The 113,389-nt window shown below is 33.8% G+C and overlaps 12 protein-coding genes and 3 pseudogenes across 16 annotated transcripts; 10 read left to right on the top strand and 5 right to left on the bottom strand.

Annotated features, from left to right (window-relative positions):
* Positions 1-353: 353 nt before the first annotated feature.
* Positions 354-7,436, top strand: LOC129872258 (extra-large guanine nucleotide-binding protein 1). The gene is made up of 8 exons (XM_055947176.1): positions 354-2,278; positions 2,386-2,523; positions 2,608-2,712; positions 2,998-3,183; positions 4,355-4,535; positions 4,738-4,979; positions 5,398-5,561; positions 6,485-7,436. Exons 1-8 carry the CDS (start codon positions 965-967, stop codon positions 7,074-7,076), a joined length of 2,922 nt encoding a protein of 973 aa, XP_055803151.1. The 5' UTR covers positions 354-964; the 3' UTR covers positions 7,077-7,436.
* Positions 7,437-8,137: 701 nt separating this feature from the next.
* On the top strand, positions 8,138-10,076 carry LOC129874301 (B3 domain-containing protein REM16-like). The gene is made up of 4 exons (XM_055949561.1): positions 8,138-8,319; positions 8,395-8,959; positions 9,055-9,200; positions 9,633-10,076. The coding sequence occupies exons 1-4, from the start codon at positions 8,206-8,208 to the stop codon at positions 9,909-9,911; spliced, it is 1,104 nt and encodes a 367-aa protein (XP_055805536.1). The 5' UTR covers positions 8,138-8,205; the 3' UTR covers positions 9,912-10,076.
* Positions 10,077-11,223: 1,147 nt separating this feature from the next.
* On the top strand, positions 11,224-17,358 carry LOC129874691 (uncharacterized). The gene is made up of 11 exons (XM_055950015.1): positions 11,224-11,724; positions 11,949-12,127; positions 12,317-12,539; positions 12,620-12,761; positions 12,839-13,039; positions 13,202-13,333; positions 14,090-14,218; positions 15,178-15,587; positions 15,761-15,977; positions 16,184-16,374; positions 16,992-17,358. The coding sequence occupies exons 1-11, from the start codon at positions 11,345-11,347 to the stop codon at positions 17,167-17,169; spliced, it is 2,382 nt and encodes a 793-aa protein (XP_055805990.1). The 5' UTR covers positions 11,224-11,344; the 3' UTR covers positions 17,170-17,358.
* A 2,198-nt stretch (positions 17,359-19,556) lies between these two features.
* On the bottom strand, positions 19,557-23,883 carry LOC129872230 (uncharacterized). The gene is made up of 2 exons (XM_055947138.1): positions 23,777-23,883; positions 19,557-22,847 (listed from the first exon to the last, which is right to left on the bottom strand). The coding sequence occupies exon 2, from the start codon at positions 22,768-22,770 to the stop codon at positions 19,978-19,980; it is 2,793 nt and encodes a 930-aa protein (XP_055803113.1). The 5' UTR covers positions 22,771-22,847; positions 23,777-23,883; the 3' UTR covers positions 19,557-19,977.
* Positions 23,884-33,289: 9,406 nt separating this feature from the next.
* Positions 33,290-38,966, bottom strand: LOC129874198 (uncharacterized). The gene is made up of 5 exons (XM_055949449.1): positions 38,633-38,966; positions 37,714-37,953; positions 36,566-36,649; positions 34,982-35,111; positions 33,290-34,853 (listed from the first exon to the last, which is right to left on the bottom strand). The coding sequence occupies exons 1-5, from the start codon at positions 38,869-38,871 to the stop codon at positions 33,519-33,521; spliced, it is 2,028 nt and encodes a 675-aa protein (XP_055805424.1). The 5' UTR covers positions 38,872-38,966; the 3' UTR covers positions 33,290-33,518.
* Positions 38,967-47,233: 8,267 nt separating this feature from the next.
* Positions 47,234-49,311, top strand: LOC129873335 (GDSL esterase/lipase At2g23540). The gene is made up of 5 exons (XM_055948412.1): positions 47,234-47,656; positions 47,793-47,923; positions 48,184-48,432; positions 48,531-48,786; positions 48,858-49,311. Exons 1-5 carry the CDS (start codon positions 47,395-47,397, stop codon positions 49,079-49,081), a joined length of 1,122 nt encoding a protein of 373 aa, XP_055804387.1. The 5' UTR covers positions 47,234-47,394; the 3' UTR covers positions 49,082-49,311.
* Positions 49,312-56,499: 7,188 nt separating this feature from the next.
* Positions 56,500-57,822, top strand: LOC129873534 (dof zinc finger protein DOF3.4). Its single transcript, XM_055948648.1, has one exon. It carries the CDS (start codon positions 56,819-56,821, stop codon positions 57,542-57,544), a length of 726 nt encoding a protein of 241 aa, XP_055804623.1. The 5' UTR covers positions 56,500-56,818; the 3' UTR covers positions 57,545-57,822.
* A 2,327-nt stretch (positions 57,823-60,149) lies between these two features.
* On the top strand, positions 60,150-67,824 carry LOC129872008 (nuclear pore complex protein NUP58). Of its 2 annotated transcripts, none has more exons than XM_055946836.1 (6): positions 60,150-60,849; positions 60,962-61,076; positions 61,698-62,171; positions 63,025-63,526; positions 66,626-66,666; positions 67,401-67,824. In XM_055946836.1, the coding sequence occupies exons 1-6, from the start codon at positions 60,395-60,397 to the stop codon at positions 67,431-67,433; spliced, it is 1,620 nt and encodes a 539-aa protein (XP_055802811.1). In that variant the 5' UTR covers positions 60,150-60,394; the 3' UTR covers positions 67,434-67,824. The 2 variants fall into 2 exon arrangements, with proteins under 2 accessions (XP_055802811.1, XP_055802810.1); XM_055946835.1 differs by having other exon boundaries at positions 60,152-60,849; positions 67,398-67,824.
* Positions 67,825-68,213: 389 nt separating this feature from the next.
* On the bottom strand, positions 68,214-70,652 carry LOC129872007 (pentatricopeptide repeat-containing protein At3g50420). The gene has a single exon (XM_055946834.1). It carries the CDS (start codon positions 70,541-70,543, stop codon positions 68,384-68,386), a length of 2,160 nt encoding a protein of 719 aa, XP_055802809.1. The 5' UTR covers positions 70,544-70,652; the 3' UTR covers positions 68,214-68,383.
* A 1,465-nt stretch (positions 70,653-72,117) lies between these two features.
* LOC129873662 (uncharacterized) lies at positions 72,118-79,791 on the top strand. 4 transcript variants are annotated; one of them, XM_055948794.1, is made up of 13 exons: positions 72,118-72,259; positions 72,350-72,412; positions 72,530-72,583; positions 72,675-72,767; positions 73,056-73,115; positions 73,257-73,358; positions 73,433-74,011; positions 75,284-75,760; positions 76,605-76,663; positions 76,748-76,850; positions 76,967-77,046; positions 77,900-78,169; positions 79,237-79,791. In XM_055948794.1, exons 1-13 carry the CDS (start codon positions 72,200-72,202, stop codon positions 79,277-79,279), a joined length of 2,043 nt encoding a protein of 680 aa, XP_055804769.1. In that variant the 5' UTR covers positions 72,118-72,199; the 3' UTR covers positions 79,280-79,791. The 4 variants fall into 4 exon arrangements, with proteins under 4 accessions (XP_055804769.1, XP_055804768.1, XP_055804770.1 ...); XM_055948793.1 differs by having other exon boundaries at positions 77,843-78,169; XM_055948795.1 differs by lacking the exon at positions 73,056-73,115 and having other exon boundaries at positions 77,843-78,169.
* Positions 79,792-80,454: 663 nt separating this feature from the next.
* On the top strand, positions 80,455-83,700 carry LOC129873664 (geraniol 8-hydroxylase-like; annotated as a pseudogene).
* A 3,462-nt stretch (positions 83,701-87,162) lies between these two features.
* On the top strand, positions 87,163-87,699 carry LOC129872753 (geraniol 8-hydroxylase-like). The gene has a single exon (XM_055947663.1). It carries the CDS (start codon positions 87,163-87,165, stop codon positions 87,697-87,699), a length of 537 nt encoding a protein of 178 aa, XP_055803638.1.
* A 5,795-nt stretch (positions 87,700-93,494) lies between these two features.
* LOC129873661 (geraniol 8-hydroxylase-like) lies at positions 93,495-96,568 on the top strand. The gene is made up of 3 exons (XM_055948792.1): positions 93,495-94,828; positions 94,995-95,439; positions 95,816-96,568. The coding sequence occupies exons 1-3, from the start codon at positions 94,380-94,382 to the stop codon at positions 96,416-96,418; spliced, it is 1,497 nt and encodes a 498-aa protein (XP_055804767.1). The 5' UTR covers positions 93,495-94,379; the 3' UTR covers positions 96,419-96,568.
* Positions 96,569-97,827: 1,259 nt separating this feature from the next.
* On the bottom strand, positions 97,828-104,429 carry LOC129872881 (nuclear pore complex protein NUP98B-like; annotated as a pseudogene).
* Positions 104,430-104,444: 15 nt separating this feature from the next.
* Positions 104,445-111,187, bottom strand: LOC129872752 (uncharacterized; annotated as a pseudogene).
* Positions 111,188-113,389: the final 2,202 nt, after the last annotated feature.

Raw genomic sequence — 113,389 nt, 5'->3', positions numbered from 1 at the left:
GAAATAAAAAATTGTGGGAGGAGGAGTGCATTATCGTTAAAAGCAAACATCTTTGATATGCCAATCACGAGATAGAAGACAAGTGGTCCAATTCCATCCAAAAATCCAAAACAATGTACTCTACTTCTCTCTCCCACGCACTATTTTACATCGACCAAACGCAGCCAAAGACGCAAACAAACAAAGTTTCAACAAAGGCAACATCAAACAAAGAGATAAAATAAAAAGGAGTAAAGTAAAAGAAAAAAAAGATGCCACTACACAACAGTGTCCACCACTATTGGATTCCCCTCCTTTGTTGTCTTTTTCCCCACTTACCTTACCCCGTTCCCCTTCCCCTTCCCCTTCCCCTACTTTTTCTACTTTCCCAACACATTTTTTTCCTCCATCCCAAGCTTTGGAATTTCCCTAATACCATTCCCATTGTCTTCTCCTTCTGTTTCTTTCTTCTTCTTCAAAATTCCTTCTTTCTATTCCACTTGTCTTTGCCAGCTTCAGTTTCTTGCACAGTTGCTCTGCCCTGGATTTGGTTGCTTTTGAAATCTTGAAGGGGCTTGTAGAGTATACAGAAAGATTGCATTTTTTTAAAAATCTTTATCTCCTTGCCCATCTCTGTTTCTGTCCTTTTTCTACTGTTGTATTTTGGGTCTGTAAATAACGAGTAGTGATAGTTGTTGAGGGATTTCACTTTTCCTTGCCCAGCTTCAATTTCTTATAGTATTCCTGGGCATCTGGCTGATTCAGCAAGATGGGGATTTAGTTCTTACCCATCTCAGTTCTCTCTGTTTCACTACTCTATGATAGTTGTTGAGGGATTTGACTTTTCGTCGCCACTTCAGGTTTCTGCATCTGATTTCTAGGTTTTGTGTACTTTTGGAATCTTTAAAAGGGGCGTGTAGCTGATTCATCACGATTGGATATTACCTATCTAATTGCTGAGGGTGCTCTGATTTTTCCTCTCAAAATGTCGCCGGAACTGGCGACAGTAGTTGATGATGGAGTAGAATACTGCTTTGCTATGGAGTACGATGGTCCACCTATAACCCACCATCTTCCACGGGCAGTACCCATCAATGTTGACAGGATCCCAGTGGCCACTGTAGTTTCACAGGTGCCGTTATCCCATAAGTTAACTTTACCAGTTGTTCAACCTATATCAGCTACAGATATAACCAAGAGATTTTCTAAAGATTTGAAGCGTAGTTCGGAATCAACTGTCTCTCCCACATCTGTTATAGCTTTTCAGAGGGTGGATGAAGACGATTCTGCCAGCAAAGAACTAGCTTTAGGCTCAGAGACTACATTGTCCCCCAGCTCTGTTATTGCACTTGACGAGAGAGTCCATAGTAATAGGGCTTCTGGTCTTTCAGGTCAGTCCAGTAGTTCTAGCCCATTGGAGTGTAATGGTGATGAGAGTGTAGGTGGATTTTCTGGTTTAATCAATGAATCCACTGACTTGGCATCTTCCTCCATTAGTCGCGATCATTCGCATGAATTGCTGGGAAGGGTGGGGAGTTCTGGTACTTTCAGATTTTCGAGTAGTTTTGAGAAATCTAGGGACTTGTCAAGGAGTACACACAATATGAGGGCTTCAACTGGTCGTAAAGACAGAGGCTTGGAGTTCAATGATTTAAGCCAACCAGATTGGGCCTCGAATGAGTCAATTTTGAGTCTTGATTATCCGTCTTCTCGTGTTTCTTCACATAAATATGGGGATAGCTTCAATGAAACTAGTTGTGATGTTAAACGAGCACCTGTTGTGACTTTCTGTGATATTGAGTCAGAGGATGAGGGTATTAATGAAGATGTTGGTGGTGCCGAGCCCGAGGTCATCCGACCAAAGAAAGAACCTGCAGTTAAGGTGAAGAAAGGGGTGTGTTATCGTTGTTGTAAAGGAAATAGGTTTACTGAAAAGGAGGTATGTATTGTTTGTGATGCCAAATATTGCTGTAATTGTGTGCTTAGAGCAATGGGGTCTATGCCAGAGGGAAGAAAGTGTGTTAGCTGCATCAGTTATCCAATTGATGAATCCAAGCGAGGCAACTTGGGAAAATGCTCTAGGATGCTCAAGCGACTGCTAAATGATTTGGAGATTAGGCAGATCATGAAGGCAGAGAAAATGTGTGAAGTAAATCAGTTGCCATCTGAATATGTATGTGTGAATGGGAGACCTCTTTCTCCTGAAGAGCTTGTTATATTGCAGAACTGCATAAATCCACCAAAGAAGCTAAAACCTGGGAATTATTGGTATGACAAAGTTTCTGGTCTCTGGGGAAAGGTGAGTAGAATTTCATTCTGGACATCATTTATTCTTTTTCCTCATGTTATGTTTTGTACATTGAGCATTAATCTGGAAGTTTAACCCAATAGTTGATTATATAACAGGAAGGACAAAAGCCTTCACAAATTATCACTCCTCATTTAAATGCTGGAGGTCCCATCAAGCTAAATGCTAGCAATGGAAACACTCAGGTCTATATAAATGGTCGTGAGATCACCAAATCCGAGCTACGCATGTTACAGGTTAATTTTTGGTACCTGCAAAACAAGGTCCAGTACTAATTCACTTTTTCTGTTTTAGACTGACTCTGTTGATTGCTTGTACAGTTAGCAGGAGTACAATGTGCTGGCAACCCACATTTTTGGGTGAATGAGGATGGCTCATATCAAGAAGAGGGGCAAAAAAATACCAAAGGATATATATGGGGCAAGGTTAGATTTGTATGCTCGATTTGAGTTTGTTATCCTTCTTTCAAATTTTTCCTTTGCTTCTAGTTAGTGTAGTCTCCATAGAAATGGACCTTGGTTTAGTGAATCATTGCTAAGAATAAGGATTAAATTTCTCCTGGTTTGCTCCTGTTTAACTTCAATTAGCATATGGAAATGGAGATTGTCCTTATTTATGTTCCATGATTGAGTTCCTTCTTGACTTATCAACTTCACATACTCAAACATGCAGCCATTTCTGGTGCTCAGTGAAAATATTTATCTTTTCAGGCTGGAATGAAGATTGTGTGTGCTGTACTCTCTCTTCCAGTTCCTTCAAAATCATCTAATACTTGTGGAGAGCAAGTCAATAGTGTGCTTAGTCAAGTGGTACCTGATTATCTAGAACAGAGGGCACTTAACAAGCTACTTTTGATTGGATATAGTGGATCTGGTACTAGCACCATATATAAGCAGGTGACTTTCTACTTTTTTTCTGGATAAAGTAATAAAATTATATTAATGTTTGGGCAAAACACATACCTGTATACATGAGGTATAACCAAAATGATACTCCTTGAGCCCTTGCTCTTTGCTGTTTTAGCTAAATATAATTTATATGCTCTCTCTCCACACGTATAACGCTTTGATGACCACCTTGTTTGCTTTCAATTATCCTGTTTCACAACAGCCTATATTCACCTGATTTATGTTAGATTAGGGACTGTCTGATCTTTCAAAAAGCATTAGTTATTCCTCCATCATACTCTGAGGAAGTGATATAGAGATTCATCCTTCTTTAGTTCAGTAGTAAAGCGGAAGAGTTCCTTAACTTCTGTTTTCTTGGTATTCTTGTTCCATGTATAGTGGACATGCAGTAATTTCCTCATCATATAGTTGCTTATCTATGCCTACTTCTTTGAGAAAACTGTTTTTAACTTATTATTATAATCCTGTCTGAGAGCAATTAGATGCTATTGGTCTTTTTTTAAGTATAACTTAGATATTTGTGTGGCCTATTGTGATGTTGTCTTACATAGTTTTCTCTTTGTAAAGACTTATGATGCTTTATTAATACTGTTGACCTGACTGATAAGAAGAATCACTTCAGCAGCACCTGACTTGCCTTTATTATGATCTTAAAAAATATTTACTGGATATATTGGAAGGAATGAGATAGTAGGATGTTAAAAGATATTGAAAAATTATATATTACAAAGATGTTGATCCGCAGAGGTGAAGAACTGGTTAAATTTTGTGTTTCTGGGCCAGTGAGTGTTTGTTATGGCACCTCAATTTTCTAAAGTGATGCCTAATTGTTTTGTGGGTTGTTTGCTCCATCTATATTATTAATTCAGCCTTTGATTTTTTGATTGAGGCTCCTATCTACTTCACACATGTTTCTGATTTTAGTCTTAATGGCAGTATCATTACTTGTTTTTGTTCCTTAGAAGGTAGGTTTTGTATTAGGAAATACTTCTATTTGTGCTTCTCTACGAATTGATTCCCCTTGTTTTCTTGCTCGCTTGTTTTTCTTAGCTTTTTGAGTTGCTAGTTCCCATTTAGCCTTATTATGCACCTTGAGTTTTTGCCCTGTCAGATTATCTTTGTTTAATGTTGCTTCTACTATCATTGATTGGTAAATTAGGCAAAAATTCTTTACAAGGATGTTCCTTTCTCGGAGGATGAGAGAGAACACATCAAACTTTTGATCCAAAGTAATGTGTATGGATACATTGGTGTGCTGCTTGAGGGACGCGAGCGCTTTGAGGAAGAGAGTTTGCATGAATTGCGAGAGGGTTCTTCGTCCTGTGACTCTGGAATGACAGGTATTACAAACTCCGGGCTCCTCATTTTAATTGGTTCCATAAACAGTCGTGTGGTATTACAAACTTTGGGCTCCTCATTTTAATTCGTTCCATGAAAATAACCATCTGCATGCCATCATGTTTATTTCCCCTCAGCCTACTTGGTGAACCTGGATTTCTTTCAATATACCTCTTAAGTAACAATTGTAGCTCATGACATCAGGTGAGAAGACTGGGATTGAAAAGAAAACATTATATTCCATACCTCCTAGACTGAAAGCATTCTCAGATTGGCTTCTCAAAATAATGGCCACGGGTAATCTAGAAGCCGTTTTCCCAGCTGCAACACGGGAATATGCTCCATTAATTGAGGAGTTGTGGAATGATGCAGCCATCCAGGCAACTTATAAGCGAAGAAGTGAACTGGAAATGCTTCATGACATGTCTTGTTATTTCCTAGAGAGGGTAAGAAAATCTCGTGTGGTAAATTTGCACAGTTTGATGGTGTCACATTTATGCATAATTGCTTGCAATCGTTATTTGAAGGTTGAAGAATGTGTGGGTTGCGTCTTGGATTCTTCGTTTTATGTGTCAAAGTCTACAGCTATTTCAGCTCCATTTCACGTTTGCACTCCACATATGTTTTTGAAGTTTTCTGGCAGTTTAGCTTCTTACTATCTTTTATGGTACTTTAGTGAACTAAATTGGTTTGACACTGAATTAAATGTTTGTTTATTCCAAGTTTTGAATAGACCTTGTGATGACATAGTAGCATTTGGTGGGTTATGTAACTGTGAGTTCCTTGTTGATTCCTAACAGATGATGGGAAAGATCTTTCATTTTGTTGCTAAATATCTCTGCATCTATTGTTTTCCTATTTCAGGCAGTTGATATTTTAAAAACAGACTATGAACCTTCAGATGTGGATATCTTGTATGCTGAGGGTGTTACTTCTTCCAATGGACTTTCATGTGTGGACTTCTCATTCCCAGATTCAGAAGATTATGATAATCTTGACAGCAGTGATCACCCTAATTCTGCGCTCAGGTTTGTAAACACTAATTACCCATACTTTTCTTTTTGACAGAGAAGTGGAATAATTTTGAAAAGTATAACTTAACATTTGGTTTATCACCCTTGCACTGCCTTTGATGGGGAAGCACTTTTCATTGACTTACTACTCCCTCACTAGTGTGGAATGACCTAGAATCTATTTTGCTCGGATCTTCCAAAAAAACATAACCTTTGGAGTATCTGACATGCACCTGGCCAGTCATTTTTGAAGGTTCCAAGCAACATAGCCAAGAATGGAGTGCAACATAGTAAACACATTTCATTTATGATGTTAGTACACTGGAAAAGAGACCTATCTCATGTTACTTTTACCTTGTCAAAAAAAAAAAGGGGGGGGGGGATCCATCACACGGCTGGTGCAACAATCTTGGGTCCATTACAAGTATTTAATATGAGAATTGAAAGTGAACCATTGGGCTGGGATTCTCACGTAGCTAATCCTCCTGATTTTTCTATTTCTAAATACTGGTGTGTTTGAGAACCCTTCTATGCAGATAGTTGATTTTAGGGATCCATTATAAGTATTTAATATGAGAATTGAAAGTGAACCATTGGGCTGGGATTCTCACGTAGCTAATCCTCCTTATTTTTCTATTTCTAAATACTGGTGTGTTTGAGAACCCTTCTATGCAGATAGTTGATTTTAGGGGTCCATTATAAGTATTTAATATGAGAATTGAAAGTGAACCATTGGGCTGGGATTCTCACCGTAGCTAATCCTCCTGATTTTTCTATTTCTAAATACTGGTGTGTTTGAGAACCCTTCTATGCATATAGTTGATTTTAGGATCCTCATAAATGAAAATAGGGTGAATTGAAGTTATTTTAACCCCCTGTCATTTACAGACTATGTAGAGGCATTGTGTTAAAACAATTTTATTTTTTCTGATACTCAGATTTCAGCTGATTAGAGTACAGGCAAGGGGGTTCATTGAAAATTGCAAGTGGATTGAGATGTTTGAAGACGTTCGTGTCGTTATTTTCTGTGTTGCCTTAAGTGATTACGATGAATATGTTGTTGATGAAACTGGGGAGAAAGTGAACAAGATGTTATTAACCAAGAAACTTTTCGAGAGCATCGCGACTCATCCAACCTTTGATCAGATGGACTTTCTTGTCTTGCTAAATAAGGTTGATTCGTTTGAGGAGAAGTTAGAACGTGTTCCTTTGACCAAATGTGAATGGTTTGACGATTTTCATCCAATCGTAAGTCGTCATCGCTCCAACAGCAACTCCAGCAGCATCAACCATAGTCCCTCCGTGGGCCAGTTGGCATTTCATCATGTTGCAGTAAAATTCAAGAGGCTCTTTTCTTCTCTCACTAACAGGAAGCTGTATGTTTCACTAGTAAAAGGTTTAGAGCCAAAAACGGTGGATGAATCGCTCAAGTATGCAAGAGAGATAATCAAGTGGGACGAAGAGCGGTTGAACTTCAGTTTGAGTGAGTACTCATTTTATAGCACTGATGCAAGTTCCTTCTCACCTTGAACACACGACAGCTTCAAAGAATTCTTTTTGAAAGAAAAGTTATGTCCATAAGATGTGTTACTGTAGATATTGATATGGTAAAAGAAGAAAACAAAGCAGAGTCGATGACCAGATGACTGAAAGACGTTTGCCAATGAATGAGTAAAATCACTTATTTTTACAGAATAGATTTGTAAATGGCTAATCTGGTAGGATCTTTTGTACAATTAAAGAACACGAAAGATATAGCTTTTGCTTTGGCAATTTTTTGTAATATTGTATGCATCCCTCGGTGATGGTGATCAAGTTGTAGAATATAGGTTTTAATCAAATTAGAGTCGAAGATGCTTGCTAATTAAATGCTCTGTATATATGCATGTACACTTAGCAAGTTGGCTTACTTCATGCCGTTTAGTATAAGAGTTGAGAAACATTTGATAGTTTTCATAAATTTTTAGGTTTTTAATTTTATGAGCAATAAAATATACCAACTTAAGAAATTAAAATTGTATTCCCAAATAAAATTTCAATTTCAAATCAATCTAATTTTAAATTCGGTCCAAAATGGCCCCAAGATAATTTGTTTTGATCCAATTATAGTGTTTTTCTTGTTAAAAGCGACTGAATCATATATCATCACTTCTCACCTATTATAGTAAGCTCACTGCAACACTGTTCACCTATTATAGCCAAGAAAAGACTGTTTTTAACCAGTGTTATTGCTTAACACGTCAAAATCTTCTTTATGAAGATCAGTACTATTGGCATTAAAATTAAATTATAATGTGAAAACTTAACCCCTCGTTATGATCAAAGCCATTTAATAATTCCTCATAAGGCAAAAGACTAATCAGAGATGAAAACTCTGAATTTCCATTAGTATCATATGCCACATTCTGAAATGGTGCTCACCTTGTGAAATAAGGAACAAAATAAGTTCTTTCCATACAAATTGCCAATTTCTAATTCGAGCCATCTTCGACTCTTTGTACTATTAAGGCAGTACTCTGAGCTCTGCAAAGCTGTAAAGTTATTTCAACATAAACTAGAAATGGTAGCTTATTATTTGTAGGAGACGTCAAAATATTCTACCAACAAAGAATACAATTATAAATTCTTCCTCAAAAATATCAAACTTTTGTTAAAGAAAATGGCTACAATATGTGAGAGATCCAGAGTGCTTGAAAAACAAAAGTACTGGGAAGAGTTCGACAAACAACACAAGTTCTTCAAAATAATGATAAATGATTTCAGGCGTAGATTGGTAAGTTAGAGTTCTCTCTCAGATTTATGATTTACTTAGAATTTGTTGCTGACACATTTGGATTCTTTAACGCAGCGCATTCCACACAAGTTTGTGGCTTGTTTTAAGAACAGTTACAAACTATTGGGCCAGAAGATTTTAACAGGCCCCAGTGGCAATACATGGTTAGTTGAGGTTAAGAGAACAGAGGATGATGATTATGTTTTCTGTAATGGCTGGGAGATGTTTGTCAAAGATCATTGCTTGGAAGAAGCAGATCTGCTGGTGTTTAAAATGGATGGTTTTTCAGCTTTTGATGTCATGATTTTTGATTTAAGTGCTTGTGAAAAAGAGACTACCTTCTTTGTCAAGAAAAATAGGAACCCTTGTAAACATCCAGATGAAGTAACAGATGAACATACAAGTGAGCAACAGAGTAGTGAAGATGAACCTTCAAATGAGGATGATGATGATGATGCTGATACGTATGAGGAGGATAACATACAAAGAGGGCGAAAATCATCACGTGGAAAACAGTATCAGTTCCATTCAGTTCAGGCTAGTAGAGGGAAGAAAATAAAGAAAATCTTGGTAGCCAAGCAGGACAATAGGAAAAGGAAGTATACACCTATGTCATCACGCAAGATAAATGTTGAACCTGGTTAAGTTTTACTTACCTCTTCTTTCAATTGCACTTTTATTCTTTGAAATTTATCTACATTGTTGGATTCTGATTTGGGGAAATTGGTAGTTCAGAGGAAAAAAGGCCTATGTTTTCAAACAGGCGCCTGGTTCCGGAGAAAGAGAGGATGAAAGCTCATGAACTGGCCTCAAGACACACATCTTCTGTGCCTTCTGTTCTGATGACAATGCAGCCTATCCATGTCTACATGGGCCAACTGGTATTTTCTAAAGTTTAAACCATTAGCCTTAACTTGGCACCTCTATATATGTTGAAATATCCGTTACATATGTGCTTATAATAAATTGTGAATCCAGTAACATTGGTGGCAAATGAGGGTTGCAAGAAACCAAGAACCCAGAAAATTCAAATCCTAAATCCGCAGCTGACAACAATAGATTAGAATACAATACAGGATAGTGTAAATATTCTTTGCATCGCCAGTGTATACAAGTTAAGTCCTTTTCTGTTTATAATAACATTAGCTAAAATAATAGTATATAATGTTCATGTCGCAACTGTTGATTTATCTCTACATATTCACATTAATACCATATACTAGCAACCCGTCATAAGTCCAATAACCAAAGCCTTAGTAGACAGTACTGTGTTTTTGAGCTAATTTTGGTAAATCTTGTTTGTTGAATACCAGAAGCTCCCAAAGGAATGGGCACAGAAGAACATGAGGAAGAAATCTGAGACAATTAGTCTGAGAATCCCTTCAAGAAGAACGTGGGCGGCCTCAATTCGTTGCAGAAAGGAAGGACTGGTGATTCAGTCAGGTTGGGAAGATTTTGTTATGGATAATAATCTGGAGGAGTTTGATATTTGTGTATTCGAGCTTGCTCAAGGAGGAAAACACAACTCAAAGCTAGTTATATTAGATGTTTACATATATCGTGTAAAGAATGAGATCATGAGACCACTATAATTCTAACAGCACATCTAGCTTTGCTAGTACTTTGTTTATTTACTTTGACAAGTTTGATTTGTTTTTGAGATTTAAGTTTGTTATGTGCTTCAGATTTCAGCTGTAGACAAACTGAACTGTTATGTTTTCTTGTTTCGTGAATGTTAATCTCTGAGATTTCAAGAAGTTTATTCAGTATTATTCTATGATGTACTGTATTCTAGACATAAAATGTTCATGCAAATCAAACAACCGAAGAAATGTTAAAGACAAGTCTTTCCCCTTTCAACGTTGTCCTCCTTTTTGATAAACTAAATTTCATCAAAAGTCAACTATTTAAATTGTCAACACCTTAATTATTTCATGATTACATACCCATATAGATATCAAATCACTCTATCCTTCAAAAATTAGATAAATAGATATAAAAAAATCAATCTTTGTTTTTCTGTCTATTGAAATTTGAATATGATTTTCTTGTGAAATTTTTTCCTGTTGTATATTTGTTCTGTCTTTCTATGAAGAAGAAGGATTAAAAATAAAGTGTAAGGTGGAGTTCATCTTGCAAAAAAATTAATAATAAGTGTTTTGATGGGTGTTTGATCATGTTTTATTGTGAAATTTGAAAAAATAGTCTTGTTTTCAAAGTGAACAAATTACATTTTAAAATTGAAGTTGTGTTTGATGATGAATACAAATTTGTTAGAATATATGAAAATATATTCTGATAGATTATAACAGATTGTATATATTTAGTTCCTAATATAGAGATATTTAGTTTTTTTAATTATAGCTTAATTATACTCTTATATTTGTGTATATAAACTATTGAGGTTAATGAAATAAATCAAGAGATTAATTTCTTTCAAAATTGAAGTTATTTTTAAATTTTTATGAGTAATTTGGAACGATATCAACTAAAAATCTTTTTGTTATTTTTCAATTTTTTGAAAATTTCAAAATTTAACTTGAAGTTGAATTTCAAAATTTTATTGTCAAATACTCCATACGCCAAACAATAATTGTCCACTATTAACTTGACAGATATCTTAAGAAACAACAAATAATAAGAATGATATTACCATAGTACCTTTTGAATATATTAAATTTAATGTTATCAAGTAAAAATTAATTTATTGATTTTTCAAATTGAATAAATATTATTGAACATCTAATTTTAATATAGTAAAAAAGTAAAAATAAACGAAAAAAGTACTTCGTGAGCATATTTTACGGAATAGATTTTCAGAATTTACATTTAAAAGAGTGTAATAATTTCATCATGAAATGAGCATTTTTTGACCAAAACTAAATGAAGGGCATTCTGGATTTTCTGTATTCAATTTAACAAAATCTGCTTGTGCAAAAAGAATTTTAGAAAGTAAATAGAAAATAGAAATGGTGATATAGTGCTTAAACCCTGAACCCCAATTTCTCCGTCACCTGCCACCACCATGCGCCACCTCCTGAGCTCTATCCGTCACAACCAGCTAAATCACCGCCGTATAACGCCGCGTATTCATTTCATCTTCTGTGCAAATTACAAGCCGCAGAAGCCTCAACCACCACCAGCACCACCATCTCCTCCAAAACCTCCTAAAAAGCCGGTAACTTTCACCCATCACGGCGAGTCATGGGAGGATCCTTACAGCTGGATGTCACAGCTCAATGACAAAGTAGCCATGCGACATATGGATGTGTACATGGAACAAGAGGAGAAATATACTGAAGCCGTTATGTCCGATACCGAACGCCTCCAGTCCAAACTTCAGTCAGAAATGGGCTCTCGCTTGTCAAATGAACTCTCCACACCTCCCGTTCGGTGGGGTCCGTGGTATTCTTCCGCCTCATTTCCTTGTTAGAATCGAGCAGAATTCATTTAGCACCTGAACTAGTTTAGGATTGAGACATAGTAGTTGTTATTCTTATGTTATTGAAATATTTATTTGGTTATAGATCCCCACAATTTTTGTTGTTGTATTGTACTATTGTTGTTGTTTGAATTCTGAAATGTGATAATTGTGTTTACTCTATGGAGGTGGATATTGGTCGCCGCAGGTTGTACTATAGGCGAGTGGAAGAAGGGAAGCAGTATCCAGTGCTGTGTAGAAGGTTAGCACGGGTGAATGAAGATTTCATTTCTAATAAATCTCCTTCAGCAGGTTTCGATTTTACTTCGGGGAAGAGAATTGAGCAGAAGCTTCTTGACTACAATGAAGAAGCTGAAAGATTTGGAGGTTTTACTTTTTTTTCTTTTACTACTTTATTTTTATGTTGATTTTCCAAACGGAGTGGCATGTTTATTGGACTTATATAGCCGACCTTATCTAGTTTGGAGTTGAGGTTTGGTGCAGTAGTAGTGGTTGGTGATTTTATGGTTCTTTTTACTCATGGTGTATAACCCTTTTTCCTTTGTTAAATTAAAGGTTATGCATATGAAGAATTATCAGAAGTGTCCCCTGATCACCGGTATCTAGCATACACAATGTATGATAAGGATGACGATTGCTTTAAATTGTCTGTGCGAGACTTAAATTTTGGTTCACTATGTAGTAAGCCCCAAGCAGATTGGGTTTCAAACATAGCTTGGGGGAAAGATGGACAAGCATTGGTTTATGTTGTCACTGATCACTGTAAGAGACCTTATAGGTTGGTAGTTTACTTAATTGGTTAAAAGACTCTTTCTGACGTACGGACGATATCTCAGTTGTTTCCAATTCTTCTTTCAGGATCTTCTGTAGTATGATTGGGTCTGAACAAAACGATGTGTTGCTTTTAGAAGAGCCTAGCGAGAATGGCTATGTCAACATAAGGCATACTAAGGATTTCCAGTTTCTAACAGTACATATATGCTCAACTACATCATCAAAGGTGATACTTAATCAAGCCTTCTAATTTTTTATATCACTTGCTGTTAGTCTAATTTTTTGTCAGTGACTAGTTTTTAGATCTTTCTGATAGATGCTGCTGATCCTTTGTCTGGCATGATTCCTTTGTGGGAATGTGAGTCTCAAGCCCACTGTGTTGTTGAGCATCACCAGGGGTATCTTTACCTCTTTACTGATGCTGCTAAAAATGGACAATTAGTTGATCACCATTATCTTCTACGCAGTCCAGTTAACTGCTCACTGAACAAAAGAAAGTGGGAGGTGAGTTTGTACTAGACTTTTATCATGTTTACTTCTAAATGTCTCTCCCCCCACGCCAACTGCCAGCTACCCTTCTGCTTGTTGAATAACCTTTCATCTGAAAAGCATAATATTCATTCATGATGGGACCTTTGGCTCATAGCTTTCTCATCAAGAATGCAGAATATATTCAGTGATGACTCGGAGTTCATAATTGAAGACGTCGATTTCAGTGACAAGCACTTGGTGCTCATTCTGCGGGATGGCCGAAATTTTAGACTTTGTCCCATTTCTCTGCCTCTGCCAAGTGTCAAGGTAATAACTTATTTTGGTCCTGGTTTTTACTTCTGATAACTCCTCCTGTTTTTCCAACCTGAAGCTATTTACTTTGCTTGTGTAAGATTTCCACTGCTCTAAAAATTTTAGTTTAAATTAATTAATCCTTTTGTAGCTTATAGGTGCTGCAGAAACCTTAAACAAGTAAAACCTTGATGATCAACCCATCCTCCCCCTATCCTCACAAAGTAGTAAACAGCCCATAGAGACAATTACCATCCTTTTTCTTTTGTACATGTTACTCGTTTTAATGATGTCAATTTACGCTATATTTCTTTCAAGGTTCGGCTCTTTTGTCCTTGCAAGTGCAATTTCTTTCTTTCTTTCTTTCATTTTTCTTGTTACCTGGACTCCCAAGTGTTGCTCCATAGGCTCTCACTAACATTGTAGACCAGGTTCTAGAAAGTCCTCCTTTGAGAAAATTTGCTATTTATAAGTGCAACATTTTTTAGATATTTGTGTTCCCTGTAGTTACTCTGAGCCCAAATTAATGAACCAGCATTTAGGCAATCTACTGAGTCATGAAATAAGTTCGAGACATTTTACATTATAGCTTCTTACTCATAAGTTTTTGCGATGTGATTTGCATTTATTGCTGGAAATGGATATTTTTCCTGTTTTTCTCTTTCTTTCCTCTTAATAATTGTCTTTGAGCAGCAGTGTGTGTTTCTCTTGAATTGCTTACAACTGTTATGCTCCTCCTTTCCTTTCTCTTCTCCAATTTTCCCTGGACAGGAAGAGATTAAGCTCAAAGAGCTCAGTCCGCAGTTTTTGCCTCTTCCAAAGAATGTCTCTCAAATTACGCCTGGAACTAATTATGACTACTACTCCTCAACAATGCGATTCACAATATCATCCCCTTTGGTAGGTACTTGTCACCTTTTATAATAATTTATTTCATATATTTTACTGTAGAAATAGTCTTGTGTAAACCTAAGAAATTAACTTCAGTGTACTCTTGTATGATGTATCTCACTCCTCTCTTTTTACAGAATGAGATCTTGTATTTGAGCTGAAAAATCATGTACTTTATAAGACTTGTCTCAAAAGTTAGTGCAGTGGTTCAAAATATATGATTTTGCCTCCCCCACCTTACCAATGACAAGTGTGCCCATCACAAGTAAATTGAAAGCTTGCACAGATAATCATCACTTCCGTTCTCTAATTTCTACTGTTTTGATCTCGACAGAGGAGGACTAATCCATGGTTCTCTGAATATGCATGTTGTTGTGCATGCTAGCACAGTGATTAAATCTGCAATTAGCTGTGCATCAACAAGCTGTGACTTTTAATATGTTTTTACAGGTTTATTAAGTTCTTAGTTTTTAACATGATCTGTGAGAGGGATAAAGGAGGATTTGTGGGTTCAAGTGACTATTACTAAGTGACTTTAATTATATTGTCTCCTGGGTGGTAATCTGTTTTTTCTAAGAAAAGATGTTTATAAAATTAATTAAACAAAAGATTATACTTGGTAAAAGAAATAGTCGAATTGTAATTTTTTTACATTAATGATAAATGGGTTATAAGAATTGTTACAAGAAATCAAAACAGGGGAAGTAAGTATAATATCGTAAAACTCAAAGGAGCTTAGTGTTACGACTTACGAAGTAAAACTTGAAGGGATGTAATATTCGTCAAACACCTATATATGTTTGACCAGTCATGGTTTACGTTGAGTCTGTTTATAGCTTAAACTCAACTAGTTTCCTAGACTTGAGTACTCAAATAACTTCCATCGATCAGATTTTTTTGTTATTAGAAGTATCAAGATCACTTTGCACCCCAAATCACTCTTTGACTAAAATTCACACTGGTTATAGATGCCTGATGCATTTGTCGATTATGACTTATCAAGTGGAAAATGGAACATAGTCCAGCAGCAAAATTTGCTTCATGAAAGAACAAAAGTGTTGTATGGATCATCATCTTCAGCTAGTTTTATTCAGAGTCCAAGGAATTTAGGCTCTAATAAAGAAGTCAATCCTGAAAGTCATTCTTCGTGGAATGAACTTTCTGAGTTCTATGCCTGTGAAGTTCACGATGTCATGTCTTATGATGGGATTATTGTTCCTTTGACTGTTGTCTATTCGCCAAAGAGGAAAAAGCAAGCTGAGAATCCTGGATTACTTCATGGACATGGAGCTTATGGAGAGATATTAGACAAAAGATGGCGCAGTGAGTTAAAAAGCCTTCTCGATCGTGGTTGGGTCATTGCATATGCTGATGCCAGGTGCTTTCTTTCTTTGTCCAATTTAGTAATGTAGCTCTAAAATTACTTTTTTTCTCTATAATGGTGCTAGTCCATATCTTATAGATATCCTATTCGTATGAAGTTAAGACAAGTTATGTTATTATGTCAGTGACTAGTGCTTGACATGACCTTTTTACTGTCTTTATTCTCAGAGGTGGAGGAGGCGGGGGGAAAAAGTGGCACCATGATGGCAGGCGGACAAAGAAGATCAATTCCATTTATGATTACATATCCTGTGCTAAATTCCTGATTGAGAGGGAAATTGTGCAAGACAACAAGCTCGCTGGGTGGGGTTACAGTGCCGGGGGGCTACTGGTGGCTTCAGCTATAAATTCTTGTCCAAGTCTATTGCGGGCAGCAGTTTTGGAGGTCTGCCAACAACTCTGAATGTGCTATTGCATTTATGCATCCTTAAATCATTCTTTTCCTTGATCTTTCTAATGTCCCCCAAACCCCACCCCAACAAGGAGAGGCAAAGGATGGGAAAACAAAGAAAAAACTATTGCTAAATCCTCTGCTTTTATTTTATCCTCTCTTTTGATGTTATTGAAAAAGTTGACTACCTTTTTTTATAGGTACCATTTTTGGATCCAACAAACACTCTCCTCAATCCAATCTTACCTCTTACACCTGCTGACTATGATGAGTTTGGGTACCCCGGGGACATTACTGACTTTCAGGCAATCCGCAAATATTCACCTTACGATAACATTCAAAAAGATATCTTATATCCAGCTATTCTGGTGACATCTTCATTCAACACACGGTAAGGTCCAAATTTTTTGCTGACTGATTGACTTCCTCTGGCTTGTTAAACCTTCTTGTCAAGATGATTAGGTGACTAATATATGGTCATTGTCCAAAGCCATGTCGTTTACATTATCAATTCAAGTTTGATTTACAACAAACAATAGGAATTACTCAAATCTTATAAATGGGACTTTGCTTTTAGTTAACTTTTTACTTTTAGATCACTCTGCTGTCATCCCTGGAAAATCATTTGCTTGTTTGTGTCCTTGATATTTGTTTTTCTAGCTTTCCATGTGATTACTCTGCATCTGTATGATAATTCTTAGGTGGAACGGGTGCTAAACAAGCTCCAATAGTTTCCACCCATATTAGGTGTTTTTCCTTATCTAGCACCCCTCATGTGCTACAGTGCTATGATCGACAACTAGGATGGACCATGTATTATAATGAACCTGATCCACCAAGAATAATTCCAATGTGTTAATTAAGTGAAACCATCATCATCCATTTACATGGGTTACCAAGAATTGCTCCAAAGTCATCCCTTAAGTAAATAATTGCATAGGTTTGTGTTGAATAATTGCAGCTCATTGTGTTGTAAGTCCCTCCCCATAATCTTGCATGATTTTTCAGGTTTGGAGTGTGGGAAGCTGCAAAATATGTTGCTCGGGTGCGTGAATGTTCCGTTTATGATCCTAAACATCCAGTATTACTTAATTTGACAGCTGATATAGTTGAAGAAAATCGATATTTGCACTGCAAGGAGACAGCGCTGGAGGCAGCTTTCCTTATTAAGATGATGGAATCATAGCAACTTTTACTTTGTTTATTAATTTCATGTATTATAGTAAAGCTTATACTGTAGGAATCTCAACTTATTTTTTCACTTCCCTTATGAAGCCAGACTGTAGTAACACACTTTTATTCGGGAGATCGGACATTCCTAACTAATCTTTGTCCTTTACAGCAAAGATGCTCTCCAGGAGGAGGATCTCCTTTAGTCTGATTGCATTCAAGAGCGTTGCTTAGCTTTTAATAAAGTTGATTAATATTATGAAAGATCGAGATTTAAATCCCTTTGGAAACACAAAGAAAAAGAAGTTAGGTTGTTTCTTTTCAGCTCAAATTTGGTGGACAGAGAGTTATCTAGTGCCGATGTCAACGAAATGTTGGTGGAATCAGAATTTTTATCAATTATGCATACATACAACAACAACAATCCAGTGAAATTCTATAACGTGGGGTTTGGGTAGGGTAAAGTGTACGCAGACCTTACTTCTATCAAGGTAGAACGGATGTTTTTGGAAGACCCTCGGCTTAAAAGAAACATAAAAAGAGGTCAGATAAGGCTAAGAAGTTCAAAGCGATATGGGAAAGCAAATAACGAAAGCGACACAGATAATATAGAGTAATCAAAGTACAGAAAGTAATAGAAAGTAACATAGAGATAATAACAGAAGTCAGAGCACAAGAAATTATAGTGCATTAATGTGCCTACTAATACTGGAGAATAACGAGACTATGTACTAGCCTTCTACCCTAATATGGGTCCTCCACACCCTCCTATCTAAGGTCATGAACGGAAGTTAGTAGTAGGTATTGGGTGATGTTGAGGTAGCACGTATCTTCTCGTAGAGTTATAGTGCACACAAGCTTTGTTAGAAAAAGTTAGTGATTTTGTTGTTGAAGAGATTATGATGAAAATTGTGTGTATTAATCTAATGTCTAACAGCTTAGGTCCTAAATACACATTGCTGGCACCACTTGGATTTTGTTAGTGTGTCTAAATTTGTCAACGCTTCAACTAACCTTCCAAATATGAAAATGCCCCTTCAACGACGTTAGCTACCAAATTCTCTCAACCTCTTTGTCTGACGTGTCTACATCTTCACTATTATTGCTGTCTTTTTTTGCTTTGAGACGATAAACACAAATCAGGATTAATAATAATAATTAAGAAAAACAGATAAATGAATACAACGTATTAGGAAGGATTTATCGGTATTGATTAGATTATTTTTATTTAATACTAGTTTCTGACAAATGTCCGGAGGATTCCCAAATTATGACTTTTTATATTTCACGAACAAATGGAAATCATCCAAAGCAATTATTTGACTTGTTTTGGTAAGTAACTATGACGTATGAAGAACTACACTAGTTTATAGAATCATTTAATTTGTCTTAAATAATACGTAATTTGTTTATTAGTACTTGAAATAAAGAGCAAATTGACTATTACTAATTCATATAACTTACTATAACTAGTTTAATTTTATCTTAAAATATAGATTATTTAGTATTGAGAGACAGAGACATGATGACTGATTGACATGTATTGAATTATGATGGGAAAAATGGTTTGCATGTAACGATGAAGAGAAGAGACATTTCACTCAATCAAACACAATTATTCCATCAAAGAAAGGTACTTTTTTTTAGTAAGGTCCCATTCAATTTTGGGACCTCCTAAGGGGAAAGCAGAATCTACAAAACACAGAATTGGAAAAAAAAAAAAAGATTAGTACAATGATATAAGACCTCACTCACTATTATCTCTGTGGCAAACAAAACTCAATGGTGGTGGCCCAGCTACAATAATTAGCATTACTGATAATTGAAGGTCCCATTTACTTCAAATCATCCACTACTTTTCTCTTTAGTGGGAGAACAAGGGGCATTGAGAATGGACAAAAGAAGCTGAAGCATACTTAAGCTAGATGCTTATCATATCTTGGATATAAAACACTAGAGGGCATTCGAGTCAAACAATGTTAAAAGAATGATCTTGTCAAAAATGGCAATCATTTTCAATCTCTCATGTAAAACTTGAAATTTCCATCATTCAATTTCAATAGCGATAAAAAAATGACGTATGACCAAAATCAAAGCAGCCTAATAGCATCAGTTGTGTATAATCCAGAACATGGTTTTGCGCCGATTATTGAGATACGCCAAATGAAACTGCATAGGATTTATTCAGAGGAACATATGACAGCTGAATAAATCAAAATGAGTAGCACAACTATCTCTAATATTAGTTGCCTACACAAGGCATTTACTTCATTAAACAACTTGAAACTTGGTCAAGTGAGCGTGAACTTCAAAATCCTAAGGGTGTCAAAATCATTCAATGGATACTGGGCAGTATGAACAATTCTTTTTCCACAAAATTATGCTGATAACAAGAACTTGATGCAGGAACAAAGGACAAGGCACTCTATAATAGCCTGAGCAAAAGCATGAATGTTCATTATACACAGCTGAGAAGCAAGAGGGGCAAATGGTGGAAGGGGATCATAAAAACCCTGGCTTATAACTGCTTTGGTTCATCATGATTCATGACTACCTGAGAAAATACAAATTTCTAACTCCCAACTCTACAGGAAACTCCAAAAAGGTAAAGAAGAAACATTCAAGCAATTAAAGACAAGAATAAAAAAATTTCTCCCGCATGCATCGAAGAAACAGGGGCCAAAAGAATACAACTCAGACCTTTTCATTGTTTCTCTTGCAACTTTCATCACATTTTCGTAGTGAACCCACTGTTGGCGATAATTCCTGCATCTTAGATTAAGAGCAAACATCTACTAAATCAGTCATTTAGTAGCTCCATGAATCATGACTCGGCGTCTTCTGCAACAGGCGGGAGTCCAGCTTCTTTAATAAAAGCAGGGTCAAGAAATTTTGCCACAAAAGCCCACAACTTATAGACATCATCAAAATTAGAGAGGAAGCCAAGTGAAGCAGTAACAACTTCGACTCTCACAAACCCACCTCTACCATCATACTTGCCATTCTCCATTGGTTTGCAAAGGGTAGTGTCATCAAGACTCAGGGGCCGTTGCTGCTGTTTGGGGTTATCTAAGATCCGTATGTGACTTAGGATACCAATGCCCAGAGAGATACTATGTGACTCAGCCAGTCTCTGAACTATTTCAGGACTAATAAGACCCCTGTTTCTATCTCGCACATTGAATGCAACAGCTGCACCCCTCTCATATTTGATTTTCGGACCATAAATGCGAACAAGTCGTGAACTGTCTTCCCCATTTGAACCAGGAAATCTTATCTGAAGCAATGAGGTAACCAGCCAATTGATGAGATATCTCAGCCGGAGAGTAGTTTTATTGAGGCCCAACATGTTAATGTGATCAAGATGCCTACAAGCTATCTCTGGCTCTCTCCTGTCTGAGTCCTGTCCATCATCATAGTCGCCATCACTAATGAACTCGTCATCATCCAAACTTGTTGCTAACAATTCCCCAGGCTCAAGTGTATGGCTCAGACGAGCTTTGCGGTTGTCTTCCATGCTGAAAGATACACGTCTTCCCCTGCTTCCAGGCTGATCAGCATCTTCTATACTGAAAAATCTACCACCTGCAAATCTGTTTCCTTCTCTCCTTTCCAATAACCTGAACTCACCTTCAGTTTCTCTTCTTATAGCACTCTCTTTAATCTCCGGGCATATCTCAGAGGCTGATCCATTATCAAGGGTTTGTTGCCGAGAAATTGAAATTGAGTTGCCCAGACCAGAATCAAATATGTGACCAGGTTTGCTGGTCTCTGGTTCTTCCTCGATCTCTCTGAATTCTCTTGAAGCAGGGCTTCTCTTATCAAACTGGTCTTCTTCAGGAATCTCCTTGAAGTGATCCAATTCTTGAGACACCGACCGAACAGCTGCATCAAATGATAGCACATGGTTGTGTTCATGGCGCCCTGGATTCAATTCTCTGTCATATAATGGGCTGCTTGACATCTTTGAAGGCTTGGGAGAGAGTCTCTTATTATTCTTCCTGCCAGCAAACCAAAATGGGGGTGCTGGAGAGGCAATTTTTTGTTTGTTAGACTGCCCAGCACCATCTGACCCCAAAGGACTCTGGCCCAAGTCAATCCACAGGGAGTTATCAGATGATTCATCTTCGCTAAAGACTGGACTTCTCATGACCTCCCCAACCGAAATGCTTTCAGTCTCTTCAAATATCGTGCTTGCTCCATCCCTATCAGAGCTGTTGTCATGCTCCATCTCTGTCTCAAATACATCCCTTACCTGAGCAGAAGTGTATGCACCAGAAAAGGCTGGCAACTGAGATCCTGGCCGAGTTTCAGCATTGACTTCACTGTTCTCTCCGGCTTCATCATCCTCCGCCAATCCAGGGAAACCATCAATTGAATCACTCAAATACAAGGGGAAAACAGGAGTAATTTTCACTATACCAGACCCAGCATGCCCAGACTGATTTTGAAGGCTACTCATCACAGATTTTTTGATAAGAAGACATCCAAATCCAGTTGGGTCATAACCAAATACTCTGTAGAATGAAGTAATTATAAAGTCCGGTCGAAACAAAGACAACCCTAGAGAATCCATGTCTTTTGGACCCAGAGCACCAGCATCAAGCAACACATGCCAATTATTCTGCTGTGCCAGTGCCATCCACTGGTAGGAGTACTTTGCACCAGTAACTCTAGATTGGACTGGAAAAACAAAGAGACCAGTAGCTGCATCTTTCTTTCTCCTCTTTTTGTTTGAAATTTGCTTTCTCAAATCAGTAGAACATAGTTTGAGGGTAGGCCATTTGAACCATGCACTATAAACCTTGGCACCTTTCTCCCTGGCACACTGACCCATCCAGTTAACTGATTGACTCTCATGATCAAACATAGTCAGCAACTTTTTGTTTGTCTGGAAAGGATATGATTCAGCTAACAACTTAAAAGCTGAGCCCCTACTAACAGTAAAAACAAGACCATACTCATTCTCAGGGATGTTCAAGTAATCCATTATCCGAGCCTTAATATCGTGTTCCACAGTGCCTTTTTCAGCACACCCATACAAAGCATGATTGCTCAAATTGGCAGTAATCTCAGACAGGCTAAATGTAGATGACTCCCAGTAATGAACACTCTGAAGAAATGAAAACAACCCAAACCCACAGTAGTCAAGACATACCTTGGGTATGGATCCAGAAAGGTGAGAGTACTCATCTGACCTCAGCTCATCAATCTTCCCTGAGGAGTTGTACTTTGGATACATGTTCAGGAACTTGGAATAGGCTTCCTCCAGCTCGGGAATGGATTCCTCAGATTCAAAAGTGCGCTCTGCAGCAAGAGAAGTGGCTTTAAGGAATTCTTTTTGGGCATGTAGCCTAGCGAGTGACCGGGATCGGCCCAAGCCCTCATCTTGGTTCTGTGCTGACAGGGAGTCCACATCTTGGGATTTAACAAGAGACCCATTTTCAGATGCTTCCTCAAGAGCCTCCCTGAGTTTATGCTCTTGCAATTTCTTCAGAACAGATGGGTTTTTCTTGATCTCTTCATTGGTATGGTTAGACCCATCTCTCTTTCTGCTCTTTTTGTCCAAGATTAGAGAAGCACAGTGAGATATTGGCTTCCATAGTGAAAGATGCATTAGAGCTTTTTCTTTGTTTTCCCCCCTTGTACAATCAATCACAGAGAGGACCCAAAAAAGAGAGTGACTGAACAAAGCTTCACCAAAGACAGAGAGAGTTTTTAGCCCATCTATCACTAAACCCCAGAAAAAGAAGACTTAGTCACAAACCCTAACTTCTGGAAAAGCAAAGGAATCAAGCTAAAAGCATCCCCCAGAATCAAACCTTTGCTTTCAAAAATCAAATGCCCCTAACTTATGGAGGGAAAGTCCCAAAGCATTTACTTTAACAAAACCGTTCAAACACAAAGACCAGATACTGGTATCAAAAAGAATTGATTAAAAAAATACAGAATGGACCAGATGAAAAAAACCCTAATTTTTACCTTTTTTCAAGATTCCCACTCCAAAATTGAGACAACCACCTTGTAAAAAGACGACAACCCAATAATCTTTGACCGAAACCTCAATCAATTTCAGGTTCTTGAGGTGAAAAATTCAAAGAACAAGAATCTAGAAATTCATGTTGACATTTTAGAGATGGAAGAGAAAAAAAGCAGAACACAAGAAAGAAAACCCAGAATGAAGTTAAGATCCACAACACTCAAAGACCCGACTTTTGTAAAACCCCACAACGTCCAAATCGAAAGTCAACCAGTTGAATGAAATTGGAAGAAACCCCAAGACCCAAAAGCAAGTAAGAAAACAGATCCCCAAGAAATGGACACAAAATAAAGACACGCAAAGAGTAGATATGTTAGATGTGGGGGGAGAAGAAATTATGCCAAAGAAAGATTGAACAAGAAGAATCTTACACCTCCAAAAAAAAAAAATCTCCAGCTACTCCTTAATCAAAGACACCGGAAAGTAGACTTGAGAAAAAGAAAAAAAAAACACTCCCATATTATTATTATCTCACTAGGCTTCTTTTTTTTTCCTTTTTTTCTCTTTGGGTTAAAGCCAAATTAAAAGCAACAGTCTCAAAATGAAAGGCGCATTAATTGCAGTTCTGAGCCCAAAAGCATACCTCTATTGATTACACCAATGCTCTGTTTCTCTCACCTCTTTCTCTCTCTCTCTTGATTGACTCTATATAATATGGCTGTATCATTTTGTAATTTACAGCTTTCCCCTCTAAACAAACAGTGAGAAACGGACATTGACTTTCATATACACAAAACCCCACCACATAGAGATAAGTTGCGCTGTTGTTTACACGTAAAAAATCTATCTTATATTTTTTAATTAATAGAAATACTTTTTATTTCCTAAAAATAAGTAGTTTGTTAAGAGATGTGTGTGATTTTTATTGAATTAATTAATTAAGTTAAATTAATAATAATAAAATATTCAGTTAAATCACACTAAATCTAGAGACGATTAGAGGTTGTTGCCAAATGAAAATTAATTAAGTTAAATCAAATGGGGATAATATAAAATCATGGTTTTGATGTGGTAACGTAGGGTCCATCCAATAGACATTTTTTGCCTTGATGGCTGAAGTCAAACGATCAGCTTAGCTTGTAAAAGCTATTTTCTGTCTACTCCATAATTTCAGCCCTCTTCACTTTTACCCTTGTTTCGTTAATATTCCTTTTTTTGAATATTAGTTAGGCATAAGAATAATGGGGTCTAATTTTTTCGTTAATATTTCTTTTGAACATTAGTTAGGCATAAAGATAATGAGGTTGTGTATGTCGAACAACCATAGATAGTTTTGACATAAAAAAGATAATATTATTTTATTTTTTATTTGATTATTAAATCTAAAATAAGTTATATTAGAAGTAGTAATTAGTACCTATATATGTTATTTTTATTAGAGAGTGGAATAAGAAGTTGTTTGGTACTTGGACATTAATAATAATTTTGAGATAAAATTTAAGATTAACTTTATTTCATATTGATTTGAGGTATTAATTAATCTTGAGACTATTTTATTTTATCATTTGTACTAAAGTGGTATTGAATATGAAACAAAATAATCTCATGGAATATCTTTGTTTATCATATCTTGTGTCTTAGTTATCTCGGAATTAAAGAAAGAAAATAATAAAAACACTCATAAGATTCCTTAAATTAAACACTTTTTTCTACTGAATAGAATGAATTATATTTTTGTAAACAAACAATTTCTTCTTAGAAATTATACAATATATGTTATTTTTAGTACAATAAATCAACAAACAATAAAAAATAATATTAACATAACTAATCTTGATCACTTGCCTTCAAACTAGTCGACCCCATAGAGTGTGTGATATATATATATAAAACTTGGGTCCTCCAGGCCACGAATCCAAATTTTTGAATAATTATAAAAAAATAAAAATTTTAAATGACTTTCAATAGTTTTGATATATTTATAAAGTTTAAATTTTAATTTTATAAATATAAATAGAAAATAATATAAAAAGAGAAACCGCATTGAAAGGGAATTCATGAGTCGTTTCATTTTAGAATTATTGTTTATTCTTTTCATTGGTTTAAACAAATAATGAAAAAGAAAAGCTTGGAATTTTCTTTTTGTTCTTTTGGTTTCCATTGAGTAATTTTTACTCTCTTTTAGGCTGACCAATAAAGTTGCTTCTTATGGTTAAAAAGTGGAACTTTGACCATAGATAGTTGAAGCACAACGTGAAACAGGAAAATGAAAATAAAGCACTTGGTCATTCGGTGTAAAACATTAGCCCGTGATTAAATTTGAATTTGCGTCAGAAAGTTTCATATCGGGAGATAAAACATTTTTTAAGAAAAGCGACTCTGTATTCAAGAGAGTCAAACATAAATCTCTAGTTAAAAATAAAAAAATTATTTATCACTCAACTACAATTCTTATTCCGAGACTTTATTCATCCTTGTTTATTCTACATTAATCACACTGTAAAATAATTTAGAACAGTTTTACATTAACGACAGCTTGTAAGTTTTAATCATGTGTGTCAATGTTTTGCAGGATCTATAGTTTAAAAAATATACATACTTGAAAAAGAAATAAAAAGATGCACAACTGTAAGAAGACGTGACAGCTTCAAAGCACAATGATAAGAACAAATAAAGTATAGGAGACTGAAACTATGTACATTTGTTTAACAACAAGAAAACAAAATGAAATCGTACAAAATCATTATAAATATTTAGGCAACACAAGTGGAGTGCTGGATTGTTCCACCTTTTTGTTAATTTATATCATATAATATATCTTATCTAATTATTTTAAAAAAAAATAATCGAAATCAGCATTTTGGTCAACCCTTCAAGCATCCTAGTTTTGGTTTTTCCAACTCAAAAAACTGCTGTTTCTGATGCAAATACGACAGTTTAGATGCCAATATATGTTTCATTGTTGTGTTTTGTGCATCTTTCGATGCTTGTCTTTGAAAAATCAGTTTATATGTATCTGAATGAAAAATTATAAATATCTGATAATTATATAAATTGATTAATATATCATTGTTACTAGAAAAAAGAATCTAATATATATTATGAAACGTTAAGAGTGAAAAAGTAAAAGATAAGGGTGTTTAGTTGTTTTTACCATTATGAGATAAAATCATACTTAGGCTCTTTCGGTTCAAATGTCGTTTTAAACGCCTTTCACTTTACCAAAAAGACTTTGACAAGTATGGTATCTCTCAAGGGACAATCTTTAATTAGTTTACTGAAAGTAATTTATTAATTAAATAATTTCAATATTATATCACCACTTACAAGTAGTTGTTGCAGGCTTTCCAAGTGTTGATTAGCATGTCGAACTTAATAAAGCTAAATTGAGCTGTACTGAAAATTAAAGGGTTTTACTGGATTTTTAGATAGTACTACTAATTTCTTTTTTTGAAACAAAAAAAAGGAAGGTGAATAGATTCACGTGGAGCTTTTAAAAATTATACTTAATAAATTTATCATTTAATATTCATAGGCTTCTTTTATTCAGAAACTGTTTGGATTTACCAATGTTGCTGGATTCTCTCTTTGTCCCAATTTAGTGACAACATTTCTTTTTTTTTAAACGTGTTTCAGAAAAATTCATTCCGTATATTTTAATTTATGTGATATAATTTAAGAATCAAAACCTTTTATTTTAACTGAGTATTTGGACATGAAATCTTTAAAATTTAAACAAAGTATGATTTTAAACAAAACTGGACCTGCACATGATTGACATTTGATAAGAAGGAAAAAGGTAAACATTATTTAGGAATTAACTGCAAAATAGTTAAGACAAAATGGTGAAGGCAATATAAATAGATTGTCGTACTTTTATCATATGAAAGGATTCTCAATAAACGGAAGAGAAAAAAAATATTGACTAGTATTTCAATCATGGAACCATCCTCACACTGTCAAATAATGTAAAGATAATGATTACTGTGCTTTCAGTCAAAACACGTGGTCATCATCTAGATTAATTAATACTTTAGTGTCTTTTTGTACGAGAAATAAAAGAATCATAATATTGAGATAAAATATAAAATTATTTTACTTTACATTGCATTGGATATTAATTGTTTTTGACATTATTTATTTCATCACTTATATAATAATAATAATAATAATAATAATAATAATAATAATAAAAGAAGTTATTTCATATATATTAAACTTAGTTTCGTGAAATATTTTAATTCTTAATTTATGAAATAATTTTGTCTATCTCATTTTCGTACCAAAAAACGTCAATCTGTCCAAATGTGTCCAGTCCAGTAAGGAAATATACTCCATCTTCATTTTTATTTATCCTCGCTGAAAAAACCAACTTTCTACTTTATCATAGAAAGAATACCATTAACTATTTATCCTGAATCATTCTCCAAATTCATTGAGATAATTATACTTTCTTCGTTCTGATGATAAAGTTTAGCACATTTTTAAGAAAAAATTAGTTGGAAGTGTTGTTTAGCTAATATATCTCTTATTACTTTCTCTATCTCATATTAGAGGGGTACTTTATATTTTATACGGTAATTAAAAAATTATTAATAGATTGATTATTTATACTATTTTGTCTTTTGTTCATATCAATCCAATATACATAAAGTATAAAAATAGCTAGTATTGAGAATTATTCACATTCAAAAGATCATATTAATTGTAGGGGTAAAATAGAAAAAATTTAATTAATTCTATCTTGATTTAGTAAGTAATCAAGTAATATGGAATAAATATTTTTAGTAAGATCTCCATCTAATATGGGACGAAGGGAGTAATTATTTAACTTTTATCTATATATGTGTCTCTTAATTCTATAGTAATAATTAATGTTAAAGACAAAGTTGAAAAAAAATTAATTCTCTCTTGATTGTTTAAATTGATTGAAACAAATATTTTTAGCATAAATGACAACTAAAAAAGAACGAATGGAGTACATAATATGTATATTATGGTAAATGTGCATTTTATTTATTACTCATTCACTTTTCGTGATGTATTACACTAAAAATAGATCCTCATTTTTACTTGTCCTGAAAATCAAGATATAATTTATGTTATTATTATTATTAAATATTATTCATTTCTCAATATGGATGGAACGAATATTTCGTAAGAAAAGCACCCGTTTATTATTGGCAAGTAAAAGCGAATAAGGGGAAACTCATTTTTACGTGAGTACAATTTTTTTTACACTGGACAGAACATAATTAACTCATATTATCTTCTTATTGCAGTCAATTGCACGGCCTTTGGATTCCCTTGTCCTGAATAGTCGAAGTTGGGTGCACGATACCCAAAAATTTGGCAGCAACAAGATTAAAAGGACTAAATTGACTACATTTTAAACTTTTTTTAATGGACCACAATTGCCATTACTTTCTTTTGACTTTATCAACACAGTCAATTACTAGGTACAATTTCAAACAAAATGCTGCACATGTTGTTTGGTATTTGCCTTTAAACTTCCTATATATGTCTTTACATGCCTTTGAGTTTGACTTGCCTATTCCAAATTTTACCTATTTCATATTTTTGGGCCAAATGCCAATACTTACCCATTAATTGATCTTTTTAGCTAAACATTTGATATTTTGATTAAATGATTCTATTAGCTCGTACAAAATGAAAGTAGTAGTGGGATGGGAAGAATGTGTTCTCCAACTAACAAATGGGCAATGGCAATAAGTAGGGGCCTAGGGGGTAGGCTACAATTTTTTTGGACTCATTACACTATGACAGACACATTTAATGCAAACTCAATCTTTTTTCCCAACCTGTCCTTCTTAGTTGTTGGAGTTGTTGGAATGACTAATAAATTAAATTTGTTTTCCTCTTTATTTCACTCTCCACTAGTTTCTAAAGTTCTGAATAACAGGTCAATTAGTTCAAAAAAAGCCATCAAGCTTTTGTTAAAAGTGAATCCCATTTTCTTGAAATGCATGAACTTTTTTTTATGTGGTACTCTACAATTGTCTTGCCTTCTTTTTTCTTATGGGTCATTCACAAATATCCTAGTGCTCTTCTCTCTTATTTTATTCTTCATTCATATACTTTTTTTGTCTTTGATTACGGAGTTTGTATATTTAATTAAACAAAGAGATTGTGAAGTTACCTTGTTATTGTAAAGTTTTCGTAGAGGGCAAACATTTAATGCAAATGTTTGATCTTCGAAAACACAAGATGAAACCATGTTGACATATATTGAAAGTCACGAACCTCTTTTTATCATAGTTAGTGTTGTGTGTATCAAAACGATGAGGAATGGAAAGAAAGAAATTTTTTTATGCACTAATATTTTCACCAAATTGATGAATATATTATACTTCCTTCCAAAATAATTAATGTTTTTAGCATCTAGAAGTTAATTCAAAATAATTGTTGTTTCACAAAATTAAAAAGATATTTATTTTAAAAAAAAAAGAAAATCTTCAAATTTGCCTTCGACGCATTCCTAATCTCCATGATAATTATGTCAACCTAAGAAAAGAATAAAAAATCATAACTAACGGTATAATAGTCAAAATCCCCCTTAATTTTTAAAATTAAGTGAATTTCTTGATCTATATGTCCAAACCTAAAATGTCAATTAGTTTGAATTGGAGGGAGTATATTTTCAGGTTTTGTAAAATTAAGTTCTTTATAAATTTGGTATCAATATCGAGTGCAAGTAATGAAGTACTAGTTTTTTTATTGAATACCATTAAGAGGAATATCAAATACAAGACCTAAATCTGATTCACATAGTCAAGCAACAAAAACCTCTTTTCTCTTTAAAACTTTTATAATAATTGAGTAGAAAGAAATGAATCTTAGTAATTGAAGTTACATACAATGAGAGCTCGAAAATATTTTCCCAAGAAAGAGGACCACACCACCGTGAAATTAGAACTATGTTTTGTCTAAATAATGGGAGAGAGACATGTAAACTGATTTGAGGCAAATAATGTATCGTTGTCTCTTGACGATGCTCTCTCTTTCTGTATTACTTAAATAATTATACGCTTTGATACTGAAGGGCAACAAGAATCCACTAATTAACATCTAATAAATTAATTAAACGTAGTGCAGTTGACTATATTATGCGCATCCTATTTTTAACTTAAACTCTTAATAATAATGAAGTGGATTTTTCATTTTGTTACTGTCAGGGCCCGCGGGTCATAGTAGTTTCTATTTATATTCTAAAAATTCAATTATAAATTATTTTAGCAAAACTCCAATAAGCTACCTTTTAAAAGTTTCAAACTCATAATTCAAAATCCGAGCTCTTATCACTGCAACCTCAATCAATGTTTAATCTACTTTTTCATTAAATTTCTTAGTGAAAGATGTTTAATGAATATTTCAGAGATATTTTGATAGAATTGATGAAAAAAGAAAAAAATAGTATCCCACTACTCCCTCTATTCCATTTTAATTTAATTTATGAGGAAATCCACACAGATTAAGAAAAACATTCAAGGACATAATTTAAACTATATTTTTCACTATTGTTCTTTGAAAAATCATAAATATATTTTTTCAAATAGTGTGATTTATCTCATAAAAAATATAAAACTTCAACAAAATGAAAGGGCAAATATGAAAAATTTCAAATATTTATCTTGAACTTTGAACAATTCAATTATTTTGAACAATGAAAAATCTCTCAAAAATTCAATTAATATAGAATAGAGAGAGTAATGTTTTCATACGAAAAAAATAGAAAGTTTTTCAGTATTTTAGTGGAAATTTGTTTTCCACATTTTTCCACTGAAAAAATGAATAAAAAAATAATAATATTCTAGCATAAAATTTTCACTAATTCGGTGTGATAAACCTTTGAATCTGATAGTGACTATTGAGAGAAGCAATTGTAAAATACTTTTTGACTTTTTTATATATCCAAAAATCAAATCATCCAATTCTTGAGACTATTTCTTATTAATTTCCAGCTCAATCAATCTTATGAGACCAAATCAAATATCTATAAATGAATCAACTTTTACAAATATGTGTTCATTTTACATTTAAAAGAAAACATAGACAAATCGATTAATAAATAAAGGGTGTTAGGTACATATATATAAAACTATTTTATCATTCTCTTTATCTCCACTAATAAAATCATAGAATAATTAAATATCGATTTAAAAAATAAAACTATTTGAAAACCCTATGATCGAAGTCATCTTAAAGGAAATCTTTACATTATTTTCAATCGAGAAAACAATAATTTTCATATTTCATAATTAAATTTGAAAAGCTATGTTTGAAAGGGGGGGAAATTATAATGATTCCTTTTCACGTTCTTGGGAGAGGGACGTAGTAGTAGCTGCTTATGTCTCTTTCTATTCCTAATTTTCCCCTTTTAAAAGTGATAGTGCGTTCTTTAAAGTGATTATTATTATTAATATTATTATTATCAAGAGCTTCTTCTTTTTTTCCCGCAACTTACTCACTTTGCTTTACCAATTTAATTTCCACTACCAACAAAATGTAGCCTTTTATTTTCTTTTCCACATCAAACTTTTCCTTTTTCCCTTTTTTCTTTAACTTTATTTCTTGGGGAAATACAAGCTAATGTGAGTCTTACATTCTAAAATCTTCACATCTATAGATTTTGAAATATGAGTTGTGAGCTACTCCTACATTTGAAAATCACCCACGCATCATAAGTCCAACAACTTCAGCCGCCTGAGGTGGAGTCTTGAAGAATTTCACGTTGAATGAAAAGGAATGGATGATAAGGGCAAAATCAAAAATTTCATCAATGGTGTTCAAAATTTAATATATATATATGAAAAATAATTTTTGACCTATATAATATAATTTTTTTACGAAGGATGTTTTACTGGTCACCCTTTGCTACATGTGGCCATCCCACTAATTGGTGGTGACTTTCTTATATAAATTTGGACAATCCTTCTACTTTGAGTTAGACCCAAAATTCATTTCTTTACCGTGGACTAATTTTAACCCCTACACTCACAAGAGGTTTAAGCTTCATGACAAGGATTTAGCTTATTTATGCCAAAAATAAAGGTAAATATATATTGCGCAGGTTGTTTGTCTTATTGTCATTCTAATATTATGGACAACTACTGCAGTAATCTTTTAGGTAACATAATGTAAAAATTCTTTTACACGGTTAATGAGCATAAGTTACACTGATAGAAAAATTACTTAATAAGAAGTTTTCCTTGCCTGAATTACTCCTAATGTAGTTGGTAGGGGTTGCTTTTACGTAAGTAATCAATCATATCATCAATTGAAACAACACTCAAAACTTTTTATTAAGATGAATTAGGAACAAATACATGAGCAGATAGGATGGTACTTTATGAAAGCAAATCCTTTATGGCAAAAATTAATTCTACTGAGTTTTGTTTTGTAAACTAACATAATTTATTGAGAAAGTGTGGAGTAAATTTGCACAGGCGTTTCAGAAGGGGAAATTTTGACACTTCACATATTTGTGGATTTTAGAAAATATATCAAAAAGGAAATTGTCTCTAATCACATGAACCAAGTAAATTGTGTGTGTGAAATTCATAAAAGGTCTATGCAACTCACATGTTTTCAATGAATTGAATAAATCATGTCATAGATTCAAAATCAAACAAGAACCGCTGCTGGAATAGAGATGTGATTGCTAGTACATAACCTATTATAAATTATTTAACTTGTATACTCTGGGAGTGTAAAATTCTTTTATATTATCAGTGTATTTTAACATGTGATAGCGAATAACTTGTCTCTTTTTTATGAACAGTAACCTAGTTTATCAATTAGTTGGTCTGATAGTGTAAACACATTTTTACATGTCAGTGCATATAAGTTAACCAATTTGGCAATTTGCTGGAGACTCGAGAGGAAAGTGATAAATGAGTTGATATGCCTCGTATTGTTTGTCAAGTGGACCTGTTCCTGGAGCTGCCCACATTCTGGGCCTAACTAAAAACTTAAGTCGTGCTACTGGGAGTTATCTCAGATGATAAGATATTCAGTCATCACATAAAAGCACTGCAAATAGCTGACTACATATTGTCTTGGTTTAGTACTTCTACAAGCTCCTTTTAAATTTTATATCAACTGCAAAACTTCTGTTTGAAGGTATGAATTTGACTCACCTCAAAAGCAGATTTCATATTGGTTCCATCACTTCAGTTAAGTTAGTTTAAAAAGTTCTGCAAAAAGACACCCTTACACAGGTTGTATTACATTTAGCAAAAACCAGCCACCAAGACCATTGTTCACTGTCACAATGAGTTCACAGCAAATATGCTTTACCATTAAATGTCACAAACTGTTTCAGGTGCAAAAGACCATCCCACTATTTGTTACCCGAGATATTGTTATGCTTCCACATTGCTTCTTCCACGTCTTTGCCTTAGTCTTCCAGCAATAGTATCAACGACCGGTGCAGCAGCCCAACAAGGCTTCTTCTTCGACTTTGAACTTGCTTCTGGTGCAACCACATCACAGTTTTTGTTAACCAAGACACAACTGCCGTCTTCTTTCTGTTCTTTTGATTGGATTTGTCCAATGTCAAATTCATAACCAAGTTGTGACTCACCTTTGTAAACATCATTCAATTCAGTAAGCACGGGTGGTGCACTTGAAGTCAATGCACTGCCTACCAGTACGGCATTTTCTTTTCCTGATTTGTTGTCTGCTGAGAAATTTCCTGCATTGTCGCATGACAGCACAAGATTTTTACCACTGTTTTCGGAGTCATGTTTCAGTAGTAACAAGGGTTCAACAATGGACTTCAGCAATGGCTCTGTGCTACTTTCTGGTGCTAATTTGGGTTCATTGCCATCATATTCCACTGGTTTCACCTCTGTTTGAGAAGTCAATAAGTTGCCTACCAGCACGGCATTTTCATTTCCTGATTTGTTGTCTGCTGAGAAGTTCCCTACATTGTCGCTTGAGAGCACAAGATTTGTACCACTGTTGTCAGAGTCATGTTTCAGTAGTAACAAGGGTTCAACGATGGACTTCAGCAAGGTCTCAGTGCTATTTTCTGGTGCTAAGTCGGGCTCATTGCCATCATATTCCACTGGCTTCACCTCTGTTTGAGAAGTCAATGAGTTGCCTACAAGCACGGCATTTTCATTTCCTGATTTGTTGTCTGCTGAGAAGTTTCCTGCATTGTCACATGAGAGCAAAAGATTTTTACCACTGTTGTCAGAGTCATGTTTCAGTAGTAACAAGGGTTCAACGATGGACTTCAGCAAGGGCTCTGAGCTACTTTCTAGTGCTAAGTTGGGGTCATTGCCATCATATTCCACCGGTTTCACCTCTGTTTGAGAAGTCAATGAGCTGCCTACCAGCACGGCATTTTCATTTCCTGATTTGTTGTCTGCTGAGAAGTACCCTACATTGTCACTTGAGAGCACAAGAATTGTAACACTGTTTTCACGATCATGTTTCGGTAGTAATAAGGGTTCAGCAATGGACTTCAGCAAGGACTCTGTGCTCCTTTCGGGAGCTAAGTTGGGCTCATTGGCATCATATGCCACTGGTTTCATCTCACAAAGTCCCTCATCTTTCGTTGTACCTTCCATATCTGAGAAAGGTAGTGATCTTTTTGCAGAGAATGGTGTCAAGTTGTTCTCGGTACTGACAGTAGCTCGATGGGTTTGAATTAGATAATGTGCAACTGACTTATAGCCCAGTCCAGCAATCTGGATAGTTTGAACAATCAAGAGTTTGAGAATGGAAAAGAAAGGAAAAAAGGAAACTATATGATAAAGAGATTGAAAGAACAGACACATGTATGGTAGCATGACATTCTTATAAAGATTATTATTACCTTCCTATAGAGAGCACCAGTAGGAGCCCAACCTTTTGCTTGCCGGCACAAGCTGCAGTTGCAAATTCCTCGACAAACAGGGCAAATCCAGTTGGGATTCTTGTTCGCTTCAAGTACATGTTCTCCGTATCTACATAGAATAAAATTAAATAACACAATGATTGCAGATTTGCAAATTGAAAGAGGAAATGTGACTTGAAGCCATTTGTTGCACCCCTGCTACACAGGTGGACTGGGTAAAGGGGGATATCCAGACCAACATGTTAAAATAACTAACAAGTTATGAAGATCCCCGATCCCCTTCTAATAAAAATATATATGCATTATCCTGCAGATCTTGTAATTGGAGACATCCAGAACAATATGATAGAACAACTAAAAGTTCTGAGGGGAACACAGGTGGACTGGGTAAAGGGGGATATCCAGACCAACATGTTAAAATAACTAACAAGTTATGAAGATCCCCGATCCCCTTCTAATAAAAATATATATGCATTATCCTGCAGATCTTGTAATTGGAGACATCCAGAACAATATGATAGAACAACTAAAAGTTCTGAAGTTCCCCCTAATCAGAATGCATAAGCATCATGCTGCAGGTCTTGTATAAAGGGAAATTCTCCAATCAGTATCTGAGAATATATCTTGCGTTTTTTCTAATTATACGACTAAAATTTTGCACCGATGCAACAACATGAGCTGCAGTATAAGGGAATTCAAGAATACGAAGAGCAAAAGTTGATCTTGTATTCCATCTTAGAAAACTTCAGGCTGCGTGTTTATGGAATAACTTGACTAATAAACATATAATCACTATGTGAAGATGTTTCACTGAACACAGAGTTTAAGAGAAAAAGAGACTTGAAACTTGTGGTCTAAAACAAGCCTGATAAATTTCTGTGGCTATAAATCATTTCATTAAGGATAAAATGGGAAGTTTAAAATCAAAATTATTATAATAAATATAGAATGATGTCATTTTTTTGGAATTGACTAAAAAGGAAAGAGTGTCACATAATTGGAACTGAGGGAGTAATTCATATAGTCTTGAACAAATACAACTTCATGACATAGATATATGTGCAACGGGGACAGGATATCAGTACAACTGGTTAAATGAGGGGAATAAATGCATATCGTCAAACAACAACAACAATAATATACCCAGTGAAATCCCACTTAGTGGGGTTTGGGGAGGGTAGAGTTTACGCATACCTTACCACTACCTCGAAGAGGTAGAGAGGTTGTTTCCGAAAGATCCTTGGCTCAAATGCCTCAAACCCAAGTAAAAGAAGAATAAGAAACAACGAAGACAACATAGCAATTAATAAGAAAGGAAATGCATATCGTCAATGCTGATTGATAAAGCTCAGCAGGACCAAATATACAGACAATTGAAAGATATAGTGGTTTCATCATTTAGTGGCACAGAAAGACAAACATGAACATAAAGATAAAATACATCACTAGATGAAATTGTATCGGTTATGACACTTTTGTTTATTTGAGAAGTTTGGTATATTGAGAGCATTAAAAGGCTTAACATTAGACGACATCTAAATTTTGATATACATGATGTCATACCTCATATACAAGCAATCTCCACAAAATTGTCCTTGAACCATTTGGCAATTGCTGCAATGAGTACGATGACCAAGAGTTTTCTGTCTGCATAAGGAAGGTGAAGAACCAGATGGTTAAATTAATATATTCATACCGGGAAACTACATTGAATGAGGACATACATGAGAAATGAAGCAATAAGACTGCCTGGCAAATCTCTCTCTCTCTGTGTGTGTGTGTGTGTGTGTGAGAGAGAGAGAGAGAGAGCAAAAATCAACGACATTTAAGTAGCATTACATAATGACCCCAAAAAAGAAGGAAAATATGTCATGATTTTGTTCCTCCTTCAAAGAAAGTATTTGTTGCAAACGTTATCTCTTAAAAAAATGGGGGTAGGGGAAGGAGAAATGAGGGAGGAAATTACTTGATTCATCACAATAGCAAAAGCATTATTGACTCCTTACATATTTGGAAATATCTAGGCTCGGATAGAATAATTCGTACTGGCACCATTTTGAGATAGGCTAATAAAACCAACATTTTTTTTTGAAAAGAATAATAAAACCAACAATATAACCCTCAAAATAAAAATTTACAAGAGATTCCGATATTAAAGACAATGAGAAATTTGATTGAGCTAATCTCATAGATCATTCCAAGTCCATTCATATTATCTCCTAATTTTTCATTATTTTGCCAATGTCACCTAAGGTTTGATGCAAGTAGGCAATTTGACAACAACTGAGGAAAGACAACTAACAACACAATTCATTTTCCTCGGTTTGCTTTCCCCAACTGTTCATTATTTTTTTAGTGTGAAATTTCAACTTACACTGGGTATGTTGTTGTTGTTGTGAAACTCCAACTTATTTACGTAATTAAATCCAATATCATGCAGAATAGACAGCATCTAAGAATTAACCGAAACAACTAAAAAGTTAGACATTTGTGTTTTCAAGGGTAAAACTCAATATAGTCTATCATGCAGAATAGACAGCAACTAGGGCGAGGTAGGCTGATGTAACTAACAAACAGCTTATAAGTACAACATGAAGCAAGATTTACTGAAGTTACTAGGTGCCCAGTAATGTCCGCAGCCAGGCTAATGAAAATCAGTTTATATAGAGCACAAAAAATGCACATTAATAAGAACAAACATATCTCCTTACCGGCATTGATGACATGTTTTCCCCTTGAATGGATCATAGATTCTCTTCCCATCATTTCCGTATCCATCCACAAAAAAAGTCCAGCTCAAATCAGTGGTACCCAACAATTTCTCATGTTCTTCCGTGTAAATCTCTGGCTTTGACCCTTCCTCCCTCAACAAATGATGCTCACCATCCAGAGAGTTGTCATTCTTCGACACATGCACCTCTGAATAGCTAATTGGTGTTGCATTCTGCAGCCTAAAATTCCCAAGAAAACAAGAATAAGGCATTATAAATCACCAACATGCCCATGTTCTTCTTCATTTATATGCAAGTATATAAAATGGTCATATTATCTTGCAGAACAGTCAGCAGACATGGAAAACCTAGGAGCAAATAGTTGAACATGCTCCCCTTACATCCAGTAAACCTTAGAGAAAAAATACGGATCTAAAGTTAGTATATGCTGAGTACACTTACATCCATTGTTCCTCTATAACATTACACCTCTGAGACAATATATCCAAGTTAGTGAAAGCGAAAATGTTAATCTATTAAAGATCATTTTTACCACAGAGAAATTCTTGGTTTAAGCTTCAAAAAACTTGATGGATAATAGGGCACCCTGATAAAGAAATGGGATCTTGGACCTAATTCAATCCCAAAAGCTTCATCCCCAACAGATGTGGGAACTCAACACCCCGCACGCCGTGATAATAAATGGATCTTGAACCTAACTCGACTACTAAAGCTAGGAAGTGTCCAAAAACACAAGGAGACCAAAGACATCATCCCCAACCATTATGGGAAGTCAACCCACTTAAATACCAAACAGTAATTTATAGTAAAACAGTTCATAGTGAGTATGCCTGCATGAGTGTCAAAAAAATAAATGAAGACACTGTTTGGGTAAATACAGTAAAATAGTGGAGTATACCTGGAGGAACGGCGAGTGGGTCCAGGAGGCTGCAAAGGAGAGAGACGCTGAGGGGTTTTGCGAGCGATGGGTGTCCTAACAGGCTTGAGTTTGAGTGATATTTCAAAAATCCCCAACTTTTGCATCCTCTCAAGATTTTCCTTGATTCTTTTTTCCCTCAACTGTTCATACTCAGAATTTTTCTGGGTATTGTCATCGATGTTCACCGGAGCAGCTCTTTTCCTCCCACGAACACCCATTTTCTTCTTCTTCTCTCTGAAAACCCCCAACGGTCGGAAAAAGGTATTTGTGGGAGAGACAGAAAGGCCGCACACTACACAGGCTTTGTGGGGAATTGGTGTTTATAGGGAGGAGGGAAATTTAAGCTCTGTTGATGCGAAATGACCGTTTTATCCCTATATAGTGGACACACTAATTTGGTTAGCACGAGCGCACTAACTATAACTACAACTACAACACCGTTGCTAACTTAATTTTCGGTTGTAATTAAATTTTAATTATTTTAATTTTATAAATAAAATTGCTTTTTAGAACTACATAAAAATGTACCATTAGAAATTACAAGTTTTAACAGTTACTCCCTCCGTCTTATTTTAATTTTCATGATAAGGTTTTACATAATTCTTAAAAAACATTAATTAAAAACATGATTTGACTAATATACCTCTTATTAATTTTATAATCTTTATCTAATTATGTGCTTCTTAATTCTAAAATAATTAATGTTAAGGGTAAAGCTAAAAAATGTAATCAAATTTCTCTTGATTGTTTAAATTGACAACTATTTTTAATATACATGATAACTAATAATATGGGAAGGAGGGAATAAAAAAAAATATGATAAAATTATTTGGAACTTACACCGTTGAAATTTTTGAAAATCTTTTTTTTTTTTAATAATGATCTAACTTCCCTTTGTATTATAGTCATTGGATTGACATGTGATTAAAGCTAGCTGAGCTTTAATTTATAACTTAAATGATTAAGAGCCCGTTTGAATTGACTTTAAGTTGGTTTTGACCAACTTAAAGCTCCTTTTTAGCTTTTGGACGTGTTTGCCTAATGCTGACTTTAAGCCATAAAGTTCTTAAAGTCAGTCAAAAATGAAAAGTTAGGATTCCTAACTTTTTTTTCCAAAGTGCTTAAAGTCATTTTCTTTGACCATGGAAATTACTTTTATATCCCTTATATTTTAACTAAATTCCTAAACTACCTTTTTTTATTCTTTTAACCCTAAAATTCACATAATAAGCTCTTTTATCCAAACACTCAACTGCTTATTTATAAAAATAACTTTCAGCACTTCAAAATTCTAAAAGCACTTCATACATAAAAGTTACTTTTTTTAAGCTCATCCAAACGGGCTCTAAGAGAAAAATTATTTAACTCTTCTAATAAACCCAAAAGCAGAATATAAATTTTCCCAACTTATTTAGCTAGACGCACTTGATTATAGAAAAGAATTGATAAATAGTCATTTTTAACATTTGCTATCAAATACTAGACACTATTTTAAAAGTTATTAACATTTAACTACGCTTTTGAAATGGAGGATGCTTCGGACAAAAATATCCTCAACTAAAATACAGAACAATTCCAACAAACGATGTTAGAATTCAAAGAATTGACAAGTAGAACCCAATGAACAATTCATGAGATCAAAAGTTTGCTAGAGTTTCGAATCTATAGTGTTTGAACCTGTGTAAATTTAAACAATTCATGTAATTCAAAAATTTACTGCATTTTTCAATCTAAAGAACGATTCATTGGATTCGAACTCAAGAAATAATTTATGGTTTCAATCCTTATAAATTCTTTTATGTATTAAGTAAGAATAGTTTTATCCAAAATTTATTTTTGCATTAAATATTTCCCAATTGGTTTTCAAACAATGGTTAAAATTAGGGCTGTCAAATGGGCGGGTTGAGTTGAAATTGAGAATATTAAAAGTAAACTTTACCTAAATCACATACTGAAAAGGCTCAATTACAATGTATCCCTTATTTTTATGAAATTACGCGATTTCTCTTTTTTTTCAAATTTCTGATACATTACTTGCTGAGCTGATACATCAGTTTTTGGGTGTAAAAACAATTAATGTTGTTGGGTTAATTATGGGAAGTAACGTAATTCAAGTTATGATTGATTGTTTCAATCAATTACCATGCTAATTAAGGCAAAGAATTCTTTAAAAAAAGAAACAGATCTTGACTATGAAAGAAAACTCAAAAACAGAGCATATCAATGGATGTCTTGTTGAAGCACGAGAGTTGCCTATAATTGACTTTTTGGAGCAAACGAGAATGTTATTTGGTGCTTGGAACTGCAAAAATAGGGAAATAACAGCTTATACAAAACATACTTTGGGTAGAAAATTCGAAGATATCCTAGTATCAAACACAATGAAGTGTTCGAGAATGAAGGTACACACCAATTATTTATTTTAAGTAATTTTGTCTGCACAACAGAGGATCGCAACAGTTATCTCACCACACACCCAAAAAAGGCTAGTTAACTAAATAAAAGAGATCACAGTTAAATTGGAAAAGTTATCTACTTGATACATAGTTGCTTAATACATAGCTATAGGATACATCATTTTTATATTTTCTGTTATCAGTATTACCTGATACATCAGTTCTGATATATCATTTCTGTATTTGATACATCATTGCTGATACATATCTGTGATAATTATTTAATGCAGATTGTTGCTTCATCAGAATATCTTTATTCTGTTTATGAGTCAGGTATAAGATACATTGTATGTCTTGAAAGAAAAACATGTAATTGTGGCAGATTTCAATTAGACGAGATACCATGTCCACACGCAATTGCAGTGTTGAAGAGCAAGAACATTACAGACATGCACCCATACTGTTCTGATTACTACAAGCCAGAGGCGTTGGCAATTACTTATGAATTTCCAATGGTTCCAATGCCAGATAAGAAAGATTGTTCTATTCTGAAAGAAATTTTGGAAGAATTCGTCTTGGCACCAAGATACAAAAGGATGCCAGGAAGACCAAAGAAAGGAAGAAAAAAGTACTCTAGTGAGAAGATAAGAACGAGCACAAATTCTTGTAGTCGTTGTGGCCATGAAGGCCATAACAGAGAGACTTGTAATTTCATTCTCAAAGAGAAATAATGTTTTGTTATGCCAGGATACATTTTATTTGGATCATGTACTTACATTTACATAGTTTTTTTTACATTGTGGGTTGTATTTGATACATATATCAATTAACCAGAATAGTAATTGAATATCAATAATTGATATATGGATGGTTGGTAATTATGTTAATTGTAAGTTACTTGGTATTGATAGTAATTTCGAATCTGATACATACGAATAACAGATACATAAACATTCGACGTATTAAGGTTGATACTTTAAAGGTTGTTGTATTAGTTTGTCAACTGGATTATGGTTGATACATAACATGTTGTATTGATATAGGTTGTAGATGTATCAGAAGTTGTAAAGATTGATGCATGAGATTTTGATACATAAATGTAGATGTATTAGAATCATTAAATCTTGATACATTACAATCTGATACATAAACAATATGTATCAGAAGCTGTAAAGATTGATGCATGAATTATGATACATAAATGTAGATGTATCAGAATCATTAAATCTTGATACATTACAATCTGATACATTAACAATATGTATTAGAAGCTGTAAAGATTGATGCATGAGATTCTGATACATAAATGTAGATGTATCAGAATTATTAAATCTTGATACATTACAATCTGATACATAAACAATATGTTTCAGAAGCTGTAAATATTGATGCATGAGATTTTGATACAAAAATGTAGATGTATCAGAATCATTAAATTTTGATATATTACAATGTGATACATGAAGTAGATGTATCGGAAGCATTCAAGTTTGATAAATCAAAATATGATACATAAATATTAGAAAAACTTAAAAGTCTACTAAATTGTTGAATACCCAAAAAAAATTTAATATTGGTGCAAAAATATAATTGTACATTCTATTACTATAAAATTAAAAAAAAAAAACTACTCGACGTCCATCGGTTCTCCTTGACCAGGATGTATGAAATCTCTCTTAGGTTTTTTTGGATCATCGTTGTCGCTAACATAACCATCATTGGCCTTCCAGACATTACAGACATACACCCATACTGTGCAATTCCTCTCTGTTTTTTTGCTCGACCTCAAGAAGTAAGAGGCATTTGATGATTTGCCTTTGAAAATTGCACTATGGCATATCTAGATAGTGACCAAGTATGGTTTGTCGAAATAATTGTATAGTTTCATCACTTATTTATAATTTGAAATCATCAATAAAATTAGTCGTATATGCAGTGCCGAATCTTAGGGAGTGTGAGGGGATCTTCTTGATGACGTACTTCATTCCCTGCATTGACATGAAAACTGATTAAATACAACTTAATTTTTATATTTAAACATGATGTATCAGAAGCATTATATCTTGATACATAAACAAGATGTATCAGGAGCATTAACGTTTGATACATGAGAATCCGATAAAAAAATGACGTATCAAAAAAAAAATAATCTGATACATAGAATAGATGTATCAGAAATCAGTAAAACTTTAGAAAAATGACATTTAAAAAAATTATATATACAGGATGTATCAGATTCTCATGTAAGCTTGATACTTGAGAATCTGATATATAAATAACATGTATCAGAAGCAGTAAATCCTGATATATGAGCATTTGATACAAAAAGACAATGTATCATGAAATAGATAAGAATCTGATACATAAAGTATATGTATCAGGAATTAGTAAAACTTTATAAAAATGACATTTAAAAAAAATATAAACAGGATGTATCAGATTCTCATGCAAGCTTGATACATACGAATCTGATACATAAAATTATATGTATCAGGAGCAGTAAAAAACCACATTAAAAAAAGGGCGTGTTGAAACTCCTTCAATCTTCTTGTTGGCTTCTTTGGGTGAATGTTGAACTTGAGATTTTGATTTTAATTTCTCACGGAGCTTATCCATCACTGATGGATCGTTACGATGTTTGGATCTAACCTCGTCCGGTGAATCAAGATTTTCTTGATTTTTATTCAACTGAGTGAGACCAACACTAAAAGATGGAGCGGATTCCATGTGAATCAGTGAACAATGTGAGAAAAAAAATTACAGAAGAAAACAGAGAAAATCGAAGAAGGTGAGAATGAAGTGAGACACCATTAAAGGAAAAACTTGAATATACCTTACTTGGATTCTTGAAATTGAGTAATAGATGGACTGAAATTACAACAACAACAACACAGTGCAATCCCACATCATGGGGTCTGGGGAGGGTAGAGTGTACGCAGACCTGACTCCTACCAATGTAGGACGGCTGTTTCCGAAAGACCCTCGGCTCAATAAAAACATAGAAAAAGATCAGACAAGAATAATAGATGGACTGAAATTGAAAACAAGAAACTGCCATCAAGGAGGCTAAAGAATAGGCGTAAATTTAGGTAACTGATATAAGGTAAAAGTGATGTATCAGTGAAATAGGGAGAGAGTTAAAAAAATAGAGATTTTTGATATTTTTCCAACTAGTTGGGAGTATTAGTAAATATGGTAATATAACATGTGTAAATAGGTAATTTTTCCATATTAAAATGGGTTGAAATAAAAATTGAGTTGGGTCATGATCCGCCCAAATTTACTTTGGGCTCAATTGGACTAAAATTTGGGTTAGAACATAACCCGGCCAATTTGACCCGATTAATCTCAATAATATTAACATATTATTATTTACCTTTTATAACCACAATTTGAATTTCAACTCAAAAAAATAACAATAAAAAATTACAAATCGATAAATTAATCCCAAAAGACATAAAATAGATAGTAATTCATACACTTAACATGAGAGCATGCATTACACCAATACAAATAAAGAGCCTTAAAACGGATTAAAATTGAAGATTAAGTTGAGCTCAATTGAAGATTCTTTTAAAATGGTTAAGGCTTAAATGAATTAAGATTGAATCAAATACAAATTATCTTGAGTTCAACCCATAAAAGTTTGGACAGGTTATTTATATTTGGGCTCATTTTGACACTCTTATTAAAAACTCGTAGTATGCCCCCTCCCCCCCCAAAAAAAAAAATCGCCTAATTTTTAGTATGAAAACTTACCTAAATATATCATATTTAGAAAATATTTATCAATTATAGCTATATAATTTTAATACATCTATATTGCATGCATGTCCATACCCCATTTGTGAAATTTTACTAGGTATGTTGTTGTTGTATAATTCATGTATAATTCACTTTTAATACATAATGTAATTATTTTACCAAAACAAGCCTAATAAATTTTAAGACACTTATAATATATATATGATGCCAAAATTGCTTTTATACATAGTGTAATACATCTATATTACATGCATGATTCATTTTTAATACATAGTGCAACTTTTTTTTTTACCAAAATAAGTATAATACATTTTATAAAAGGATAATTATGTCACACGGCCATTCGGCAAAAGTAATTATCAAAAAATGTCCATTCACTGTATAGGCATGTATAGTCAGTGTATATTTCATGTAAAGTCAAGTTATAAAAGTCAATCTATATTTAGTTTTTGAGTCTATCATAAATATATTCAGTGTATAGCTCATGTATAAGTAATCTATGTTGTAAGTCAATGTATACTTTCTATGAATTTTGGCAAGCTATATTGTATAGTCATTGTATAATTTTTATGATTTTGGCTATTTTTTATATAAATAAAATATGAATATATTTATTATAAACTAATTATTTTATCGTATATATTTAAAATTGTCCTTTTTTTAAACGAACTGAAAAAAGATATTATCCCCTTTTAGTACTTGATTATGGCATCCAAATTGGTTACCCCATGGGCCAGAGTATTATACTAGTATGAATCTAGTCTTTCACAGTTTTATCAAATGAAGCCTGGTTTCATTGGGCCTAGTAGCTTCTTTTCTGTTTGATAGACGGCCCGATATTTCGAAAATCGAGTCTACAAGAAGATCCCTTTTCAATTCAAAAATTTCCTCCGCACGGCTATGAAATGTTTTCACTCTTTCCTGGATATTTTTTTTCGATTTATTTGAAAATAAGCATTTAATGTGAAAAATTCAAACACAATTTGCGCAATTTACACCCAAAGTTTGAACTTTGAGTATAAATTAAACGGCGATTCCAAAAATGAGTATTGTGCAATTTTGTTTCTTTGATTTTGGAAAATTGAATTATGAAAACTTTAAGCCTAAAAGTTACATTTGATATCAATTAATAATTAAGTAATGAGATTTTAAAAGTAAAATATGTATATATTATGAATATTCTTCGTTAATATAATTAATTATATCTGAAAGTAATTTCCTTTTCTGAAATCATATATATTTCTATTTTTTCTTAAAATATTTTTCATTCTTCATAAAATTTCGATTATATTATTTTCAAAATATTAGAAATTACTATTAGATGGTTTCCAAATAATTTCTAAACTATGATCATATTAACGTAGTTTATTTCATATGCCGTGGTCGTTTTTTTTCACATATTCAATCATCACTTCGATCACTTCAAAATATTAAAGAATACTTAAGTAGACAACTCAATAATTGTATCTAGAATTCCTCATTTAGATGGTGACCAATAATGTCAGACTAGTGACCTACGCTTTACACACAAATTATTCTCTCGTATACTTTTGGTCGGTAAGAGTAATACAAGTATTAGTAATATAATGATTTATCAGAAAATTATGTATTATTAATGCAATGTTTAACACATATATTAGTTATTTAATTTTTTATTTTTCATAAAATAATACATAAATTCTTTGATAACTTATACATGTATTAGTTATTCAAATTTTTAAATTATAACTAAACACCATATAAGGCGTGTTGAGTTTTATACATAGCAAAAGAATACTACCAAACATATATGGTACTCTATTACTTATGGAAGATTTAATACATGAATATCTTACCTCCTATCTAGCTATCTAACAAACCCTAAGAGTTCGTTTGGTAACGGATTAAGAAATAAATTATTCATGTATTAATTTTCGTATAGCTTATACGACGTTTGGTTGGTAGATATGAAATAAGTTATTCATGTATAAGTTATGAAGAAATCTATGTATTATTTAATACTTACATAAAATACTCATAACTAATTCGACTCTTATATTACTAATACTTGTATAACTCTAACCAACTATCACGATCCAACAGGCCTTAGTAAGACATCAGAACAAGAAATTAATGGAATACCATATATGGTGCACAACTTTCTGGGTGGGTTTCAACCTCTAACCAAACACACACCTAAGTTTATCACCAGAAAATTCTACTTCCGTCTTAAAAATAAACACACGTACCTAAGTTTATTGCCATTATTTGACTGTTTGGCTTGAAATCAAAGTAAATGCATGAGGTCCATGCACGTTTGTTGATATTGCATACATATGTAGTCCACCTACTTCTTGAATTATTTTAGCTACCATTACCATTTATATACATTTCCATCTTTCTTCAAATTATTATCAAGAGTTCTAGTCACACCAACTCACATCTCCATTTCAATAATTCGTTTAAGTTTCCTAACCAGTGCTTCCTTTTTCTACCCAATTTTTTCTCTTAACACTTCATCTTTGTGCTTCTTATAGCCTCCTTACATTCATTTCATTTCTCAATCTAACAAAAAACATTTGTTTTGTGGTGATTCAATTCATGGCCATGACAAATTACCATGTTTTGGTCGTGCTACTTTTGGTCATTAACCTTATGTCTTTAGCAAATTGTGCTGTTGATGATGATTTGGGATTCGGGGCATCGTATATTTTTGGAGATTCTTTAGTAGATGCTGGAAATAATAATTATTTACAAACTTTATCAAAGGCTAATATTGCACCAAATGGGATCGATTTTAAAGCTTCTGGAGGGAACCCTACTGGTCGTTACACTAATGGAAGAACCATAGGCGATATTGTTGGTAAGACAAATTAATTAATTAAAATTTTCTCAATATCGTTTTTTTTTTTAAATTTAGCTATCGACTTTAATATTTTCAATAATTATTTTGTTGTTTTTTGTATTGATTATTCAATTTATTCTTATTAATTTACCAGGAGAGGGACTGGGACAACCCCATTATGCAACACCATATTTAGCTCCAAATTGCACTGGAAGAACTATATTATACGGAGTGAATTATGCATCAGGAGGAGGTGGAATTATGAATGCCACCGGAAGAATATTTGTAAGTCACCAATTTAATTATGTTTTGCCACACCGTGAATTTGAGCCTGGGTGGACTGACACTTGGTGCCTTAACCTGTCTGAACGAACCCTTTTACATGAACATAATGACATAACGCTTTCCATAGCCCAGGACTTAGTCCTATGGGTTATGGACTAGGTTCGGGGCATGACATATTTAATAGGTCAAACTAGGACAAGTAATATATAAAACATAATTACAAAATTCTTCACTCACATTTGGTATATTTACCGGTGTAGGTAAACAGGCTTTCAATGGACATCCAAGTTGATTATTTCAACATAACAAGAAAAGAGATCGACAAGTTGTTGGGTGAATCTAAAGCCAGGGATTATGTCATGAAAAAGTCTATTTTCTCAATAACGATAGGGTCCAACGATTTTCTCAACAATTACCTTCTCCCTGTACTTTCTATTGGTACAAGAGCAACCGAATCCCCCGATGCCTTCATTGATGATCTTCTCAGTCACTTAAGGGCACAACTTACGGTACTAACAAAACACTTGTTATTGTAGATTAACTTAATCTGATGGTATAAAAAAAATCTTAAATTCTTGATTTGACTGTTTGAATTATGGTATGACAGAGATTGTACAAATTGGATGCAAGAAAATTTATTATTGGTAATGTTGGGCCGATTGGTTGCATCCCTTACCAAAAAACAATTAACCAATTGAAGGAGAACGAGTGTGTGGAACTAGCAAACAAGTTAGCACTTCAATACAACGCACGATTGAAAGATATGTTGGCTCAACTGAACAAAGAACTCGACGGAGCAACTTTTGTACATGCTAATGTTTTTGATCTCGTCATGGAACTCATCACAAATTACGACAAATATGGTAAGTAAATTTGAGCATATGGACATGATAACGTGTTTCTATTAGATATCTTATAATTTTCAAATGTATAGGATTTGTAACTGCGACAAAAGCTTGTTGTGGAAATGGAGGGCAATTTGCTGGGATAGTTCCATGTGGACCAACATCTAGTATGTGTTCAGATCGTGACAAACATGTATTCTGGGATCCTTATCATCCAAGTGAAGCAGCTAACCTTATAATTGCCAAACAATTGTTGGAGGGTGACCCCAAATATATATCTCCCGTGAATCTTAAACAACTTCGAGATCTCTAGCTAAATGTCTTTTTTTCTTTTCTCCACACATTAATTATCTTGTATTGTGTCAAATTATATATCCTTTGTTTCTTTTATTTACTTTAAGAGGTTTGATCTTTTGATTAATTAAATATATTGTGGAAGAGAAGTGGAGGAAAGTTCTTTGCCTTCCAATTGTTCCTCGTCTTAAAAGAATATTGGAGTTATCTCTCATTTATCTGAATTTCAGTATTTGGTCTTGTGGAAAATCTGAATGTGACGAGGAATTATTTTTGAAGTAGGTTTGACCTTGATCTAGAGAGTGAGTTTATAGGTTAACAACTTAGAATTTGAGTTAGCGTAAAAACCTTAACTACGAAACACCATCAATATATAAAAAAATTATTTTTGCCCACCCCACCATATCAAAATGGATTTATCTTGCTACGTACGAGGCCACCAATAAAATTCTGAAATGAGGTCACTGATCATTTGTTACAAGCACGGACTGGAATCATAATCTCAATGAATATATCTCTATCTTACATAATGGAAAATTATTTGTACAATATTACTATCAAGTTGTTATCTGAATATATAGTTATTAATGTAAATAAATTATCTATAACCAACTTCAATTGGCTTGAAATCGAATTGTAATTGGAAAAAGAAAAAGTTTATTAGTCATCCAAGTTGATATTTACTACATAAAAGTTACTGTTCTATTTTTTTGTTACATAATAATCATTTAGTACACTAGCTCCAAGTAAGTGGTCAGCTCGGATTTCTTAAAATTCCTGCCTGAAATGTGATGTGGTACTCCAAATCAGTGCATGTGCTTAATCAAACAGAGTTAATTAGTGATTAACCCATGTCTATATATTACCCGGCCATATTTTCTCTTTTAATCCCCTCAAGGACATTATATTCAATCTAATCCTACAAATAATAACTGAGAAATTAGGTGACATGCATGCAAATCTTATTTCTACCTTTCGATAGATCCTCGGTTCAACTACAAGTAAAATAAATTGTGTATATGGCATGAATTTCCAATTAGAAGGAATAAGGCATTTGATCAGTGCTGAATAGGGGCGAATTTAGTATATAGATTATGATGCACGTGAACTTATTATGTTACTCTTTCCGCATGTAAAATTAGATATTTATATATACATTTTTTCTTTACAATTGATCTAACGTTACCTTCTGATACTCATGCTACAAAATGCTTAATTTGTAATAGTACACTTGATTGAAAACTAATTAGTGATTGACCTAACAGTATTCTTTTGGTAACTTGCATTGTGCGTCTGGACAAAATTAAAGTGTGCCAAATATTTAGATAAGCTAGTTGAACGGTGCTCCATGAAAATATAGGCTGCATTTTGTTGTTATACAGAATCTGTTATGACAGTGAATGAACTAGTCAACATATTTGGCTAGTTCTGATATTAGGTAAATACACCCATTCACACCACATAGACCGGTTTTAAATTTCCCACACACGTCTCCACTAACCTTCTATCAAAATTAGTACCTAGTAAAAATTCAAAACCGTGACTGAAATTAGTTTATGGACGATAGTTAGAATCTTTCATATTAACTAGGTGTTCACAATTTGGGTAAAAATCGATTCAAATTGAAAAATCAAATCAAATCGATCAAATAAATTGATTTTTTATTTGGTTTGATTTTATATTTTTAAAAACACAAAATATTTGATTTGGTTTAGTTTTGTTAAAAAAAATCAAAGAAATAATCGAATTGAACCGATAAATTATATACATATTTTTTATAATTATATATACATAATATATTATATTTTACGAACATTTTTAATGCAAAAAATGCAGCACACTAATTTAAAGTAGTAAGGTATGATACGTCTTTTATCTGTACAACCATATCATTAGCTTATTCATTATTCAGTAAGTTCATGTTATTTAATACATTTGATTAGCCAACAATATAAGTAGGAAATTAAACGTAATTAAAATTTTGGTATAAGAATTATAAGATCCAAAATGACACGAAGACCATTTTTTTAATGAATTTTTTTTTCTTTTGAATGAATTATTTCCTTTAGTTTCGTGTATGGTTAATAACCGAATAATCAAACCAAATTAAAACCGATAACAATCAAATCAATGGATGTATATTTTATTTTATTTGGTTTGGTTTTAATAATTTTAAAATCGATTAAATTAATTTGATTTTGATTTTAACCACAAATAATCAATCCAAATCAATCCGTGAATACTCCTAATATTAACAAAAACAAAATAAATTATTGTCTTTTCATATGAACTTGAACAATTTTCAATTGATGACGAGCTGGTTTTTTCTTTTGGTTTCCGTAAATTCATGGTTTATTTTCATTACCTGATATCAGAAAAAATATTTGTCCTTATTTTTTGTTTATCTAATGAATCCACTACTTATATTATTTATGCTTCACGGTATTTATATACAAGTAAATCTATTCTCACACGAGTTAACTTTTGTGGTTTAATTAGATTAAATGTTTATTATTACTTACTAGGGCCTACGTGTTGCATTGGAATTTGTGATTCTTTCTACTTTTTTTATCACAAAAAATATTATTTTAGATCATTTTATGTTTATTAAAAAAATATATATAAAAAATATAATTAATAAGTTATCTTTATTTATTAGATGTTTCTTGAGAATTTAGCACTATTAAAAAAAAAATCTTTAATTTTAAATAATTACTATTTTTTTGTTTTGAAATTCTAAAACAACATCTATTTTGAAATAAAAAAAATATCCCACCTGATAAAACACCTATCATAAAAGAACCGAATGGTTTAAGAGGATTATCAAGACAGTTTAATTTTGTCTTTTCCTTATAAAAAAATTAGTCCATGTACGTTGGACAGATAGAAAGTAAAATTGAGCTGGTTCAAGTCCTCAAACAAAAATATAGATATTCTATTTTGTAGATAATATATTGAAAAGAAAGGTGATAAAACAGAAGGAATCATATTCGTAGAAGAAAATGCCAAAAAGAAAGGGATAGTAAAAAGAGAAGGTAAGAAGGGAGATCTACGTGATGTGGAGATTGTCGAGCTATTATTGGCAAACTCTAATCAAGAGATGGCAGTCAGAAGACAAACACACAGATCGCGTGTGTGTACTAATCTGCCGCGGAAAACGACTAAAGATCAAAGGAGTGCAACACAGTCAAAGGGTACAACATTCTTAATTACTATTCATATTAAGTGAATTATTGGTTGTAAAAAATATTTAAGGATATAATTAAAAATTATTTTTTATTATTATCCTTCTAATTATTTCGTTCTTAAGAATGTAATATTATTAAGAACTTCATTAAATAGATGATAAATATGAAGAAAAAAAAGTTTCAATAATTCTTTTAATTGCGTGAAACAATGTTTATTTTGAAACGGGATATAGGGGCATAAATTGATTGGCGATAGCTACAGGTGAGGGATGACGCCGCGCGCATGCCTCTCAGAATCCCCCAACAAATCTCCGACCGCTTTGACCACCTTACTGACCTTATTGTCTCTTATCCTTCTCACACTTGTCTGCCTCCCCTCTTTGTCCTTTGATCCATATCTTAGCCTGGGACTTGGAATATGCATTGCTATATCATTACACGTAGCTCAAACGGTCTAAATTCTTCCAACTTAGTTTTACTCCATCCATGTAATTGCGTGACACATAAATTTAACACATATTTTCACCTTTGTTTATCACTTAATCATGGTAAATTAGTATAAACACTAGTGATGTGTATCAATATTTTTAACAAAATAAAAGAAAGGAAATTAGAGTGCTATCTTATAAAATTAATTGGAGGAAGAATATGTATTTTTGAATTGATTTGGCTAGTATAATATGGATTTAACAATGCAAAAGATTTAGGTTAACACATACTTTAATACTTTGATATTCCTAATTGAAAAAACACCGTAAAGAAAATAAGGGACAAATAGCCAATAATTCTTGTAGGTTGAGGTGGAGGGGGACAACACGCCATTGTATATATGGTGCCAAATAAAAAAAAAAAGGTAAATGAAGTGGTCTAGAATTTGAAGTGTGTTGTGTGCTAAGTCATGTCAACAATCAACTATTTTAACCTAAACAAACTTTTTTTTTTTGTATTACCAAATACTATTATGTAACAGACCGATTTAAAATACTAGTGTTGCAGGGGGTAAATGGAAGTTACCGTTGGACTAAAACGTGATTTGAGAGATGGTCAATACTCAATAGACTCAGAGTCCACAGTGGAGCGAGAAATCCGGCAGAGAATATCGGGGCGTACGGAAGACAAGCGAATCAATAGTATTAGCAACAGCAGTATGTGGGAATCTGAAGAAAACGACAATTCTCAGATAAGGCCCTCTTAACAACTCAGCTTATATTACAGTTTATTATCCTTCAACAACAAAAATTTTAAAAATGAAGAAATATTTTGTTATTTTTAAAAAACTACCTTTGTTAAAATCATTAAACTTTTTAATTGATGTTTCTTCATTATAAAGTGTTAAGTGAGATTTAGGGGTACATAAAATTTGAACGGAAAAAAACTTGTTGAATTATTACTATTTAGTTAGTGGATTTTTAATGATTTTATAAAAAAAATTATACCAAATTATTGATTCTATATTGGTTTTTTAATATTGAGTTGTTGGGTAAATCTATAACCAATTAAGACATATTTTATTTACTGTTTTACTCTTATATAAATATTAATATCAATACTTTATTGGTAAATAATTTGAATAAATTTTTTTAAACACGTGACGACCATCTATTGGTTACAATTTAATTATTTAAAATTGATTATAAATTAAAATTTCTTTAACATAATTTTAATTAAATAATTTGAATATTTTTTTAAAACACATGGCGACCATCTATTGGTTTCAATTTAATTATTTAAAATTAATTATAAACCAAAATTTGTTTAACAGAATTTTAATTAAATAATTTGAATATTTTTTTAAACACATGTCGGTTATCTATATTTTACAATTTAATTATTTAGAATGGCACAAAAATGCTTTCATGCTCTTTTCTGTTAAAGAAAAGGTCATTTTTGATCTAAAAGTGAATGATAAGGGCACTTTAATCCCAATAAATAAATGAGGGATATTTTTATACCATTTTTTATAGTTCGAGGACATTTTAATTCTTTTTCCGTTTATTATATAACATTCACAAAAGTGATAATCTTTCCTTTCTAAGTCATATCTTTTTATATTTAGTAATTATGTTAGTTTTGAATACCCATGTTACTATAATAATATACTCCTTTCGTTACAACGTGATATCGTTTGAGTTAACATAAATTTTAAAAAATAAGTTTTTGTTTTTTTGAATTTGTGTCTAGAACACCATTTAACTATTTATGTGGCTGTTATCATTTCATTAAGGTAAAAATTAAAAATTTAAAGATAAGATATTATCTTTTTATGTTTAAACATAATTTAATTTTAATATTTTTAATTTTATATATAACGAAGTAATCATGTAATTATCTAGAGCTTATTTAAATTACAAAATTTTAAATTATTTATCTTTTAAAAAAAATTATTATTCAGTCAGGAAGCGTCAATTAAATTGGATCTAAAGGAGTACTCCCTTCACTCTAACTAAGTGATCCTATTACTAATTACCTTTTATTTCTTTTCAAAAAGAAAAATCAATAATTTACGTATCTCATATTTATCCTAAATGACAAATGTTTTAATTCATATAAATATTTCGACACGTTTAAAATTTTTATAATTTTTAAAAATCTTATATTCATAGAAATATTATAGCATATTTCATATATACTATTTTCTTGTCTCAATTTAATAACAATTTAACTTTAAAATACATATTTTATTGTTAATAAAATGATTATAGACACACAAACATTTAGCACTCATTTTAAAGCATGAGTTTCAAATTTTTTTATTTTTTTCGTGTAAAGTCAAACTATATCATATTAAATTAGATTTAACGAAGTACACTTTAAAAATATTGTTATTTTCATCTTTTAAACATTGTCCTCCAATGAATAAATTGAGATGAGATAATACTTGAGCTCAAAGGTTGGGTTTGAGGGTGGGTGGGGGAAGGTTGGAACAGTCCAATAATTGAATACCCACGCTAATCCGACATTCATAATATTGTCGGTACTAAATCAATGCATTTATCAGTCCACGTTTTCTAAGTCAATTCTTTTTCCTGTTCCTACACGCTCACAAGCGTCTCTTCCTTTGAATGTTTTCTACCGTCCCCGCTCATGTCTTTCAAATTTTTCCACTTTTCTCCCCATTTACATTATTGCTTCATTTGGTCATTTTTTCCTATAACTTTCGTTCAACTTTTTACTCATTTATGCTTAGGCTTTTTTCTCAATTTTCGACCAAGTTTTAACGTATACCCACTACTCACTACTATACTATTTAACAACATCCGAATCTTAATAAAAGAAGATTCAAATATAGAAACTCTTCTCTGCCTGAATTAAGTGAAAAAGGAATAAACGTAAATGCTATCACTTGTCAGCTCTTGCACTACCAAAGTTTTTTTTCCTGAAATAATACAAAACTGATCCCACACTAATAAAGCATACATATTCATTTTTGAATTTGGTTTGACTTAGGATATGATTATGTGGGGAAAAAATAATATTTATTTAAACAACAATCATGCAACATAATAGTAATTCAGCACTGCAACATATTTATATCATTTATCATGTAACTATGTGTACGTGAAGAATAAACTATTATCAGAGCCGACCCTACTCAATGATGGCTTAGTCTTTATTTAATGAATATACAAAGTAAACTAGACACGTTCAACTTATGATTGTCATTACTAAAATCAAATTGTTGCATACAATTGTTGAGGCAAAAAAGTAAATAATGGTTCTAGTCACACAACCTACAACGAGCCTCAACGCTAGTTATAGTACTTCAAGGAAGATTACACTTACACATAATGGAGTAGCAAATAGGCGACTATATAGTATAATGTCATGGCCGTATCTACTACCTCGTGAGTTGTAATGACAGCGTAATTTATAATTAGACAACAAAGTAAATGTAGAACTGCACACATAGGCCATCATGAATCAGACCAAACATGCTAAATCTAATTAAATCGTGCTTAATTAACCAGCACAATCCTCCAGTAATTCGACAGTTGCTGTTGTACATTTTTTTTTGTTTTCACCTAAGGTTCGGTATCCACTCAATTATTTTTGAATTCGCATCGCATATAAAATTCCATACGAAGGTAGAATTTTTTCATAATCAAAACTTGAGCTCGAAACCTCTGGTTAAAAAAGATACAACACCATCCACTATATCACATTCTTTGATTTTGTACATTTGGTTCAATGTGTATGGTTGTGTATGTACATGTAGTGGAATTGGCCAGCAAAAGTCACCATTTATGAGCCAACCCCATAACGAAAGCCGTTTTCGAGCCGTCTGAATATTGTACATAGCTAGCATAGAACAAAATAAATAAATAGCCCCTGCTAAAGCTGCTCTCTGTTCTTTAGCACAAAACCCTCAGAATTCTTCAGGACCCTGTTTCACTGAGCACAACACAGATTCTTTCTTTCTCTATTGAGATCTCTCTCCCATATAAACCCCACCACATGCTTCCATAAACCCCACAACATCTCTCTTTTCACTTCATTAAACATTACTAGCAAAAAATTCTCTGTCCTTCTTCTTCTCACTTCTCAACAACAAAACAGTGCAGAAAAAAATGCCTTCTGATGTGAGTGAACGAAGAGCTTCCAAACAACAGCAAGGAGGTGCACCGGCTCCAGAGCCGGAGCATCTTCCTTGCCCACGTTGCGATTCCACCAACACAAAATTCTGTTACTACAACAACTATAATTTCTCTCAGCCACGTCACTTTTGCAAATCGTGCCGCCGTTATTGGACGCACGGCGGCACTCTTCGTGATATCCCCATTGGTGGAGGCAGTCGCAAAAATGCGAAACGGTCCCGTACAATCACCACTAACTCCACTAACAGTAGCTGCTTGTCATCCACGCTCTCTCCTAGAGAATACCATCACGCGCCTAACCTGTCACACGTTTCTCCCTTTTTGGTTCCTCTAACTGCCGATCATGGCGGTTCACTACCCTTTGACGTGAAGCCGGGTGTGAACATGTGTGGGAGTTTCACTTCGTTGTTGAGTAGTGCTCAAGGGCCTGGTGGGCTTTTAGCACTTGGTGGATTTGGGCTTGGAGTTGGGTCTGGTATTGAAGATATGGGCTTTGGTCTTGGTAGGCCCATTTGGCCATTTCCTGGAGTCTCACATAGCAGTGTTGATAATCATAACAGTAATGGTCCTGGAAGTAGTATGTTGGAAAGCACGTGGCAGCTTGCTAGTGGTGGAGAGGGAGGCTTCGTTGGAGCTGGAGGAGAAATTTTTAATTTCCCAGATCTTGCTATTTCTACGCATGGAAATGGTATGAAATGATTACTTTTAGGGGAATTAGGAATTGGATTTTGTAACTTTTAGGGGTACTCGTGTCTTTTTTTCTTTTTTTTAGAGTTTATATGATCTTAGCTATATCAAAGTAAATGCCAAATCCCAGAAAAAACAAAATTTTTTGTATATTTTTGGTTTTCCTTTGCACCTTCTTGGCCTCTGGAGTGTTGGTCTTAGAATTTAGGACTGCAGTTCCTTCGATTATCAGTTGTAATTTGATGGAGAAAGACTATGAAATTGTTGTATTTTGTTTGTTGCTACAAAAATGTCCCTGTTTAGCCTTGGTGCATCCCATTGTTGAGGTTTCATCTCCAAATCTCGAGTATTCACTGTTTCGAAGTGCTCGGACCCTTGCAATATTTCCTTTCTTACTCTTTTAGTAATTTTATTTCTCCATAAGAAAGTACTATAATTTATTTTTGTTTGGTGATGCAACAAATCATAAAAATAACAGAAATATTGGGTACAATTAACCAACCATCTTTGGCCGAGTAACTTTATGATGATTTGGAATCATGGCTCATTTGTTGAATCAATTTATTTTTGTTCGATCAAATTTAGCCATATCGTTTTATTCGACACTCCTTGTGAGCAGTGTTTTAAACCAGAAAGGCACAAGGTGTTCTATCTATTGATATAAATAACTCACAACTACAAGATTTTCATATTGCGTTTTTCGAAAGTCAATTTGATTAATTTTTAAAATTAAATTATAATACTTTAACTTAATATTATTAAGTAAAAAATTAGATATTTAAAATTACACAAAAAGTACTATAAGTTATAATTTTTTTCATATCAATATGATTAAAAAATATATATAAAAATGTTAGTCAAAATTCATATAATTTGATTTCTCAAAAATGAAACTGTGATAACTAAAATGGAACGAATGGAGTATAAGGTAAGTTTTTAATATTTTTAGTTATATTTTAAAATTAAATTACACTTTAAAAATAGAAAAGTACAGAACTATTAAAAATCAAAATAAAAAAAATGATTGAATGCGAATTACCTCTATGCAATATCCTATTATGGATTTCCCTTGGCATTAAAAAACAAAAACAAAACGTTATATAACTTATACTCAAATATGTAAAATAAAATGTTATATGAAAATGAGAATGAACATCCTAACATGCAACATGGCCACCAAAACTTATGATATATTGTAGGCGGAATCCATCGGTGATCATCTAAAGTTGACATTAATTTTTACTTAGATATCTCAGCTAAGCTTTGTTCATTTTAGATACCTCAAGTAAGGTCCCGATATGCCATTTTGATACTTTTTCTACAATCACTCAAATATTTAAAGTGTGTAATACACTTGTCTATGATGTATCAAAGTGTCCAATTAAATAGAAATATGTGGCATATATATTAAAAATAATTTTTAAATAATGACTTTTGAGTAGAAAAAAAGTGGCCATTAACTTGATGACATGTGTCATTTTTTACCCAAATAATAATTAAAAAAAAAGAAATTCATCACTTCTAAAAAAAAATAATTTTCGAAAAAAAGAAAAAATTCACCCCCACCTAGTCATCTTCTTCATCCACCCCACTCAATCCTTTTCACCACGACTTCACTTCCACTAAGCCCAACTCCAACCCCTCCTCCTCCTAATCAGGTCGTCTTCTCCACCTCCACCCACCCCAACCCCAACTCATTCTCCACCCATATTGTCTTCTCAAGAAACTCTATCAAAATAAACTATTTTGAAAAAATTATTTTATAAAGACATAATTTTTTCTTAAGAACACAAACCGAACACATTTTGCGAGTGTCTCTGTGACCTTTATAATTTTATCAATCAAGTCTCATGGTAAAATTTTCAAGTTTATGGAAGAATTTCATAGTCTTAAAAGATCCATTTGACTTATAAACTGCTCAGAAAAAACATTGATCTGATATCAATATTAGTTAGCAATATTTCATGTCAATGAGAGCTAAACTACGTATAAATGATTGAAATTTCAGTTATGTAAGTCTATATAACTGTTGTGTGCAATAAGTTAACAATTCCTACTTTAGTCTAAAAGCAATTTGAACAACAAAGGTATAACGATGATGGAATTTTGCAGAGCGCTCCCATTGAAATCCAATCTGAAAGGTTTTATTTTGTGAAAAAATTTAAGCTTGGAAAATGGTAGCTAGAAAATGGAGAAGAATAAGAACATGAAAAAAAATATATTTTTTTTTAAAAAAACGCTCTTCACGCGCTCAAAATTGGTGCAGCACACGCAATGTGTCAAGTCAGCACAAAGTGTCAAAATGACACATCGGAACCTTACTTGAGGTGTCTAAAATGAATAAAGCTTAGTTAAAATGTCTAAGTGAAAACTGATGCCAGCTTTAGGGGTCACCGATGAATTCCACCATATATTGCCTATTGGTACTAGTGTCTAGTGTGAGTTCCTAAACATTTAATATACGTAGATTCAATTCTCAATATGTTAGTAGTACTATATTTATTCTTTACCTCAATTTTTTTTAAAATTATTTTTATTCCGCTTAAAAGAAAATTTATGAACTAATTAATCTAATGAGGAAAATCAGGGAGAAAATGTCGAGCAAAGTCAGGTGGGCCTCGTAGCGGGCTGAAATTTGGACAGAAACGGAACGATAGGTCTTTTACTTTCACAATGAAACAGAAGATGGCGCCTTTTTCATCATTATTCCCCAATTCGTATTCTAGGGTTTTCGAAGAGTAGCTGTAGGAGGAGTTGAATGCTTTCTTCCCGGAGCTATCTCTACAATTCTTCGAGCTTTCTTCGACCCGACCTAATTCAATTGTTGTGGAAATTTCCGATGATCGAAGCATCGCAATAGCAATGGCGTTCTCTTTCACTCCACAGACACAACAACCGTCGCTATTCCAAACTCCGGGACAGCAACAGTCGTCTCCATTCCAAACTCCCGGTCAGCAGCAATCGTCGCCATTCCAAACTCCCGGCCAGCAGCAATCATCTCCATTCCAAACTCCCGGCCAGCAACAGCCGTCGCCATTCTCTCAGATCACTCCCTTTTCGCAACAGCAGCAACAACAACAACAACAACAACTTCAATTTCAGCTGCAACAACAGCAACAGCAGCAACAACAACTTCAGCAACAACAACAACACCTGCAATTGCAATTGCAACAGCAACAACAACAACTGCTGCAGCAACAACAATCACAGCAACAGCAACAGTTGTACCTTTTCACCACCGATAAGACTCCTGCCACCTATAGTACCAAATGGGAGGACCTCCACCCGGACTCGCAGAAACTCCTGTTGCAAATTGAGTGGGTTAATTTTTAATATAGTAAACAGGATTGAAGTTGTTTGGTTTCCTATTATTGTTTTCTTTTTGTTGGAGAAGTTTCCTAATTGATGTTTCTGTGCTTGTGGACGTAGGGAGAGGATACTGGAATACAGGGATGAAAGCCAAAGGCTTGACCAGTGTAGCCGCCTTTATGATTCATCAGTGTCAAATGATGGTTTTGAGTTGGATGCAAGCCGCAGCATTCAGGTTGTATCTTATGATTCCTTTGTATTTTAATCACTATTCCACCTCTAGAATGTAAGTCTTCAGTAAAATTCTCGGATCAATTACCACAAAGTAAGGCTGTTTTCATCATTGAATCATCTGATCGATTTTCTTATGTACAAGTTTTATAGGCACTTTCAAATTCACAAGAATGAAAGTGCTAATGTTGTCCACACACAGAGTTGGACTTATTATCAAAAGTTAAAAGTGTATCTTTGTGGGAAAATAATATAGGAAGTGTACAAAAACCAGAGTCTTTCTATCAATGTCAGTAATTTTGGGAAAGCTGATTTATTCTTCTAGCATGCATTCTATGTATAGTTACATTCCTTGTGTCTATTTGTTCTTAGCAAGGACTAGAGGTATTGTCTAGAGCTGTTGTTTGCATTATTTGGATTTTCATAGCATTTAACAATGCTCGTCATATTCTCTGTTGATCAGAGTGAAGGTTCCTGCATTTCTTATTCTGATCGAGGATAATATTTGCCACCAATAGTAACATTTTTGAGTCTGAACAAGCTCTATTGGTTTCCTCTCTAATTAATATTTCTGAACTTCATATTTTACTTTGTTGCATGTGGTGATGTTAAGTTGCTTTTTCAGGAACTTGGTGGAATTAGTACATCAATGGAAAGACAAAAGGCTATCTTGCAAGAGCTAATGGCCGTTGTTAAAGATATGCTGCGCAATACAGAGGTTGCGGTGCGCTCTTTTATGATGTTACGCCCAAGGTTCCTTCATCACAGTGCACCTGCTGCCGCAAGTGCTACTGCTCCATCACAGGCATCAGGTGCAACTGTAGCTCCAACAGCATCTAGTCAAGCACAGTCTACCCCCAATGCACCAATTTTTGATTTTTACAGTGGGATACCAAAAAAGCCCTCTCCCTTTTTGCAGCAAACACTAGCAAGATTTGAGAAATATCTTGGAGAATGCCAGCAATGGGTTGAAGAATTGGAGCAGTTGATGGCCTTAGATTCTGACAGGAATTCTACGAACTCCAGTTCATCTTTGTTGCAGTCTTTTCCAAAAGTCATGTCAAATGTGCATGGCTTTTTTGTTCATGTTGCCGCAAAGGTAATGGGAAGTGTGACCTTTTATAATGATGAGGGCTTCTTAAGATTTGGTGGAAGTATCATGCTTAGTCAGAAGGGAGTAAAAGAGTAAAAATGACTAGGAATACTTTGCCTTCTTTGTTACATTTATTATGACCAAACAAATATGCATTATATAAATACATGAAGATTCTGGCGCTTTTTTTTTTTTAATGTTTCCGCAAAGGTAATGGGAAGTGGAACTTTTTGTAATGGTGAGGGCTTCTTAAGATTTGAAAAAGGCATCATTGTTAGTCATAAGGGAGTAAAAGAGTAAAATTGACTAGGAGTAGTTTGCCTTCTTTTTTACGTTTATTTGACCAAACAAATATGCATTATATATATATATATATATATTTCAAGATTCTGTGACTAGCTTTCTTTTCATGTTGCCGCAGAGGTAATGGGAATTGGAACTTTTTTAATGGTGCAGGCTTCTTAAGATTTGAGCAAAGTATCATGCTTAGTCAGAAGGGAGTAAAAGAGTAAAAATGACTTGGAGTACTTTGCCTTCTTTGTTACGTTTATTTTGACCAAACAAATATACATGTTATATATATCCTTGTAGCTTCTGACACAGTTGAAGTTCCTCATTAATTAGTTTTGTGCCACATATAGTTAGTATCAGAGAGCATCAGAGTATTAGTTTATTTCTGATATACTTTTGAGGCAGCAAAAAATTATAACACTTCATGCAATTACCATTTGCTCTAGAATTCTAGTAGAGTTGCATGTGAAATGTTTGTGTACCTTATTTTCATAATTTCTAGCTTATGCCTTTATTTTTGGTTGCTGTAATTTTAAGGGAAACTATTTCTGTACTTTTGGTAAATCAGGTAGAGAGCATTCATCAGTACATTGAATCAATGAAAACAGCATACCTGGCTGATCAGCGCCGTCGAGGGGATGAGAGTGATCCTTTTCTTGAGGCTGATCGACGGGAAACAGCTAAACAAGAGGCAGCTGCGAAAAGGGTACATCCAACTTTGCATTTGCCTGCAATTTCACAACCATCAACTCAAGTAGCAGGATTGATTTCCAGCTCAGCAGCACCTGGGGTTTCCGGTACACCACAAACGTCAACTGCAGTTTCTTCTGCCTCAGCTGGAAGTGGATTCTCACTCTTTGCTACGCCATCTGTTGCTGCTTCATCTTCTTCCCCGTTCACTACTCCAACAATGTCAGCTCCAGTCTCCTCTTTGTTTGGAACATCTGGTGCTTCCCCCCAAACTTCACTCTTTGGGACCTTGTCTACTTCAACTCCAGCCTTTAGCACTCCATTATTTGGCTCTACCCCCGCTTCTGGAGTTTCAACTTTTGCAACACCTTTTGCTTCTGGTATGTTTCAGCCAACCTCAATAATGACATATTTTGCCCTTCTGTTAGATTAGCTTTTAGAAAAGTTAAATTTCTATATAATCTCTGTCAGAATAACTTAATTATGCCCCCCCCCCCCCCACACAAAGTTTTGTATTATAGCCTCCATAAAGATAATTGATGTAACATCATCTAAAACTTGATCTTTAGTTTATTAAATCAATTATATAAGCCCTTGATTTTACTTTATGCAATACTCTTTTCTTTTGGGACTTCCCCAAATGTATGACACCACTCCATTACTAAGGTAATTCTATACAACTTTCAAAATTTTTAAGAATTCAAATCCATCTATTATTCAACTATTGCACTTTGTTATTCAACTATTGAACTTTGATGCAATGTTTCCTTTATTAAACTAACTTTTGAACCATTACTTCATAATGTTCTTCAACTATAGCTAATATAATACACAAGTCAAATTCAACAACATACCTATATAATCCCACAAGTGGGTCTGGAAGGGTAGGATTGGGTGTACGTAGACCTTACCCCTATCTTTGTTGGGTTGAATGGTTGTTTCTGATAGACCCCCGGGACTCAAGAAAACTCATGTTTCAGAACAGGTTTGAAAATAAATGCACGAATGAAAAGTTATGATGAAAATATTGAAGAAAGACAAGTACTGACAGGGAGAGTAGTAACTGGAGAATTATCCCTGCCACTATTTGATGGGCAGTATGAAAGGAGATGAACTTTAGAGTTTTTTTGACAATAGGGAGAGTAGTATGCAACAAGTCAAACTGAATTGTATTTTGACTATGCGTTTTTGGTGTAATTAGATTTGCCCTAATGATATTGTCTCTATCATTGATGTCTTAGACTCATTATAGGGATAGGACAGTACTTTTATAGTTCCTTATGTGAATATGGTTTTTAGTACAACCTATGTACTGATTTACAGAAATAGAAACAATTACCAATTTTAAAAAGAAAAGAAAAGAAAAAAATAGTAGTCAGTAAAAATAGCGTAGATAACCAAAGTATAGGTAACAACTTTATTAATAGAATTGAAGAATAAGCTAATACTAGCATAGTATTAATAATACCGGTAAAGGAGCAGGTAATTGCTCTAGACTAGGACCCTACTCTTCCAATGGAAAGAGAGAGAAATCGCTCGACTACCTGCTAACCACTACCCTAATTCTTGATCTCCATGCTTCCCTATCTAGGTTATGTCCTCGGTGAGTTGGAGATGTGTCATGCACTATCTAATCACCTCTCCAATTCTTCCTCTGACTAGCTCTACCACTTCTCAAACCTATTACTGTCCGTCTTTCACACCTCCTCACTGGGGCATCTGTGCTCCTCCTCTTCACATGCCTGAACCATCTCAACCTTGCTTCCCACATCTTGTACATCACAGAGGCTACTCCCAACAACATACCCAGTGAAATCCCACAAGTGGGGTCTGGGGAGGGTAGGATAGGATGTACGCAGACCTTACTGCTACCTCATACAAGTAGAGAGGCTGTTTCTGAAAGACCCTCGGCTCAAAAGTCACAGTTCCAAGTACGAGAGAAAAACAATCTATATAACATAATGCAAAAACAATTTAAAAAATAATAAAAATAAAAATAATAATAAAATAAATAAAAATAAATAAATAAAAATAAAAATAAAAATAAAATGCAATGCAAAATTTACAAGACACGAACAATAACTATAGCTATAATTATAGCAAAGTACTGCGATAATCAAAAGCAATAGCAACACAACTATAAAGGCACGCCTAGACCTACGACCACCCTAAACCGACACACGGCAATACACCATTCTATCCCTACTAGCATTCTATCCCTACTAGCCTTCTATCCTAATTCACAACCTCCACTCTTTTCTATCTAAGGTCATGTCCTCGATGATATGGAGCAGTGCCATATCTTGTCTAATCACCTCGCTCCAATACTTTTTCGGTCTACCCCTACCCCTCCGCATAGCCCCCAAATCCAACCACTCGCACCTCCTCACTGGGGCGTCGACATCCCTCCTCTGCACATGCCCAAACCATCTCAGTCTCGTTTCTCTCATCTTGTCGACCACAGATTCCACTTCCACCTTATCCTGAATAACCTCTTATCACTCCTAATTTGTCCATACATCCATCTCAGCATCCTCATCTCCGCAACATGCAAGTTCTTTACTAGACAACACTCCACTCCATATAACAACGCTGGTCTAACCACCAGCGTTACTAATCTTGTCCCTCCTAGTATACCCCACATCTATCTGCATATCCTCATTTCTGCTACCTTCATTTTCTGAACTTGAAGAGTTTTTGACTGGTCTAGTCAAACACCATCATCTAAGATCAACTGGATGGATTACTAATATATTAAATAATGATGTATAATCACAGTTTTTCTTGGTGATTTTAGGTCAGCGGCTAATGCAGTTTTCTTAAGATTCTCTTTTTTCTTTTGATGAAAAACCTAATGATTCTAAGTGTACACTGTCATATCATTTTTTCAGATTTCTTTTGCCTTTAACCAACAAGTCACCTTTTGTTGAGGTGCCGTACTGTATAAAAGAGTCTCAAGGAATTTCTTGGTTAACTGCTATGTTTTTTTTTTTGTGGAGCTAATATTTCCAAAAGTTGTTGGTTGGGAAAAGTTGCTTTGAAATTTAGTTTTTCCTGAGGAAGTTACTTTGAGTAGTTAGGTTTTTTCTTTTAGGAAAATTTCCTGTAAATGCTTGTGCTTTTTGTGAATTGTTACAACACATACTATATATATTCAAAAAAAAAGTTGTTTTATGATCCAAAATTCTTTCTATCCTTCCTTCTGCAAATGCGCTCCTTTCTTTTATAATAACCTGCAATTTGTTACTTAGTTCATTTGATATTAGAATTTTCAGATATCTTTAGAATATTTTCAGTAATGAAGTATTCTTGATAGTGCAGAATTTTCAAGGTGGAAGGGATTCTTCTTTTTCTTCCTTTTTTTCTTCTATTTCCAGAACCTGCATCCTTCAAATTTTGTTTACTGATTTTTTTGAATCTGGTAACAGTAAATTTTGTTTGCTGAATTGTGCCTAATTGTTGTTCTTATGTTCTTGAAGGGGCTGCACTAGCATCAGGGGCAAGCTTTGGGACTCAATCAGTGAGTATACATGTTCTCCTATATTGTCTCTTTCTTGTTTATGCCTTGACAAAAAGAAAAACACTTGCTCTCCTATCCTCAAGCACGGCTTGAAGAAAATGGAAATCTAAGTGGACTATTTTTATTTGGCTATGTTGGTGAATTTATCTGCCGTTCTATTAGATATTTTTGTAAAACTTAGCTTGTTTATTACCAGTTCTGTGGCAATTCAATCCTGAAAAATTACTTTGTTGAATGTTTGGGTGCTTTTTCAAAAAATCTTGCTGCTTTGAGCTTTCTACGTGATTTTTTTTTCCAGAATCACCATGGTTCACCGACTCACAAGTTGATTTTTTATAAGAGGAAGAAAAACATACACAGCAAATTCTTTGAATCTATATGAACATTTTTTAATTTGACAAGGACATCACAACTCAGAGTAATGATGCAGTCATACCGAGCATAAGACATATTTGGTACTGCCTTACAAATCTTTGGTTCAAATTGTTTCATCATTTGTCTGGTATGTGTTGCAGCAACATTTTGCCATTGATAAATTTATATTTCTAAATAGAAGGTTGTATCTTTCATAATATTTCATGAAAAGAAAGATGTATGTTTTTGTTTATCAATGTGCCTACTTCATTATGGTATTATTTAATAAAACCTTAACAAGGTAGGGTTATGACTTTGTTCTAAAAATGCTCCTAGTTCTGATGCCTCATTTTGTCGTGTATAATTCTTTTTGGCAGAAGACTAGAGCGAAAAGTCGTACAGGCAGACGCTAGACAATGTCTTTGGTAATTCAAACATCTACTGTCATCAATCTGAGATTCTGAATGTATGGAAATCTCTTTGCTGCAGCAACACTGGTTACCTGTCACAGTAGCCTGACGAGCTCTCACAAATCATGAAAGAATGCAGTTTATCTACCTCCAGTTTCATTGGTTTGTTTCATTATTGTGGATCGCTATTTCTCCCGCGATGTACTATCATAGGGATATTGCGGCAATATTATGTCATGAGTTCTATTGTTCATTTACTTAGTTCTCCTGATCTAGTGCATCAAGCTTGATTTTGTAGTCGAATCTCTTCTAGATGATTTCAGTTGCCCTCTGTAGAAATGAAACAGGTTATATTTGTGATACTTTGGATATTTGTGTAAACACTTACTCGAGATCTCATCTGTGGACGCAATCCCTCCCCCTTCCCCCAATTATAAGGTCTCTTCTTGGGGCTGCTTTCTTATTTTTCCCCTTTTCAACTAAGAAAAAAATGTTTCATGACACGTAGTAGTATGGCAGCAGTTATATCTTGTTAACTGATAAGTTCCACATTATAAAATTAGTTTTTCATCTGTTGTAAATGTATATGTAGAAAATAACGGTTGATGCCCAAAGGCTAGAAAAAAGAGGTGAAATTATGGGTAATACGACTAGTTTATTTTAGGCTTCGGTAGAATGATTGAGTTTAGAATACAATAAAACGAACTCTATGTATACGAGTACTTTTATTAAATTAATTTATTTTCTTCTTTTACAGAAATTCAAGACTAATCCTGTATCAGTAAATACACATCAATTAAACAGTTCAATAAAAATAACAATTTTTTTCCAATTTTCTGTTATCACCATCTGAAACAAATGGCTTACAAACACTGTTAGACGAAGATATATTCTAGGAATCGTTTTGGAGAAGAGATTAGCTAAATCTTAAGCTCCATGGCCTCTAAAAGATTTCAAAGAGCAGTCATTCTGATTCTAACTAATCGAGGCTCTCCTACTTCCCCAGCCTCTGCATCCAGCATAAATTGAGTTGCTTCTGACTGTGTTAAGTTTCCTAGTAATTTATGCAATTCAGCTCTTATTTCATCATACTGTGGATGTGAATGATCACTAGAAGAGAACACATGAGTATTGTTCATAACTTCTAACCAGCTTAAACCAGGATCTTTTTCCAACATAAGTCCCCTTATCTTTCTCCTAATCTCAGAAACACCATCCCACCTACCAGTTGAAGCAAATAAATTGGAAAGCAGTACATTTGTTGCTCTGTCTTCTGCATCTATCCCCAAAACCTGCTTCGCAACACGTATTCCTATTATCTGGTTTCCTTTACTTACACAGGAGCTCAGTAAAATTTTCCATAGTTGAAGGCATTCAACACCAAAGGGTGATTCCATTATAACATTCTCAGCCTCCTCCAGCAATCCAGCTCGACTCAACAAAGAGATCATACAAGAATAATGCTTTAGGCTTGGTTCTAAACTATTTTCTTTCATATAATTCCAGAAATATATACCATGGTTGACCAAACCGCAGTGGCTACACGCTGCAAGCAGAGAAATAAATGTTACATGATCTGGTTTTAGGCCATGTTGTAAAATATCATTGAACATCTTAAATGCCTCCTCTGCCTTCCCATGGTAACCATATGCTCCAAGCATTGAGTTCCAGCATATCAGATTAGGCATGATGACACTGGAAAACATAAGCTCTGCAGCTGCAAGGTTTCCAATTTTAGCATACATATCAACCAGACTCCCACAAACGGTCATCTCAGCAATATAGCCTGTTTTGGCAACCAGGGAATGAATCATCTCACCTTGCCTCACAGTGGCCACTTCAGCGCACACACTTAAGGCACTGGTAAGAGTAAATTCATCAGCCTTGTGGCCTTCCTGTAACATCACATGGAAAAATCTAATAGATCTCTCAGCATTACCAATCCTACAATGTCCAGCAATCATCTCAGTCCAAAGGACAACATCCTTATCAAGGACGTTAATGAAAACCTTTTGAGCAGACTCAACTTCTCCATTGCAAAAGTACATTGATATAAGTGCGCTTGCAACAAATACACTTGCGCCGAGCCCCACCTTCTCAACTTGGCCGTGGAGTGGTTTCCCATAATCAGCTGCTGGAAATGCTCCTGCAGCAGAAATTGCAGCTGCAAATGTATATTCATCAGGGGCGAAACGAGAAGATTGTCCAAATTGGATGAAGATCCTCATTGCCATCACTCCATCTCCATTTATTGCATACCCCGATATCATTGAATTCCATGAAACCAAATCTGGCTTCTTGATTTTTCTGAAGATTTTCAAAGCTGTTTCATTATCACCACAACTAGAATACATGGCAAGCAAGACATTATACAGGGGCAAGTCAGGTGCAGTCCCTGAAACAATTACTTTAGAGTGAGTCAATTCCCCAGAAATATGGTCTCTTAACCTGCTACAAGCACTCAACAATGTGGTATAAGTGAAATTCGTCGGAACAATTCCGATTCTCAACATGGTGCCGAGCAGATGAAGGCCTTCCACGGTCTTACCATTTTCCAAATATCCGAAGAATAGAGTATTCCAAGCCACAGTATCTTTATCATGCATGTAGCAGAAAACTTTTTCTGCACAATCCACGACTCCACAATTTGAGTACATCCCAAGAATAGAGGTTTGAACGCACACATCTTTCAAAAATCCAAACTTTATACATTGGGAGTGAAGCATAGAACCTAATACCTGATTCTTGATGCCCGAACATGCATTTAAAAGGCTAGTAAAAGTTAACCCATTTGGTCTTAGGTACTCACTCTGCAATTCAGTAAACAAATGGAAAGCCCAATGGGCAAGGTGGTGGTATCGAGAATAGGCGGAAATGAGGGCGTTGAAAGAAACGATGTTCCTCTCAGGCATTTTTTCGAACAGGATATGTGCGTCTTGGATAGATCCACATCTGGCGTACATGGAGAGAATGTTGTTGAATACATGAGGAGATTTGGGTATGGAAGTGAGGATAAGGGCATGGAGCTGGCGTGCTTTGTTGATTAAGGTTATGGAGGCGCACTTATTGAGGAGAAGTGCTGCTATGGAAGAGGCCTCATTCAATGGTAGCATAAGTTGGTATCTCTCGTCACTCCATTGAAGTCAAGGATTGAACATTTGCTTCTCCATCTTGGTGGCATTGTTGTTTAATCAAATTTTTTAAAGTGCTTCTAGGTCTCTTTGGCCAAGCGGCAAATTATGAGAGAATAAAAATTAAGGTAAATTATTTTAAATAATTCTTGCGTTTTTATTTACTTGTCAAATATTTCTTAAATATTTTTATCTCTATTATACCTTCAATTTATTAATATTGAGTTAATTTAGTGAATAAAATATTTAAAACTCTATCAATTAATAAAAATAAAATAGTAAATTCACTATATCAATTATTTAAAATCAAAATTTGAGGGTAAAGTATATATTAGGAAAACTTTAATTAAGTTTTTACATTTATTTAATTTAGAAGTCCATATTACAAATTTGTTAGTAGGGGCTTGGAATTAAAAGAGACTTTTGAGTTATCTATTTGAGGATTTAGGACACAAGTTTTAAAAATTAGGTAAAAGGGACTCTTCATTAATTAGTGATAATGACACATATTTTAAGAACCCACAAGTTTTTTTAATTTATAAAATACCCCCTCTTTTTTTTTCCGTGCTCCTCATCCACTCCTCAGCCCCATCCCCCCAACCTCCCCTCCTCCACGTCATCATCACCTCCAAACAACCAGCAGATGTTTAAATATTTATCTAAACAACTAACAAATGTTTTCATATTTCGATCTCCAAAACAATTAGCAAATATTTTCATATTTCTCCAAACAACTAGCTGATATTTAAAATATTCTCATTGTTTTAACTAAAGAATCATAAAAAACACTTAAACAACTTAGAGTTGTTTAAATATCTTCTGGTTGTTTGAACTAAACAACTTTTGGTTGTTTAAACAATTTTGGTTGTTTAAACAACTTCTGTTGTTTGAACTAAACAACTTAGGATTGTTTAAACATCTCTTGATTGCTTGAACAACTCCTGTTTATATAAACAACATATCCTCTCCTCTCTTCTCTTCTCTTCTCTTCTCTTCTCTTCTCTTTTCATCAATTTTTTTATAATTTTCACAATCAAATCGAAGTGAAGAAAAAAATGAGAATGACAACATTCGAAGAAGAAGAAGATGAAAACACAAAAAGTTTGAAAAGAAAGAGAAAAACTGAGAAGAAAAAAGGTAAAGAAGTTAAGGAAGAAGAAGATGAAAGGAAAAAGGAAGAACAACGTTTAAAAAAATGGAGAAAAGAAAAGAGAAGAGAAGAGAGGAGAGGAGGGAAATGGAGAACACAATTTTAAAGAAAAAAGGAAGAACAAGTTTAAAAAAATGGAGAGAAGAAAAGAGAAGAGAGGAGGGAAATGGAGAACAAAAGTTTTAAAAAATGGAGTAAATGAATGAAATTTAGGGTTTTATTAAAAGTTTTTGATCTTTTAATTTTTACCCTAAACTTTTAAATATTCTAATTCAACTCTATCTTTTCATAATTAACCTTTAATTAAATATTTATAACAAAAAAAAAAAAAAAAAAAAAAATCCCCTATATTTTATTCCACTCTCAAAAATCCCTTTTAACTCATTTTTCTCTTGTTAGTAGTATATACAAGAACAAGAAAAGAACAGAGAGACTCGCGTCGCATTCCATTTAAAGGCCAAAGTGTTTTTGGTGAAAAAAAAGGGGTTATGGCGAAGGAACACTCACGCCTCTGTTCTCAAATGGAACATTTCCTCCGTCCTTATACTGTAAGCTCAGTCTGCCCTTTTGCCGCCACTGATTCTTACTTGCCCTGTCTATTTTTTTATTACAGAAAATGAAATTCTACTCCTCTGCAGGAAACTGGGTCTGCTTCGTTAACCAAGGAAACGGAGAAACAACTCTTAGTTTCTCTCTCACAGGTTGTTCCTTTATTTACCAATCCCTCTATTTTACAATTCTCGTTTTGATTTGTCTTTTCTGCCATCCTATGGTTCAATTGAGGCAGAGTTGATTGATTGAAAACTCCTAACTTTTAGGTTTATACAGAAATTAAGCGGTGGATGAAGGAATATGAGTTCGATGAGAGCTTTGTAAGAATCTTCCTATGTGTATCTCTTCTTTGTGGAAAGATGATTTTGCTTGGAATTAGTACATTGTTTGTTTGTGTAAATTTATTATCAGGACATGGCGGGAAATATTGTTGATGGAGGTCAAGTAATTCCTGAGTCACATGCTGCTAATCATCATTGTTTAAGTAATGTTTTTGAGGTCTTGGTAAGTTTTTTCAATTCGAATACCCCATTATGAGATATGATACATGGGTTCCAATTTTTTTCTGACTTTTTGGTTGATTCACAATCTGGTTAATTGGATTCATTTCGACACCATATTAAGTAGTACTGTTATGTGTGTCAAATACTACTCTGATGCTAAAGTATCAAAGCTGTAATTTGTTGGTCCTTGAGATGTGATGTTTTTCAATTAGCATCCCAATGTTATTCGATCTCCTGCCCAGTTTGGTGGACACTAATTAAGATCAAGAATTTATGCTCATTTGACCAGTGCTGCAATTTTGTCACAATTCTAATGAAGAATAATCTCGTATGGAGCCCAGTTGCTCAGGTTCTAGTAAACTAAGATTTCATCTCATTTTGATCAGTTTCAATTTCAGTTCCCCTTCTTTTAATGGTGCATTTGTTTTTTTTTGGTTTAAAATTACTTCTAATTCAATCTTACAACTGTCTTATGATTTCGTATCTGCAGATGGTCGTGGTTGCGATGGAGAATCCATATATGAATCATCTAGTTGGCAATATCCTGGTGGCTGTTTCTGAAGTTTTGGTTGAATCTATACGTGATAAGACAGTGCGTCTGAAATAACTACTTAGGCAGTTCTTCGTTTTGATATTTTGTGTTTCTTTACAAGTTCTATCTTGCAGGAAAGCTGTTGGGGTGAATATATCAATTTACTGTATTTTTGTGTGGAAGTTTCAATTTTTAATGGTCTGTCTTCTATGGGACTTACGATGGAGGACAAAGACTTGAGTGGGGGTCCATCACCTTCTTCTTTATTGAAGCTCAGCCTGAAAAGTGCAAGTTGGTCAACGGCAGCTGTTATCATGAGAGTTCTACACAATGTACTGAAACAGTTGAATCGGGATCTTATTGATCAATTTTTCAACATTTATTTGGAGGCTACCATTTCTTTTATCTCAAATATCCCGTGGAATTTGCTGTCGGAGGTTTACCATGTTCAAGGGGACTCCAGTTCATACTGTTTGCTTCGAATGCAAGAAGAAAAACCAGAGCCAATACTAATATTTCAGGGATATCTTCTTCGGTTACTCTGTTCGTTGGTTAAAAGTGATTGGACAGATGCTGCTGTCATCGTTTCAGCAGAGCATCCATTTATTTTTGAAATAAAAAACCTGCTTCCAAGACTTCTGTCATCATGCCTTAGTAATGGACAGAGCTCTGATAATGTTGCGATCTGTCAATATCTTAAACATAAGATGTTGGTATGAATTTCTTTTCAATGCATTCTCATTCATTAGCATCTTTTATAAAATGGTCCTGCTGCGAAGAAAATATAGGTAAAACCTGGTGACTTTCATTGGAAATACATGGGTATTTTCCATGATATCATATCTGATTTGGATGTCTAATTTTGCTCTTAAACATTTAATTGAAAGAAACTTCTTATAAAAAAGGATTAATTTGCTCCCTCCATTGGCGTGGATAGCTAGTCATTATGTTTATTACCGACTCCCCTCCCCCATTTCTTGTTATGCTTTCTGTTGGAGCTTATCGTTACTTTTCTTGCACCAGTTGAGATTCAGTTTAGGTATTGATTTCACTTTTATATTGCACTATTGTTCTTTCTACTTTATACTAACTATGGTTTTGCTCTTATCCAATAAGCACAAACTTTACGATGGAGTGTAAACATTCTTATGGGGACAGTGAAAGTATATTATGAGTTGATGGTTTTCCCTCAGCCAGTGTTTCACTAATGTTGACAGTGTAGGGAGTTTACGCTACTACCTAATTTTTTATTTTTTTGGGAAAGTGATGAGTGTAATTAACATACCACCTATTTGAATGCCATGCTAATCAAGGTTGTATGATCACGGGACCTTTTGGCATGCTGAATATGTCTCTCTTACTGAACTCCTTTCTGGAAGAAGGTAGGAAATTCAATTGTTAGTCTGTGCAGCTAATGCGAGTGGCAGGGTTAAGAAATGACTCACCTGCTTTTGTGAACTAGTGGAATCTGGTATGCTATTTGCTCTTTTTTCAGTATCAGCTGGGCAATAGCTGTTGATCTTAGCTCCAGAACGACCCTTTATCCCATTTGGTCTATATGAAAGTGAGAATACCTTTAAGGACATTGAGAAAGATTAAAAAGTGTCTCTATCTATATCTGTAACCATTCTGTTCAATTCAAGTCCATTTCCTTCTAAGACTAAATAATTTATCTTTTGAGGCAAATCAGGGGGTTCTCTACACCTAGAGGTTCTCTAAATCTCACATCTACTTGTGCTTTATTTAATATTGTGAGGGATGTACCTTCTTAGATGTTGCATTCAGTCTAAAATGTTACAATTAGGTGGATGTGATGAGGGGTTCTTGTTCTTTGCTTTTGCTCTAATAATCATCTCTTCCATATATGCTCCTTATGTTATTTACAGTGGCGTGATAGGTAAATTTAAAATTTTATTTGAAATAGCATGCACCAATGTGATCATTAACTGAGTTGAGTTTGTGGTTGCACTCTGTCCATTTTGCAGATACTCATGATTCGACTTAATAACCAAATCCATTGGGACCACTCAATTGTACTTTCGTGGTTAGATCTTATCCACACATACTTTCAAGATGTATTATCCCAACCTATGGAGGGGCAGGATTTTGTTCTAGATAAATATCTTGAAGGTTCTCCATTTGGGGTAATGACATTTGATATGGGGAACAAATGGAATTCGTCGAAGCATTTACAGCGGCTGTCTATTTTCCTTTTCCTCAAATGTTCCTCTAGTTTGCTGAACATGAAAGAGACGACTGATCAACATTATGCATGTAAAAATCTTAAGTCTTGCTCAACCCTTGACATGAATCGCAAGTGTTGCAGTAGAAGGAAAGCTTTGCTAGAGCTCCATGAGTGGCTTAGAGAGCTTCTCCCTGGTGATTGTTTTATTGACCATGATATGTACTCTGAGAAATGCATGGACTTTGCCTCATCCTTCTTGCAGCTATATATGCAAGAGGTTTGTGCTCTTGCTCACAATGACTGTTTTGTTTTGACTTGTTCATTTGTTTCAGGACCTCTAAATAAAAAAGTTTGAATTGGCTTTTATAAATTCATTATTATATCTGATCTTCGAGGTTTGATAAGTTTTAGAACTGTCGGTATGAGATAATCTGGACAATAATAAGAGGAGAAGTGGGAATATTTTAAGTCTTAGTTACTTAGAAATCATAGAGAGTGTTTATGTTCTCCCTATGGTACTTCGATTGACCAATAATGGGTACAAAACCTTGTATATGCAGTTGCTTTAATACTCTGCATCTCTTTCATCTTGCCCCCTCCTTCTGTTAATAATTTCCTCAACATTTTTGGATGAACCACATGACAATATCTGGAGAACTGATCCTTACACTTAGTGAGGTTTTTATGTTTATTTATTCCTTATTGATTAGCATGACTGAAATCCATCATTTGCTCAGTGTTTGTTGTCTAAGCATTAGAGATTCAACTTTATCTTTGGATTTCCAATGATTGAGAATTGTCTACACTTGGCTTCCAAGCTTTATCTATTAAATTGTTATTATTTCTCAACAACAACAAAAAAAAGATTGAGAATTGCCTATTTCTTACAAAATGGTTTGTCGCCTGCTTCTAGGTTTTAGTTTACTTCCTACTATGGTATGGTGTCCAGGACATAGAGCTCTGCTAAAACGTCATATGATGTTGCATTCCGGAAGCTCTTTGTGACACAAAGCTCGCTTGCTGTCCTTGTATGATGAAGTACCCGTGGATGTCTTACTAAATGTTTACTGGTTCAGCTGTCTTCACTTTTCTGACTTTCTTTTACTACTGTTAAATTGTAGGATGATATTCTATTTGAAATGCTCTTGCAAATGTTATGCTTACCATTTTACTCTGAAAAGTGAGTTGAATGTATATTTGTTAATTTTAGAGATGATGTGAAGTTGTATATGGCGGTTGTTTTAGTGCTTCATGTTGAATGTAGGTTTACTAATGAAGTGGCTTTATCAGATGATGAAGTGAGAGTGTTTTCTCTGATCTCACACCTTTTTCACCCAATACATTTCTTTCACCTATTCCTGGATGGAGTAAGTACAAAACATTCCCTTGTGCATTTCTTTGTTTTCTTTCCTTATGATGTCAAGATCGAAATACTGAATAATTACCCATGCTGAGTAGTTTTTCTATGTTACCTTCCTCACAGATACACTATGATCATCAAGTTCTTCTTGATTATCTTATCTCAAAAGACACAGGGGCTAGTTCTGCTGAATATCTGTTGAGGTACATACCCAGACTTTGTTTTTTATTTTCTTTTCTTCTATAGTATTTGGACATGGCTATAAGATCTATAAGTATCAAATATGTATACTAAGTATGGTGTTTTGACAGGCTCAACCTTTATATGAGTTAAGCATACTAGTTCCAAATTTGCAAACCATCTTTTTCTCCCAATATTTAAGTGTAATGAACGTAAAATGTTTCGATATAGAATCATGACTAATCTTAGTCCATGTAAGGAGTTCCAGCTGTACCATGTAGCACTAGCATAGTCAGAATTACAAGAGTTGTAAGCTCTTCGTTAAGCACTACTCCCTCTGTGTTTCACTAGGCACAAAGTTTAAGAAAGAAAGACTTTTGAAACTTGTGCTCTAGAACAAGTCATAGACATTTGTGTGGTTGTAATTTGTAAATCATTTCATAAAGTGTAAAATGAGAATTTTAAAGTTAAATGGTTTCTAAACATAGAAAAGTGTCATTCCTGGGATAGACTAAAAAGGAAAGTGTGGCACAGAAATTGGGATAGAGGAAGTATTGTTTTGATCCTACAAAAGTTCCACAAAAATCGTCTTATGAATTAATTTGTCTTTTCTTAATATATTCCTAAAAAAACGAAAATGTAACCACGTGTTCCTACATTTACATTAAGCATTGCAATTCATTTCTCTGATAAGTGCTCCAAATTTAAATCGTATATTCATTTCAGAGAAAGGGGACAACATTAGCCCCTCTTAAACAAAATATGTTGGCTTTTTCCATGTCTGATGTTGCAATTTAATTTGTACCTGCATCCTCATAGGTGTCTACGTAAGGTATGTGATTCGTGGAACATATTTTTTGAATTTTTATGGAGCAGAAAATGTCGAAGCAGAAAAAGAAAAAAGTTTTCAACAGATGATTATAACTCTAGGGGAGAGATATCGGTTGTGCCGAGTTGTGTTAGTGAAGATATTTTACCACCTGACAGCAAATGCAAGAAAGCCTGCGGATGTCACAATGAGGACTATGTAACTCAGATGTCACCGTTTGAATGTGCAAGGAACTGCCTTTTTCAACTTAAAGCATCTATTCAAATCCTTCATCAAAAGAATCTGTTTCCTTATAATCCACAAGTGCTACTACGACGGTATGTTTTGTTTGGCACATTTGGGACTTTTTCATTAGTTTCTATTGTATTCTGGAGGTTGCATCAGACTATGGAACTCCATAATATATATATTATTTCTATTTCATGTTTCCTAGCAATAGGAGTTCTTATAATAAGCTGTAATTTGTTTAAATTAAGCAAAGTGTTTGTTTGATGTTTAGATTGGGTTCATTGGATGTTCTTCACAGTTAGGTTAAGCAATTCTTACTTTGATATTTTAGCTTTTATTTGCAATTATTTCACAACTATTTTGCTAGAATCATGCATGCATTTCAAGAACATCCATGCGATGTTCAGTGAATAGTATCAAGTTGTTGGATGTCTGGTTTTGAAATATCTGAGGTGAATGTGTTGTAGGATGCAAGTGGAGGGTGTGTTTTTTCCTCCCTTTTTATAGGTCAAAATTCAGTGACATTTTTGTTCTATTTTGCTGGTTGGTGTTTTGTTCTAAATTTGCAGAGAGTCTTTCTACAAGTTCTTAATAAGGTGGCCTTTGTTTGAAATTTTTCAAAAAAAATAGTTTGCGAAAGAACGTTAAGTTTTTGCAAACTCTTTTTGTTTGAGTTGTTTTTGTGAAAGAATCCTGAGTTTTAATAAACTCTAAACTTTGAGGCAGGAAGTTGCGTTGCCATCCTTCAATTCTAGCCATTTTTTTGAGGATTACTGTCTCATTCATCATGTTCATGTTCGTTTGCTGTTCTTTGTTCATGCCTTTTCAGAAGTTTGAACACATTTTTGCTACTGATGTTAATGATCTTGATAGTTTAAGAATTTTCTGTTCATATATTGGTTGGTTAAAGAAAAATATATTTTTTTCTATTTGGGGGAACTGGGGACAGTTTTGGTGCAACAATAAAGTTGCTCCTTTGGTGACCCAAGGGTCCAGGTTCAAGGTGTAGGAACAGCCTCTATGCATAAATGCAAGGGGAATGCTGTGAACAGTAAGCCCATTCTCCCCCCAGTGTGCGGGGCTAAGCCTTTTTGGGAAAGGAGAGATGGGGAGTTAACTGTTGCTACCAGAAATTAACTAATACTCTTCATTGCAGTTTAATGCGATTTCAGGAGCTCTGTGGAGATGACGGACCATAAAAGCTCGCCGTTGTCCTATCGCCTTGAAATCCATGTTCGACCGCACTCCTCCATGCCAACTTGACATCGGTTAGTTGAGAATGACTTCAACTTCAAAGGGACGATATCTCTGGACTCATTACAGCAAAATATGGCTTGGATGTGAATCCAGTACTAGCATTCTAGACTGCAACTTTCAAGGCGAGTTTTGTGACTTTGACTATTGAAATGACGAAAGCCGAAAGATGTCGACAGGCGATTTTTACAATTTCTCATCAAATGCCTCCAGGGAAGCCAAGGTCAAAGGTTTTAGAGTTAGCAGAATGTGCAAAGCAGTTGGAATAAAACATGTAGTGGCTAATTTCCATTTAGCTGTTAATTACTGTTAGGAGGTGGTTAAGTGTACTGTTAGGAGTGACACGTGCTAATCACGTGATAAAGCTAACAGCGGGCAGCTAGCATCCACCTCTATAAGAGAGGATGTAAGGATTGATTAGGATTCAATTTTTGGAATCTCTGAGATATTTTCCAGATTTCATGTGTGTTAGAATGTATATGAAAATCGACTAGGTTGCAGAAAATTAACCCTACATGACTTCAAGCCTGTGTAGTAAAGCAAATTTGTTAAACAGAAAGGAAACGACAAAGCAAAAGTTGTTAAAATTGAAAAGTTGTAGTACGTACTACAACCACCTAAACTTAGGGTTTAGTAGTACGTACATAAATATTTCATGCGCAATTTAATAATACATGTTTCGTTATTCTTTTACAATTTTTTTTATATATATAAATCTAATTGTGTTTGTATTAGAGGTTTATTTTATTAAATTAGTCTTTTTAATTAAGCTTTGAAAATTTAAATTTATTTATTAGTAATTTATGTAGTTATTTAATAAGAAGAATAATATTAAAAAATAATATCTTTTTTGTTAAATTAATCAAGTAATCTTTTTAAAATTTTAACAGATCAAGTAAAATAACGAGCAAGTAATAGTATTGGTTTCAAAATAGATTTTTAAAAATAGAAAATGAGGAAAAAGAGGAGAGAGAATAAAAGGAGAAAGAAGAAAATGGATTGGGGAAAATTAGGAAAAGCTGTCGTGATTTGATAGCTTGATGGGGTGGTTCCCACAGGCAACATTATAATGTCATTAAGAAACCATAAATAATAAGGGGAATATTCTGGACATTCATGATAAAAAATTTCTAGTTTATTTTTCAACAGTACCCAACTATCCCAGACGTTCTGCGTGATAAACACCACCTACATTTAGGATAAATGGATGATGCAGTATATATATAACCACTACCAAATGTAACTAATATAAGGCACGTGCATACTGACAATGGATTATGTAGTCATTGACTCATTGTAGGTGGATTACTTCTTGCCTGGACTTTGCTTCAATGCATTCATTGGCTAGCAATAAGCAACAGACATAACAAAAAACTTCCATCAGGTCCAATTCCCCTGCCATTGATTGGAAATTTGCATAACATTCTTGGCGATCAACCTCACACGTCACTTGCGCGAAAATATGGCCCAATTATCAGCCTCAGAATGGGCCAAATAACGACAGTGGCAATATCTTCATCAGCTGTGGCCAAACAAGTCCTACAAAAACAAGATTTTGCCTTCACCAGCAGAACAATTCCAGATGCAATCCGTACCAATAATCACCATCAGCTCTCTGTCGTGTTTCTACCTGTTTGCTCTCGATGGAGAAGCATGAGGAAAATCTTGAATTCTAATATCTTCTCCGGCAACAAGCTTGACGCAAGTCAGCATCTCAGGTAAAGGTCGGAAATGGGTGGGTTTAATTTGATCAAAATAAATCAAACTAATAATGGGTCATGACTCAATCCTCCCAAAGTTTAGGAAATTCAGGTAAAGAATTTAAGGATGTGATCTGGGACGTCATGAAAGAATCTGGTAAGCCCAATATGGCCGATTATTTTCCCGTGTTGAAAACGATAGATCCTCAAGGGATAAGGCGACGCATAGGGAAGCATTCTGATAAGTTGCTTAAGCAGATTGAGGGATTGATCAATGAGCGATTGGAGCAAAGGAGAAAATCACCAAATGAAGATAGGACAGATTTTCTTGAAGTTATGTTAAATACTAGCGAGGAAGATCCGGAGGCAATTGACAGAAATCATATAGAACACTTGTGCCTGGTAATTTTGTCAGAAATCATAACAGAACATTTGGTATTCTGTAATACTTCATTAACTTCTTCCATCCATTACATCACTAAGAGTAATTTATATTGCAGGACCTTTTCATTGCGGGAACGGATACAACTTCAAGTACATTAGAATGGGCAATGGTAGAGGTCATGAGAAAACCATACATAATGAAAAAAAGCTAAAGCTGAACTTGCTGAAGTTATTGGGCAAGGCAAGGCAATAGAAGAAGCCGACGTTGCCCGTCTCTCTTATCTGCAGTGCATAGTGAAAGAAACCCTGCGGATGCACCCGCCAGTACCCTTTTTGATTCTCAAGGTCGATCAAGACGTCGAGGCATGTGGCTATTTTGTCCCGAAAGACACTCAAGTATTAGTGCACGTATGGTCAATAGGTCGTGATCCAGCTATATGGGAGGATCCTCTGACATTTAACCCTGAGAGATTTTGGGCGTGGCCATGATTTTGAATTCATTCCATTTGGTGCCGGTCCAAGAATTTGCCCGGGATTAACTTTGGCGATGGCGAAATTATCTGCAATGTTGGGTTCATTGTTGAATTCATTTGATTGGAAAGCTGAAGGCGATATTGCACCAGATGATTTGGATGTAGAAGAAAGGTTTGGTATCACACTAGCGAGATCACGTCCTTTACGAGCTATCCCTGTTTCTCTTTAAACGTCGGCTCCAATCCTCTATTAGTTTATCACTTGGTTTCGTAATTTTCTCTTTTATAAGCAAGGGTACTGTTGTCTTTTGCATTTGTACACTCTTTCTTTGGGTATGGCTCATTTGTTGAGCAAACTCACCATGTGCATGTTTCTTCTTTTCTCTTGCTATGCTAATCGTTAATAAAATAAAGGAAGGAAAATTAAGTAGGTAGTTAAAGTTTAAGCACTTCATATTTTTACTAGTTTGACAGAATAAAGTCCTGTCCTAGCAGGCTAGTAATTAAGCACAGGCATGAACTTACTCCTTGTCTACTTTTCCTTCTTGGACCCATTCAAAGATATCTGAATAAATCTTGAAAAGAAAGGTGGCAGTTAAGTGCATGGGACAATTCAATATGTGGGAATATATTCCTATTCCCAATGAGGCACATTTGACAATTGAACATGTGGGAGTGCAGAATGGAGTTGACAGGCTCAACCTTTATATGAGAAGCATACTAGTTCCAAATTTGCAAACCACCTTTTTCTCCCAATATTTAAGTTTAATGAGCGTAAACTGATTCGACATAGAATCATGACTAATCATCGTCCATGTAAGGAGTTCCAGCTGTACCATACAGCATATTCAGAATTACAAGAGTTGTAAACTCTTCATAAAACACTAATCCCTCTGTGTGCACATAGTTTAAGATAGAAAGATTTTTGAAATTTGTGCTTTAAAACAAGTAATAGACATTTGTGTGATAACAGTCTGTCTACGAATAGAGATTACCGTCGCATTCATCATGTTCGTTTTCGTTAACTATTCTTTGTTCATGCTTTTTCTGAAGTTTGAACACATTTTTGCTACTGATGTAAATGATCTTTGATAGCGTAAGAATTTGTTGTTCCTGTATTTGTTATTGGTTAAAGAAAAAATATAGTACTTTTTTCTATTTGAGGGACTGGGGACAGAGCCTTGGTGAAACATTGAAGTTGCTCCTCTGGTGACCCAAGGTTCAAGGTTCAAGTGTGGCAATTAACTAATTAATGCTCTTCATTGTAGTTTGACGCGATTTCAGGAGCTCTGTGGAGATGACGGATCATAAAAGCTCGACGCTGTCCTATCGCCTTGAAATCCATGTTCGATCATACTCCTCCATGCCACCTTGACATCGGCTAGTTGAGAATGACTGCAACTTGAAATGGACAATATCTCTGGACTCATTAGCTCAAAATATGGCTTGGATGTGAATCCACTACTAGATGTCGACAGTTGATTTTTACAATTTCTCATCAAATACAGTCTGTGCAGATGATAAATAGTAGCCAGTGGCCGAGCCACATGGTCGCTAGGGGGTTCGTATATGGTGAAAAATTATACTATTTATATATAGTTAAAATAAGTTTTTATGTATAAATAGTAGATGTCGAACCCCCTTCGGTTAGTTAGTGTGTCTACTTCTTCAGATTTTGAATTCCTTAATTAAATTTTTTGGCTCGGGCCACTTATAGTAGCTGTGAGATCATGACATTTGGAGAATATTAGAAGTTAGAATTCCAAAATGATAATATGTGTGGAATTTGTTACATTTGTCAGTCTTTTCCATTTAAGAATGAATCATGATCATTCCATTGGAGTTATAAGTACTTGTTAAAGAATTTTTCAGAATGCTCTTAAGAATAGGTTCTGCATAAACCATAGTATTGTTTTGTATCAAATCCTGTTACTTCAAGGATTGTGATAAACTGGAAAAACTGTAGGTGTTCCAATAGCAATAGTTGCAGAAAACAAACTAATTTTTTGACAGTAGTTAATTGATACGAGCATAGAGCAAGAAGGATCCTTTGTTTAGTACTTCCCTTTTCTTATTTATTCATGAGAGATTTGTACGAAAAGGATAGATTAGAGCTACAATTTAAATTTTGTTCCTGGTTTAGATAATTTGTGAAGAAATGACCTATTACGATGAAAGAAATATGTCTTTAAGTCATCCACAGACCACAGTCCCTTAAAAAGTTGCCTGCATAATTTAGTTGCATATCTCAACTAAAATTACAACCTATTCAATACTTTTAACTATACAAAAATTGTTCATATTAGACATTTTTTGATAATTAGTAAAAAAAAAATATGAAGAGGGTAGACATAACAAAAATGACGAATTAAAAAATAACACGTGGCACTAGGCCCCCAAAATTATAGAAAAATAAATTTATGTTTAAAATTATTTCAAATAATTTTTTTTTTAAAAAAGAAAAAATGAAAATATCAACATTATTTTTTAATTAATTTTTTTAAAATGAAAATGTCAAATAATTTTTTTTTAGAAGGAAATCTATCTAAATTTTTTTTTTAAAAAAGGAAAAATAAAAATGTTAACATTATTCTACCCAGCCCCACCCCTACACAACCCTCTTTCTTCTTCATCTTCTTCCCAAAACATATTATTTCCCAAATCACAAAATTCAATTTCTTTTCAAAAAACTTGAAAATTCAATTTTTTTAAAAAAATATTTTTCATACTTGATGCGTCAATGTGTCACAGAGAAAGATATAGAAAAAAATTGGTACAAGAGTGAAGAAGAAAGGCAGTCTGCCGACGGTTTATTCATTTGTAGATCAATGTCAAAAAGAAATTGATAGCTCACGAATTGATTCTATCAAATTTTCTGATATCATTTTTGATAAATTTAGTGGGTTTAAATTTTAATTTGAGTAGAAACGTTTATTAGAAAGTGACTGAAAATGATGATAAACAAACATCAACTAACTTTTTTCTCTCTTATGCGTAAAAATCTTTTATCTTTTTTCTTCTCTCTTCATAATTCAGATTTAGAAAACATAAATTTAAAATAAGAAAAAAAGGGTAAAAATCATCCCCCCTCCCCCCGGGAAGTTTGGTTTAAAAATCAAACCCCTCCCAACTTTCAAAAATAATCATTTTCCCCTCCTTATCTCATGAAATGTCTATTTTGTCGTTGATTTTCTATATCCCATCAACTATTTATACAAATAAAAATAATAGATAATATAATAACTTTTAAATATATTTCAAAAATAATACAAAATATTAATAAAAATAAAGGTATATCCTATAAAAAAAAATCAAAAGATTATCTATTTGTATTGTAAGTAATTTTTTAATTTAAAAAATATTTCATTATTGACAAACAAAAATTGTTTATCTATTCAGACATTAAAGAATAAGAGAGAATTGAAATATACATTTATATAAATATACATATTAAATGCATGTAATATTAAAATAATAATCATAAATAATAACATAAATTTTAATTACAAACTGATAAAAAAATTGTTTTACTTATAATTTTAATGTGCTTAAATAAAAATCTATAAATACTTAGATTAAGAAAGATAAATAGTATACATTAGAGTTTTGATTATTATTAAAATATTCACTTTTTACTCTACTCATTTATTTCATTATAGAATGTCAATAATTTATATATTCAATTAGGATTTTTTTACTTTAATTTCTTTCGAATAGAAAAAATAATTTTTGTTTTTAACAGAAAATTTGTTACCTAGAATAAAAAAAATCATGATTTTAAAAAAGTAAAAAAAAAAGATAAAGATTGATAACACAAAGGGTAAAATAGATATTTTAAAAAATTAATTAGGATAAAGAGGGGATGATTATTGTTGAAAGTTGGGGGTGAGTTTAATTTTTAAACCAAATTTCGAGGAGGGAAAATGATTTTGTCCCAAAAAAAAAAGTGCCAGAGCTAAACCTTTGAAAATTAAATTAAAATAAGACGACTGGTGGAGGGGGGCGGGGGTTGCTTTTCTTTTCTTTTTTTGGGAAAAAAGTGTCATTGAGAGAAGAAAAAATTCTTTTTAAGTTAATTATAGTGCCCAGTGTCAATAAAAGAAGAAAAATGTATTTTTTAATTTAAAAAAGCTACTATTTTGAATTTTTTCACGCCTTCAAGGAAAGTGCAAAACATGTTTTTTGCTTAATGAGTATTTTGTGTTTAATAAGTATATATTTTGACTAATTTAGGTGTTCAATAGGTATTAATTTTAGTTGGAGTATGTAACTGAAATATACGGATAATTTTAAGAGGCGATCGATGATTAAGCCATGAAATATATTTGGATTTAAATACCCTCCAACCTAAAATAGCTAACATTGTGTTTGCACAGAAACAAGAAGGTATTCGTTGAATCTGAAATTCCAATTTATCTCAAACGTGAAACACAAAGCCTCCAAATACCAACACAAGCAATCCGCTATCACCACCTGAGTCAACTAAATTGAAATGGAGGGAGTACAAATTTGTTTTCTCAAAAACTTTGGAAAAATATGAGTACCGGTCAACTGTTCCAGAGGTTTTCCGTGATTAACATCTTGTACATTTAGGATAAATGGATGATGCAGTATATATATATAACCACTACATAATGTAACTAATATAAAGCATGTACATACTCCAAATTGATTATTTAATCAACAATGTATTACGTAGTCATTGTAGGTGGATTACTACTTGCCTGGACTTTGTTTCGATGCATTCATTGGCTAGCAATAAGCAACATCTCAGGTTAAGATTGGAAATGGGTGGGTTTAATTTGATCAATATAAGTCGAACTAACAACAGGTCATGACTCAATCCTCCCAAAGTTTATTTGGTTTGGGTCAAAAAATTATATACTTGAGGTTAGTCTAATAACGAGTCATAACATAATTTGACATAACCTGCCATGCTTTTTTTTTAAAACAGTGAAAAAGATGGATTCCCCCCCCCCCCCCCCCCCCCCATAAATTAGAAGCTTAAATTGATCTCCCAACTTATATAATCCTTGGTCTCCAAATTTGATTTTATATGTTTGACTATGTGTTGCATCCCTGGGTAACGAGATAGATCCAGAATTTGAAGTTTATGGGTTCCTGTAAAAAATAGTTCAAGTTAATATACAATAATAATTGAATTCATATTCAAATATTTATGCATTTACACGATTTTGACTTTTGAAGTCAAGTCAACAAACATGTCATTACTCACCATATTACTAACAAAAATTGATTTTGTCACTTGTAATGCATGTCAGGTCCCAAAAGATGCAAGATTTTATTGCTTATTGCCGCAAGTGTAGCCAAACAGGCGATGCAGTGAATATAAGCCAAGCTGCTTTCGAGACCATGATTAATTTAGTTTCCAATACCATTTTTTCCAAGGATGTAGTGGACCCTTATGAAAATTCAGGTAAAGAATTTAAGGATGTGGTCTGGAATATCATGGAAGAATCTGGTAAGCCCAATTTGGCCGATTATTTCCCCGTGTTGAAAACGATAGATCCTCAAGGTATTAGGCGACGCATAGGGAAGCATTTTAGTAAGTTTCTTCGGCAGATTGAGGGATTGATTGATGAACGAGTGGAGCAATGGAGTAAATCGCCAAATTTCCATAACGCAGATTTTCTTGATGCTTTGTTAAATACTATCCAAGAAGATCCATCCACATGCTATCGACAGAAATCATATAGAACACCTGTGCCTGGTAATTTTGAACTTCCTTATTTGCAAAACCGGATAGTGCTTTGGAACAATTATTTTCAACCAGCAAAACTAGCCTAATAAATCGGCAAATATTAATTATGAACCCATAATTTCATTATATTACATTGAGGTAATTGTTGCTGTCATGTCACCAGGAGGTCACGGGTTCAAGCCTTGAAAACAGCTCTGACAGAAATGTAAGGTAAGACTGCGTACAATAGACCCTTGTGGTCGGACCCTTCCCCTGACTCTGCGCATAGCGGGAGCTTTAATGCACCGAGCTGCCTTTTTTTTACATTAAGGTAATTGTTGAAAACGTTAAAGCTGGTTGAACCCAACAAATCCAAATCTTAAGTATGAACCTTGTAATTTATCAATTTTAACATTCCTTTTATATTGCAGTTCAAAAGAAAAAGCAGAGACTACTACAGTTGAAGTTGAAGAAATAGAAGAAGTTCAAGTTTCTTCTGAAGCAGCACCAGAGCACGAAGAACAAGAGCAAGCTGAGATCGAAACTCCACAAGTTCGACGGTCAGCTAGGGAGAGAAGAGAACCAGCTTGGCACTCAGATTATTCTATGGAGAGTAATATTGCATACCGTCTACTAACAGAAGATGGATAGCCTTCAACTTTTTAAGAGGCTATGAAAGGCCAAGAATCATCTCTGTGGGTGACAGCAATGCAAAAAGAAATTGAAACTCTTCATAAAAATAAAATATGGGATCTGGTTCAATTACCACAAGGAAGGAAGGCCATTGGAAACAAATGGGTCTACAAGATCAAACGCAATGGTAATGATCAAGTGGAGAAGTATCGTGCAAGATTGGTGGTGAAAGAATTCGCTCAGAAAGAAAGTGTAAACTTCAATGAGATATTTTCTCCGGTGGTTCGACTCACAACAATTCGAGTGGTCCTGGCGATGTGTGCTACACTTGACTTGTACTTGGAGCAGTTAGATGTCAAAACTGCATTTCTTCATGGAAAGCTTGAAGAAGAAATTTACATGCTCCAACCAGAAGGTTTTGAAGAACAGAAAAAAGAGAACTTGGTTTACAGGTTGAACAAATCTCTATATGGTCTCAAAAGGCGTCGAGATGTTGGTATAAGAGATTTGATTCCTTCATTATAAGCCTTGGATACAACAGACATAGTTCAGATCCTTGTGTTTATTACAAGAGATTTGGTGATGACGATTTTGTTATTTTGCTGTTGTATGTTGATGACATGTTGGTAGCAGGCCCCAACAAAGACCGTCTCACAAATTTAAAGGCACAGTTGCCTAGAGAGTTTGAAATGAAGGACTTAGGACCAACAAACAAGATTCTAGGGATGCAAATTCACCGAGACAGAAATAATAGGAAGATTTGGCTTTCTCAAAAGAACTACTTGAAGAAAATCTTGAGATGCTTCAAGATGCAAGATTGTAAGTCAATTTCTACCCCACTTCCTATTAATTTCAAGTTATCCTCAAGTATGTGTCCTAGCAATGAAGCAGAGAGGATGGAGATGTCTCGAGTACCGTATGCATCAGCAGTGGGAAGTTTAATGTTCGTCATGGTATGTACAAGACCTGACATTGCACAAGCAGTGGAACTGGTTAATCGATACATGGCTAATCCTGGTAGAGAGCATTGGAATACTGTTAAGAGGATCTTGAGATACATCAAGGGTACCTCAAATATTGCAATGTGTTATGGAGGATCAAACTTTACTGTTAAAGGTTATGTTGATTCAGATTATGTAGGTGATCTTGATAAAAGTAAGTCCACCACAGGTTATGTGTATACTCTTACTGGAGGAGCTGTAAGCTGGGTTTCAAAAATGCAATCTATCGTGGCTACATCTACGACGGAAGCAGAAGATGTAGCAGCTACACAAGCTAGCAAAGAGGCAATATGGATGCAAATGTTACTAGAGGAGCTCAGGCACAAATACGAGAAGGTTGCTCTGTTTTGTGACAGTCAGAGCGCTTTGCATCTTGCAAAAAATCCGGCATTTCATTCAAGAACAAAGCACATACGAGTTCTGTATCACTTTGTTCGTGAAAAGGTGGAAGAAGCCAATGTGGATATTAAAAATATTCACACTAATGACAACCTGACAGATATGTTTACGAAGCCGATCAACAGTAACAAGTTTATATGGTGTCGATTTTCTATTGGCCTAGCAGAAACGTAACATTACAGTAATTGAATAGAAAGGATGGTGTGAAGACTTAATTGATTCTCAATTAAATCTTCAAGTGGGAGAATGCAAAAAAAAAGGAAAGAGGAAGCAATAGGCAGCAATTCAACAATTGCAACTTTCAAAAGTAAAGCAAAAGGTCAAAAAGTAAAAGCAAGTAAGAAAAAAAAGGGCAGCAAACGCGTGAAAGGCAGCAAACGTATTTTCATTTTGCCGTCCAACTTTTTGACTTTAATTAACGCGTAAAATTTTACGCGTTTTCTTTCTCCTATAAATAGAGGGTCTCTTGCCCTCATTTAGATTATCCCAGAAAGAGAGAATAAGAATACAAAGAGAGCTATACACCAAGATAAATATTGTAGTCTTGAGTGTCCTCTTTAGTAGTTGTTTCTTTTACAAGAGAGAAGTGTTAATTGTTGTTTTCTCCTTGTATTTGAGAGCTGTGTACTCCATATTAAAATAGTGAGATCCTTCTATCCCATGGTTTTTCCCCTCTATCAGTTAGAGGGGTTTTCATGTAAAATCTCGTGTCCAATTTATTTTCATACTACTTGTCATATCAAACTTTAATTGTGGTGCTTCCTCTTCCCAACAAATGAAACTTCAAAAGGAATTATATATTCCTATTCCCAATGAAGCGTGAATCTTGATATTTTTGCATTAAATGGATTCACGTGAAGGTATGGAGCTCCTATTTCCTCTTTTTTCTTTTCTTCTTTATGTACATAGAACGTCCAGTTGCTGTGAATTTAGTTATTTGTAAACAGTTGTTAAAACAACAGAAACTCTCTTCATTTTTTAAGGTGGACAAGTAAAATAAAATATTTATTTTTAGTATAGGATCAAGTAATATGAAATATAAGGAGTATATAAATTCACACATATCTTTTTTCTTTAACGAAAATGAAAAAATCAATTTTTAAATTTATTTTTTTATTAAAGAAAACATTCATATAGGGATATATTTGATCCTTCTCACATATATGTTTATTTTTGTTTCTTTTAATGGTCAAATTTATTGTTTTAACTAACTTTCATGTAAAATTTATCTTATATGCCTTAATTTTTTTTACACATACAAAAAATAAACTACAGTTTTTTAGAAAAAAATCAGTTACAATTTCTTGGTTATTTTTTTCTCTTCTTTTATTCTTGTATTAGTACTTCTTAAAAGAGTGAAAGAAAAAGATCATATATACCCACATGAAAAATTTTAAAATATAAAAATCAAAAAATAAATTTAAATTAATTTTTTATCTTCCGTTAGATAAAAAGAAAATATATGAGTCGCTTTCGTAATGAAATATGTATATGTGAGTCATTTTTATAAGATTTAAGTCATTAATGACCTCTTAAAGTTGTCCACATATTTCACTTTGACACCTCAACTCAATTTTAACAAGTTTATACATATTAAACACAAAATAATAATAATCCTTCTTAAAAACATAATGAATGTATCTCATGATACTTTGAAAAACAATGAATAAGACAATGACAGATGTCCGTATGGATCCCAAATAATAAATGAGGGAGGAAAAATTAAATGACATGGATTTTTTTTTTAATCTAACAATTTAGTGACATAATGTTGACGTAAGGATGATGTGGAGGTGTGGGTAAAACAACTCCCTTCATGTGAGAGATTATATATGTTTTAGGGTGTGTTTATTACATTTTAAAATAATTTAAGAGGTAACAAGACCTATGTATAGTTAAGGTGTATCTCTGAGATTTCACAATAGTTGAATGGGGTACTTATACCTTTTCCCTAGAAAGATCTATATTAGATGATTTTTTTTTTGTTAAAAAAATGTATATCTTAATTATGTATTACTTTATTTTACATACATTAAAAATGATGTAATTTAATATAGTGTGATACATAACGTATATGTGTTTTAAATATTATAACTCATAATTATGTATTAAGTGATCTTTTATTTTTATTTTAAACATCCCCTTAATTAGTATTATTAGAGTAATTAGATATTTCACTTCTGGATAAAATTGGTGAAATAATTTTATCAATTACTATAAACTATAATTCTGGTATAATATTGAAAATATTAATGCGTTGTTCAAGATAAAATTATAAATATCTAAGTTTTTATTATTTTTATTTAAATTTAACTTCCAAAATTGAATTCTTGCTTTTTATATTGAAAAACGGTCATTGTATAAATAGTCTACTAATTATTAAAGAATTGAGTATAATTTTATTTAAGTGGTTATATTTGAAGAATAATGCAATTACAAATTTTTGAATACATGCTTAATAGTATATTTTACCAAATTTGTATTATTGAATAATTAAATATAATTTCTAAATAGATAGCATAATTATTTATAATAATTATTTAACGTGAAGTCTAATTGTCTCTTTCAATAGAAAAATGCGATAAAATAATTTTATTAAAGGAATATAATTATACTTACTTTATTTTAGGTATATTAAAAATGATGTAATATAATTATAGTATATTACATAAAGTATATTTACTTTTAAATATTATAAGTGAGACTTAGTATTTATTAATATAAGTGATCTTCTATTTTTATTTTGAAACAATATTTTGATTAATATGAAATATATAAATTTATTAATTGATGCCAAATATTGAATATTACAAGTCTTTTTCTTTTTGGAAAGATTATAATATAAAATTTAATGTTCATTCAAGGCATATTTATAAATATATCATTATCACTTTTTTAATCATATATATATGTATGTGTAGAAAAAAAATACACTGTATGAACAATCTACTAATCATTGAATTTTATTCACTTGATTATATTTGAAGCAAAATTCAATTGTAAACTTTGGGATTCATACTTACTAGTTGCTATCATCAAACAAGCAAAAAATAGAGAAAAACTAAATATTTTTACATATTGTTATATTGAAGGGGATCTGAGAGAAAATTAGTACGGTACCATATCAAATGAATAGAGATAAACATCTGTCCTTATTAATATTTTCGCCTAAAATGATTGTCCGTAAATTTTAAGAATTAAATTAGACAATCAAATTCTAACCGCTACTATGTATCTTCTTATGTAGGAAAAACGGATTGGGACGGTTAATTATGAATATTTCTTTTTAGTTGGAGTGAGATGCGGGAGGGGTGGGGGGGGGGGGGGGGGGATGTATATGATTCAAACATAATTTGAATTGTAATGGAAAAAAAAATATTATGTAAAAATGAAATTACAATTTTTTTTAAAAACTAAAGTGTATATCTTTTTTAATTATCACCCCCAATTTTGCTTTTAAAATCAAACTTCCCCCTTTAACTTTGAACAATAATCAAACTCCACCTTAATGAGAAAATTAATTTTATTAATAATAATCAAAATTCTAATATTTATTTATGCAAGTGAAAATAACAGAGAGTAATAACTATACAAATATATTTCAATGTAAGAAATACAAATAATTAATTTAATTAAGGATAATTTTTTAAAGATTATATTATTTAGATTTTAAATTATTTTAGATTATAATTTATGTAATATTCAATCAATATCAATCAAAACTTGTTTATTTATATAGAAGAGAATACCATAGTTATTTATATTACTTGACTCTTATTCTAAAAATAGTTATATTAATTTACTTGTAAAATTTATGAAATTTAAGAAATTTTTAATATCTTTTTATTTCTTTCCTTAGTATTAGATAACTGTATAAAGTAGTAATAGTCAAATTTAAGGTTTCAAAATATTATTAATAATGTTAGTTTAGTAAAATACATCTCTAATTAATTTTTTTAAGGGATGTCATATATATATAGAAGAGTCAAGTGATATGAAACGAATGGAGTATAACCGTGGAGCAAAGAAAAAATATACGTATACATACATATACACACATTGAATGCATATTATATTAAAATAACGGTCATAAAAATAATATTAATTTTGTGATAAGTTTTTAAATATATTATTCTACTTATAATGTTTAAGAACTTAAAGAAAAAATTATAAATATCTATGTTAAAAAGTAAACTATATATAATATAAAGAGATATTAAATAGATGTGATATAACAAAGATAAAATGGACAATGCACGGGATAAAGGGGGAAGTTTGATTATTGTTTAAAATTGAGGGCGGAGTTTGATTTTAAAAGCAAAGTTGGGGGTGAAAATAATTTTCACCCATTAATTAACCATTTTATTTTTTTTAAAATAAAATAAAATGAATTGTATACCATACACAAATAAAAGAAATATATACACAAATAAAAGAAATATATGAAGACTTTTTATTCTTATTTGTTTATTATTTCAAAGAGCATGGGGAATAGGAAAGAGTCAACTTTATTTTTGAAGAAACTTAGGATAAATAAATGTAAAAATCAAAATAAGAATATTATGAAATTTTTATAATCAAATGTTATCATATTTTTTTTTTTACCATTTTGGTCAATTGTGACTGTGGGAGTACATTTTTCCCCAAAGGAGGCAGTGACTTTATAATAAATAATAATGTAAGTAGAAAACAAGAACTTACATGCCCAAGTATAACAAGAAGACAAGGCAATAGTTTGTTCAGCGAAGAAAACAATGGATTATATAGTCATTATAGGTGGATTGCTACTTGCCTGGACTTTGGTTCAGTGCATTCGTTGGCTCGCAATAAGCAAAAGATGTCACAAGAAACTTCCACCAGGACCAAATCCCCTGCCCTTCATTGGAAATCTTCACAACATACTTGGTGGTCAACCTCACCAGTCCCTTGCCAAACTTGCCGAAAAATATGGCCCAATAATCAGCCTCAGATTGGGCCAAATGACGACAGTGGTTATATCTTCATCAGCCATTGCTAAAGAAGTCTTACAAAAGCAAGATTTGGCCTTTTCTAGCAGAACAATTCCAGATGCAATCTATGCTCTAAATCACTACCAATTTTCAGTGGTATGGCTACCAGTGGCTAATCGATGGAGAAGCCTAAGGAAAATATTGAATTCCTATATCTTCTCCGGCAGCAGACTTGATGCAAATCAACATCTCAGGTAGCGTGAGCCAATGGGTGGGTTAACTCGAATTTATATAATTTTCAGTCTCCAAATCTCGCATTTTGACCCATACGGTTTTTTCTATTATGACCAATTAATTTGATGAGTTAGATACTGAATGAGTTATTAAAAGAAAAGTTGATTTTGTCATCTCTGTTCTTAGGTCCGGAAAGATCCAAGATTTTATTGCTTATTGCAGTCGATGTAGCCAAACTGGTGAAGCAGTGAATATAGGCCAAGCTGCTTTCGAGACCTCTATGAATTTACTTTCGAATACCATTTTTTCCAAGGATGTCGTGGACCTTTATGCAAATTCAGGTAAAGAATTCAAGGATGTGGTGTCGAACATCATGGAAGATGCTGGTAAGCCCAATTTGGCTGATTATTTCCCCGTGTTTAAAACGATTGATCCTCAAGGAATAAGACGAAGAGTAGGCAAGCATTTCGGTAAGTTGCTTCAGCAGTTTGAGGGATTGCTTGATGAACGATTGGAGCAAAGGAGGAAATCGGTAACTATTGGTAGCACTGACGTTCTTGACGTTCTGTTAAATACCGGCAAAGAAGATCCTCAGGCAATCGACAGAAATCACATAGAACGGTTATGCCTGGTACGTTCAACTTCTTCCTTTAGGTTATGCGTTTGACCTTGTTAGTGTATGTATGTTGCTGGACTATGTGTATCCTTCCTCTTTGGCCAAATTCCAGAGATGTATTCATCACATTTAGTGTAACCGATATTAGCATATGCCCTGCACATTGTTGTATTTATGTTGAAAAGAATACACATTATTTACTGGCTCAGAATTATAAAAGGATCCGTTACATACTTGCTAGTACCTTATAAGAGATAGCTAATTTATAAAGAAAAGAGCTATAATAATTACCATCAATTTACACGAGAATGTCATAATGATACATCGCATTGTAAGTAGAGATTTCCAATTTATCAATTTTTGGCGATCCTTAGATTTAGTTATATTGCAGGACCTTTTCATTGCGGGAACGGATACAACTTCAAGTACATTAGAATGGGCAATGGTAGAGGTCATGAGAAAACCATACATAATGAAAAAAGCTAAAGCTGAACTTGCTGAAGTTATTGGGCAAGGCAAGGCAATAGAAGAAGCAGACGTTGCCCGTCTCTCTTATCTACAGTGCATAGTTAAAGAAACCTTACGGATGCACCCGCCAGTACCCTTTTTGATTCGCAAGGTAGATCAAGACGTCGAGGCGTGTGGCTATTTTGTCCCGAAAGACTCTCAAGTATTAGTGCACGTATGGTCAATAGGTCGTGATCCAGCTATATGGGAGGATCCTTTGACATTTAAGCCTGGGAGATTTTGGGACTTGAAAATGGACGTTCGTGGCCAAGATTTTGAACTCATTCCATTTGGTGCTGGTAGAAGAATTTGCCCGGGGTTACCTTTGGCAACCAGGACACTTTCTGTTATGTTGGGTTCATTGTTGAATTCATTTGATTGGAAAGCTGAAGGCGATATTGCACCAGAAGATTTGGATGTAGAAGAAAAGTTTGGTATTACACTAGCGAGATCGCGTCCTTTGCTAGCTGTTCCTATTCAGCTTTAAACGTCGGTTTTAAATTGAGCATGTAATAATGTTGTTATTGAATAAGTCAACATGACACACGTTGCTGAAAGTTATCAGCTAATAATAATTCAGATCGGCTGCTTTCTATACATCGCTTGGGAGATCAGAATATAGCTTGTGTGAAAAACTAATTGCATCAAATCTGCTTATTCTACTCATAGGTAGGCCAAATTCGATATTTATGATTATATATAACAAAATGAACACCCTTACCACAATTGAAAAGCTTGGTCTAGGAGGTTCATAATTATAACTTTCAACTCTACTTGGGCCAGTTAACCTTTAATACCCATATCACAAAAAATTTATAGAAAATTGGGTTGAAATTTGATGATAATTAATTAACATAATTTTTTTCATAAACAATATTTGCATAATTATGGGCAAAATTCTATATTATTTTAGGAAGATATAATATGGAATAACAAAAGGGTACTACTAATAAGTATGTTTAAAAGCGAAAATAACAAAACTAATAGCTTGATTGACTAAATTTCAAAAAATTGTTATAATGAAAAGTACTTTTTATCAAAGTATTTTTGTATATTAACAAATTAGTGTTTGACTAATCAATTTGATTTATTTATTTATTTATTAGATTTCTATTTGTGCTTGACAAAGATTCCAAAATTGCTTTTGAAGAAAGTTATGATTTCAAAGATAATATATGATAAAAATTGTTTTTGAAGAAAGTTATCATTTCAAAGATAATATATGATAAAAAGGATATTAATTCATAAAAAAATAGAACATTGCAAAGTGAAAGAAAAAAGAAGGCATGATAAATTTTAGAAAGGACTCGATGTAGCGGGGAAAAAGTAGTAAAAATGTTAAACACGGAATGACTAGGCAAGTTAAACTTTAATAGGTTAAAATCGGTGTTGACTTTCACAGTCACACTCTCTTTAGTTATCCTGTAATTTTCGCGTCTTCACTTCATATATATTTTGAACTCCCTGAATCGAAATCCTGAATCCGCCACTGGTTATGTGAAGGAAAGCGAAAAAAGTAAGAGTAAATTTGAATAGTCAACCATATTTGAAAAATTGCTTAGAAATATTATTTTTGTTCCTTTTAGGACTATAATATCATCCAATTATTTCTATTTTCTTAAAATATACTTGACACAATAAAACATCCTTTGGGATGCCATGACACATTTTTTTTAACAATAGTTTTTTTTCTTTTTTAAAATTTTCATCCAATGTCCGATACTCACATTGTAGTTCTAACCTGAATTTGCATCGGATAGGGCCCATTTATAGGTAGCGCTTATTTTGTCAAGAAAAATGGTTCAAAATCGCTTTAAACTTTTTTTAGGGAAAAATCAATGAAAGAATCGCCACTTAATTTTTAAAGAAAAATAAGAAACCTTTTCAATTTCAAAAAATTTAAAACAGAAAAATCTTTTCTAAATTTCAAAAGATACGAGGTTCTTACTTCCATTTCAAGAGGATTTTACACACCTGAAATGTCTGCTGACATACAGTTATCCTTTTGGCTCAAAATCTCTACTGCCCAGAACGTTTGGACTTAAGAGTCCAATTCTGCTACTGTCATAAAGTTTGGGTTTGAGACCCAACTTTACCGACTGTTGAAGTTCATGAGCTTTGACCCATTTTCTGCCCTGTATTTTAGCTTCCTTTGGACCTGTATCAGCTTCCATTTTGCTTCGGATGAGTGATGAGGCTGACTCGAACTCAAACGACTCAACGATATGCAAGAGGGAATCCTGATTGAACTCAAAAGGAGCAGGTCATGCGAGAAAAGATGATAAGGATTAGTATCCTAATAATGTAAATTAAAGAAAGAAAAAGTAGGTCACTGCACTTAACTAACACCAAACGCTTGGAATGAAATGTGATTTAGCCCATATTAATTAGAATAAAGATGAGCCAAGAAAAACAGTGTCATAACATATGGGAAACAATCACAGAACATCCATAATTTAACATGAAAACTCCAAGTTTCCAAAGGCATCAGATAGCAGGACGTGTATACTACATAACTCAATGAAGCAAAAGTGACAAATTATTTTAGCATAGCAAATATACCATTTAGATAACAAACAAGATCAAGGCACCGAACAAAACGAGTGAGTCCTAATCATATCGAATCCAAAATTAAATGACTAACCAATTTACCAAGTGCAAAACATCAAGACGAGCTTCCTCCAAACTCAAATTCAAGATAGTCAAAAGAGTGACAAATTTACATAAGCCCTCCCATTATGAAAACTGGATCAAAATCTAAGATAGTTGATGGCAGGGGAACTTAAAAAGAAATATCGTGACAGATTATTTGAACAAAATTAGAAGAAGACGAGGATATGCCATTAAACTCTTTAGCTTATGCTAAAATCAAATTTAGTAAACTAAATTAAGAATTCAGTACATAATCCTAGAGAAAACAACTAAACATAACACTTGACATCAAATTAAGAACAAACAATTAGTAAGAAGACTAAGATATTCTCCCTCAACATGTTGATTAATCTGCTCCAATACATGAGAAAATGGACAGTAAAGTAAACCTTTGCTCCCTGACATGGATACTGTTGGTTGGCCAAAGGAATAGGAATCAAATCTTGGGGGGGTGGGGGTGTTGAGTTGCTTGGAAAACCTTATGAAGTAGGTTTTAGAGATCCAAATACGGACTTGGTAACTTGGTAACAATGAAATGCCACATAAAGATAGCCCCAAAACAATTTTTACAGAAAAATACACGTTATAGCCGAAATTAAAAGAAGAAAAAGATCTGCAAACTTATTCCGGACAACAATGGGAACAGGAAAAGGCAATTGAATGAACATGTCAAACGGAAAAGAGAAACGAGAAGGGGAGAGAGGCCCACTGTTATTCTGTTGTAAATTCGCCCTGTAGAATTGTGGCTATGCCTAATGGTGTTGATTTCAACACGTGAGGATTATCATTGCTTGTATGAAAAGAGGCATCTTTTTGTTCTTTTGCTGGAGTGACGATTCAAGTTGAAGCGTTAATTTTTTTTCCTCCCATTTAAAAATTAGGAGAAAAGGGAAGAAAATGACTAAAAAGGACAAATAGCAAGACATACTCTTGCTATTATGTAATGTAAGCGGGTCTAGGATTCTCTTTTATATATATATATATATATATATATATATATATATATAAGATTTCAAAAATAGCAAGACATACTGCACTAAGAACCTGTTGATGGGTGAGAAGCATTGGTTGTTGCAAGTGTTGCGCCAACTTTAGGAGTCATTTCTGGCTCCAGAGGACCAAAGAACAGGCTGCAAGAGTAGCAACAACTTAGATGACAACATCACAATAGAAGTGCTTTACTGATTTTATAGACCACAAGGTGCCTTTTATATTATTTATGACAGAAAGCAAATGGCAGAGATATATAAATGAGATCTAATTGCATATACGTTCAGAAACACTTACAGTATTTTGATTTGCAGCAAGTGGAGTGCTTGAAACTTTGCAAAGCCCTGGTGGAGAAGGCTGAGACTGCTTTAGGCAATTCAAGCATAATGTGGATTGTGGAGCGCCTCCTGTAGTTAGAACAGGAGTGGGAGAAATTTGATCAAAAGCATTGGGCGGATGGTTTTGCTAACAAAGGATATGTGGAAGGTGAGACTGAACATGGAGATAGAGGGGCAGATGTTGATAAAGACCATGGATTCATTAATGGAGAAAAGGTGGAAGTAGTGGAAGAATGGAAGCTGGTTTTAAAGGTACAAACGGCCCTGAATGGATCCACGGATAAAAAAGAAACATCTGAGGCAGTAGATTCCACTCCACTTCCAGTGCCACAAGAGTTTAGCAATGATGTATTGGGGGGGGGAATGTATGGGAAATGCACTGCTGTGACTTCGGAAATGGGGTAGATGCAGTTGCTATACAATTTTCATTTGATTGAGTATCACGCCCTGTTCTTTCCACTGCAAATGTACTTCAAAAATGGGAATAAAAAGGTTGATCAACAGATGATTGGTTAAATATTGGTGATTTGAAAGGCCTCGTGTTGTCGATGACACCAAATCCCTGTGTGCCTGAAACACTAAATGAAGAACCACATTTCTAACCTGCAAAGTCACCCATGAAGTATAAAAAGTGTTAATGAAATACAAGGTAGATTTCTTTGTTATCTACAGATAAGAAAACAAGTTAAGGATACCTTTATCACCTATCTGGTAGTCCTCAAACCTCAACACGTCCTGGCCTTTATCTTTATAAGTCTGCACTCCACAAATGGATTGAATTTTTGCATCATCAGGTATTGTGCTATCTATATCTGGAGTTGCAATGTATGACACTATTCTACTTCCTTTCTGATTAGCACCAAATGCGGACTTTACAAAACCAGAGCTCTTGTGCAAAGGTGTTGTACTTTCTTCTCCTGGTTTGCAAATTTGATCTAAGATTGAACACTCAGGATATCCAAATATATAAAGTAGGAACAAATAGTACTTAGTACTAATATTTAACAAAAGATCAACATGGATTTCAGATCAATATAGAGCATATAATAATGCACATTGAATGGTATATAATCTTATATCAATCGGATCATCTAATCAACAAAATTCTCCCTCAAAATGTTGAATAATCTGCTCCAATAAATGAGAAATGGACAATAAAGCAAACCTTTGCTCCCTGACATGGATACTGCGGGTTGCCAAAGGAATACGAATTAAATCTTGGGGTGCCAGAGTGTGAGTTGCTTGAAACACCAAACGAAGTAGCTTTTAGAGATCCAAATGAGGAGGAGTCTGAGACATTGGCATGTCTGGACCACAACAGAGGTTCATTGGCCACGCTGTTAATGTCATATTTCTTTCCAAATGTTTGTAAAGTGGATGAGCCCGGAGATATCTTTTGTGTTTGACCATATGTAGCATTCGTTGCTGCATTAAAGGCTAATGTTCCTGCAGTTAGGAAAGCAGATTGAATTGATTTGCTAAAATTAAAGACAATTATGAGGTATCAATAGCTGGCACAAGATTGGTTCCAGAAATAGTAAGCAATAAAATTACCCACCATAAGAAACCGCACTGAGGTATTGCAGTTATTACAAACATTTTTGGAGAAGAGTACAACTCAATGTGCATAGCTACTTCACAAGGAAAAGATTAGCTTTTCGACCAATTCCAAAGCCGTTTCGCTGCTCTAGAAAAGTAAATATGACATCTCTCCTTTCATGAAATTGGCAGTATTAAGTGTAGCATCTATATATGCCGTTCCTCAGCTAGACCACAGGCGAGAAAGAAAGTTGTATTTTATCTATTTGGCAGAGAAATCATGGGAATAACATATTCAAAAAGTGACAGTAGATCATTCCCATGCAATAGCTTAGCGGCCAAATAATTTGTTTAATTAACTTAATTACAGGAAGATATGCACATATAAAGGTAGCAATAACATATTTGAAGAAGCATAATCTGAATCCACATAAGAGAATAAGTTAAGGATACCTTTATCACCTAACTGGTAGTCCTCAAACCTCAACTCCTCCTGGCTTTTATCTTTATAAGTCTGCATTCCACAAATGGATTGATTTTTTCCACCACCAAGTCCTGTGATATGGTTCTCTGAAGTTGCAATATATGATACTATTCTACCTCCTTTCGCACTAATGCCAAATGTTGAGTTTCCAAAACCAGAGCTCTTGAGAAAAGGTGGTGTACTTTCTTTTCCTGATTTGCAAATTTGATCAAGATTGAACACATAAATATCCAAAAAATGAAGTAGGAATAAATAGTACTTAGTAGTATTTAATAAAAGGTCAACAAGGATTTTCACATCAATATAGAGCATATAGTTTACAGAAAAAAATTCTCCCTCAAAATGTTGATTAGTCTGCTCCAATACATGAGAAAATGGACAATAAAGTAAGCCTTTGCTCCCTGACATGGTTACTGCTGGTTGGCTAAAGGAGTAGGAATCAAATCATGGGGTGCCAAAGTGTGAGTTGCTTGAAACACCAAATGAGGTAGGTTTTAGAGATCCAAATATGGAGGAGTCTGAGACATAGGCATCCCTGGACCACAACAGAGGTTCATTGACCACTTCTGTTAACGTCATATTTCTTTCCAAATGTTTGTAAAGTGGATGAGCCCGGATATATGTTTTGTGCTTGACCAGATGTAGCATTCGTTGCTGCATTAAAGGCTAATGTCCCTGCAGTTAGGAAAGCAGATTGAATTGATTTGCTAATCACGAATTGAAGACAACTACAAGGCATCAATAGCTGGCAAAAGAAATCCCACTGAGGTATGGCAGTAATTACTGACATTTAAGGAGAAGAGTACAGCTCAATATGCATAGCTACTTTCACAAGGAGAAGATTTAGCTTTTCAACCAATTCCAAAGCCGCCTCGCTGCTCTAGAAAAGTTAATATGATCTCTCCTTTCATGAAATTGGCAGTATTAAGTGTAGCATCTATATATGTCAATTGTCACATGGACTACAGGTGAGAAAGAAAGCTGTATTTAATCCATTTGGCAGAGAAATCATTGGAAAAAAATATCCAAAGAGTGTCTATAGGTCATCCCCATGCAACAGCTTAAGTGGCCTTTCTTCTGAGTGTATTTGGACAGAGACCAATGAATTTGTTTAATCAAATTAATAACAGGAAGATATGCACATATAAAGGTAGCAATAACATATTTGAAGAAGCAGAATCTGAATCCACATAAGATGAATAAATACCGTGACAATATATTGTCAAATTTTTAATTAAGTCACAGGTACTTCGAAAGATTCCACCATGTGTAATAACTTTTATTGTTAGAAATCTAAGGATAGCTTTTTTCTAGGGGGAAATTAATATGAATACTACTAGTATTTCAGAGTAATCCGAGTGAACACAATATTATCTATCCACCTGGTCATTTATGGTAGTCTACGTACTTCCTCCGTTTAATTTGCTTGTCTTACTTTTCTTTTTAGTCCATTTAAAAAAGAATGCATCTTTCCTATTTTGGCAACTCTTTAATTCCAACTTTCGCATGACATGATTTAAGACCAAAGGATTAACGGACATTTTGGTACAATCTACATATCTTTAGTTCAAGACCATAAGATTGAAAAATCTTTCATACTTTCTTAAACCCCGTACCAAGTCAAAACAAGACAAACAAGTTGAAACGGAGAGAGTATAATACCAACAACTCCTCGCGATAATAAACATGGGAAATTGCTGAAAGTAAAAAGTGTTCTCAGTATATAGACAGATCTTCGTGTTCTCAAGTATATATCATGGATATGGAGAAGGAAAATTAAACCACATAAACTATATATCAACTAACTAAAGCCAACGCATGAGACCCACAAAGAAGCATAAACACAGAACCAAAAAAGAAGAAGAAGAGAGGAACATGTCCAGATTCAGTTATCAAGAATGCACAAAAGTGGAGAGATTAAAAAGTATGTTGTTAATATATGAGAACAAGTTAAGGATCCCTTTATCACCTAACTGGTAGTCCTCAAACCTCAACTCCTCCTGGCTTTTATCGTTAAAAGTCTGCATTCCACAAATGGATTGAATGTTTGCACCACCGGGTCTTGTGCTATCTATCTCTGGAGTTGCAATGGATGATGCTGTTCTACTTCCTTTCTGATTAATACCAAATGCGGACTTTCAAAAACCAGAGCTCTTGAGCAAATGTGTTGTAATTTCTTTACCTGGTTTGCAAATTTAATCTAAGATTAAACACTTAGGATATCCAAAAATATAAAGTAGGAAAAAATAGTACTTAGTAGTATTCAATAAAAGCTCAACAAGGATTTCAGATCACTATTAGAGCATATAATAATGAACATCGAACGATATATAATGGTCTAGATTACAGAACCAAATTCTCCCTCAACATGTTGATTAATCTGCTCCAATACATGAGAAAATGGACAGTAAAGTAAACCTTTGCTCCCTGACATGGATACTGCTGGTTGGCCAAAGGAATAGGAATCAAATCTTGGGGTGGGGGTGGGGGGGTGTTGAGTTGCTTGGAAAACCTTATGAAGTAGGTTTTAGAGATCCAAATACGGAGGAGTCTGAGACATTGGCATCCCTGGACCACAACAGAGGTTCATTGGCCACACTGTTAACGTCATATTTCTTTCCAAATGTTTGTAAAGTGGATAAGCCCGGAGATATGTTTTGTGTTTGACCAGATGTAGCATCCGTTGTTGCATTAAAGGCTAATGTACCTGCAATTAGGAAAGCAAATTGAATTATTTGCTAATCACTAATTAAAGACAACTAAAAGACATCAATAGCTGGCACAACAAATCCCACAGAGATATTGCACATTGAGAAGGTACAGATCAATGTGCATAGCTAGTTTCACAAGGAGCAGATTTAGCTTTTCAACCAATTCCAAAGCCGACATAGCGAATTTGTTAGTGTAAAATTACCTATTTGACAATAGGTTATCAAATTTTTAATTAGGTCAAAACTAAAGGACTTCACAAGACTGCACCAAGCTTTCAAACTTTAATTGTTAACAGTCTAAGGACAGATTTTCTTCTTTTTTTCCAAGAACAGTTTAATAAAGAATACTATTAGTATTCCAGAGTAATCTGAGTGCACCCAATATAATCAAGAACATAGTCTTCACGATACTAAAACATGGGAAATTGCTGAAAGTTAGAAGTAGAAATTAAGCCACATAAACAATATATCAACTAATTAGAACCAATATGCAAGACCCACAAAGAAAGCTTAAACAGGGGACCAAGAAAAAAGAAGAAGAAGAGCGGAACATGCCCAGGTTCAGTTATCAAGAATGCAAGAAAGTGGAGAAATTAAACAGTGTGTTTGTCGAAAAAATTCTTGTTGTCAAGAATCATGGATATGCTAGAACCAACATGCAAGATTCCAGAGAAGTACCCAGATGTTCAGTTATCAAGAAAAATTACTTACATTGAGAAAACCCAGAAACACAGGACAATATTAAAAGCATAAGGAATGAATATTTACTTACTTGGAGCGGCATTATTCAAGGAAAATATTGACATTGTTTGAGACAGAGAGAGCAAAGAAGAAGAGAAATATTTATTGTTTTCCGAGGTGTAAATAAATGGCAATGTATATAAATACAGCCGGTTGCATAATCTCTACCGCAAGCTAATCGCTTTCTAGAATAAAAACACATTTTTTTCCTCCCCAAATTTAATACCCTTTTCAAATTATGTCCTTTTCATACACACATTTAATTTATTTTTTCATCCCTTTTAATACAGAAATTACATTATATTTAGATTATTTAAAAATCACTTCTCAATTATAGAATAGCATTTACAAATGTACATAGCTAAATTGAAGAATCACTAACAGAAATATCAAAAGTGAATTAATTAAAAATTAAATAATTTAACATTAATTAGATATTATAAAACTATAAAATGATAAATGTAGGCAACATAAAAATATATGTAGAAGAAAAAGGAGCTCACCAAGCCACAATGCGGAAAGCTAGAAAATTCAAAACAACAAAAAATAAAATTAAGAAATCAGATGAATACAAGATAAATATATGTTTTTATCAAAATTATTTAGAATGGGTCATTTTATATTTTACTATATTTTTTGTTCAAAATATTTTTGTCGTTAGATTTCTAACTCAAAAAGACACTTCAACTAATAAAATAGCTATAAAAAATACCCTTTTTAGTAATAATTTTTAAAATAGGTTAACATTATTTGAATTTCTTATTCTTATTTCACTATTTTGTTCATATTAAAACAATTATTTTCCAGCAATAAAACTTATTACATCATTTGAGATATTAATTCGGAACCACACAACATTCTTTAAGTTTATATTTTATATTTAAAAAAGGGCCCAAAATTTAAATTTTACAAAATAGAATGAAAAGATTATCTTTATCATACAAAAGAAATATAGTACATATTAAAAATACTAATTACTAATTTATTGGACTTGGCGCATCGTTATAAATTATTTGAAAGTTTAATGGTTCCCACCCTAATATTTATCATGTTCATGGACGAGGAGATGGTGGAAGACTACTACTACACATTCCATATAAGACAGAAAACCCTGAGAATCCTACTCTTGTGACAGAATCAACTTGCCACAGATGAGCTTTTAGCATTTCTATACAAAATCTGTGATGTGACGATAAGAACAAAAGAAGTAAATCTATGCAAGGACATTTAGAAACGAAAATGATTGACCAAAGTTAATTATGTCATAAAATGTACCTATGTTGAACGAACATTTAGAAACAAAATGGTTGGGACCTGAATGCATTGATTAATATGAGGATTCATTATAACCATTTACCCACAAACAAGTGCAATAAGAAAAGACAATAGGAGATATAACTTACCACCACCGATAGCATAATGTCGAACCAGAGAGAAAAGCAGAAAACTTTGCAAGGGAACCACAACTTAATGAATAAACTTTGAAAGAAATCCAGCCACAACAACTTGGATCAATGGGGACCAAAGTGCATGAAAGAGAGAGCATTCTAGTGGTTCAGACTCAAAGTGAGCAAATTGTAAAAATACATCAGTTGGAGGACATCTTTACAATTCAAACATTTGGTTATGCCACAAAATCAACCAAGAAAATTTGAACTCACAATTAGAAGTGTGACACCCTGAATTTCCACTTCCCTTCCACTGGATCATAAGAAACAAATTCTGCATCTTGCTCAACTGTTTTCTTAATAACTGAGGCAGCGAAAATAAAAAAATGTCAGGAAAGTCTAGAAGTCAAAATTAGGCAATTAATAACACACACAGTAAAGTAAAACAATAGATGGTTAAGTTTGATGCTCTCGGTTGGTCACTGATACTTGGCTGACAAATTCCTTGTCCAATTTCTAAGCAACTAGCACCTTCTAAATAAAACAGGTGCGGGGAGGATTAGTTACACGGATTACAATCCAACATACAATCAACTTCAAAAAGAGCAAGACATACTGCATTAAGTACCTGTTGATGGGTGAGAAGCGTTGGTTGTTGGAAGTGTTGCTCTAACTTTAGGAGTCATTTCTGGTTGCACGAGTAGTAACAACTTAGATGTACAACATCACAATAGAAGTGCTTTACAGATTTTATAGACTACAAGGTGCCTTTTATATTATTTATGACAGAAAGCAAATGGCAGAGCTATATAAATGAGATCTAATTGCATATACGTTCAGAAACACTTACAGTATTTTGATTCGCAGCAAGTGGAGTGCTTGAAACTTTACAAAGTCCTGCTGGAGCAGGCTGAGACTGCTTTAGGCAATTCAAGCATAATGTGGATTGTGGAGCGCCTCCTGTAATTAAAACAGGAGTGGGAGAAAAAGAGTTCTTTTGATAAAAAACATGGGCAGATGGTTTTGCTAACAAAGGATATGTGGAAGGTGAGACTGAACATGGAGATAGAGGGGCAGATGTTGATAAAGACCATGAATTTCTTAATGGAGAAAAGGTGGAAGTATTGGAAGCTGGATTTAAAGGTGCAAACGGCCTTGAATGGATCCACGGAGAAAAAGAAACATCTGAGGCAGTAGATTCCACTCTACTTCCAGTGCCACAAGAGTTTAACAATGATGTATTGGGGGGAAATATATGGGAAAAGGACTGCTGTGACTTCGAAAATGGGGTAGATGCAGTTGCATTAGAAATTTCATTTGACAGAGAGTCAACCCCTGCTCTTTCCACTACAAATGTACTTGGAAAAAGGGAATAAAAAGGTCGATCAACTATTGCTTGGTTAAATACTGGTGATATGAAAGGCCGTGTGTTGTTGATGACACCAAATCCCAGTGTACCAAAAAAACCACATGAAGAACCACATTTCTGACCTGCAAATTCATCCATGAAGTATTAAAAAAGTTAATGAATTACAAGGTAGATTTCTTTGTTAGCTACAGATAAGAAAATAAGTTAAAGGATACCTTAATTACCTAACTGGTAGACCTCAAACCTCAACTCCTCCTGGCTTTTATCTTTGTAAGTCTGCATTCCACAAATGGATTGAATTTTTGTACCTTCGGGTATTGTGCAATCTATATCTGGAGTTGCAATGTATGATGCTGTTCTACTTCCTTTCTGATTAATACCAAATGCGAACTTTAGAAAACCAGAGCTCTTGTGCAAAGGTGTTGTATTTTCTTTTCCTGGCTTGCAAATTTGATCTAAAGATTAAACACTTGGGATATCCAAAAATATGAAGTAGGAATAAATAATACTTAGTACTAATATTTAACAAAAGTTCAACATGGATTTCAAATCAATGTAGAGCATGTAGTAATGCACATTGAACGGTATATAATCTTATATCATCTGCTCCAATACATGATAAAATGGACCGTAAAGTAAACCTTTGCTCCCTGACATGGATACTGCTGGTTGGCTGAAGGAATAGGAATGAAATATTGGGGTGCCAAAGTGTGAGTTGCAACACCAAATGAAGTAGGTTTTAGATATCCAACTATGGAGAAGTCTGAGACATTGACATCCCTGGACCACATCAGAGGTTTATAGGCTACGCTGTTGATGTCATATTTCTTTCCAAATGTTTGGTAAGTGGATGAGCTCAGAGATATGTTTTGTTTTGACCAGATGTAGCATTCGTTGCTGCATTAAAGGCTAATGTCCCTGCAGATAGGAAAACAGATTGCATTGATTTGCTAATCACTAATTAAAGACAACAAGGCATCAATAGTTGGCACAAGAAATCCCACTAAGATATTGCAGCTATTACTGACATTTATGGAGAAGAGTTCAGCTCAATGTGCATAGCTACTTTCACAAGGAGCAGATTTAGCTTTTCATCCAATTCCAAAGCCGCCTCGCTGCTCTAGAAAAGTGAATATGATCTCCTCTTTCATGAAATTGGCAGTATTGAGTGTAGCATCTACATATCTCAATCCTCACTTGGACCACAGGTGAGAAAGAAAGCTGTACTTAATCCAATTGGCAGAGAAATCATGGGAATTACATATTCAAAGAGTGTCTGTAGATCATTCCCATATTGCATAAGTGGTCTTTGTTCTGAGTGTATTTGGACAGAGCCAAAGAATTCCTTTAATCAACTTAATTACAGGAATATATGCACATATAAAGGTAGATATAACATAAGCAGAAACTGAATCCACATAAGATGAATAAATACCGTGATAATAGGTTGTCAAATTTTTAATTAAGTTACCAGGACCTCGAAAGATTGCACCAAGCTTTAAAACTTTTATTGTTAGAAGTCCAAGGATAGTTTTTTTCAAAGGGCAGTTTAATAAGAATACTACTAGTATTCCAGAGTAATACGAGTGTACACTATCTATCTTTCCACCTGGTCATTTATGGTAGTCTATGAACTTCTTCCGTTTTAATTTGTTTGTCTTACTTTTCTTTTTATTCCGTTTAAAAAAGAATGCTTCTATCTTGTTTCAGAAACTCTATAATTCCAACTTTCACATGGCATGAGTAAGATCAAAAGATTAAAGGACATTTCAGTATATACTACATATCTTTAGTTCAAGACCACAAGATTCAAAAGTACTCCTTACTTTCTTAAATTCCACAGCAAGTCAAAACCAAACAAACAAATAGAAAAGGAGATAGTGTAATACCAAGAACTCTTCGCGATAATAAACATGAGAAATTGCTGAAAGTAAAAACTGTTCTCAATATATAGAAACAGATCTTCGTGTTCTCAAGTATATATTTTAGATATGGAGAAGGATAAATAAAACCACATAAACTATATATCAACTAACTAGAACCAACATATGAGACCCACGAAGAAACGCAAACACATTACCAAAAAAGAAGAATTAGAGAGAAACATGCCCAGATTCAGTTATCAAGAATGCACAAAAGTGGGGAAATTAAAAAGTATGTTGTTAATATATGAGAACAGTTGAGGATACCTTTATCACCTAACTGGTAGTCCTCAAACCTCAACTCGTCATGACTTTTATCTTGATAAGTCTGCATTCCACAAATGGATTGAATGTTTGCACCACCGGGTCTTGTACTATCTATCTGTGGATATGCAATGTCTGATGTTGTTATACTTACTTTCTGATTAATACCAAATGCAGACTTTCCAAAACAGAGCTCTTGAGCAAAGGAGTTGTAATTTCGTTTCCTAGTTTGCAAATTTGATCTAAGATTAAACACTTAGGATATCCAAAAATATAGAATAAGAACAAATAGTACTTGGTACTAATATTACATTTAACAAAAGAGCAACATGGATTTCAGATCAATGTTGAGCATATAGTAACGCACGTTGAACAATATATAATCTTATATCATCTGCTCCAATACATGAGAAAATAGACAATAAAGTAAACCTTTTCTTCCTGACATGGATACTGCTGGTTGGCCAAAGGAATAGGAATCAAATCTTGGGGGGCCAAAGTGTGAGTTTCTTGGAACACCTAATGCAGGAGCTCTTGGATATCCAAGAATGGAGGAGTCTGAGACATTGTCATCCCTGGACCACACCAGAGGTTCATTGACCATACTATTAGCGTCATATTTCTTTCCAAATGTCGGTAAAGTAGACGAACCCGAAAATATGTTTTGTGTTTGACCAGATGTAGCATTCGTTGCTGCATTAAAGGTTAATGGTCCTGCAGTTGGGAAAGCAGATTGAATTGATTTTCTAATCACTAATTAAAGACAACAACAAGCATCAATAGCTGGCTCAAGACCGGGTTCAGAAATAGTATGCAATAACACTACCCACCATAAGAAATCCCACTGAGGTATTGCAGTTATTACTTTTAACATTTTTGGAGATGAGTACAGCTCAATGTGCACAGCTACTTTCACAAGGAGCATATTTAGCTTTTCAACCAATTCCAAAGCCGCCTCGCTGCTCTAGAAAAGGAAGTATTATATCTCTTCTTTCATGAAATTGGCAGTATTAGGGGTAGCATATATTATATGCCAATCCTCACCTGGACCACAGGCGAAAAAGAAAGATGTACTTAATCCATTTGGCAGAGAAATCATGGGAACAACATATCAAATAGTGTCTATAGGTTATTCCCATGAAATATCTTAAGTGGCTTTTCTTCTGAGCTTGTTTGGACAGAGATGAGAGAGCATTTTATGGAAAATTCAATTGATAAAACATTAATGTTTCAAATCAAGGTAGAAACAGAGGCAGTTTTTAACTGCAGAAAGTTGCATAAAGAAAATATGTTGATGATAGTGATTTTTTTTCTAAGAAAATTGCACAATATTCTTTTTAGTTTGTATGTGATCATGCAAGCTTAAAAATGTTATAACAAAAGTCTTTACAGCCAAAAGATGTTGAGCTTCCAAAAGGAGATGAGGTTATTGTTCCAAACACACTGGAGTTGCTAGTCTGTTGAATTCCGGATGTAGAACCAAATAGGCTCATGTTGCTAAATGACGAGCTTGAAGCTGTCAAAAGATCGTCAAAACACAGTCAATTGGTATATTAATTATGTAACCAAAGAATTTGTTTAATCAACTTATTTACAGGAATCAAGAAGACAACTACTATGTGCATATTGTCGTAGCAATTACATATTTGAAGAAGCAAAATTTGAATTTACATAAGATGAATAAATTAAACACCGTGACAATAGGTTATCAAATTTTTTAATTAGGTCAAAATTAATGAACCAAGCTTTAAAACTTTAATTGCTAACAGTCTAAGGACAGTTTTTCTTCTTTTTTTCTCAAGAACAGTTTAATAAAGAATACTACTAGTATTCCGGAGTAATCCGAGTGCACCCGATAAAATCTATCCACCTGGTAGTCTCTGTGTAGTAATTAATTCCAAGAACATGGGAAATTGGTGAAAGTAAGAAGTGTTGGCAATATATAAAAACAGATTAGAAGGAGAAATTAAGCCACATAAACAATACATCAACTAACTAGAACCAATATGCAAGACCCACAAAGAAAGCATAAACACGGAACAAAGAAAGAAAAAAAAAGAGGAACATGCCCAGATTCAGTTATCAAGAATATGCAAGAATGCAAGAAAGTGGATAAATTAAACAGTGTGTTTGTCAATATATGAAAAAAAATTCTTGTTGTCAAGAGTCATGGATATGGAGAGACCACATAAATCAAACTATCTATCATAAATTAATCTATCCACCTGGTAGTCTCTGTGTAGTAATTTATACCAAGAACGTATTCTTCGCGATACTAAAACATGGGAATTGCTGAAAGTAAAAAGTGTTGGCAATATATAGAAACAGATTAGAAGGAGAAATTAAGCAAGACCCACAAAGAAAGCATAAACACGAAAACAAGAAAAGAAAAAAAAAAGAAGAAGAAGAAGAAGAAGAGAGGAACATGCCTAGATTCAGTTATCAAGAATCATGGATATGCTAGAACCAACATGCAAGATTCCAGGGAAGCACCCAGATGTTCAGTTATCAAGAAAAATTACTTACATTGAGAAAACCCAGAAACACAGGACAATATAAAAGGCATAAGGAATGAATATTTACTTCCAGGAAAATATGGAACAACAGTATTTATTGTAAGTAAATGGCAGTTTACTCGTATATAAATAGAGAAGAAGAGATGGACTTTAACCGCAAGCATGTAGCTTACCGTTTAAGCTAATCACTTCCAAGATTAAAAAGCACGTCTTTTTTCTTCCTCAATTTTTTTATTTAATTTAATACCCTTTTCAATTTATGTCTTTTGATATACGAGTAAACATGTTTAATTTATTTTTTTCGTGCCTTTAATATATAAAATATATTATATTTAAATTATTTAAAAATATACCTTAATTATGGAATAACATTTACAAATTTTCGTAGCTAAATTGAAGAATCATGTCGTTTCTAGTCTATCTCTTTCGGTGCTAGGCGAGGTTTGACTGGTGTTTTAGGTCTTCTTATCCAAGAGGACACTTTAATCTTGCTTTAGAGGTCTGATTGCTTATCATTCTTGCCTTCTAAACTTCTTTATATCAC

This window comes from Solanum dulcamara, chromosome 11 (genome assembly GCF_947179165.1).
Source record: "Solanum dulcamara chromosome 11, daSolDulc1.2, whole genome shotgun sequence".
NCBI lineage: Eukaryota > Viridiplantae > Streptophyta > Magnoliopsida > Solanales > Solanaceae > Solanum > Solanum dulcamara.
This window is presented reverse-complemented; position numbering and strand designations above follow the sequence as displayed.

Excerpts from the sequence above, each read along its gene's own strand:
- LOC129872258 (XM_055947176.1), top strand. The coding sequence starts at position 965 with ATGTCGCCGGAACTGGCGACAGTAGTTGATGATGGAGTAGAATACTGC. Across the intron at positions 4,536-4,737 it reads CTGTGACTCTGGAATGACAG|GTGAGAAGACTGGGATTGAA; the intron begins GTATTACAAACT and ends TCATGACATCAG. Across the intron at positions 4,980-5,397 it reads CTTGTTATTTCCTAGAGAGG|GCAGTTGATATTTTAAAAAC; the intron begins GTAAGAAAATCT and ends TTCCTATTTCAG.
- LOC129874301 (XM_055949561.1), top strand. The coding sequence starts at position 8,206 with ATGGCTACAATATGTGAGAGATCCAGAGTGCTTGAAAAACAAAAGTAC. Across the intron at positions 8,320-8,394 it reads ATGATTTCAGGCGTAGATTG|CGCATTCCACACAAGTTTGT; the intron begins GTAAGTTAGAGT and ends TCTTTAACGCAG. Across the intron at positions 9,201-9,632 it reads ATGTCTACATGGGCCAACTG|AAGCTCCCAAAGGAATGGGC; the intron begins GTATTTTCTAAA and ends GTTGAATACCAG.
- LOC129874691 (XM_055950015.1), top strand. The coding sequence starts at position 11,345 with ATGCGCCACCTCCTGAGCTCTATCCGTCACAACCAGCTAAATCACCGC. Across the intron at positions 14,219-15,177 it reads TCACAATATCATCCCCTTTG|ATGCCTGATGCATTTGTCGA; the intron begins GTAGGTACTTGT and ends CACTGGTTATAG. Across the intron at positions 15,978-16,183 it reads TGCGGGCAGCAGTTTTGGAG|GTACCATTTTTGGATCCAAC; the intron begins GTCTGCCAACAA and ends CTTTTTTTATAG.
- LOC129872230 (XM_055947138.1), bottom strand. The coding sequence starts at position 22,770 with ATGCATCTTTCACTATGGAAGCCAATATCTCACTGTGCTTCTCTAATC.
- LOC129874198 (XM_055949449.1), bottom strand. The coding sequence starts at position 38,871 with ATGGGTGTTCGTGGGAGGAAAAGAGCTGCTCCGGTGAACATCGATGAC. Across the intron at positions 37,954-38,632 it reads CCCACTCGCCGTTCCTCCAG|GCTGCAGAATGCAACACCAA; the intron begins GTATACTCCACT and ends TGGGAATTTTAG. Across the intron at positions 34,854-34,981 it reads CTGGTGCTCTCTATAGGAAG|ATTGCTGGACTGGGCTATAA; the intron begins GTAATAATAATC and ends CAAACTATCCAG.
- LOC129873335 (XM_055948412.1), top strand. The coding sequence starts at position 47,395 with ATGGCCATGACAAATTACCATGTTTTGGTCGTGCTACTTTTGGTCATT. Across the intron at positions 48,433-48,530 it reads ACTTAAGGGCACAACTTACG|AGATTGTACAAATTGGATGC; the intron begins GTACTAACAAAA and ends ATGGTATGACAG. Across the intron at positions 48,787-48,857 it reads CACAAATTACGACAAATATG|GATTTGTAACTGCGACAAAA; the intron begins GTAAGTAAATTT and ends TCAAATGTATAG.
- LOC129873534 (XM_055948648.1), top strand. The coding sequence starts at position 56,819 with ATGCCTTCTGATGTGAGTGAACGAAGAGCTTCCAAACAACAGCAAGGA.
- LOC129872008 (XM_055946835.1), top strand. The coding sequence starts at position 60,395 with ATGGCGTTCTCTTTCACTCCACAGACACAACAACCGTCGCTATTCCAA. Across the intron at positions 63,527-66,625 it reads TGCAACACCTTTTGCTTCTG|GGGCTGCACTAGCATCAGGG; the intron begins GTATGTTTCAGC and ends ATGTTCTTGAAG. Across the intron at positions 66,667-67,397 it reads CAAGCTTTGGGACTCAATCA|AAGACTAGAGCGAAAAGTCG; the intron begins GTGAGTATACAT and ends TCTTTTTGGCAG.
- LOC129872007 (XM_055946834.1), bottom strand. The coding sequence starts at position 70,543 with ATGCTACCATTGAATGAGGCCTCTTCCATAGCAGCACTTCTCCTCAAT.
- LOC129873662 (XM_055948793.1), top strand. The coding sequence starts at position 72,200 with ATGGCGAAGGAACACTCACGCCTCTGTTCTCAAATGGAACATTTCCTC. Across the intron at positions 75,761-76,604 it reads TGCAGCTATATATGCAAGAG|GATGATATTCTATTTGAAAT; the intron begins GTTTGTGCTCTT and ends GTTAAATTGTAG. Across the intron at positions 77,047-77,842 it reads TCTGCTGAATATCTGTTGAG|GTGTCTACGTAAGGTATGTG; the intron begins GTACATACCCAG and ends GCATCCTCATAG.
- LOC129872753 (XM_055947663.1), top strand. The coding sequence starts at position 87,163 with ATGCATGTCAGGTCCCAAAAGATGCAAGATTTTATTGCTTATTGCCGC.
- LOC129873661 (XM_055948792.1), top strand. The coding sequence starts at position 94,380 with ATGGATTATATAGTCATTATAGGTGGATTGCTACTTGCCTGGACTTTG. Across the intron at positions 94,829-94,994 it reads GATGCAAATCAACATCTCAG|GTCCGGAAAGATCCAAGATT; the intron begins GTAGCGTGAGCC and ends CTCTGTTCTTAG. Across the intron at positions 95,440-95,815 it reads ACATAGAACGGTTATGCCTG|GACCTTTTCATTGCGGGAAC; the intron begins GTACGTTCAACT and ends GTTATATTGCAG.